At 46.4% G+C, this 123,208-nt stretch overlaps 13 protein-coding genes across 17 annotated transcripts; 7 read left to right on the top strand and 6 right to left on the bottom strand.

Moving 5' to 3' along the window:
- Positions 1-2,781: 2,781 nt before the first annotated feature.
- On the bottom strand, positions 2,782-4,588 carry nono (non-POU domain containing, octamer-binding). Its single transcript, XM_030370227.1, has one exon. It carries the CDS (start codon positions 4,396-4,398, stop codon positions 3,037-3,039), a length of 1,362 nt encoding a protein of 453 aa, XP_030226087.1. The 5' UTR covers positions 4,399-4,588; the 3' UTR covers positions 2,782-3,036.
- An 85-nt stretch (positions 4,589-4,673) lies between these two features.
- pold2 (polymerase (DNA directed), delta 2, regulatory subunit) lies at positions 4,674-12,056 on the top strand. Its single transcript, XM_030370226.1, has 11 exons — positions 4,674-4,847; positions 5,035-5,262; positions 5,365-5,486; positions 5,609-5,732; positions 5,855-5,969; positions 6,075-6,273; positions 6,728-6,808; positions 9,857-10,014; positions 10,302-10,429; positions 10,988-11,089; positions 11,494-12,056. The coding sequence occupies exons 2-11, from the start codon at positions 5,037-5,039 to the stop codon at positions 11,655-11,657; spliced, it is 1,419 nt and encodes a 472-aa protein (XP_030226086.1). The 5' UTR covers positions 4,674-4,847; positions 5,035-5,036; the 3' UTR covers positions 11,658-12,056.
- A 64-nt stretch (positions 12,057-12,120) lies between these two features.
- Positions 12,121-27,629, bottom strand: aebp1b (AE binding protein 1b). Its single transcript, XM_030370225.1, has 22 exons — positions 27,102-27,629; positions 25,213-25,374; positions 24,981-25,067; positions 24,491-24,880; positions 24,159-24,224; positions 23,524-23,589; positions 22,982-23,056; positions 21,755-21,826; positions 20,826-20,935; positions 18,569-18,717; positions 18,404-18,488; positions 17,499-17,643; positions 17,302-17,390; positions 16,800-16,923; positions 16,183-16,379; positions 15,876-16,052; positions 15,625-15,788; positions 14,866-15,500; positions 14,317-14,456; positions 14,133-14,232; positions 13,749-13,915; positions 12,121-12,803 (listed from the first exon to the last, which is right to left on the bottom strand). The coding sequence occupies exons 1-22, from the start codon at positions 27,331-27,333 to the stop codon at positions 12,462-12,464; spliced, it is 3,774 nt and encodes a 1,257-aa protein (XP_030226085.1). The 5' UTR covers positions 27,334-27,629; the 3' UTR covers positions 12,121-12,461.
- A 3,573-nt stretch (positions 27,630-31,202) lies between these two features.
- On the bottom strand, positions 31,203-45,459 carry elmod3 (ELMO/CED-12 domain containing 3). The gene is made up of 13 exons (XM_030370228.1): positions 45,306-45,459; positions 43,364-44,195; positions 42,560-42,631; positions 42,128-42,202; positions 41,827-41,893; positions 40,500-40,562; positions 40,232-40,320; positions 39,666-39,789; positions 39,341-39,463; positions 36,723-36,853; positions 36,188-36,264; positions 35,472-35,599; positions 31,203-35,119 (listed from the first exon to the last, which is right to left on the bottom strand). The coding sequence occupies exons 2-13, from the start codon at positions 43,397-43,399 to the stop codon at positions 34,863-34,865; spliced, it is 1,242 nt and encodes a 413-aa protein (XP_030226088.1). The 5' UTR covers positions 43,400-44,195; positions 45,306-45,459; the 3' UTR covers positions 31,203-34,862.
- Positions 45,460-47,828: 2,369 nt separating this feature from the next.
- On the bottom strand, positions 47,829-51,451 carry star (steroidogenic acute regulatory protein). The gene is made up of 7 exons (XM_030370229.1): positions 51,229-51,451; positions 50,850-50,957; positions 50,408-50,538; positions 49,762-49,920; positions 49,445-49,629; positions 48,686-48,779; positions 47,829-48,532 (listed from the first exon to the last, which is right to left on the bottom strand). The coding sequence occupies exons 1-7, from the start codon at positions 51,290-51,292 to the stop codon at positions 48,413-48,415; spliced, it is 861 nt and encodes a 286-aa protein (XP_030226089.1). The 5' UTR covers positions 51,293-51,451; the 3' UTR covers positions 47,829-48,412.
- A 4,395-nt stretch (positions 51,452-55,846) lies between these two features.
- grk5l (G protein-coupled receptor kinase 5 like) lies at positions 55,847-80,439 on the bottom strand. Of its 3 annotated transcripts, none has more exons than XM_030370217.1 (16): positions 79,912-80,439; positions 65,472-65,567; positions 65,212-65,324; positions 61,865-61,942; positions 61,547-61,644; positions 61,064-61,156; positions 60,634-60,697; positions 60,377-60,517; positions 59,671-59,861; positions 59,328-59,365; positions 59,086-59,175; positions 58,247-58,455; positions 57,753-57,890; positions 57,102-57,239; positions 56,747-56,874; positions 55,847-56,361 (listed from the first exon to the last, which is right to left on the bottom strand). In XM_030370217.1, the coding sequence occupies exons 1-16, from the start codon at positions 79,961-79,963 to the stop codon at positions 56,313-56,315; spliced, it is 1,716 nt and encodes a 571-aa protein (XP_030226077.1). In that variant the 5' UTR covers positions 79,964-80,439; the 3' UTR covers positions 55,847-56,312. The 3 variants fall into 3 exon arrangements, with proteins under 3 accessions (XP_030226077.1, XP_030226078.1, XP_030226076.1); XM_030370218.1 differs by having other exon boundaries at positions 56,743-56,874; positions 61,586-61,644; XM_030370216.1 differs by having other exon boundaries at positions 56,743-56,874; positions 79,912-80,438.
- Positions 80,440-81,277: 838 nt separating this feature from the next.
- lsm1 (LSM1, U6 small nuclear RNA associated) lies at positions 81,278-85,091 on the bottom strand. Its single transcript, XM_030370224.1, has 4 exons — positions 84,905-85,091; positions 84,661-84,729; positions 84,326-84,441; positions 81,278-81,801 (listed from the first exon to the last, which is right to left on the bottom strand). Exons 1-4 carry the CDS (start codon positions 84,948-84,950, stop codon positions 81,631-81,633), a joined length of 402 nt encoding a protein of 133 aa, XP_030226084.1. The 5' UTR covers positions 84,951-85,091; the 3' UTR covers positions 81,278-81,630.
- A 258-nt stretch (positions 85,092-85,349) lies between these two features.
- On the top strand, positions 85,350-90,858 carry bag4 (BCL2 associated athanogene 4). 2 transcript variants are annotated; one of them, XM_030370222.1, is made up of 5 exons: positions 85,350-85,637; positions 86,154-86,273; positions 86,476-86,598; positions 87,747-88,118; positions 88,859-90,858. In XM_030370222.1, the coding sequence occupies exons 1-5, from the start codon at positions 85,635-85,637 to the stop codon at positions 89,363-89,365; spliced, it is 1,125 nt and encodes a 374-aa protein (XP_030226082.1). In that variant the 5' UTR covers positions 85,350-85,634; the 3' UTR covers positions 89,366-90,858. The 2 variants fall into 2 exon arrangements, with proteins under 2 accessions (XP_030226082.1, XP_030226081.1); XM_030370221.1 differs by having other exon boundaries at positions 86,365-86,598.
- Positions 90,859-91,065: 207 nt separating this feature from the next.
- LOC115553732 (dual specificity protein phosphatase 26) lies at positions 91,066-92,582 on the top strand. Its single transcript, XM_030370223.1, has 3 exons — positions 91,066-91,390; positions 91,646-91,857; positions 91,964-92,582. The coding sequence occupies exons 1-3, from the start codon at positions 91,212-91,214 to the stop codon at positions 92,170-92,172; spliced, it is 600 nt and encodes a 199-aa protein (XP_030226083.1). The 5' UTR covers positions 91,066-91,211; the 3' UTR covers positions 92,173-92,582.
- Positions 92,583-92,883: 301 nt separating this feature from the next.
- On the top strand, positions 92,884-96,558 carry LOC115553729 (serine protease inhibitor 2.1). Its single transcript, XM_030370220.1, has 6 exons — positions 92,884-93,036; positions 93,351-94,005; positions 94,102-94,172; positions 94,307-94,503; positions 95,886-96,030; positions 96,146-96,558. The coding sequence occupies exons 2-6, from the start codon at positions 93,357-93,359 to the stop codon at positions 96,338-96,340; spliced, it is 1,257 nt and encodes a 418-aa protein (XP_030226080.1). The 5' UTR covers positions 92,884-93,036; positions 93,351-93,356; the 3' UTR covers positions 96,341-96,558.
- A 72-nt stretch (positions 96,559-96,630) lies between these two features.
- Positions 96,631-102,257, top strand: carnmt1 (carnosine N-methyltransferase 1). The gene is made up of 8 exons (XM_030370219.1): positions 96,631-97,593; positions 98,367-98,562; positions 99,170-99,336; positions 99,663-99,803; positions 100,828-101,006; positions 101,152-101,265; positions 101,424-101,527; positions 101,750-102,257. The coding sequence occupies exons 1-8, from the start codon at positions 97,445-97,447 to the stop codon at positions 102,110-102,112; spliced, it is 1,413 nt and encodes a 470-aa protein (XP_030226079.1). The 5' UTR covers positions 96,631-97,444; the 3' UTR covers positions 102,113-102,257.
- A 1,085-nt stretch (positions 102,258-103,342) lies between these two features.
- wu:fa19b12 (WRNPLPNID domain-containing protein) lies at positions 103,343-104,837 on the top strand. The gene is made up of 2 exons (XM_030371027.1): positions 103,343-103,775; positions 103,980-104,837. The coding sequence occupies exons 1-2, from the start codon at positions 103,398-103,400 to the stop codon at positions 104,139-104,141; spliced, it is 540 nt and encodes a 179-aa protein (XP_030226887.1). The 5' UTR covers positions 103,343-103,397; the 3' UTR covers positions 104,142-104,837.
- Positions 104,838-106,490: 1,653 nt separating this feature from the next.
- trpm6 (transient receptor potential cation channel, subfamily M, member 6) lies at positions 106,491-116,829 on the top strand. Of its 2 annotated transcripts, XM_030371147.1 has the most exons (17): positions 106,492-106,808; positions 106,910-106,989; positions 107,074-107,112; positions 107,347-107,536; positions 108,970-109,183; positions 109,422-109,549; positions 109,784-109,955; positions 110,217-110,391; positions 111,597-111,720; positions 111,820-111,892; positions 112,102-112,202; positions 112,582-112,716; positions 114,048-114,101; positions 114,592-114,732; positions 115,328-115,447; positions 115,748-116,018; positions 116,694-116,829. In XM_030371147.1, exons 1-16 carry the CDS (start codon positions 106,776-106,778, stop codon positions 116,015-116,017), a joined length of 2,049 nt encoding a protein of 682 aa, XP_030227007.1. In that variant the 5' UTR covers positions 106,492-106,775; the 3' UTR covers position 116,018; positions 116,694-116,829. The 2 variants fall into 2 exon arrangements, with proteins under 2 accessions (XP_030227008.1, XP_030227007.1); XM_030371148.1 differs by lacking the exons at positions 114,592-114,732; positions 115,328-115,447; positions 115,748-116,018; positions 116,694-116,829 and having other exon boundaries at positions 106,491-106,808; positions 114,054-114,293.
- Positions 116,830-123,208: the final 6,379 nt, after the last annotated feature.

Raw genomic sequence — 123,208 nt, 5'->3', positions numbered from 1 at the left:
AATGTCTCCATTAACTTTCAAATAAATAAAATGCATTGAAACTGTTAAAACTAGAAGTTAACATGAGTGTTGGCTATATGTTGATCTGGATAGTTTTGTGATATTTAACTGTCAAAATGATACTTTTATGAATGTTTTTTCTCAATTTACATCATTTGCTGTAAGAACTTTACCCCATTTTATTGTCTCCTCAATTTGACCCCAAATAAGGTATTAATCCAAACATCTATTAAATAGAAATATGTAAAGTCCATTTAACATTTACTTTTTCGATCAAATTAAAATATATGTCAGTCATGCAAAATGTATGCAAACAATTTCAACATTTATGCAAACTATTTCACCAATTTAAACATATTTTATATATTGAATGAAATGTCCCCAAGAGCCCTCTAACAGATTTTGGTTGGCTACGGTAATGGAGAAAAGGATACCATTATACTTTTTCAAAAACTTCATCTGGTTAAACAACTTTTGAACAACTGGTTAAACAATCTTAACCCTGAGAACATGAATCGTTTGACAAGTGTGCATAATTGTGGAGCCTGCTCTGGATTTCTGAGGCTAAATCCTCAGCCCTGTCCAATGAGTAACAAAGGAGGGGAGATGGTGACATTTAGACCTCACAGGGATAGTTTTACCTACAGGTGAAATCATACTGCCATGGCCATTACCATATTATGGTAATATCCTTACAGAAAGGATTAAAATGACATGTCATCCCAGATAGGTAGATGGCAGAGCAAGGATTAATCTATATGGTGTGTCCTTGACCGCATGCTGTTATCATTCTTCAAGGACCCAGTGAAGATAACTTGCCAAGAAGCACCACAAAGATCATGTCCAAGGGATATTGGAACGATCGGGTCTAAAGTACTTTCACACATTTTAAGTGTTGGATAAGCAGAGATGGTCCAATAGACAAGAGAAAACAGCAAAAGAGTGGTATCCATCGAGTTCATCACCATTGAGAAATGGTGGTAACATGTCAGCAAATTCACAAATGGGTTTTGCTATGAGGATGCTTTGTTGCATAGGCCTAGTCTCACAAATAGTATAAGCCTAAATCTTAACTGAACAACTGAAGGTAATATGTATGCATACACCCGTAATATATAACTACTTACAATTTGAAGGTTGATTTTTATATGATTTTTCTTTAGCAGTAGTTAAGACCTACTGTGCTTAAGAGACTCTGGGGCAAAGCATAAATATTGAATTATCTGCACCATAAGGACGTATATGTTGTATTAAGTATAACATTATATAACCATGGAAAAATCTAAAAGCAATCTGAATGTTCGCCTGATTCAAATAAACATGCATAAAATAGTTTGGATTCAGATCTCAGATTGGCATAATGTCTGTATATATGGATATATACATGTATAACATATGTAGGCCTACTTGTTTGAGGAATAAAGGCATTTATTCCTCAAACTAAATATTAAAGTTGACATTAAGCTATTAATGTCAACTTTAAAGAAAAAGGGTTGCTACAAAATATTGAATTCATTGCTTTGGGAATTAAAATAGCCCTTTCGTTTTACAGGTAAAGACATGCTCATAAAATAAATATCTAAATAAAACACATGGTCAAAATGTTATGCCCCAGACAAAATAGGCCTATATATTATGGCTAATGAAGACTTCTGGATTAGGAAAATGTTGTTTACTTTGTAAAGTATAATTTCCCCCTTATCTTTATGTCATAGCTATTTACCTTTTCAAAAGTCGAGATTTTAACTGCTCCCTGCTAAATCAGCATGTCTGTTAAATCTCATCTCTCCCATCTCTTATCAACCCTTAGAGAGAAGGGACCTTACCACCATTATCACCAACACATCTGGACCCACTTACAGTACGCGGGAAGAAAGGTTAATGTAACCACTTACCTATCGGAGCGAGAATGTTGTTCCTGGGGAAGTAAAACTCTCGGGCTGGGAGATTATCCTGACATTGACAGGGTCATAAATCATTGAATATTAACCTTGTTGGCCTTTTCGTATCGTTTGTTGTTCAACCTTGAGACAAATATCGAGGGTTAGGTGAAACACATTGAAAAGTGGGGTGTATCGTGTCTTATGAAGCATAATTAATGAGCATCCCATTGACATAACAAGTCAGCCTACATATATTTCTGCACCTGTTTCGAGTGCTTGTGTAATTATAGTTAGAACAGATGGCCTTGTTGACATACATAAATAGCCAGTTTAAATTAAATTCCCAAATATATTTTTTCAGCTCTCCTTTAATGCTTTATAAGCCTTTAATGCATTCAGGTCAGAGGCCACCAGCTTTGAGGTGTCAAGTGTTCTTAAACGGATCTTAAATCGAACATTGTGAAAGTCAGCTCATGGATCCCCATTACAGTCTGAGCGAAGGAAACTCTTGCATAATTGTACATTGCATAAGCCCATCCATTGATGATAGCTAATGCTGGGCCGACATCACAAACACAAGGTGTGTGTTGTCTGACAAATCGGCCTAGTCTGCGATGACTTCCTTCTCGATCTTTATGACAGAAGTCCCCTCTTACTCATGGCTCAGTAAATACCTTGTCTCCATGCATGCAGCCATGTTTTTCACAACAATTGGGTTTGGTGGATTCCGTATCAAAGTCGATATTAGTCATTTATTGAAGCACCATCTTGATTAGAATGGATTTGGCTTATGAATAACAGCCAGGACTGCACCTAAATAGCTCGCCACACACAGCAATAATTCTGAATTATATAAAAAATAAATGTGTATGAGTATACTCTGAATAACAGGAAGCACTTTGAGACATCATGAATTTATTCAAGGAAAGCTGAAAAGTGACAAAATCATTTACTGTTCCAATGAAAAGTACACCAACTTCAGAAAGAAAGTAAAACACTTTGAAAAAATTGTAACTATACTAATCAATGTCTTGTAGTACAAAAAGAAAAAAATATAGGAAAAAAGAAGCCCATGCATCATTTATCAAAGTTCAATAGCACTGTTATATGAACGTAAAATAAACAACCGGGAGAGGAAAAAAAAAAAAGGACTTTAAAATCTGCGTTGCTTATTGGGTCCATATTCACCTGGACCGGGGAGGCCCCTCGGGAAGCCTCCCTGCTGGCCTCCGCCACCGGGCATGTTGTTGTTGTTGTTGCTGCCGGGGCCGGGGCCCATCAAGGAGGTGTTCTCAGCAGACATGGGTGGGTTACCGGCAGGACCTGCGTTGCCACCCATCAAGTTCCTATTCATTGGCATCCCGTGGCCGCCAGCCATATGCATCCTCATCTCTTGCTCCCTGCCTTCAGGGAAGTTCCCCCTGAATCCCTCCTGCTGCCTCTTCATCATCTCCTCCCCGCGCATCCTCACCTCCTCCTCTCGCCGACGCCTGTCCTCCTCCTGTCGGATCTCGGCCTGCTTTCGCTTCTGCATCTCCTGACTGTGGAGTTCCTCCATCCTCCTGAGCTCCTCCTGGCGGCGGAGCAGGTCCTGCCTCATGAGGATCACCTGGTGCTCGTGTCGGGCAGCCTCCATCTCCTGCTCCAGCTTCTCGTGGGCCTCCTTGATGTTACGGTCCACCATGTCGTACTGCTGCTTCTCCATCTCCATCAGGGCCTTCCAGCGCATGGCGTACTCGTACTCGAAGGTCCCTGGCTGGGCGAACCGCGGCGGCTGCTCTCGCTCTTTGTGGTACTGCTGGTTCTTGTTCACCAGCTTCTCTGACAAGCCCTCGTCGTCGTCGAACTGATCCATGGGCTCCACCGTCACGGGTCTGGGGAAGGCGGTCAGCAGGAAGGCACCCTCGCCGCACTTATCCAACGCCTTCCTGGCGGCTGGCTTGGAGGTGTACTCCACGATGCCTTTCCCCGTGGGCCGTCCCCTGTCATCCACGATCACTATGGCTCTCTCGATCTGGCCGAACACGGCGAAGGCCTCCTCCAGCAGCTCGTTTGACACGAAATCGGGCAGATTCTTCACGGTCAACGCGGCGCCGTGGGTCGCGAAGCGAACCCGGATCTGCCTGCCTCTGAACGGGGTATCGTCGAGCTCGGCTCGGGCGATCTCGGCGATGATCCGCGACTCAAGCCGGATGAACCCGAAGCCCCGGTCTTTGTTGATGAAGATCTCGGAGGGCTTGCCGTACTTGGAGAACAGCTTCTCCACCTCTGGCTCGGACACTCCCGTCGGTAGGTTCCCCACGAACAGCCTGCTACGTTGGGTGTAGGCCTTTTCTCCGGGTTTTCGGAAGTTTTGCAGATCCAGGGTCAGGGCCTCGTTCGGCTCTGGCTTCACGTTGTGCTCTGGATGCTGACCGTTTGTGTTCATTCCTCCTCCGGGCTTCTTTTGCTGCTCCGCGGGCCCCGGCTGTCGGGGCCCGTGGTTCTGCGGAGGAGGACCCCTGTTTCCTTGCATTTTCTTTCTTTTAAAAACCCAATTATTCTCAAACCAAATCTTATTTGTTTTTTTAAATGCGCTCCCAAGCAGTAAGACGGTCGCGCACAAAGAGCTGAAAATGGCCGCAGCTATCGTGGCTACAACCAGCGGGCTAGGCTAACAGCGCTGTTGTGATCAGTGTTGCCAGATTGGGTCAGGTTTCCCTCCATATTTGTCCACCTTGGATGAAGCAAGTCAACAGTGGTGGCCAGATGGGGCGGGAATCTGGCCAGATCTGGCAACACCGGTTGTGATTTGAAAGAGACGGCGTCACTTTATTCGTGACGTTGTCAACATGCGACGCCGACGGTAATTTCGCGGGAGTCTCGATGTTGTTCCTTCATTCCCCCACTGGTGCATAAACTGATGATCACGTTTATAATAGTCCGAAAACGAGCAACAACCAACGCGGAATAACCTATAGAAAGGTAAGGTTGTGTTTACCATGAACATTGCACCTTGTCATTATTGTCGGGTTCATAATGTATTTGACAACTGTGTCTGAAGGCAAAATTGCGACCATATAGTGTGTGAGAGTGACACCGACAGGGAGTAGTTGAAATAACATCAGCACGCTTCATGTTAACACCAGTATCGTGTTTAACCGTCTTCCAGTCATGTTCTCCGACCTGAGTGCCTTGCGAGAGAGTTCGACTCTACTCTGTTGCCCGGGATCCGAGGACCAGGGGCCGGTGTTTGACAGGGTGCTTCCCGCCTACACCCCCTGCTCTGAACGGTTCAGACTGGGCGACCGGAGCTATAATCGTCAATATGCACATATTTATGCAGCACGTCTCATGCAAATGACGCCTGGGCTCATAGAGAGAGCCAAGCAGAGATGGGGTGAGTTTTGGGTTTATACTAAGGTTTACGCTGAACCATTTGTAGTGTATGAGGCATGTCTTAAGTCGCTTGTTTGTGTAACAAATGCGTATGCTCTCACAGGAGAAGATGTATGCATTCGGAAACTATGCGATCTGCAGACAGGGGAGCAGTGTTGCATTGTGGGAACCCTGTTTAAGCATATGGACCTGCAGCCATCGATTCTGAAGGAAATCAGTGAGGAGGTAAGGTTTCACCACTTACCTAGATGCATCTCAAATTACACACAATCAAACCCAACATGGCTGTATTGTCAAGGAGCGATGTTCTAGTCCAACTCTAACCTGTGGTTAATTCTTCCATGAAGCACAATCTCCTGCCTCAGCCGCCCCGCACAAACTACATCAGTGATTCTGACGAACTCATTCTCGAGGACGAGCTGCAGAGGATCATGTTGGAGGGCAAAATCGACAAAGACGTCTGTGTCACAGGTCAGTTTCCATCGTTAAGGGATGACCGCTTTGTATGCGTGTGCCTCAGTGATGATCTAGCAGTGACAAACAAAATAGCTTCTTTTAGCTGTGGGGCTAAATCTTCATATGTCTTCTCTCAGGTAGCGTCATTGTCATTTATGGCGCCGAGAAAAACATTGGGAAGTTCTCGGTGGAGGACTTCTGCACTGCTGATCTCCCTCCGCAGACTGCCCGGCCTTCGCTGAGCTCTGACCGGTATAGCTGCTCGCACATGAGTCCACAATGGACACCCATAAAGACTTTGCACGCAGAAAACGATCGATTGTCAGACTAAATGCTGGTTTCCGGTTGCTGGTCCAGGTTCGTCCTCCTGGCTTCTGGACTGGGTCTCGGCAGTTCTCGCGCCGACAGCATGCTCAGTCTGCAGCTGTTGGTCGACATGGTGACCGGTCAGCTGGGGGACCAGGGGGAGCAGAGTGGGGCGGCCACCATATCCAGAGTCCTACTGGCTGGGAACCTCCTGAGCCAAAGCACCCAGGAAAAGGAAGCCTCCAACAAGGTATGCTGTGGTCCGGTCTGTGGGGAGCTGATACAAGGAGTTTCCTTAACCATTATGTTGCTGATGAGGAGTCGAGACCTCGCTGACGGATGAAAGGCATCGCTACGTAGCCCATTTTAGAGATAGTTTGCTCTGACAAAATGTTATGTGGATATGCTACAAATCATCGTATTAAAGATATGCTTTTGAGGAATGTTTTGATTATTAGACAGTTTGCCCCCTTGCACCTGAATATGAACAAACGTCTTCAATACAAATTAGTTTAAATCAACTAATTTGTGCTGTTCGAACTGATGTGTTTTGAGAAGAAGGTAGTGAGAGAATGGCATTTTTGTTATAAGATTAATACACAGGAATCGTTTCCTGCTACAAATATCCTTCAAGACGTGTGTCCTTTGAAATGCTATGAAGTAGTTGAGAGTGATAACGAGTGGCCTCCACTGTGTGTCCCCAGCCCAAGTATCTCACCAAGAAGACCCAGGCGGGCAGCGTGGAGGGGATGCGCCTGCTGGACGAGCTGCTGCGTCAGCTGGTGGTGAGTCTCAAAGAGCCATGGAGGTCAGGCATGCAAACTAGTCACCTTTCAATTGACCACTTGTGTGATTCGTGGAGATCCGTTGAGAAAACTTTTTTTTTTGGGGGGGGGGGGGGGGGGGGGGTCCTTGTAGCGCCTGCTTATACATTCTCAATGGAGAGGCGAGCGGACAGAGAGAAGGCGCAGCATTCTGTCAGGCGGCACGACAAGTGGGCGCACTCGCGTGGAACTGTCGCTTCCGTGCCTGTCGAACGCATGCGCGCGCTCGTGAAGCCGCGTGGCCAACCGACAGCGCGAGCGGAAAGTCGCCTACCATCTGAAACGGCCAAGCGTGAGCCCAGCGGAGCCTTTAAATGCCTCGTTTCCACCGAGCGTTTCCACTGCCGACAGTACCCTCATGGTAGGCCGGATGTCGATCGCCGCGGCAGCTACGTAAACATCCCGAAGGTGAACGACGAGAACTGATTCCCAAAACAAACATAACAAAAATATGGTCACGTAAATAAAATATACAAACGAACAGAGCTTCGTCTCCCCGCGACCTTATATTATCTAAAACGTTCTCATCGATTCAGCCAATGGGAGTGAAGGGTAAACAAATGATAAGGCACCACCACACAAGTTAAGTAACGATCGCTGTAGGCTTCAATATCATGCAAGCACTTTGTTTTCTTTTTATTTTGTTCTACATCACAATTGCATGCTTTAATAAACTATTGTCTTCTTTAATAGGTCCATGCTCCACCTCCTTGTTCGCCCAAGCTAACGTTTTACGCGACACGTCCATTGTCCAGAATAATACCTCGCGGTTTGTTTTTATCCCCATGTCACGCCCACTTTTGGCAGTGGAAACGCGAACCGTGCCGCAACTTTGCGAACCGAACCGAACGCACCCTCAGGTGGAAACGCGCCGAAAGAGAATTTTTCAGCGGGGTCACCAGTTGTGTTGATACATACTAGTCGATATAGGTGAGAGAAGTCGCTGTTTTGCATGCTGCAAAACAGCGAAAGCGGGCCCTTGAGACACTGGTCCAGGCCAAGAAGAAAAATAAATAATGGCATACTCCTATTGCCCTGTCCTCCCACCTCTTTTTATTCTTCTCAATATTCTTTCTTAATTTTGTAATAAGTTATGTACCTATTGGGGCTGCCCTTGCACATTATAAATTAATGCTTTGTTCGTAATTGTGCGCAGTCCTGTAATTTTTTTTTAGCTTGTGACTAACCCTAATACATTAAAAAATGTAAAAGAAAACTCCCCGGAGTATAAACCTGGAACCCTATAGTGGGTCTGTGTTTTCTCAGCTCACGCATCATTCTCACCTTTTTCACCCCGAGCCAGTTTGCATGCCTGGGAGGTGCATCATGCACGTCTTCATGCAGAGTAACGCACCTTACAATCTGCACCAAGGGTCTTGGGTGGGCAGCTAGCTGGTGAGACAAGTTCGGAAGTCAGGATCGTAATACCCTGTTTATACAGGTGATCCCAACGCTATAATGCAAATACAGTGATAGATTTGCCTACAACGATATACAGAGAAACAATTACTTAAAGGTTGTGTCAGCGATGTTGGGTAACGTCACTTCTTTTGATATTTGAAGCGAGGTCCCAAACAAACAGAGCCAGCTCGCCCCTCCCTTCCCTGTTTTGTGCATCCAGGCAAAACTATCATGAACGCTGCACAAAACCCCACAACACCCACTCCTTGTCGGTGATTGGTTGGAATACTATTTAATTTGGTTTTGAGCGGTTGGTAGTACCATTCGTCTTTGTGTACGATCTCAGAGCATAGGCTGCCTACAGAGACGTGTTTTTGTGACGGCCTGCTTATGGGGCGGGAAGCTAGAGCAGTGTTTCCCCTACCATTGTTCAGGCCTGGCGGGCCGCCAGGCCAACGAGCGCCCCCGCCAGGCCAACAACCGGCCAAAAAAATGAAAAGAAATGAAAAAGAGAAAAAAAAAAAAAAAATGAAATTTTTATTTTTTTTATTTTTTTTATTATTATTATTATTAGCCATAATATCATAACCATCCAAGCTCACCACCAGCTATCTCAATATGTATTGGTGCTTTATGCTCCTGTACATGAAATTAGTTTATATTAAATCAACTTTGTTTTTAGAAAAACACTGTTTATTCTCCGGCAGAAGAACTATACCATGAACCGATCGCGTAAATGCGACGTCTGATTGGTTCAGCCCGCCGTTACCATGGACATTTTTACCGCCCCCGCGAAACACTAGCCTCGTTCTTTATATGTCCATAACTTAACCAACTTGTGATGGCTAAGCAAGTGTTTTATTTGGAAATAACCAACAAATACTCTAGCATCCCGTGAAAAATGTATAACAAATCACACCATCAGCTCTTACCACCGGGCCTAAAAAAAATTCTAGGGGAAACACTGTAGAGGATTGTGACGAAAGATCAGATGAATGTGATAATTTATGTTTCGGCCTCGAATCGCATTAATTCTGAGATCTTACACAAAAACGAATGCTGCTACCAACCGCTCAAAACCTAATTAAATAGTGTTCCAACCAATCACCGACAAGGGGTCGGTGTTGAGGGGTCTTGTGCTGCGTTCATGATGGTTTTGCCTGGGGGTCGGCTTAGCTCAGGAGGTAGAGCAGTTGTCTTGTAACCGAAAGGTTGTTAGTTCAATCCCCAGCTCCTCCTGGCTGAGTGTTGATGTGTCCTCCTTGAGCAAGACACTTAACCCTAACTGCTCCTGACGAGCTGGCTGTCGCCTTGCATGGTTGACTCTGGTATGTCAACGTGTGTATCAAACGATGTAAGTCGCTTTGGATAAAAGCGTCTGCTAAATGTCCTAATTGTAATTGTAATTCTGGTCAACTGAATGATTTTTTTTCCCCTCTTTCTCCTTTCATGTTTGTACGTGCGTGCGTGCGTGCGTACGTATGTATGTTTGTACGTGCGTATGTATGTTTGTACGTGCGTACATATGTATGTATGTATGTACGTACGTACGTACGGTATGTCTGTCTGTTATTGTGGTCATCTGAAGGGTGTTCCCTCTCTCTGCAGGCGTCCGTGCCGGTGGATGTGATGCCGGGCCAGCATGACCCCACCAACTACACCCTCCCCCAGCAGCCCCTGCACCGCTGCATGTTCCCCCTGTCCTCGGCGTACCCCACCCTGCACCTCGTCTCCAACCCCTACCAGGCCGACGTCGACGGCATCAGGTGAGCGCTCGTTTACCACCGAGGCAGAAGGGACCTTTGTTTCGTCTTTGGGGGTATAGATTGAGATTGGGGGGCCCTACACTATCAGCAGTCGTGATGAGGTAGGGAAAAGATTTTTGGTAGCTACTGCTTTCTGCCCCTTATAATGCTTATTTTTCTTTGCAGTTGTTATGCAGGCTCATCTGGGTTTCATATAATCTTTTTATCACAAGTTTCAAAAAGCCAGAGATTTAGAGTCTTTAACGTTGATATCATCTTTGGCGCTTGCCTCCCTTCCCCCAATGCAGGTTCCTGGGCACCTCGGGACAGAACGTGATAGACATCCACAAGTACACCAGTATGACCGACCACCTGGACATCCTGGAGAACACCCTGAGGCTGGGCCACCTGGCGCCCACAGCCCCCGACACGCTAGGTACCGCACCGGCGACACCGTCCAATGTTATTATTCCCTCCCTCACTATGCAGCGCATGCAGGCCTTCAGCGATAAGAAGGCTCTGTTTACACGCCGACACTCGCGGGTGAAAACGACCAAATATTTGATCAGATGTGCCTTTCGTTTAGACGGTGGCGGTGTTTTCCGGGGTTTAAAAAGACCAGAAAGTGAAACCACCCTGCAGAGTGGAAATCGTAAAAACGCTCCACCGTTGCGTTTACGTCCAAAGGGTTAACAATGAAATAATGTGCTCTGATCTGCTCAGGCTGGCTCTGGTCGCGTACGCGTTGACGTCACACCCATGTGCGGTACAGGCAAAACAACAACAACTGTGTCGGATTTCACCCACTTTTTTTGCGGCACCGTATGCACTCAGATATCCAAATACGCTCGTCTAAACGCGGAATAAAAAGTGAGAACGCAACGCCGCCTTTGTGTTTTCTGCCAGATCGTTTGTCTAAGTCAGCCTTAATTTGCCTTAGTCAGAAACTGTTCTTTTGGCTAACAGTGTTTTCCTGTATTTGTTTGTTTTCTAGGATGTTATCCGTTCTACAAGAAGGATCCTTTCATCCTGGAGGAGTGTCCTCACGTGTACTTCTCTGGCAACGCACCGTCTTTTGACTCCAGGACTATAACGGGTCAGTACCAGTATCAGTACTTTTAGTGCTAGTATTGGAATTGGGACGGTCATTTATGGCACTGCCATTAGGATAATAATCCAGTATTATGGCACACGATCTTTGAGGGGTATGTTATGTTTGTTTTGGATGAAATGTTTTTTAAATGTCTGTTTTTGTTGGGTTCTGCAACAGTGGCTTGGTATACACTCAATGAAGATCTAGATTCTGTTTTTGAACCTCGACTGTAACACTCGTCTGTTTACCCACCACGCTTGCCGTGGTCTGTGCCGACCCGAGTCTGGACGTGCGCCGAGGTCCAGCCGAGCTCCTTATTATTCCCCCGCTGCCGCTCTGCATGTTGTTCTCCTTTTACCTTCCTGTGTTCTACAGTCGTCTTTCTTCCTTCCTCTGTTATTCACCAGGTCCTGACAGCCAGCAGGTCCTCCTAGTGACCATTCCAGAGTTTGCCACGACCCAAACGGCCTGCCTGGTGAACCTGCGGACCCTCGAGTGCGAGCCAATGAGCTTCTCCTCGTTCTCCCCCGCAGACGAGGAGGAGGACAGTGAGATGAACGTCAGCCATTGACGTCTCTTCGCACGCATACACGCAAGCACTGCCGCACACACGCATGTAATGTCCAGGGCTCACTTGGAGACTACTCTCATGTGGGATTCAGTGTTGTCTCGAACGAGTGTTACGGCATCAACAGAATTGTGAAACAGTCTCTGAACGATGACACTGTTCACTTCAAAGTGCCACTCATCCATGTGCTGTAGGCTAAAAACAATTAGCATCTTTAAAATACTTTGAATGCCAGTGAATAGCCATTCTAAGTCTTCACGTGTCACTGATCTGTTTACTTCCAGAAGAAGAAAGCATGTGTTTTAGTTTAAGACCTTTTGTGGCAACAGTCTTGAACCACCAGTCATCACGACGAGCATCACACAAAATAATATGTAATAAACTTTCAGCTTTTTTTCTAAATTGGTAGTTGTGTTGTTTGTACTGTTTAGCTTTGATGGGAAAAAAAGACCAGTTACATAATTAGTCAAGTAAAAAATAGATGCCATCTTTATTTTCAGAATGCAATCCGCATAAATATGTCCCGCTCAAAGCCAAGTACATTCACAAGTAAATCTTCTATATCGAAAAACAGTAAAAACAGAGTGTGGAAAGTTAAGGCTACATGTAACCAGTAAACAATTAGTTACAAAACATGTGAAATGGGCAGATCCAAACAGGTATTCGGCTGTTCCCATAGTGGACACATTATACACATAACAGGCTTCCGTTGTTTATCATTTAACAAATACACTTATGATCGCCTTTGTACTTAAGCCACCTGTGTGTGTGTGTGTGTGTGTGTGTGTGTGTGGGGGGGGGGGGGGTTTAATAGTCATCGATTTTGTACTCATAATCCCCAGCTGAAGACTGTCCCTCCTCAACCATCCAGGGGCTGTACCAGGATGTGGTGCTCTCTATCGGCGCGGCTGTCGTCGTCGTCGTCGTCGTCGTCGTCGTCGTCGTCGGGGGCAACGTGGTCGTTGACATCAGCCTCATCCTCTCCTGCCTCAGGCGGCGAAGGCGAGCTAACCGTAACTTTCTGAGGCCCTGGCGGTCCACTGTGCCGCTCGCTCTGGTCGAACTGCGGGTCCCCCCTACCCGGGTCGTTTGTGTCCGTCCGCCGTGGCTGAGCAGGCGGATCGGCTTGTTGCCGTGCATGGCCATGATCTGTGGAGAGACACAGATCGGGTAGCGCAATTGTTTATGAGGACATCCGGAGTGGCTGACAGGCTGTGGCCGTCCGTGGCCCTACTGGGCTGCCCTGCTTTGGATTAAACACTGAAGACATCCGGGGGTTATTTGGTGAATAGGATTTAGCCTATGGTAACACGTTGACGCAACGCAGACGCGTTTCGACGCAGTCGTGAACCTGTTTTGGTAATGCGTCGGGTTTTAGTGAGGGGACCCATCACCAGCCCTTGCTGCTGCGTCGTCTCGACGCAAGGTTAACATATTTGGGAGGGGCACGTCAGGCCCTTGCGTTGGACGCAAGGAGGGTCCGTGAACCCCCTTGCGTTGCGTCGACGCGGAACCATAATCAGCACATCACTCTCCACAGCAAACACCCGGCCGTTCCTAACAACCTAGTGACTACACAGACAAAAATGGACTCTAAAGTAACCTGATGTGTGAAAGCCCCACACTCCCTTTGTTCTCTGTCATAGGAGTCTCACTCTATCAATGTACCAGTCATCTGAAGAAGGCTGGCTCGGCCATTTTTATTCCCTTTCACATTAACTATTATGAAAAATATACGTCATTGATTTGAATTAATATTAGGGCCCTCCAAATGTTAAATATCAGAAGCATATGATGCCTACTAAGCATATTATGAATATGGAACACGCCAGGGGGAGCCAATGGGGGGAGGGGAGCGATTGTATCAGGGTGGCCGTGCCACCCCTGGGGGGCGCCACTCTCCAGTAGTAAAATAATCAAAGTTACCTCTCGAGCGGTTAAAGCCACTTAATCACGCTACAACTCTTTACGTAGTTAATAAGGCTACGACTGTGAGCGCATATGCTAACCAAACACCACTTCTCATCAAGCCATCCTCTGAAGGAAAGGCTGGGTGAAGCGGTGCTGGCGGAGGGGATCGTGAGACCCGGTCACCTGTTTGATGCGGTCCCAGTTGGACTTGGCCAGGTTGAAGCTGCAGGCGGTGGCGCCCGCCTCGTAGCCCACCACACACAGCTTGGTCATGGAGGTGAAGCCCTCGGCCCGCACCGTCACCTGGTACTCCCCCGGGTTCAGCAGGCGCCAGTAGTCCCCGCCGGGTGCTTCAGGGAACCGAATAAAAAGGTACAAATATACTCAGCCATAGTACTGCTTTCACTACGTAAGAGGAGTAGGGCCACATGGGATTTTTTTTCTTTTTCTTTTTTGGAGGGTTCTGAGTTAAAAGTCAAAATTCTGAATTTAATCTGTCAAAATACTGACTTTAAACTCCGAACTATTGGATAGATAGAGCTGAGAGCGCTAGTTGAACGGACGGACCTGTGGTGACGTCGTGTTCGACCCCTTCCACTGACACGGTAGCGTTTCCGATCGCGGTTCCCTCCTGGTCCTTCACCACGCCCCGGATGCCTCGATGCACCTGATTGGAGCAAAGACAGTGTTGGCGTTCATTTATTCAACACCCGACACGGCGTGGTCCTGTGCACGCTTCTCGGCGACTGACCTGTTCCATAAAGGTCAGCATGGCCTCTTTGTTCTTCTCCCACTCGTACGCCAGCTCGCTCTCATGCGGGAACTTATCACACCCGAGGAAGATGGACAGCTCCATACAGTTGGTGTGCAGGTAACTGAAGTCGTTCATACCTGAGGGGGAAGATGATGCGCGGAGAGCACCTCATTAGTCCACCAGAGGGCGCCATACGTCTTCACTATTCCCAATGGAACCCGAACTAGGTGTGTGCGAAACTCCATTGCCCTTCCATTTTATCACGACTATTTAAATGGACGGCATTTATACTGCGCTTTTCTAACCAGTGGCCACTCAAAGCACTTTACAATATTTCCCACTTCATGCACACATTCACACAGCTACAGCGGTGTCAGCCAATCAGGGCGACAACCAGATCGTCGGGACTAGTTAGGGTGAGGAGTCTTACTCAGGGACACCTCGGCACTCCGGGGAGCCGGGGATCGAACTGGCAACTTTCTTGTAACCAGCCAACCCGCTCTACCTCCTGAGCCCCGCTATGCCGTGGGGGGTTGCACTACTCACTGCCTGTGATGGGCTTCCACTTGGCCCGGTTGACGATCCCCACCCCGACCGCAGCGTCCTGCCCGTGGCAGGAGCCGTGGTAGTTGTTGGTCATGCTCAGGTGTGTGGAGGCGTAGGAAATTGCCAGCCACCTGAAAAGGGACTCATCGGCAGTCTTTCGAGCCTCGTCGGCCTCGGGCTCAGCATAACTGTCAGCCCCTCTTCCTCGATCGTCCTCTTCCTCCTGCCTGTGGCCGTAGCCGTGGTCCTGACCGTAGCCCGGGTCCTGACCGTAGCCCGGGTCCTGACCGTAGCCCGGATCCTGACCGTAGCCCGGATCCTGACCGTAGCCCGGATCCTGACCGTAGCCTTGGTCATGGCCCGCATCGCGGCCCTGGTCGTAGCCGTGGTCGTAGCGCTGGTCATAGCCACTATCGCGGCCCTGGTCATAGCCACGATCGCGGCCCTGGTTGTAGCCACGGTCGTGGCCTTGGTCGTAGCCACCGTCGTAACGCGGGTCCGGGCCCTGGTCGTAACCGTGTTCGCGGCCGTGGTTGTAAGCGGCCCCACGCCACTCCTCTTCTGGGTCATAGCCCCTGTTTGCATACTCGTCTGGTTCTTGGTCGCCGTACCCTCGGTCATAACCGTCGTCGTACCTGCGAGGAAAACAAGGGTTGAAAGGAGTCGGATGGTTTGCTTGGGTTTGATTACGTCTCTAAAGCGAGAGGGAAGGAGTTGTCAAATGGTAGACTGGTAGAATATCAGAACAGGGAGGCCTACTGTCTCTTCTTGCGGCTGTGGGGCCTTTGGCTCTCCGGGGCCTTGTTGAGCCTGAAGCCGTCGAAGGGGTAAGCCACCACCCTCTCTCCACCCTGGAAGTTTGCCCCCAACACAAACGCATGGCTCTCCATCCACGAGATGATGGCCCTCGTCTCGGCGGCCATCTGGTGCAGCAGAGCACGCGGACACATGTCAATCACACTCAAGGAGATCATTTTGGAACCAATCGATCGAGACAAACCGTCTGTTACCGAGGTGTTCGCTGCCATATTTTCGGGCGTGGCCACATGGTGGTTGGGGGTGAGTTTGGGCACCATGCCCTTGTCCTGGGCGTCCCACAGAGCGCTGTTCAGGTCGGGGAAGTTCTCAAAGATGTCGTAGCCGTCCTCCGTGTAGTGGCCCGTCTTCCAGCTGCTGAGCTCGGAACCCTGCGGAGGAACGGTGGTCGTTGAACAGGTGGTCATCTAGTGGAAACCAATGGGAGGCGAGTTGCCACAACAGCACTGTGAGTGCTTTTTGATATGAGGTGATGCGTGTGTTTGAGTTGTTGTCACCCACCACTTCGAAGGCTGCCTCCTGTCCGTCGGGGTTGAGTGAAGGCACCAGGTGGATGCGCGTTCCCTCAACCAGCCTCTGGACTTTGCCGTTCCTGTCCTTGTACTCCTTGCACAGGTACTGCATGAGCAGCAGGATCATCTCCCGGCCCACCGCCTCGTTTCCATGGAGACCCGCAGTGAAGCGGAACTCTGGCTCACCTGGGGGAGAAAAGCGTTTTTTAATAACCGTTTGAGGTTCACGAGAGCAGCGGTCGACCAGGTCTCTATAAAGGCTTCTGCTAGATTACTGAACGGTAATGTCCTTTAAACCCGGGAACCACAGCCAGGAGCTGTGGCCAGATCACAGGCCTGGGCTTGTGTACTGTTTGTGTGCGTTTTGTAAACTTTCCATGGATGGGGGGGAACTTAAAGAGCAAGAGGACGCTATGGACTACATAAGGCCCCCACCCCCATTCAATTGGGGAAAGTATAACGCAGACATGCAGCTAGACGATTTTAAGAGTAAGAGACACTCAAACTGCGGCCAGGGGAATGGATGGGCCGGGAAGACTTCAGTACTTCAGACTTGTATTCAAATACCCGAATTTTGTACATCAGGTCCAACGGACACGTCCTCACCTATCTCATGCTCCGTGGGGTTGCCAGAGATGACCATGGCCACTATATCCAGACCCTTGGAGCTGAGGCCCAGGCTGTAAACGTTGGTGATGTTCGGGCATTCGTCGTTCACCGCCTTCATCAGCTGAACGAGTCAAATGAACAATGGCAAGGAGAAGAGGTTCAGCTGCATAAGACGACAGTCAGTGTTCTTAGTGTTGCAGGTCACACGATTGGCAGATTGACATGACTTACAGGTATCTAAACCTGGAGCACACAGCGTTGGAGTGAGAATCGCACTCTCTTCACCAAACTGTATAGATCCAGTCGTACTGAAAGTGAGATCTAATGCAGACTGTGTGCACGTCCCTCTCTGCACGTAAATAGTTTGGCCACTAGGGTACAAAGTGTTGCCTGTTACCCGAATGGACAAAGGTTGAATGTTAGATCATTTACTCAACACAAATGTCCGGTGCACTAAGCGGCCCGGGGCGCTACTACTATGCCGGACTAGGCTACCCACCGACACCATGTCAGAATAGCTGTGGTGTTTGAATTTCAGGTAGTCCACTGGCGTGACTTCATTCTGACTGTACCGGATCTTCTCCAGGTCTGTGATGGCGAAAGAGAAGACGAAGAAAGGTATCAGTTTTATTTTTACAACGGACCTAGTGGGGGATATTGTGTATTTTGGCGTTTGGGTGTAATTTAACAGTTTACCAGGTAGGGGGCAGCCGAGGACCTCTGCCCGCATACACAGACTGCCGTTCCAGCTCTGCGGGATGATCCTGATGTAGCGGGCGAGCACTGGCTCAGCCAGCTGGTTCATCACTGGAGTGTCCTTATCACTGTTGCCAAAGAACAGCTTTTGAAACGGAGAGAATGAAACCCAAACAAAGGGAGACATAATGATGATTTATTAGGTTATTAGGGTATTATAGTATTTTGAGGAGGGGTGCAGTTGAAGTCATAAACTTGTAGGGAAAAGATTACCCCGTGCTTTGGGAAGGAATCACCCACATAGACATTTTTTAGAAACCACCAAAAATAGAAATAGAATAAACAATATTTGTCAGTGTAATTCCGGCGAAAATTTAACCCAGGGACTTTATCGGCATGAAGACCCATAAAATAAGCCCTCCAGACACCTTATTTTGTTGATTATCGAGTATAGAGCTTGCCTGGAGCAGCCAAATATCAAGAGGGGAATTGTTAAGTTGAATTTGTTGGTGCCTCTATTATATTATTTACGGTAGCTGAGAATCTACTTTTTGAACAATATTTGTGGTTAAAAAAATGCAAATTTGGAAGCGTTCGCTGTGCCCCCTAGCCAATAATATGGAATCCATTTGAGCTGTTAGCATTGCTCCGGGCAATCTCTATACTCAATTATCAACGAAAAATCCTTATTTTATGTGTCTTCGTGCCGAAAAAGACTCTGGGTTAAATTTTCGCCTGAATTACACTTTAATGAGGGGATAGAAGTGAAACGCCCCGCTCAAGGATACCAGCAGGAGACCGTTTCAGGATTCCATCCCAGAACCTTGCGGGTGGGAGTCGAACATTCAAACCACTAAACCACCGATTCGGCCCTATATAAAGGAGCAAGCAGTACTGGAACTCACCCAGTCAGAGTACCCATCGTGGAAGTTGGTCCACTCTCTGCTGTCGTTGCTGAAGCTCAGGAAGTACGACATCACGTAGTCGGTCCTGATGAAGAGGTGTCACAATCAGGTCACGAGCGCACCAGGGTTACCGGCCTACGTGTGTGTGTTGGTTCTCCTGCTCACTCGTTCTGGGATTCCTGGGAGTCTCGGCCCTGGGTGATGATGCCGGTGAACTCTGTGTCCTGGCGAGCGTCGATTTCCAGCCAGTGCTCCTTGTCCTCCGAGTTGGCGCACCACGCACCCCCCCTCATGTTGTCCTCGTCGTCCGAGCTCTGTGGAACCAAGGGGAGGGGCAGCCAGTCAAAACGGTTCATAACGTCCACAATACATTGACTCCCCCCCCCCCACCCCACCGAGGTAACTCCACATGCAGCGGCAAGTTTGCGTCAAATTATATAAAATATATTATTAATATATTAAAAAAAAATAGGCATGTTTCTGTTTGACTTTGAGGTTAGTTTGGAGTTCTTTAGTGACTCAGTACATCTCATAATTAAGTGGTTTCAAAACATAATGGTTCCCACATCGCCTCTGATGTATAGCTAGATTCATGTATCTATTTATTTATCTATGATGGCTGTACACTCCAGGGGGCGGTTGAGGTGGTACTTAAGAGGAAACATGGTAAGACCACCCTACAAGCAGCAGGTTGTTTGTTTGAACGTTTGTGACACTACATCCTTAAACCGTCCGAGGACTGAGCTCCTGGAAGCCCGTCCTGACAGACATGGTAATCAGGGCTGTGGAGTAACAACACACTAGAAGATAAGATCTGTCAATCCACCGTTGACTAAAAGGTTTACAAACTGTGTGCCTGAGATTAAAACATGAGAAAAAAGCAAAGCCGAGAGTTTAAGGTGAGTTCCTTTTTGTTTTTGTTTTCAAGCAAACATTGTGATTTGAAAAAACACCATCATTCCATTCAGTCAATGAGAGAGATAACGTAATGTTATGGTGATAGATGAATTGAAGATGCTTGATTTATTTTGTGAAAACTAGTTATTGGTAGAAAGTGGGTACATTTTCTGAAAGGTAAATTGTTCAATTGTTTCAATCTTCACATAGAGAATCTTGAACTTTGACTAATAAGAAGCATAAACATCTTTAAAAACAATGATGCATTTTCATCGAAAGAGCCAGGATAAGGCCGCGTTAACATCTAGCGTTTTTTGTAATAGGGATAAGTTGAGCTGACCGTTTTTTCAACAAAAAGAAAAGCTGACAGCGTTTTTGGCCCTAAAAGCGCCGAGAGCGTTTTTTCTATTGCCTATCAACAAACCCATTCTAGACCCGACGTTACCCGCCTACTATGTATCCAGGATAAAGCCCATTAGACATGTTGTAGATCTCGACATGTTCTGTAATTAAAACTATTAATAGCTCCACCGGCACTTTCCCCGAGTGATTTGTCTGCCATTGTTTCTTGTTTTGACAGTTGAGAGTTTCCTTCGTGACGAAGTGTCAATGTTCCGCTTGTGATTGGTCAGTTGCCCAAAAGACGCCTGACGTCGGCCGCTTTCTTCCTGAAAGTTGAACTTTTTTCAACACTCCGTATGGCAGAAAAAAACGCTGGGAGAGGCGTTTAAAAAAGCGGCCGTGACTTTTTCCAGAAACGCTCTGCTCCATAGGAATATAATGTAAAACAAGCGCTGGCAGATTAAAAAAAACGCTAGATGTGAACGCGGCCTAAATGTGTTTTAAGCATTGGCTTCTCATGAGATCCTTGGCCTCCACCTGATGAAGGAGAGTCTTTTTGAAGGGAAATATCTCTTTAAGAAACTGCAGGGTAGTATGGTGGAACATTTGCTGGCTTTGTAGTGCAGCAGAAAAGTCAAACTCAAGTATGAATGAGTTTAGGTATAAACTGTCCGGACTGTGACTGCCAGAGCGGAAGAGGTTACAGACATTACGCATCACTGTTATTATTTTCCAGACTGTAGTTAGTATAAATTGTAAGCTGTGGTAGTAAAGTGACGGCTATAGTGTACATCATATATTCACACCCAGCAGAGTTGTGTGTGTGTGTGTGTGTGTGTGTGTGTTCACATGTGTTTATTTATTGTTTGTGTGTATATGAATTTCCTTGCGTGTGCATGTGAGTTTGTGCATGTCTACTTGTTTGTGTGTCTGCGTGTGTGTGTGTGTGTCTTGCATGTCTACGTCTACTTGTATTTCTTTGTCTGTGTTCGTGTCTGCGTGTGTGTGTCTGTGTATCTGCGTGTGTGTGTGTGTCTACTTGCGCACGCATGTGTGTGTCTTTTTGCATGTGTGTATGTCTGCGTGCGTCTGTGTGTGCGTGCGTGTCTGTGTGTGTCTGTGTGTGTGTGTGTGTCTGTCTGTGTGTGTGTGTCTGTGTGTGTGTGTGTGTGTGCGTGTCTACCTGCATGTTGAGCCGGGCCCTCTGTGCTGCGTAGCGGTACTGGGAGATGGAGGAGGCCATGATCTGGTCCGACTCGACCTTATGGGACTCCAGCCCCAGGGGAGGGCATTCTGCCGGGGAGGTGAGGGGCAACAGAGGGGAGCCGGGTCAGAACAGAGGGTAACAACAGGGAGGAGCCGGGTCAGAACAGAGGGTAACAACAGGGAGGAGCCAGGTCAACAGGGGGTAACAGACAAGAGCCGGATCAGAACAGGGGGTAACAGGGAGGAGCCGGGTCAGAACAGGGGGTAACAGGGAGGAGCCGGGTCAGAACAGGGGGTAACAGGGAGGAGCCGGGTCAGAACAGGGGGTAACAGGGAGGAGCCGGGTCAGAACAGGGGGTAACAGGGAGGAGCCGGGTCAGAACAGGGGGTAACAGGGAGGAGCCGGGTCAGGACAGGGGGTAACAGGGAGGAGCCGGGCCAGGACAGGGAGGAGCCGGGTCAGAACTGGGAGGAGCCGGGTCAACAGGGGGTAACTGGGAGGAGCCATGTCAGAACAGGGCCGGCTCAGGGGGTAAGAGAGAGGAACCGGGTCAGAACAGGGGGTAAGAGAGAGGTACCGGGTCAGAACAGGGCCGGCTCGGGGTAATAAAATACAATTCAAATCACTTTATCTGTCCCAAAGGGGCAATTGAAAGGGGGCGCATGACAGTAGCTAAAAAAGAGACCCAATCAACAAATACAGGCAGCACAAACACACTGCATAATCAACTAACACACGCATCACACACACACGCTACACAATCAAGGAACACACACATCGCAACAACAACATCAACATTCAACACAACAGTAAAAAGTGCTTCATAAAGTGCTTCTATTCTAAAGTGCATTGCAGTATGTTCGTAACACCACGGAGAGGGCATAGTGGGGAGAGGGGGGCCTTACTTTTGGGCTCTTTGTAGACGCGAGGTCGTTTCTTGGCCCGCTCCTCTGCCTCCCTGAACTTCTCGGATCTCTCTGCGCGGACATCGGAGAAGAAAAAACAAACACACAAAAGCTATCGTTTGTCCTTTCAGCTGCCCACGTCTTGGAAATGAATTAGTGAAGCGATTCATGATTATGTTGAAGACTTTGAGACAGAGCATGTGACTTGAGAGGCCCCTGAGAGCCGGCTTCCCAGGGGCCCAGATGTGTTTTGTTCTTCTCACGTCAAGTATGAACTCAATTGGAATCATGTTGTTTTCAGAATCTAAAACAGACTTTGTTGAGCTGCATTTGGAGATCTTACTCCCGAGTTGAAATACCAACTCTGCATGTTGCTTTGCTTCAAACCTCCATTTATACTAGATTACGGTTTACGTCTCTGGAGGTGCCAGAAGCAGTAAGTGTTGATATGCAGCAAGACATCTGGCTTCCCATGGTGCTCGGCTCATGGTGGCAACGATAATCTCATCATGTGCATTTTGGGGCCAAACGTAACCTCAGTCTGCCTCCCAGAACTTTGTCAACTTGAACCCAATGACAAGGTGAACGGCAGAGAGCGGGTTCCGCCCTATTGAAACCTAGCTCAACAACGTCATATATCACTGGTGTCTAGCGGCGTAACCTTACACCCCGACCGCCAAACCAAACATCCGCGGACACCTCCGGCCCTGGAGCAGAACCCAGCACGTGGCAGGCGTCTCGGGAGGCAGCATCGCTTTCCGCTGGGGTCTCCCTGCATCCTTTCCTCCCTTTTCCTTTGAGTCTCTCCATCAGCGTACCGTGGGTCTGTGCGAGTACGTGTTCTCAAAAGTTGTGCAACAGCCACAGATGCTCATTCCCGCCCTCTCTACGTCTCAATCCGTCTGATAGCCGATGGATTCGCTCGGGGATTTCAGAACCGTGAGTTGTTTTGAAGACACACTAAAACCGTTGTTGCGGTTTGTTGGCTGTGTAGTTGACCTTTTGGTGCCTGAGGTGAATCAATAGCGTATCTATAGACAAAGTCCCGGTGACAGATGTTTGCATGGTGTGTGTAATCACATCTGAATGGTCTTTTATAGCCCCCGCCAGAGTCTAGGCATGCCAAAGTCAAAGGCCATGTTCTTTGATTTAGAACTTTTGGCATGATGGGTAATGTGTCACAGGGATATGGTTGGCTAAACAGAAAACACATCTGGCTTGCCTTACCTCTTTCCTTTCTTTCCAATTCTTTTACTCTTTCCTCCTCCAGACGCGCTCTCTCTAGCTCGTCCTCTTTTCTCCCTGCGCAAAATGAGACATTTTTCGTTTCTTGCTAATGATTTTTCAAACTCATTTGAGTGATTGTTGTTAAGTGTTTATTGTCCCCAAGGGGCATTTTGGTTTGCAAACAGTAGTCAACACAGCCAATACACACCATCAAATAAATAAAAAACACCTGATTGTTGCCTTACAGAAGAAAGAGTCCACTGATGAAGGAAATCATCATGCTTATTGTAAGGCTGCCTTAATTACTCGTAATAAGTCTTATTTCGGGCCATTGCTTTGTTGGTTGGAGAATAATTTAGCTAGCTAGCTCACAAAATCTAAAACCTAACACAACATTGTAGATGACTCCAATGTACAGAGAAAGACATGAAATACTACTATACAGCACTGTATAATTATAATGATGGCCATGTTTATGCATACGTCGGTTTATTATTGAGTGTTTATTATTCTGTGTGTTGTGCACGGGGGAGTGTACGTACATGGTCGATAGTCGTCATAATCCTCGTACCAGGTTTCTCCATAAGGAGAGGTGACAGCGGGCACCTCTGATTTAAAGAAAATACAAAGGTTTAAAGATACTCAGAAGAACACAGCACACGTGAGATTAAAGTCAGACATTTTAAGAGATTATACGCTCTGAACCTGTAAATTATAGTCACACTATAATACTCGAGCTAGGACCCCTTAAGGGAGCCCAAATGGCCAGATTCCTCTCACCACAACAATCGCTCTCTATTTGGATAAGGAATGAAATGAAGCTCTTGCAACAGCCAGTATAGTCATTGAAACTCGGGCAGTTAAAATGTTTATTTCACGTCCCGAAGTGTGTTATTTTTACAGCCTTTTAATTTTTTCTAACAAACCTTATAAAAAACAAACTTGTACGCAATAAACAAAGTGGCACCCACTCACATTATAGAACAGAAAATGAGGGCGAGCTCTCAGGAAAACTGTTTCCAATTGGGTCAGAAATGTGCGAGGGAGTTTTATGCTGTTCCGGCGCAGATGGCGTTTTATTTTGAACGCAGTTCTACGATTCACTCCTGTCGTTCTTTTGGGCGATCGTGTGACAGTATTGAAATATCAAACCGTTTGACCGTGAAACTGATCTTACCTGTTACCGCCTCTATCACTATCTCAGGGTTGCTGTCTGGGAGTGGAAGGTGGTGCGGAACTTCGGCTATATGAGAAGGGTAACAGAGTTAAAACTGAAGCCAGATGTGAATGTTGCAGGAGACAGCAAGACAAAAATGTAATAAGAGTGGAGGTTCCTGGAAAATAAATGGCTCTAATTGAGCTATAATGGATTGATGAATGAATGGATGGACAAGTAAGTAGCACGTTTCTCCCTCAGTCTTAAGATTTAAATTCCTCGGACAAAGCTGTGAGTGAACGTATCAAACTGAAGGAGGAGGAGGAGGAGGTGGTGGTGGTGGTGTTACTCACATGTCTCATCCCAGTAGTCCCCGTCAATGGTCCCATCCACCCGAGGTGGAGCGGTTACCTTCCAGTCGTAGTAAGAGTCTTCGGTCCCGGTCTCCACTTGGTCCGGCTTCCAGTCGTAGTCACCGGTGTTGGTAAAATCCGGCTCCGGATCATACTCCAGTCCGGGTTCGGGTTCAGGCTGCGGCTCTGGGTCGTACTCAGGCTCTGGTACGGGCTTTGGTTCCGGTTTGTACTCCGGCTCCGGTTCGGGCTCCGGTTCAGGCTCCGGTTCGGGCTCCGGTTCAGGCTCCGGCTCCGGTTCCGGTTCCGTGAATTCGTCCCAGTTGGACCAGTAGTCCCCGTCAGTGGTGGACAGGGTCGGACCCTCCCCATCCGGGTTCCAGTACTCATCTGCCAGAGACGACCACGAGACCATGAGTTAAGCATGTGTGTACAGTATGATGTGTGTGTGTGTGTGTGTGCGAGTGTGTGTGTGTGTGTTGTTACCTACCACCACCTTCAGTATAAGCGTAGTCTGGGTAGGCAGGTACTGTGGTCATCTCCGTAGGCGGTTCCGTGGGTGGTTCGGTTGGGAGCGCTACACACACACACACACACACACACACACACACACACACACACACACACACACACACACACACACACACAAAAAGGCAAAATCAGGTTGCAGCAATGGTAGCACCGTGTGCAGATCCAGGAGGAGAGCCAGCTCGCACCCTCACCTGTGGTGGTGGGGGGCAGCGTGGTGGTCTTGCCCTTCCCCTTCTTGCCCTTCTTGTCGGCCTTGGGCTTCCTGGTGGCGTTGGGGTCCTTGGGTTCCTTCTTCTTCTTGTCCTTCTTCTTCTTCTTCTTGCCTTCTTCATCTGGCGCTCTCCTCACCCGGCCTGCAGCACACGAGACAGAGCTGCAGTCGGGCTCTTTATTAGGTCTTCCTGTCTCTTCCTCTCTACCTCGCTCTTCCCTTCATCCCTCCTCCTCTCTCTTCCTCTCAATTCTTCTCTCTCTTCCTCATCCTCGCTCTTCCTTTCTACCCCTCTCTTCTCCTTTCTCTCTTTCTCGATTCTTATCTCTTCCTCTCTCTCTTCCTCTCTCTTTCCTCTCCTGCCTCTTTCTTTCACTCTCTTTCCCTCTCTTTTCCTATCTCTACCTCTTCCCCTCTCCCCCTCTCTTCCTCTCTCTCACTTCCTCTCTCTCTCGCTTCCTCTCACTTCCTCTCTCTTCACCTCACTTCCTTTCTCTCTCGCTCTTCCTCTCTCTTCCCCTCTCTCCCTCTCTCTTCTTCTTACTTGCTCTCAATTCCTCTCTCTCTTCCTCTCTCTTCCCCTCACTTCCTCTTCCTCTCTCTTTCTATTCCCTTCTCCTCTTCCTCTCTCTCTCTCTTCCTCCCTCTCTCTCTCTTCCTCGCTTCCACCATCAGGAAAGCACTCTGCCTTTCTCGATTGGTGGACAGTAGGAATGATATCAGCCTGTGACGGTAGCACCAGCCATTATGTGATGTTAATAAAACCAATTAGAAAGCTTGTATCAATGGTGATTAAGGTGCTGTGATGCTCAATTCTGCTTTGTTGTTTTGCTTAACAAAGTGGGTCTTGATGAGCTAAAGCCATGATGATCTAAAGCCCAGAGCTTACTGTCCAAGAAGAGAACAGCAGACATTTGTGTTTACTGTCGCAATTCAACACAGCTGAGGAATGATGTTTTTCTGGTGGTTAGCTTTGGGGGCCATCCCCTCTGAAGTTGCCTGTGAGGATGTCTGTGCACAATTCTTAGTCCTATCAGCGGCTCTGTGTGGAAAACACTCCTCTCAGTTTCCAGCAGTAGTGCTCTATAAGCCAACGTTTAATAGCAGACCCTCTGTCCAGACACCACACTGAAAATATCACATGACCAACCTCGCCACACTAAATAGTAAGACATTTACAAAACAGGGTACAATTAAGGGTTGATTGTTAAGGTAATTGGATTCATTAGAGAGAGGGTCTGGCATGTCTCTTAGATTTTTTTTTTTTTTCAGAAGAAGAAAAAAAGAAAATCATGAGCATCTTGAGAAACCATCGTGGATGTAGACTCAGAGTCAGCATGAATCACTCAAGGCTGAAGCAACACGGAGCGAATGGAAAAGCCAGTGTCATAGAAATACGTGAGTAAGATCCTCCGGCCTTGAGGTCTTTGTAGAATGGAGAGAATCCTGGCTGGTGCCTGGCTGTTAGTCTGAACCGAGTACACCCATTTCTCTCATTAACTTCCAGTTGTGGAAGAGGGATGTTGGCTAGGTGAGCAGCCGGAGATCTTCTTTGGTTCTGGAAATTACTAAGAGTTTGGTGTGTGTGTCTGAGTCTGTGTGTGTGTGTGTGTGTGCGCTCGTGCATGTGTGCATGGTATGTGAACCCACACATAAACATTTCAAGACAACTAATATATCCTCCAAAAAAAACGAATAGCTTGAAGATCCCACATTCCATGCTCTTTTTTTTGTCTTTTCTTTAAGTGTGCTGCATTGGACATTTTGAAGTCTTTTGCAACTGCGCAACAGACCCCAAATAACGACATGGAAGGGGTGTTTTATTGCACCCTGTTGTCATTTATAGTGTTAGTACGAGTGTCGTCATACCTGGCAGCGCAGCCTCCCCTGTGAGGCGCTTGGACCTCCGGGCTATGACCGGACCTCCATCCGTCTCCGGGTCATCCAAAGACTCCTCTCCCGCAAGCGTCCCAGGCTCCTGCACCTCCTTGGGCTGCCGGAGAGGGACGATCCCCCCGGCGCTCTCTCCTCCTCTGGGGAGCAGCACCACGCACACCACGGCCAGCAGAGCCACTGCCCCCACCAACGCCTGACCCCTCATGCCGAGGCTTTCCTTAAGCACAGAACGGTCCTCTTTGTGTGTTTTTCCGCCCCTGTCCCACAATCTGACCGGGAGACTTTTCCACCACGTCGAGTCGGGATCCGGTACGAGGTAATGCGGCGTGCCGAACTTGCCGACCTCGGTGCGCTTTAGCTAGTCCCCGGGGCTCCTTGCCATGCAAACTCACCTTTAACAACAGTGTTGGGGAGCGAGGGGGAGAGAAGCACGCGCAGTATGAGCCTCCAGCTTGCAGCCACACTTCCACTAGAGGCGAGACACTGGGTTCCTCCGAGACCCAGGGAGGGGAGAGGAGGGGATAAGGAGGGGGCAGGAACACAGTTTGGGAGGGAGAGAGAGAGAGAGAGAGAGAGAGACAGAGCGAGAGCCAACCAGCAATGAACCAGCAAATGAAAAGGGTTCCTAATACCCCTTAAGGCTATGGTCAGCTGAAAAAAAAAAAAAGAAGAAAAACACCGGCCATGATCCCCCTCACCTGGCCGACGACAAGTCCCAACAGGTGCAGGGATCAGACAACCACACGAGACGGGCGTGGAGAGGGGTGCTGGGGCAGTCGGTCTGGCAGCTGGGCTGGTGGTGGGGGGGTAGGTGACAGCAGGTGAGGCCACCCTAAGAGGCGGTTTGCAGCTGTGGTTAGAGCGGAAAGCTCCAGTCCTCCTTCAGCGGCTCGGTCAAAACTCCTTGCCGGCTCGCGGTCTCTCACCCTCCAGTCTGGAGGTCTCTCACCATGTAGACTAGAGGTCTCTAACTCTGCAGACTAGAGGTCTCTCAGACTAGAGGTCTCTCACCCTGCAGACTACAGACTAGAGGTCTCTCACCTTGCAGTCTCGAGGTCTCTCACAGTAGAGGTCTCTCAGTCTAGAGGTCTCTTACCCTGCAGGTCTCTCACCCTCCAGTCTGGAGGTCTCTCACCATGTAGACTAGAGGTCTCTAACTCTGCAGACTACTTTAGTTTAGTTTATTTTTGTTTATAGTTTTGTGGACAGTCCCCTTTGAGAAGGAGCAGCTTTAGCCTATTTGGCTAATTTCCAGCTGTAGTCCCCAGCCAGTTGTCACTTGGCAACCTACAATACGTAACAGTAAAACAAATTAAAGAAATACATCACATTTATAATTACAGCAGGCCTGAGCAAAAAGGAGAAAAAGACTAACATATTGCACACAGTTGGAGCAAGAACACACAGGCAAGCACAGATGATGGCAAAGATATCAAGGCAGTTCATGCGACAACAACACAAACACACAGGAGACAAGGGAAAATAGGCCACAAAGATCGCATTGAAAGCACATAGATGTCTCTCAGTCTGGAGGTCTCTCACCCTTCACCCTCCAGTCTGGAGGTCTCTCACCATGTAGACTAGAGGTCTCTAACTCTCAGTCTGGAGGTCTCTCACCCTGGATACTAGAGGTGTCTCAGTCTAGAGGTCTCTCACCCTTCAGACTAGAGGTCTCTCAGTCTAGAGGTGTCTCAGTCTGCAGACTAGAGGTCTCTCACCCTGCAGGTTAGAGACTTGAAGCAAATCAGCAGGGAATAGAGTAAGTGAATTCCAAAGAAGAGAGCAAGGGGAGTAGCAGGAGAAAGAGGAAGAGTAGGGGAAAGGGGGGGCGCCGGGATGATGGGTAGGCTAAGCTAGTGGGGTGGGGGGGGGAGGAGACAGAGTGTGTTTGCTTTTGTGTGCTAACAATGCCAAAGTCTACTTATCAATACAGAGTGGAATTCAGGGAGAATGAAAACAGTCGCGCAGGCAGCGGAACATAAATTCCTTTTTCCTAGCAGAGTGTTTGGCTGCAGAACGGCTCCTGGTTTTCCATTTGACTTGCAGAAGTGTCATTTTTTCCTTTCTGCCTGGCCTCCCCCTACACCGTGGCCGGTGAGGCTATGGTACATAATCTTCATTCAAGATTGAATTTAAAACCAAAAGAATGCCTTCATTCTGTGGAGGGAACTGTCATCCACGGAGTCAACATCCTAAAACACAGGCAATTTAAAATAACGATATATTTTAATTGTATACTACACTAGTGGAGCACAGCTTTGGTGTTTCTATTGGTTTGTCCTCACACTGGTCTCTTTGAAGCAGTTTGGAGATGAAATGTGGCGTCTACTGCATATTAGTCTCTTCATTATGTGTTCTATACACACAGACATGTACATTTCTGTTCATTGAGAACAGACTCACAAATGCACCTGCTAAAGTAAGTCGTTCCATAAACTTTTGGATTCCAAAATATGAATATGAATCCTCAAACTCCTTCAGGCACACGCGAGGCTGAACAGGTAGGTCTGGCAGGACTCAAACAGTAGTTCTTTGTGTCATCCTCATGTTGCGTATTAATCACCAGGCGATGGAAAGACCATGCTCAGAAGACAATACTGTTCCAACTCAAAAGTTGGACTTATGTGCGCTCTATATTCATCATCTAACTTTAATAACACAGAGAACTACTTGTTCGGCGTCAGCTTTACAGAGTAAGAGGGGATTAAGAATAATGAGGAGACATCTTTTTTTATTGTTTAATGGAAAACTCTTCTTAGATGAAACATCTTATTTCAGCCTTTCCAGTGACACAAATCATAGAAAACCACAGGAACAGCCAGTTGCTGATCTGATCCGAGGTATTTGCTGGCAGAAAAGCAAACGATAGCTATGATGTTCGTAGTGCTTTATTTAATTCTGCTCTCCCACACATGAATCAAAACAACTATTTTCTTTACACTCAGTTTTTCACCATTGTGTTTGGACTAGGAAACTGATGAATGTGGGAATCTGTAGATGTGCTGATAAAATCGTCAAGTCATCGAGCACACAGCCCTGGTAAGCATCTCCTGTGGCAGGAAACACTGACATCAGAGGGAGAGAGAGAGAAAGAGAGAGAGATTTTAGGGAGGGAGATTTGAGGGAGGGCGAATGCATGAGTGGGAGAAAGCCCTTTTTTCCAGAAGGCTCACTAGGTACAAATGGTAGAAGAATGTGTACCCCCCTCCTACTCCCCTTACTGGCCATCCTGAGAGAGAAACACTCCGAAGTATTTGGCATTCAGAAACTGTGTAGCATCTCTGGACAAACTCAACCTAATATTATGTTAAAAAAAAAGAAGTAATTTCTCCTTCACTTAATCTCTTGGAGACACCAACACCAAACAATGCCAAGAAAAGTGATTACTACTCATCTTAACCAATAGGCCTACAACAATACAATAAATACCTGGCATTGGTTGAACCCTTCCGGGTATATAGTTTTTTCCATTATCTTGTGCGCACTGGTTGTGCGGGTCATCTGTCACCTAACACTGTGGGGCCGCGGCCCAGAGCTTGATTAAACACAGATGCAGCAGCGGAACCGAGGCGCCTTTGGACTCAAAGCCCCCCACTCGACCTCATTCAACTTATATAACGATAAACACGGGGAGAAAGCTATTCGCATCCGCGCCGCTGGTAGTAATTCCATAATCTGACGTTTCCTTTCAGACGTGAATTAGCGCATATTTTGCATGGTCTGCAATATATATATTTTGGTGAAGGATTCCACAAGGTAGGGAACGCAAGAGCTACTGGAGCTGCGATTTCACCAGTCTCCTCGTCGATAAGCCATTTGGGTGGAGGAGTTTGTAGGTTGTAGGCCCTATTTATAACATCAGGATAAGTAGTTATTAGTGATCGTATTAAAGATCCATTTGCTTTACGCGATTGGCATAGTGCTGTTTCATTTCAGAAAGTATCTCCGGATGATTATCCTAGACTGCCCACTAGTGGTGTTAAGCTGCAATTACCACCTGCGATTTTATTCACAATAAGAGCACATCAAGGGCCCATCAATCAGCCCGATTGGATGAATGCAATACAAAACAGACAATTTTAAAACGGCATTTATTTAACGTTCTTCATACAATACATTGAATGTACAACAGCACATCATCTGAAATACCTCTCATTACAAAATAGGGGCTTCTACAATCAAGGTACAGTCATAAAATGCTCTGAGACAAGACAACGGCAACAGTAAAACACCTTCATACAAAGCGCAGGATATTGAGAGAAGTGATTGTATCAGCCGAGCTATTGTAGGAAGCAGATCTTCAGAACGCTCCCCTGACGAGAGCGTCCAACATTCTGCATGGACCCGTTTCCACTTTGATCTGGATTACTTTTCCAAACGATAACCAACGCATAGATAATTTGATCCGTTGGAACCGGTCAAAAAATAAGAGCTGGAGTCATTCATGATTTTTATTTGGAGAGAAAAAAAAAGAAGATGTCTTCGGATATTGAATATATATGCTAAGGTTTGAAGCGTATACAGTATTGTGACTGCTAATAATACAGTAGCCTATATACTTACAATCATATATTGCACCGGCTTGTTTTTAGTGAGTGCAGCTGTTAGGACAGGGTTGAAGTGAGTGTTTTTCTCTTGACATCAAACACTTAGATCACAGCAAGAGTATACTGTACTACCACTGAAGCCACAAGAAACCAGCTTATATCCACATGGTAAACGGCAGCCAATCCAACGTGATCTTCTGTCTCCGTATTCTAAGTGTAAGGGCCTATAGTGTGTCTCTAAATGTCTTTCTAGTATACACATACACATTGACTAACTCGTTTGTTTAAATATGCCATCATGTAGGGGTTTTTCTTTCGACACAGCATGTTTGAATGCATATTAAATTTCATGTAATATATATTCAAATTGTATGACAAAGAAAACCCATAGGGACTAAAAGGAAACCAACAGAACAGAGACGAAACCAAACCAACAGAGAACGTAGCGTCGGATCCGAACATAACGGAGTGGGCGGCGGCCTCCCGTACAAACATCAAGAGAGAGAAGGGAGAGATTCCTCTCAGGTCTTGAGGTAAGAAATGTGTCTCAGTTTTAATGCCCTACTGACAATCATACAAATACAATCACTTATTCTCTATGTACAAACTTCCTGATGCACACGCAAGCACACACACACACACACACACGCACACTGAAACACACACACACACACACACACACACACCTTTTGATAGAGATCAAATAAAACTAAACGTGAGATCATATCCACATCCGATTGAGCGGCAAGGAAAGGGGGCTATGACATGTAGCCTGATTTACACAGGTGAGCAATAATAAGCATTATGGCTATTGTAGATGGCCTGGACTCCCCTCCCTCCCCCTCCTCCTCCGCCTCAAACACATAATCAATATTCTACAAAGAGTGCAAATTCTGCTGTCCAACTAAAACACTTGCAAGCACTTGGCAAAAAATTATAATATTCAGCTCACTTGTAAAAAGTCGGTAAAGGGTGTATAAAAAATGTCAATAAATAATAAAAAATAGAACTGCGTATCGTTGTATTTATTGATATATCTTTTTCCACACGCGCGGCAGGCCTGCGTGTGCGTTCTCTGAGTGGATTACGGGGCCGTAGCGGGGGGTTCTGCTTCAGCAGTACCGTTTCACACGCATGGATGACCTGCCGTTGCGGCACAATGAGGCCCGAAGACTTCTAGGCAACTTTATTTATTCTAAATGAAACGTCACACAAAGCCGGACGCACAGAGGCTAAAGTAGGACGTCTGAACCGAGCACTCCGACCCCTCGACCAGGGCATCCATAAATAATAGGATCACCCCGCGGCCAGTGGGCAGGGAGGGAGACACAGGGAGGAGGGTGTCACTGACGAGGAGGGTGTCACTGAGGCAGACAGCCGAGCGTGAAGCGCTCTTTCCCCGTATTCACTGACGCGATCGGCTGATTACTGAAGCTTTACCAGGAGGAGGAGGAGGAGGAGGCTATGCGATGCTACAGTACTAGTTGCTACCTGAAGAACGCTACAGGCCAGGAACGTGCGGGAAGGGACGTTGGCGGTTTTCGCGTCGAGACCACCAAGGTGCCAGCGGTGGAGGGGGGGCCTGAAGTACCACCGGGAACGGAGGCCTGTTGGAGGCCCGACCCGCCCAGGGTCTGTAGCGAACGCGCGGGGTAAATGTGTTGTGTGTAGTCGGAGCGGGTCCCTTCTCTGGCTCTCTCAGGAGGACTGTAGTGTTCCACTCGTGGGTACGACGTAGCTTAATGCAGCAGGTGCTTTGATAAAAGCTGGCTTTATCGTGTGCCAAGTAAACAAAAAAAAAAAAAACACAAACAACCCATCTGTTGTCAGTTCCTGTCGTGTGACGCACACACACATAAAACACACACACGCACGCACTCGTTCACTGGCTCATGCACACAAACCCTGAAGTTAGGAACGAAGTCGATCGTCACACAGCACTGTCGTTTTTTTCTTGTGTTGATTATCATTGAGGGAGAGCTGGGATTGCATACCGTACCACACGTCTCTTATGAGAGGCCCCCTGCGTCCGATATCAGCTTGTTCGTTTCATCCATCTCTCACTCACACACACACATGCACACACTCCATTTTTGCAACTGCACACACTGTCACATGCTCGGAATGTAAAGACAGCTCAAATAGCAGAAGGTTGGCCCGGCCCTCTGGGGCCGAGGCAAGCACATACGCTATCGCTAGGCTATCGCTACGCTAGACCTACCTACGCCGCTGACGCCATGGGCAGCGTTTGTAAGGACCTTCTGACGTTAAGGGAGGACCTTCTGACATTAAGGGAGGACCTTCCGACGTTCAGGGACGACCAGAGTGTCTGTTAGAGAAGACCCCCCCCCCCCCCATTGAAGCTCTGGGCTGCCTTTTAAACTATTCTAGGTAACTTTAGGGATGCGCTGTCCCTTTGCAAAGGATCCTCAATATTACTCATCCTTAGATCATTTAAAATATACATATATTTATATATATATTTTTTATATATTTATGCGTAATATTTATATATACATTTATAGATTATAGTTTTCTTCGACCACGTTAATCTCTAATCAACACCTATTCTTATCCAACTCCCGGGAGACTGGCCTCGACCGGACCTCATATTTTTCTAAATTCTTCTAAAAACACCCTCACTAAGAATGCATTACAGCAGGGAATGCAACCCCCCCCCCCCCCCCCCCCCTCCTCCACCAAACAAAGTGCACCCAGCACAGTGCCGTCCGTCTGTCTGGCCGCCCACGGCGGGATGCCACCGGCCTGACGGAGACAGAGCAGACAAGGACGGCCTTTAGGCAGCGGCTAAACCCGACCAGCAAAACATCTGTTTTACTCTTAGTTTTATTTTATGTTGTTGCCGTGGTAGCTGTAGTTGTGGATCATCTTGTGTGGATTGGTCGGCATCAGCCCTGCGACTGCGAACCCCACCGCCTCGTTCATAGAGCCAGATTATATGGATGGACATGGGGCTGTCCACCCCCCCCCCCCCCCCCCCCCCCCCATCCCACACATACAGCTTGGGTCAGGGGGGGGAAGTCTGCTAGAAGCGCCTGGGTAATTAGGGCTGAGTGGGGTACGCATCCTCCTCAGGCCACACACACACACACACACACACACACACACACACACACACACACACACACACACACACACACACACACACACACACACACAGCCTAGCTTAGATGAGTCTGGCCTCTCCTTCCATGTCCGGTAGCTCACATACTCCAGTGAAGTGCATCTGCTTCTCCTTGCTGCCCTGCCCTGATCCCGACCCTGGTCCCGTTCTGGCTCCTCCCAGGCTGGGGGAGCCCCCCTGCTGGCCCTGGGGGTCCGGCGACGGCCCCCGAGGCCCCGCCCCCGCCCGCTGCTCCTTCAGGAAGACCTCCAGCCGCCGCATCATCTGCTTGGGGTTCTTCTTGGCAAACAGCTCCACCTCTGGGGCAGGGGAACAGACACACACACACACACACAGAGACACAGACACAGACACAGACACACACACACACACACACACACACACACGAACAGCATCGTTACCATCGTAGATCTGACAGTAGGCAGGATGTGGCAGACCGGGTTGGCTGGTAACCGGAAGGTTGCTGGTTCGATCCCCGGATCCTCCTAGCTGAACGTCGAGGTGTCCCTGAGCAAGACACCTCACCCTGACTGCTCCCAACGAGCTGGCTGTCGCCTTGCGTGGTCGACACCGCCGTCGACAGATAAGGACCGGGAATAAAACTGAGGACGTACTGTGTTCTACATCTGCAGTTGTTGTAGTGGCCTGTACCTTTAAGCACGTAGCCGGAGTCAGAGATGGTCTTCTGCTGGGTCTTCCACAGCTGGAACAGGTGCAGATACGTGGCCACGTAGAACTCGTTCAGCACCCCCACCACCTGCTGCCGCCGGTTACACTCCCTGAGAGAGATCACAGGAGGTCAAGGGGGGTGGTGGTGGTGGTCTCCTCCCTGGCCCCCCACCTCCCCCTCGCCTCCCTTCCTCTCCTAAAAGCGTCCTGGCACTTATTGTAAACACTGATTGTATGTTTTTCAAAGTAGTACTTTGTGTAGCATCTTATCCTGGCTATCTTTGTTGTATATACGGGGAATGTGTTAAACTGTGTGTGTGGTTGTTGTGGTTGTTAGTGCTTGGCACCTGTTTCTATGAACATCATTACTGTACCGACAGCGCTAAGAACACTTCGGCTCTTCTGCCACCACTGCATAGACCCTCTGTATATATTATTTATTTTTATTTTTATACGTGTTGTTGTGCTGTCTTGTTCTGCATGTGCTCATGACACTGTAAAGCGGCCTTCAGTGGGAGAAAGACGATATATCAAATCAACGCATTATTATTATTATTATTATATTGTTTGTCTTTCCTCAGACAAATGTACTGGCTGTAAGTGGCTTTGGATAAAGGCGTCTGCTAAAGGCCCTGAGTAGTGTCATGTACGTGCTGGTGGTGGTGTCGGCGAGGTGCTGTCAGAGTAGGGGGGCTCACTTGGAGAGGGCTTCTTCCCGCAGCACCTGCAGGGCGATGCGGGTCATGTTGATTGACATCACGCTGAAGGGGAAATTCTGCAACGGCGAGAGAAAAAAAAAAAAAGGCAGTTTGCTCCAAGAAGAACATGGATCAACTCAGGTATTAACCAAACAGGCACACATTGTTCTGGATGCTCGATTATGAGATTACATGTTTTGACGTTTTTATGAGGCGTTACTCTATGGCATAGGATTAGGCCCAATTATTTTTTATTCTCAGAACTCTGAAATTAAAATCAGAACTCTTTTTCATTCTGACTTTAAAGTCAGAATTCTGGGAATAAAATCCAACCTACAAATGAATAATCACATGCTTTTTTGTGGAGTCCTGAGATTAAATTCTGAACTCTGGATTCAATCTCAGAATTTTCAGATTAGAGTCCGAACTCTTAATCCTCATCCGTATGCCTTAGGCTGCCTTATCCTATTTTAACCAGGCAGCGTGGAGTGTGTGCGTGGGCTGGGGCTGGGGGGAGGGGGGGCTGGAGGGGTACCTGTGTGGGGTGCTGGGAGAGCTTGTAGATGTCCCGGGCCAACGGCAGAGTCTCCGGGTCCATGACGAAGTACAGCGTGTGCATCAGGCCTAGGAAGCCCGTCCCACGCAGGTCAGTTGCCGGGTCCGTACCTGGGGGGGGGGGGGGGGGGGGGGGGGGGGGGGGGGGGAGGCCCGGAGGTCACAGTCAGGCGTGTGAGCAGTGTTGCCAGATTGGGCCAGTTTGGGCGGATCGTGTCTGGTGTTGCCAGATTGGGCCAGATTTCCCGCCCAATCTGGCAACCCTGACTGCAGTGCACTAGGTATAAGGTAACGTTACCTTCGATTTACCGCCCAATCTGGCAACCCTGGCTGCATCGCACTAGGGATAAGGTAATAATGTTACCTTCGAATTCCCGCCCAATCTGGCAACCCTGGCTGCAGTGCACTGCAGCCAGGGTTGCCAGATTGGGCGGGAGATCTGGCCCAATCTAGCAACACTGCGTGTGAGATGAAGTACGTACGCAGCAAAACAGTATCTCAGAGGTTTAGAGAGGAGGGAGTCGACCAGAGTCACTCCACCAAACTCCGGTGTACTGGAGTTTAACATTTAGGACAACATTTGGCCTTTCCATTCTTCCCAGTGTTGTTTTTCTTTGTCGTGCCGTTAACGAGCAGGTTTGGGTTATGCATCATCCTCTAGGTGCATGCCTTCAGGTAGAACGTGGACATTGAGGATTGAACCCAGAACCATTTAGCATGGAATCAAACAACCTGACCACTATATCCTGCACCCTCCCTCCTCATTTAATTATGTAGCAATTGAGGATTTTATGAAATGTGTGATTAAAGATAAATCGTTGTTTTGTTTTTTTAATTAGAGATGAGAATGAGGAGGACGTGGGTTCGAATTTGGTCCGTTAAAAGAACGCAAGATCGATTGAAATAATCGTTGTTAATAAGGTTGTTGTTTCAACTGTCATGCTTTCTCAAAAACAAACATAAATTATCTTTAAAACCGCAGAACCCTTCAGCTGTTAACATCTTTCACCTGGCTGGCTACTGAAAGCATTGGGGAAACACACTGCCTTATCTGGTGTGTGTGTGTGTGTGTGTGTGACACCGTGTGTGTGTTTGTGACTGTGTGAGTGTGTGTGAGTGCACGTGTGTGTCCGTGTGTGTGCGAGCGTGTGTGTGTGTGTGTCCGTGTGCGTGTGTGTGTGTGCGCGCGCGTGTGACTGTGTGCGCCAGGGACTGAATATTTATGCATTGAAATCAACGTCCCCACGTTGAATTTTTTAACATTGAATATTTGATTTTGAATTTTTAACATTGAAAAATAAAGCTGAATAGGAGTTCAATTCAAATCCAGATACGTTATTACAATGCATAAATATTCAGTGCTTAGAGTTCAATGGCTTTTTATTTTCAAAATCCGATGGCACAGATTTACTTCCATAGAAGTGACTCAAACATTTTGTGGTTGAGAGGGCGTATCGGTTTCCACCATATAGGTTTCTACAGGACAAAATCTGTGTGGTGGTGGGGGAATCTAGTGGGGGATATGTTCAACAAAAGAACAAGGAATTGAAAGCTACTTACAATAGGCCTAGGCTACATTATAATTTCCCATGACGGCAGCAATGTTCCACTTTCAGCTGGAATTCACCGGTACATCACGTCTTCTTTAGATTTCAGTTCCCTTTATTTATTCACACAGTTCAGCAGCGGCATTCATTCAGAATCAGAGCCCACATTAAAGCTGCATTTAGGGCGACTATCACTGAGCTGAAAAATAGATGCGCTATAAATGGTTTTGTATATAGCAGTCAGGAACATGGGCATAGTTGTGGAAGTGCTGGTGTTAGAAAAAAAAAGTTGACGGGAATTAAAGTGCTGCACATCGACTGTACAAATGTAGATTATTCATCACAAGAATTTTAATTCAGAAATCGAATAGGCTAATAAAGTCTGAATTGTGAGATAAAATTCAGCATTCTGATAATAAAGTCAGAATACTTGGATAAAATCAGAATTCTGATAATCAAATCCAGCATTAAAGGTTCATTTAAGGAGGTTTTCACCAGTCATTTGTAGCCTGGTCGCAATGTCGAGTTTTTTTTAAAGTAGTTCACTAGCGTGCAATAATTTGCAGTGTCAGAATTCTGAGAATTTAGTCAGCATTTTGATTTCTCAGAATCCTCTGACACTGCAAATTAAAGCGCTACTACTAGCGAACTACTTTCAGCGTGACTGGAGATAACTTCCTTAAATTAACCTTTAATGGTAGATTTGCATGAACGCTTTTGTGTGAATTAGTTCTGTTCTCTTTCATTGAAGCCGGAAGTGGGAGATTCCTGGGGCTTGCCCCATGAATTCAACCCATGCACACGCTCACACGCCACACGCTATATAACAGTGGGGTAACCAGACGTCCTCTTTCGCCCGGACATGCCCTCTTTTTGAGACACTTTTAAAAAATGTTTTGCGGAATTTCAAAATCGTCCAGGATTATATCAAAGCCTCATACATGTTCACATTGAATTTGCGTGGCGTTTCTCTGCGTGCGTGCGTGCGTGCGTGCGTGCGTGCGTGCGTGTGTGTGTGTGCGTCAGTAAAATAAGAAAAAGCGGCTGGTACCCTGGAAGCCGATGTTCTCCCAGTGGTCTCCGTAGCGAGCGCAGTCCAGCCGGCCGCCCACCAGCCTCTTGTAGATGGTCTGGAGGACACGCATGTGCACCGCCTGGCTGTTGTCTAGAGAACCTGAGGCCCGCCCGCCCACACACACACACACACACACACACACACACACACACACACACACACACACACACACACACACACACACACACACACACACACACACACACACACACACACACACACAGTGAGGAGGTCTGTTCCCTTGGAGGACCAAACGTACGATAACACCCAGAAACGGAGTGTGTTTTGGGGGGGGGCTCACATTGTGCAATGGCAAACACAAGGTCCCTCTCCTCCAGGAGCTCCCTGTGCAGCCGCGGGGGTCCGAAGAAGAAGTGTGTGATGGCGGCCAGGCCGGTCCTACGAACGGTGGGCTGTATGTTCCTCTGCAAGACAGCGGTACAGGAATGAGTCCCTCAAAGAAAGATTGTGTGTGTGTGTGTGTGTGTGAGAGAGAGAGAGAGAGAGAGTGTGAGTGAGTGAGTGAGTGAGTGAGTGAGTGAGTGAGAGAGAGTGTGTGAGTGAGTGAGAGAGAGTGAGTGTGAGCGAGAGAGAGAGAGAGTGTGAGTGAGTGAGTGAGTGAGTGAGCGAGAGAGAGTGTGAGTGAGTGAGTGAGTGAGTGAGTGAGTGAGTGAGTGAGTGAGTGAGTGAGTGAGTGAGTGAGTGAGTGAGTGAGTGAGTGAGTGAGTGAGTGAGAGAGAGAGAGAGAGAGTGTGAGTGAGTGAGTGAGTGAGTGAGTGAGTGAGTGAGTGAGTGAGTGAGTGAGTGAGTGAGTGAGTGAGTGAGTGAGTGAGTGAGTGAGTGAGTGAGCGAGCGAGCGAGTGTTACCAGGAGCTCCCCGAGGTCCGTGGTCTGAAAGTACTGCAGGGCCTCGTTGAAGGAGATGAGAGGCGTCGGCACCGACTCTTCACTGGCCGCTAAAGGACACAAAACCGCGATCAATGCAAGCCAGACAGGGTGCAGGGACTGGTGGTCCAGTGGAAGCCATTTCCAGCTACACCCCATCGCTAATAACACAAATACCAGACAACCTCATGAAGAAACAGAAGTACAAGACCCCCAAGATCCGACAGACCTGTGGCCTGTCTGGTCTTACCTGGCTGGGCGCTCTCCACAGCCTCCCATTCCTCCCTGGCCTTCTCCAGCTCAGAGCTCTCCTCTGTGGGGAGAACATAGCACACGTTAGGGTGGTCTCTCCATCTGGCCGAGTGCGGCCGCGTCCCTGAGCAGGACGAGCCCACCCTAACGAGCTGTCGGGTGACGCGTCGCCGACGGGGACTAAACGAGCGTGTACGACTGTGAACGAGTCTCTGTGAGGGAATTGACAGCAGTGTTGGAAAAAGCACTGCTATGAGTGTCCTTTGATCAGAAGGTATTACACACATAGGGGGGAAACACAGAGGCGCTTCGCTAGGGACGTAAGGCCCCGTTGGGAAGCGCGTCGGGCAGTGTGGGGCGCCCGTGGAGTGAGGCTGCGTGCGAAACCGGGGGATCAGATGTGGGGGAAAAAAATTGTATTGAAGGCAGACGTCAAGCTCTTGGCTTTGCAGTGCTACCGGGAGGACGGGGGATAAGCTCAGTAACATTTATAGTACTTAGTTGTGTAGCCTCTTATCCTAGCTATCTTTGTTGTATACGGGGAATTGGTTAACCTAGCGATAGTCTCTATAGTTTCTATGACCATCCTTACTATACCGACAGCGATATATTGTTGTTTCTCTTTCTTCTGACAAATGTACTTTGCTTTGGATAAAAGCATCTGCTTAACGCGATGAATGTTAATGTAAAAGTGGAGGTTTTGGGTTCACGACATAGGAAACAGCATGGTTTCAAAACCGGAAGGACGTGGTGGAGCACTAAAGCCCGCCTCTTGCTGGATTTGATTGGCTGCCTGGGTCAATCGGGACATTGACGAGCGATGAGACTCCACGCCTTGCACTGAATAGATTATCCTATTTTTACTTTTATGCACGTCAAAAAACGAACAAAAGAAGAATGGTCACACGCGGCGCGAAAGAGGAAAACAATGTTTTTAGTTTGCCTCTGTGATCGCCCCCATAGGAGGTAATCATCTGTATATCAAGCATGGGGATTATGATGACCCAGGTGCCTTGTGTGCCCCACAGCCTCGTCTATCCGGGTAAAAACAGACCCACACCGTACATTAGCAGGACTCTGTGCATCTCCGCAAGCAGGCAGCTCCATCTCCAGGGAAGCATTTGTTTTTACCGGCTAGGGCTACCTAGCATAGGAATACGCATAATTATTCCTCTGGGTCGGAGAAGAGAAAAAAAAGGGAGAGAGTTGTGTGTGTGTGTGTGTGTGTGTGTGTGTGTGTGTGTGTGTGTGTGTGTGTGTGTGTGTGTGTGTGTGTGTGTGTGTGTGTGTGTGTGTGTGTGTGTGTGTGTGTGTGTGTGTGTTACCTGCCACCATAGGCTCCCCTCCCGCAGCCAAGGTCTGCAGAAGGCCATTCTGCTTCAGTGCTGAGATCTAAAGGATTGACCACACACACACACACACACACACACACACACACACACACACACACACACACACACACACACACACACACACACACACACACACACACACACACACACACACACACACACACACACAATACAGAGGTCATCATGAAAACGTTGAGAAGAAAAGAACAATGTAAGGTAAAACTAAAATAGAATCCCCCCCCCCCACAAAGAAAACTAAAAACCGTTGACGCACCGGCAGTGAACGCAGCGAAGCGTTTCCATTGCTCTGCTCTTTAACACGATGGCCGATGGGGAGTCCATTCGTCACCTGGGTAGAACACAGGATACGTTCAACCAGTGCATGCGGCTCAGGAGGTAGACTGGGTAACCGGAAAGGTTGGTAGTTTGATCCCCAGGTCCCTCCCTTGAGCAAGAGCCCTGACCCTAACTGTTCTCCGATGTGCTGGCTGCATGGTTGACACAACTGTCGGTGTGTGAATGTGTGCATGAATGGGTGAATGTAAGGCAATATTGTACAACGCTTTGAGTGGCCACTGGTTAGAAAGGCGCTGCAGTGTAGTCCATTCACAATTAAACCCAAACGGGGAATGACGTGGAGCAACGCGGTCTACACGGATGCAGGTGCTCGTTCATTAGTCAGTAAGAGGGATGGCGGTTTACTCACCGGCTTGTGGATGGAATGGCCGTTCGTGACCTCCTCGAATGGTTTACATTCATGGGACAAACATGTCAGACCCTGGGAAGAGTATCGACAACGCGGAACAAATGCGTCAGACGTGGGCAACACAAGAGATTTTGCAGCGCTCATTATCCAAACAGGCCGCGGCCCGCGCGTTTACACGCACCGTTAAGAGATTGTGATTTCACATCATCTGATAGCAGACTGCGCATATTAAACCAAATGTTTAACAACACTGAAGATGCATTTCTCGTCACTGACCCAATGCATACCGAATGACGTCAAGGGTGGAAATCGGATCATCGGACAATCTAACTCAAAACACTGTTATGTTTAAAGTTACATTCTGTGAAGCACATGATAATTAGACAGTCCTGACAATGGCTCTGACAACGCATAAGGCCACTGGAGCAGGGATCCAATGCCCATTTGGAATAGAGGTGATAAACTGGTCGGATGGTACTGCAGCATCAAGTTCAGGCTAGAGCAAGACAGCAGCTTACTCCTGAATGAACTGACCTTAAGCCGTCGGTCAGAGGAACAACATTACAGTCTAAAGCCCAGCACCTTTAATTGTCTTACATGAAACTTTAGCACACGAGGGGCCAGGTACTAAGTGTGTGGTAATCGATACGTCAACAGTCTACTGTACTTATTTTTTTTTTCTTTGGTGCGGGGTGAAACAAAAGAGGTGTCAGCTACTTTACTGCTGCTGCGGATCCGAAACGCCCCATCCCGAGCACTCAATCACAGATCACAGACCATCCGTCGAGTCGTAAATGGAATTACCTCAGTGTGTGATTCAACACTAATGTCTCCTTCCATTGCATATGTGGGAGTTTGTCAGAGAACGCTCTTCCGGATCGTTCCCCCTATAGGCCGCTGAGGTCATGGACTCGACAAGGAGCTGACGTGGAGTCCACCATGGTTTATGTTCAAGAGCCGTTCAGAGTGTCACTCTTCTCTCCTTGTATGCATGTAAAGCTAAATGTCCAAGGTCAAATGTATTTCCAACGCTTAGTTACTGTTACTGTCCATGGATGATGTTAGTCCCATTCATCTTCTTTGTGTACAGTCTGTAAACGTTGATGGGGACCCGGCTGTGAATGTTTCAAGCAACGAACCGGCGATTCTTTAAGTCACTGCGTTACAACAATGCGTCTGTGTTGTGTGTGCCGAGTGAGCTACACAGGGGGTCTTCCCTCAGGAGTCGACTGGAAGAGACAGCCGTCTAGCGATAGGCAGGTGTGCTGAAAGACTCCCTCCCTCCACCTTCCACAGAGAAGCCTGGGCGCTGTGTTGTCTCATCTGACCCAGTAGACGAATGTGGAGGCTTGATAATGACATCGGTTGGTAAGGCTGGGCCCTTCCTGTCCAAGACGCTTCATTACTTTGGCACTTAGGAGGAATCTCAGGGGCATTGGGGCAACCGCGTGGTGCTCCTGTTCACGTTACTTGCATCAGTGCTGCTGTGCGCAGGTCTTCAGCCTTACATGAAAGGGCATACAGTTGAATGTTACAATGGTCCGGTAATTGTGAGCGGTAAGACGTGTGGCATGGAAGGTATTACTTTGTGTCCATGGTCCTTGAAAGGAGGTGTCTTGCTTCCATATTAGGACATCTGAAAATGAAGATAAGGGGAAAAGAGTGGGCAAAAAGAAAGAACAAACAGAAAGAGATAACAACAATACTGAATCTTTCTTGCAGCATAGCTTGGCCACAGTCATGCGTACATTTGATGGAATTGAACTGGCCTAAACCCTCGACGTCATCCTTTTCGTAAAACGTAGGCCCGTACAAACAGGAACACTGAATCCATAACCAAGAACGCCTACATGAAAGCCACATTTAATCGAATTTGTCATTTCCAAGTGTTTCAACTGAATCACCTAAGCTGCAGTTTAACTCATAAGGCGCCGAAGCACCTCGTTGTCCACCGTTAAGACTCACATCTTATCTTTAGAAACAGTTTATCCAGACGACCCTGCAGAACGATGCTGTTAACTAGTGACCGCGGGGGGGCGGGGGGGAAGAAAGCCGCTGCTGTCAGTCAGCTGTCAACTTCAGCCGCTCTGACAGCTCGCTACCTGGCGTTAGCCACTATCAGGCTGGTTAACAACCACTGACGACTGGTTAGTAGTTCCATCGTCAGCCACTAGCAGGCTGGTTACCAACCACGGACGCCTGGTCACTAGTCCCAACGTTAGCCACTAGCAGGCTGGTTAACAGGCTGGGTAACCACTACTGACGCCTGGTCACTAGCCCCACCAGCAGGCTGGATAACAACCACTAATGCCTGATCACTAGCCCCACTTGCACGCGGGTTGCAAACCACTGACGATTGGTCACTAGCCTCACTAGCAGGCTGGGTAACCACTACTGACGCCTGGTCACTAGCCCCACTAGCAGGTTGGTTAACAACCACTGTCGCCTGGTCACCAGTCCCAATGTTAGCAAATCCGCCGAGCACAAAGACTTGACAGCCTGCTTCAAATCAACTGCAATGGCAAAAATGGAGTATGTGTACGTCTTCAAAGCCCAGCACCGGTTCTATACGGAGGTGCGTGGAAGGACGTGCGGTCAGACAGCGAAATATGAAGGGTAACTAACGGGTAACTAACGGGTAACTAGCGGTAGCTCCATGTATCTGGAAGACATCTCTCAACAAAACCCCCCAGCAGTACAATGAAGACATGAGCTCACGCCGCGTAATTTTGTTGTTGTCACATACCTGAATTTGAAAGCGTTGCGTTCGATGTCTTATTTCGCAAATTGGCATGTGAACGTATATTTATGAAACAACCTCAGTTTGTGATTATTTTCTCCCTCCAATCTCAGTTTTCCCTTCCCCCGTCCAGTGCCACAGTAAATCCGAGTGCATCCTGGGAGTTGTGGTTTCCTGCCTGGCTGCCTGAGTTCATTACGTCATTGCTCTTGCTCGCTCTCTCTGCACGCCTCTCTCCCCTTTTCCCTTCTCTGCTCACTTTAGCGATAAGTCGAGTTCCCAGGCTTCTGCTCACTAGTGGGCTATCTGAGATCTTCCTTAAAGGGAAATAAGAGGAAGACGTTCCCAGCTATTAGACTGAGATTTTATGGGAAAGATAAAAATATGTTGTTGTCCTGTAAATGTGTTTTTTGTTTATCAGCTCAAATTCTTCTCACAGTACTTTGACTCAGAGAAAATAGAAGAGATCTGTACGACAGAGATGCATAAATCGTTGTGATTTGAAGGATTAACTGTTGGTAAGAGTACGTTTGTATATGAGGAAGTATACAGAATATATATAGAAAGACACAGCATTGTAGCATTGTAGCGAGAATGCAGACACAGATATGCACTACCCTTTGGGATCCTTAGAAATGTCCTTATTTTTTTTAAGAAAACACTATTTTTTTCAAAGAAGTTAACATTCAATTTATCAGAAATACAGTCTAAACATTGTTCATGTGGTCAGTGGCTATTCTAGCTGGAAACTGGTGATTTTTTTAATGTCTACATAGGTGCACAGAGGCCCATTTCCAGCAACCAACACTCCTGTGTTCTAATGGTACATTGTTTAGCTGATCATGTTAAAAGGCTAATTGATGACTAGAAAAAACCCTCGTGCAATTATGTTAGCATAGCTGAAAACTGTTGAATAAAAGTGAGTTTTCTGAGAAAACATGAAATTGTCTGAGTGACCCCCAAACTTTTGAACGGTAGTGTATATAAATAGATGTTGTGAGGACATGCTGGTGGACCATTCACTTGGTTGTGTCCTCCCAGGGTCAGGGAAACTTCTGGAAGGTTTCCAAGAGGCTATAAACAGTCACAGATTCCTGTGTCACTGTTAAAATAATAGAGAATAATCCAGATCTGACTCATGATGCTGTGCAAGAGGTTATGCTCCATTGACCATTATTTTTTATCATGTTCATTTGATTTAAATATAGGATTGCACAGAAGAAGTGAAAAAAAAACAGCAGGTGGTCTATGTCTTGCAATCTTCTGTTCTGGTCAGTGGGTCTTTCCATGTAAAAAACGAATGACTTCCCAGAATTTGCCCAGATTCACCTGCTACAGAGAATCGCGCAGTGGACAGTGACACATGTGCATTGTAAAATGTCCATTGTTGGTTCCGACATTGACTTTGGCCTGAGTTTGGGCTCTGCACATGAGTCTGGGATTTGTAAAATGGAGGACAGACTGATTGAATCCTGCGTGACATCCACACTGTTGTGAGGCAATCTGTTGGACCTCCGGATCCAGAATATTCCACTTTTCCTTGTAGAAGACTGATCGTTTGAGAACATAAAATGTGGCATTATTGGAAATGAGTTGGTTTCACGCCTACATTGTTCTCTTACTTGACACTTTAAATAGTGACACTAATATATTCCTATTCCCTCTTTTCGAGGGCTCCAGAGATAGTGTTAGGTCTGGTTTTCACAGGGGGATTGGTGTCTAGGCTCCGGGATGGTCAGTCGCTGAGATATCGCTGGAAGCTGCTGTATCCTGGAGGCTCCAATCACCAAATAAATAAGAGTCAAATGTCATGGTCAAACCTCCATAATTTACATGATTCATTTGGGGCTATGACGTTTTGATAGAAATGTAAAAATGAAGGTTGTTTTCTGACTGCCTGTATCATAAGAAAAACAACTTTAAGATTTGAGTGTTGTACAGAGTGTTGTAGAGACCAAAATGCTGTAAACAACCCAAAAATGTCCCCTCTCTCTGCTCCAAAGGGAGTGTACTCAAAGATGGTCACAGCTCATTTCACTCACTAATAGACAGATTACTAGAACCGTACAATCAAATCACTCTTGAATCTTACCGAACGGGATCTTTATCTGAATTTAGATAAAAGCATCTTATAACTGACCAAATAGCAAATGAATAAATTGGTTTGGTCCACTTGATAAACTGTGTTTAGGCTAACCCTAACCAGAGTGAAACAGATAATTAGATGGTATTATTAAGTTAAGGCAGCATATAGTCCAAGTAAAAAACTGTTGCAAAACATTTTGGATCGATTTAAACTATCAGGACTAGGAAAATACTACGCATCTGGCAGTAGTTAAACTATTAGTTCATCTTGGGAAAATGTGTTCTTGGCTAACACCATACATGCTGTGCTACTAGGAAAGGGAGAAACCGAAATATTTTTATTGTCAACACTTTTTTATGCATTTTCTGGTGGAAAATGTCATTGTGAAAGGTTCTCAAAATGTTTGACAGATTATAATAAATGGGCCAATAAAAAAACAGGAATTCCAATGACAACTCTTTATTTGCTTGGCAGTCTACAAACGTTATGCAATACCATTACTGCAATAAATACAATATTCTAACAAAAGTGCTATTTTACAATGTAGGGGGAGACAATTATTTCAGATGTTATCACAAGAGAAAAGATCGGAACATTTTCGGTAAGCATAAAAACATTGGCAACAATAGAGGAAAGGATTAAAGACAAGGCACATTTACATAATATTGTTGATTCATGTGCCTTCCTCTTTTTTCTTTGTATTCAGCTAGAGCTGTTTGGTGCAATAAGTAAATTAATGATTCTCTTTTAAATTAAAGGTAACATTACAATTTCCCTATTCAATTCAAATCTTTCTGGATATTAATAAAGAAGAAATCATGAATAAATTACGTGTGCCTATATGTGGGCAGTCGATCGTCAAAGGGTTAAGATTGTCCAAAGATCTTAAACAAGCGCGATTCATATGAATTCTTGCCAGTCTCTGTGTGGATTCCTTCCAGGTCAGTAGTTGTGACAGGGTGTTGCAGTTTAGTATGATGTTCCCGACTTGTAGTCATGCAGCCGTTACTTAGGGTAAGCAGTTAAGTTAGCATGCGGGCGCCATCTCCAAAGACACATTGCTAGCCATCCTCTGTCTGAGGTGGTTGGCAAAGTCCACCTGCGTCTGAGAGAGCACTCTATTTATGATGGTCTTCGGGATCCAGCCCTATTAAAGAAAGAAGTTAACACAGTTATTTAATGATTAGTATGTTAAGGAATGTTTGTTTTATAAGTTACTAACTGTCAATTCAAGTTGAAAATTTTCCACTCGATTAAAGCGATGCGGTTATTGTAAGAGTGCGGTGGGTTACTTGTGTACCTTGAGATCTATGCTCAATAACCAGGTGAACTTTGTCCGATTGGGGTCTGCAGCATCGGGCTTCAACACTATACAGGTGGGGCCGTTCTCCGCTCTGCAAAATTAAAGCCGATCATCTTAGAACCTCATGACCACGTTAATGACCATGTATCCATGCAACCATCATCCAACCATTCATCCGTCCATTATCATCGTCATACCACCGGTAATCAAATGTCAACGTGTGTTATAACATGTGTTAAAACTAGAGCTGTCAGTTAAACGCGTTATTAACGACGTTAACGCAAACCAAATTTAACGGCGTTAAATTTTTTATCGCGCGATTAACGCAATTATTTTATAAAAAAATATATATTTTTTTTTTGTTTTGTTTTTCTTTGGCTCAAAACAAAGAAGCAGTAGCCTGACTGCTATGTTCAAATGACATTTGTTCAAAGCAGTCGTTTAATTGCACTATAGGCTCTTTTTTTGTATCGTCCTGTTTTGATCAGTATATGCCAATGTTGTTATCAATAAAAAATCATTTGCACAAGGCAAGCCGATGCACTTCACCATGTTGATAAGAGAATTAAAATGAGAAGAATTATGGGACAAAAAAATCAAGGGATATTTAGCATAGAAAAAGAATTTGTGATTAATCGTGATTAATTAGAGTTAACTATGACATTAATGCGATTAATCACGATTAAATATTTTAATCGCTTGACAGCTCTAGTTAAAACATGTGTTATAACATGTATTATAACATGTGTGACTCGCCTCACCACCCCCTTTTGCTCGGGCATCCCGGGGTGCTGGGTGGACTTCCCGGCGAGGAAGCAGGTGGAGCCGCGCCGCTTGGCACAGCGGACGCTGACAAAGTCCCGGGGCCCCACGACGTTCCCGGGCGTGTCCCCGGACACCTCGTGGGTGACCATGGTGTCGGCGCCGATCTTCTGCAGGATCTTGGGTCAGGAGGAGAAGACGGTCAGACGGCAGTCGATGCACATCGTCGGACGTTATTGTTTCAACTAAAGTCAACCTTCGCTAATGAGTCGGCACGTGTGTCCGTCTGAACAAACGTGGGCCCGTCTCACCTTGACCTGCTTGACGTTGGGGTTCCAGTCTCCCATCTGTTCCATGTTGCCCACCAGCTCCCCGTAAAGGGTCTCCAAAGGCTGGTCCACCACCACCTCCAGCTTGAACACCTTCCCCACGCCCGCCACCACCTTGCTCAGAACCCTGTCCCCGTTCGACTGATTGGGGGTAGGTGATGATGATGCAGAAAGTGATTATGTTAGTACAGGGGTCACCAACGCAGTGCCCATGGCACCCGCAAGGACCACATGAGGCGCCCGCAGGCCTGTTCTAAACATAGCACTACTCATTCTTGAAAAGCTCTTTCCCACCTTTTTTAAGTCATTGTTGATAATTGATCTGAGAAATCATTAACATGACTTAATTAATTAACGTGTCTTCACATAGATGAGTATCATTAATCATTAATAGTAATATATAACCAAAGGCAAACTGAGCAAATTTGTTATCTCAGAAGAGTGTATAGAACTGGGTGTCCTTCGTATGACTCAGGTTCAAAAAGGTTGGTGACCCCTGGTTAGTACAACTCTTATCCTTAAATACAAAGAAAAACCCATTAGTGATAAACAACTCTTTTTGGTTTTACCCGGTCGCTACTCATCCGTCTCAGAGCCATTCAGGACAGTGGAGCCTGCTGGTACTCACTGCGACGGTCTCCACGGTCCAGCCTTCCTGCTCCCCCAGGATGCTGATGGCCTCCTGCAGGGCGCTCTCCCCCTGCCTCACGTAGGTCACCTCCTCCGGGCTGTACTCCTCCGCCTCCTCGATCCTGGAGCCTTTTGAGGAACGACAAAAGACACGATGCAACTGTCGCCCTCGCATTGATTCTGCTTTCTTAGTTTGTTTGCTCATGGAATAACAGTTTTCCCTTTCGGGGGGATTAAGAAGATAGAACCTTAAATCTTGTAATTATCTCCGCTTTTTATCTCTTGTTTTGCGTTGTTACAAACTCACATGCCCCGTCGATTTGTTAAACACGGCATGTTTTGTGTTCAGCCCAGCAAAGGGGTTGACCTAAATGAAAAGCCTGTGTAACTCGCACTATATCTACCCTGATTAAGAACGGGGCGTAATTGCAGTGACTCACTGAGGAATGAGCTCCGCCGGCGGACCTGATTGATCCAGTTGCCAGAGCCGGGGCCGGCCCTTCTGTTGAGTTCATGGTGGATGGCAGCGAGAGCGTTCTTCCTCAGACCTAGCAGGTCAAACAGCACGGTTAAAACCACAAGAAATGACACAAGCACCACAAATATAAGGCCACATTGTACATATTCTGCATAGCATACTCTTCGTTGTAAAGACTGAGTTTAGAACGCTCATTAGTTGGGGAGAATGTACTACCTACTACCCATAGTGAGTGAACGCATTTAATTGTAGTCATTATATTATATATATAGATATACATACTGTTTTAATGTATTGTAATACAGTATATGAATGTCCATCTTCAGCTAAGGTAGACTCACCTGTCATGTTCCTTGTGTGGCGGTAAGAGATGCCAGCACACAGCTTGAAGGTTGCAGGCAACATCTTCTAATGTATAACTTTGTCTGGGACCGACCAAAATAAACCCGATAGCGGAATGCGAGTGGGTTCTTAAGTCCTTCTCAGCGTGCTGAAGAGTTGATGAAGGATGCGCCGTATGGATGCCGTAGCCCTCTGTCTTCAAAGGTCTGACCGTGTCCGTGTGGATATATAAGCACTCCGCTACAAGGCCGCAGCGCTATCATCACGTAGATAAACCCCCTTGCATACACACCCACACACACGTGCCCGCACACATGCAAGCGTCGAGCACACACACTTGCATCACCTTGCCATTCCACGGCTATTTTGCCAAGGCTGCTGCCTCGAACACAGAGGGTTTGTATCAGCCCTCGTTAACACAGTTTCTGATAACGACCAGTGCCCCTCAATGCACACACATCCACACACACACATCCACACACACACACACACACACACACACACACACACACACACACACACACACACACACACATGTATACATGCGAATGAACACACGCACAGACACATCAACACACATATACACACGCACACACACACACACACACACACACACACACACACACACACACACGCGAGCACACACAGAGTCCCATACAAGCATAGGGCTTTTCTCACAACAATGTGTGACATCTGGGAACGCTGGCCGTCTTAAGGCCGAAGGAAGGAAGTAGGTCAGAATGAACGGTAAGAAGAGGGGAGGTCAGCATGACTCATCCGTGAACGCGTTACGACCAACAAACCCCAGGCTGGAGATCTGGCAAACCCTCTGACACACTGACACTCAAGGACAAAATATTCTGTTCTGCTCGGCGATTCGGCGTCGTCAAAATAAAACACCTGGAGATTTATCGCTAGTTGTTGACATAGGGTCCGGGCCCCGTATAAATCTCCCCTAGTGTAAATGGACAACCATGAACTGTGAGGAGCAGATACAGGGATGATTACTATAATCATAGGAACAACATACCACCAGTGAACCGGAGAATTACGGTAACAAGCAGATAAGTGTTTTGCTTAGCAAGTAGGGGGAAGGACGCAGGGTTTAAGGGGGCATTGGATGAATAGGACTATTCGATTCTACACTATTTACATGTGTGTATTTCTTTTGATAAAGACGTTCTTCAGTTTCATTGTTCATACTGATATCGTTTTATTGTCTACTGTAAATTCATTGTATTTCGGTCATATTCATATCCATACATGCAGTTGTGTCATCAGTTAATTTATAAAATAAGTGAAAAGGTATAAATTCCTTTGATAAAAATACATTAAAGAAAAGTGACAAATGTTGTATACAATGTTTAAGTGTGTGGAATTTGATCCCAGTTTCAAATTGCCACACCTAGGCAGGGAATTTCATCCAACTGATTTGTAGACATATTTTCTTAGGCAGCTCAAATGTTTTGGGAACCGACGGTTTCCAACCGAAGCCCCAACTATCTTACAACAATATGCTTTCAATCGGTCGTGCGTCAAACACCAGATCTGGAGGTGCCGTTGGGTGCTGGTTGTAACCACGGGAACGGGTTAGAGGAGAAAATGGGCCAATCGGAGCGACAAAGGCATGGAGCACAAGTTGGGAAATCCTGATGAGAAATCGTAGTCACCCTGACCTGCCACCCCTTTGGCAGGATTAATGCATCTCTACGGCCTTCGTCAGGCTGAACCCTCTCAAATAAAAACGGGATGTCATGGTTGCCTTCAATAGCACTATCTTAATGTTCAGGCATTTTAGGAGCAGGCAGGGTTAGGAATCTTGCTCAAGGTAGCCTATAGTTTGGTAGTGGTGCAGACGTTTGGGATTTAACCCTCAAGTTTAAGGCTGGGAGTTGAACCACTGGAACATCCTGCTCGCATTAATACACAAAACTGTGTTCTATTCTGCCCTTTAAAAAAAACACTTGTTTTACATAAATGGTGGGGTGTCAAATGGTATAGTATGTATTTTCTATAGAAATGGTTATTACAATAGTAACTGTTTGTGAAATGTATTCTGTCTTCTAGTGAATTAATTGAAACATGTAATGTTCAATGTAATCTGTTCTACCTCCTAAGAAGTTCATTTTTAGACGTAGAAGCAACCGCATTTGTTATCGCCTCAGATGATTGAACTAAATATTGGACTTATTTAGAAAACGATTGTCTCTACTCATAGATTTTGCTTGTTAAAAAACTAGGCACCACAGGTACAAGAGACACACACACACACACACACACACACACACACACACACACACACACACACACACACACACACACACACACACACACACACACACACACACACAGACGGAGAGACCAGCATCATGTGGAGTGCTCAGACCAGCACAGGGTTTATTGGGAGCTCAAAAGACACAGTGGGTTTGGCTGTCACATGCACTCAGCACCTTCCTGTACATCCAAGCACGGAAAGAAGAACGAAAAAAGATAGCGAACACCCTCCTCCTCCTCAGTATCTCTTCCCTCCTCAGTGAACTTTCCCACGTTCATTCCAACGTAACGTTTGTGTGTGTGTGTGTGTGTGTGTGTGTGTGTGTGTCTTTACTCCTTCCCCCGATGAAACAAAAGCACAACATGGAGTCTAAAAGGAAAAGCAGAGGGCTGGAGTCCGTCCGGAAGGTCATGCTGACGGGAGGCACTTTATTCAAATTCCAATTCTTCCTTTCTAGTTTTTTTTTCTATATCAAGTACATCAAAAAAGTTCAAAATAAAATACACGTTCAGTCAATTGAAAATTGGTTAAGATCTATTAAATAACTGCATGAACCAGTTACAACCTCACACTTATACCCTCGCAAAAAAAACAATAAGTATGCATCACATTCTAAAACAAGCAGAAGAGGAGGCGTTGGTCGGCCCTTTTCATTGGCTGTGCTACGGTAAGAAGGACACTTCTTTTTGTGGGATTTCGCATGACTATAACGCCGTCTTCCTCGCCTTCCTCGTCCTCCGCTCACGAGTCACCGGGACCGGTTGGCGCCCGGTCGATGTTGGCCGTGAGATCGCGCTCACTCGTAGCGAACGCCCTGCTATCTGAAGGTGAGGTGGAGGTGGAGGAAGACCTTTTCAGATTGTGGTGGCAGATTCCAGGATAAAACTCACAGCGTGTTGAAGTGTAAAGCAGAGGCAACATGTAGAAAAGAAATGACAAATAATATTTAATAAAAGAGGATGTGGGCGTCGCAGCAACAGGTTGACTCTTCTTTTTTTTTTAAAGGCTTGGGTTTCAGAGGCGGTCCCTATTCTCCCTCCAAAATGTCAAAAATAAAAACCAAGACAAAACCCCCCCAAAAAACAAATACAATAATGTGCCATCATGGTCAGAGGTAAAAACATCTTTACTGTAAAAACATTTTTTTTCATTTGGTGATGATACAGCATGACATAATCTTATATTGTGCAATGTTTAAGTTAGCTGAGTGCATGTGTTCCTCTCTCCACTTCATGGGGACTTGGGCAGAAAAAGAAAATATCCATACAGCATCGCGATCTCAGAGTCAGTCAACACGATCTCACATATACAGAGACGTCGGGGGGGGGGGGGATGGGGAGGGTCAGCATACAATGGTAACATCAGTGGAATGAGGTATGCAGACGGCAGAAGGTGGTATACCTCTCTCGTTAACTTGTCCATGCAAAGATAGCACAACACAGTTCTTAGTAATCGTGTGTGTATGTGTGTGTATGTGCTTTAAGCGGGTACAATGATATGTCTGCAGGCTCATATTTAGAGAATGCATATGTGTATATAGAATTATAGATCATTGATCCAAACAGTCCCGTGTTCTGATCCGGGGGGGGGGGGTGGTTCGAACGGCGGGACGGAACCGTCCCTAGGTCTGTGGCGTGACACAGCGACAGAACCTCTAATAACGTGGACTAACGAGGCCAAATCCCATTTCTACCCCTTACCCCTTCCCCCTCCCCCTTGTTTTGAAGGGGTAAGGGGAAGGGGTAAGGGGTAGAAATGGGATTGGGCCTTAGGCCCAATCCCATTTCTACCCCTTACCCCTTCCGCTTCCCCCTTCCCCTTCAAAACAAGGGGGAGGGGTAAGGGGAAGGGGTAAGGGGTAGAAATGGGATTGGGCCTCTATCTGGGGCCTGAGAGGGTGCAGGAAGGCATTGTACATTGTGTGTTCGGGGGGCGATGGTGGTGGACATGTTCTAAGAAGGAGGAACTTCATGTGAATGTTTACGAGTAGTCTGAGGTATGGATGTTTTGGGGGGAAGGCAGTGGGGTGGGGGGTAGGGGTGGGGGGGGGGGGGGGGGGGGGGGGGGGGGGGGGGGGGGTGGAACAGGCATGAAACAAGGAATTAAAAACGGGTGAAAAGTCATAGCAGAGGGCGAGGGGTGAGCCGGGAACGGCGTATACATATAGCCGACGCCAGCGATCGGGGTCAGAGAGAGGAAGAGACTGTGAACTGTGAAGGATGACGGGACTTTTCCAGAAATAAAAACCGAGCCAGACTACCCAATCCGCTCCGATTCCCCTCCCGTGGTGGTCTTTCTCACACAACACATCCCCTGAATGTAAGCATGTCTTTATATGTTTCCGTTCCTGTTTTCATGACCATAAGTGGCTTGGTGGTGCAGCCAAACAATCCCCCTCCCCCCCAGCTCTGAGGGTCTTAAGGCTCCCCATTCCCCCCCCCCCCCCCCCCCCCCCCCCCCCCCCGATGAGTGTCAACGATGAGTGTCAACTTTTCTTCCGTTGGACCGTTTGGCTGAAGGAACGTGGTCTGGGAGCTTCTGGTCCGACCCCCCCAATGTAAACCGGGGGCTCCCTCCCTCCTTATGTGTGTATATGTATATGTGTGTGTGTGTGTGTGTGTTCGGTGTGTGTGTGTGTGTGTGTGTGTGTGTGTGTGTGTGTGTGTGTGTGTGTGTGTGTGTGTGTGTGTGTGTTTGTGTGTGTGTGTGTCTGTATGGATGTGTATGGTTGTGTTTGTGTGTGTGTATGGGGCTCCGAGCGGTTGCCATACCACTAGGGGGCAGAGTGGGACATGGAGTCCACAGAGTTTACGCTGGAAGACTGCACGCGCCTGTTGGCAATGGACACCTCGGGGATCTACGGGGGAGGAGAGAGAGAGGGGTGAGGGGGGCGTCGTGTGTGTGTGTGTGTGTGTGTGTGTGTGTGTGTGTGTGTGTGTGCGTGTGTGTGTGTGTGTGTGCGTGTGTGTGAACCGTCCATGCGTTGGTTCCCTGGATGTGTAAGTGTGTGCTCTGATTGTACGTGTGTTTGTGTGTGTAAATGTCGGTGTGTTAATGACCTTTTTGTGCATCTGTGTGTGTGTGTTGTGTGTTGTGTTATGTGCATGTGTTTATGTTGTGTGTACGTGTACTTGTGTGTGCGTGTGTGTGTTATGTATGTGTACGGTTGTGGGGTTGTGTATGTGCGCGTGCGACGTGCGTGTATGCGTGCGTGCACCCCGTGTGCATGTCATCTTACATGCCTCCTCAACAGCCTGTCCAGCACGCTGCGTCTCGGGGGCTCCGGGGGGTGGTCCCAGTCCAGGTCTGGGGGTCTGGTCCCGTGGGGGCCGAAGACGTTCAGATCGCTGAAACACTCTGTCTCGATCATCTGGAGGACGGGAACACAACACAGGAGATAAGTCCGGAGAGGAGATAAGCGATGCAGAGAGTCTGTCTGTGTGTGTGTGTGTGTGTGTGTGTGTGTGTGTGTGTGTGTGTGTGTGTGTGTGTGTGTGTGTGTGTGTGTGTGTGTGTGTCTGTGTGTGTGTGTGTGTGTGTGTGTGTGTGTGTGTGTGTGTGTGTGTGTGTGAGAAGCCTGCCGCACTCCTTTACTACCTCGTGCTGCCAGGGGATGGACACGCTTCCGGTGGCGAACTTGGAGTAGAAGTCGTTGTCGGTGCGGTCCAGGTTGACGCCCTTCACGGTGGAGAACTGCTCTATGTCCAGAACGTCCTTACAGTAGACCGCACGGGGCTGGGGGGGGGCGCACCAGGGGTCCGCAAGACAGAGGGCAGAGAGAGAGAGAGAGAGAGAGAGAGAGAGAGAGAGAGAGAGAGAGAGAGAGCGAGAGAGAGAGAGAGAGAGAGAGAGAGAGAGAGAGAGAGAGATAGGCAGAGAGAGATAGGCAGAGAGACAGAGAGAAACAGACAGACAGACAGACAGACAGACAGAGACAGACAGACAGACAGACAGACAGACAGACAGACAGAGAGAGACAGACAGACAGACAGACAGACAGACAGACAGACAGACAGAGAGAGAGAGAGACAGACAGACAGACAGACAGACAGACAGACAGACAGACAGACAGACAGACAGACAGACAGACAGACAGAGAGAGAGAGAGACAGAGAGAGACAGACATTAACTATAAAGTCTCTCATCATCACCAGGCCCTTCATTAGCACTACACAGATCTTAATCTGTATAATATATATATTGTATATATATATATATATATTATATGAGGGCCGCTCTCTCTCTCACGTCGGGCACAAAGGATGGGTCCAGGATCCCGGCCTCCAGGCGTTTGAAGTTGGTGTTCTTGAAGAAGGGGTTGGCCTTGGTGCCCGCCGACCCGTCCGCCTGGCACCCTAGCCTCTGCTTCGGGTCTTTGGTCAAAAGCTGGAGGAAGACCAAGACTTAGGCCCAATCCCATTTCTACCCCTTACCCCTTCCCCTTACCCATCCCCCTTGTTTTGATGGGGTAAGGGGAAGGGGTAAGGGGAAGGGGTAAGGGGTAAGGGGTAGAAATGGGATTGGGCCTTAGTTACTTCATCAACCGGCTTATCGTCTAAACTATTTACCATGGAGTACCTCGACAGTCTTTCATCTGAATCAACTTAACGTGATTCTCTTTCCCAATACATCGAAACATGACATTAAGGAGCAGGTTTGGGGCGGGACGTCCTCTCTAGGGATGCCTACAGGTGAACCGGACATTGGGGGTGCATTGGACCCATCTCTTCTCAGGAGCCTACCATCCTACAGATGGCCTTGGTGTCCTCTGTGAACTTGTCGCTGTACTCCTCCTCCTCCTCCTGCACCCTCCTCTCCACCTCCTCGCGCTTCACCCGCTCCTTGCGTGCCCGGAACGGAGACCTCCCGGCGGTCATCTCGTACACCAGGCAGCCCAGCCCCCACCAGTCCGGGCTCATACCGTACTTCTCGTTGTTGATCACCTCCGGCGCTGGGGGGGGGGATAATAATAATGATCAGGGCTGGGCCAGTTAACGCGTTAGTTACGCGTTAACGCAATCTTATTTTAACGCGATTATGATACAAATTTATGCATCACACACGTTCTCTTTTTTCTTCTTCTTTTTTTGGGGGATTTTGAAGGTTTTGCCCACAGAATATCAACATCAATAAAAAGAAAAGTCAATAAAACTCCCTCAAGATCACTTGGTCTACTTTTTGCTTATTAAGTACATTTGGTATGAATGATAATGTGTCATTCCATTTGATAATGTCATTAACTTCAATTGGAGGGGACTTAAAATATGATTTTAAAAGTGAAATTAATCGCGAGTTAACTCACCAATTATATGCGATTAATCGCGATTAAAACTTTGAATCTTTGCCCAGCCCTAATAATAATGATAACAATTGATATATAGTGCATTTTTGTAGGTCACTCAAAGACACTTTACAAAGAAAAACAAGAAAACAAAATAAATGAGGTGTGGTGGGGGTGGGGTCAGGTGCCGTATGCTTTCTTGAAGAGGTGAGTTTTGAGCGGATTTTTGAAGAGAAACGAGGGGTCTGTGAGCAGCCATTGACGGGCCAGGGGGGGGGGGGGGGGGGTGGTTCCTCTCACCCATGTAGCCCACCGTGCCCACGCGGCCCCGGATCATCTCTCCTTCAGGCACTTTGATGGCCAGCCCCAGGTCTGAGATGCGGATGTGACCTGCAATGCACCGGCACACACACACAGAGTCCCGGGGTCAGCGGGGAGGACGACGAGCGCTACCGCCGTGCACGTTAGCGCGTTCGACTGATCGGTTTTGGTGAGCGTGCTCGCGACACGACGATACGAGTCCATATAGGGTTATATCTCACCGTTGTCATCCAAGAGGATGTTCTCTGGTTTCAGATCCCTGAAAAGATTAGAACAGTAGTTTAACCATTCGGAAGAAAAAGCAATAAGGAACAATGGGTTTACAGATCGATAAGTATTCACGGATGTACCAGGAAGTACACCGCAGACTAATGTGGCTTTTACTGAGCCTCTTAGCAGACGATCAAGATATGAGGCAATTCTCAGAGGGAGCGCCACTTCCACAACACGCACAACATGTTTGTATCACTGTGGGCAAGCGCGTCATGCAAGTGTGTGTTTATTAATGTCTCCGGCGGGTTTGTGCCGCACGCACATCTACGGGCGATAGGCTGCCTAGACTACCTGTACACGATGGATTCCCTGTGCAGGTGGTCGAGGCCACAGCAGATCTGAGCCGCGTAGAACTGCACCCGGTCCTTCTCGAAGCCCGGCGTGCCCATGTTGTAGATGTGGAACTTCAGGTCGCCCCCGTTCATGATGGTCAGCACCAGACACAGAGCGTCTTTGGTCTCGTACGAGTATGCTAAGCTCACCTATAGAGGCCCGGGGGGGAGAGGAGGGAAAGGTAGCCGCTGTGAACTCGTTTTCTATCACGGCATCAGCACCAATAAGCTAAATAAACCAAAAACATTCGTTTTCATGAATGTTTTTTGTTTATTTTGTTGATTTATTTATTCATTTTTTTGACAAATGTGTAAGAAATTATAGTATATATCTGATATGAACATATAAGTGATATGTTTGGATACGTTAAAAAATAATATATATATCTAATATATATATATTTATTTATTAATAATAAATGAAAATGTTAATAATTATTATTATTATGACTAAGGAATCTTAATTTCAATGAGTTACGGACTTTTCGAACATGCTACAATTATCAAGTATTTATCATTTATGTATCTAATTATGCTTTCTATTTTGTTTAACATCATTCATTTCTGTATGATATATTTTTTTGTTTTCTTTTACATGTTCGAAATAAATTTAAATCAAATCAAATCAGAGAGGAAAAGGAAATCGTTTCTTTATGCTCGCTCACCACAAAGCGGCTGTTGACCTTCTCCAGGATCTGCTTCTCGTTCAGCGCCATGGACTCCCCTTTCCTCTTCTTGATCCTCTTCTTCTCCAGCTTCTTGCAGGCGTACATCTTCCCCGTGGCCCTCACCTGGCAGGCGCACACCTGGTGGGTGGGAGGAGGGCGTAGGGCCTTAACGTCGAGAAGACCCCCCCGCCGGCACGGCCCCCCCACGCCGATCCACATCGCTGCTGCGCCTCAACAAAACCAACGGCACTCACCTCTCCGAACCCCCCCTTCCCCAGGACCCGGTACTGCCTGAACGTATCCTTGGTGATCGGTTGCCTGACAGAACACAGAACATGGCGGCAGACATTAATAGACGCTCGTGTAATATTGATTGTTTTGGGGGGGGAGTGATTATCTGTTGAGCTCCATTAGGAGTCAGTTTCCTGTACAGACAGTTCTGGCCCCTCGCATGCAATTACCGTCTCCAGACACGGACGTCCTGGGGCAGTGAAGACGGCTGTGGAAGCCCACCGGACGGTCCCATAACGTTTTAAGATATATCAAAGCTAATGCATCGACAGCTGTGTTTCCACCATGACGCACGTCTCTGTTTCCTTAGATCCCCAGTACGATAAGTGTAATGCCAGATGCAGTTTCAATCTTTTATCGTTATTATTCTTTTACGGGCAGAGGCTGACTTACCTCTCCAGCATCTTCCACTGCAGGAAGCGGTCGAAGTACATGCTGTTCTGGTAGTCGGAGAACGGCTCACCGCTTAGGTAGTCATGAAGGGTTCTGGGCACACAGACACAAACACACGCTCAGCCAATACAGTCACAGCGGGTCAACTAACCCCCGGGTCACACCAGAACCGTCACGTAAGTGTAGGGTGAAGTGCTGCGTAATGCCATGCGTGCGTCCGATTCACTCCGCCTCTACCTCGGTAAACAACACGCACGCTACGGATAAAGACGTCGTGTGCTCTAGTTTTTTCGGTGTCAACTAGAGGTAAGCTTCGCGTCTTGCACCGCCATGGATGGACGACCTGACATGGGTCCCGACAACAGCAACAATGGTGTGTAAAGTAATCCCGAGCCCTGTTGTCCCGAGCCGGAATGTGTGCGCGAGTCGTAAGTGAAACGTGGAGGAGTGTGTGCGACGGGGGATACGGGATCATGTACAAACTTGTGACAGTCGCTGAAGATCTCTTTACAGGGACTCAACTCGAGATTCTCGCTGCACTGGTCGGCGTAGATCTTCGCCACGTCCACGCACTCTGTCGACTTCACCCGCGGGGGCGGACACGGACACACACACATGGACACACACACACACACACACACACACACACACAGAAACACGCACGCGCACACACACCCACACACACACAATTACATACATACTTTTGATAATCGGTTGGCCAACTGCAAAATGCCACATGCATCTCATCAGACATATGAATTAATATATAAATGCACGAAGAAAATGAAGGGGGTTATTCACATCTATGGAGAGGAACTTCTTGATGATCTGGTCCCCTCGGCTTTTGCGCTTCTCATCGGGCGCGACCTCGTAGTCCTCCTGGATTAACGGACAAAAAAACAAATTGAATAACATTTAGGAAAGCACGCAGAGACCTCGCTATATTAAAGGACGCACGTCATCCATGGCATCCGTGGCAATATCATGTCCCTTGCATATTAATTCTCCACGTTTTACCGGGACTGTGTAGTCAAACAGGGTACGATATCACCCCTGGACGGGATTCTAGTTCTAGTTTTCCATGGCAAGACAACTTGGATATATTCTATATGTTCGAAGACCATTTGTGTTCCAAATAGGAGGGTAAGACACATGTGAGCCATGTTCTGAGCCAGCCCCTCTATCAATGGCCCTTTTCTAACATGACCCTACGTTGCCTGGCAACAGCACAGTACACACGCCAAGATTCCATGAGGTCCTGGAGTGTCACAGTTTGTCACACTAGCGTCACCAGCTTTCCATACACACACACACACACACACACACACACACACACACACACACACACACACACACACACACACACACACACACACACACACACACACACACACACACACACACGCACACACACACACACACACACTCTGAGGATAGGGTCACAGACAAGCATCAGTGTCAGCCGCACAGTAAAACAAAGCATAGCAAAAAACGATTTGTGGAATTTCTTAGGGCCAAATAATTCCACCACCTCCGCCGAGGCTTCAGAAACACACCGTCTGAGAGAACAAGAGCAGACAAAGAGTGGCACAACGTAGGAAAGCGCACAAAGAGTGACACAATATATGAGAGCACACAAAGAGTGACACAACGTATGAGAGAACAAAGAGTGACGCAACGTATGAGAGCACACAAAGAGTGACACAACGTATGAGAGCACAAAGAGTGACACAACGTAATGAACGTATGAGAGCACACAAAGAGTGGCACAACGTATGAGAGCACAAAGAGTGACACAACGTATGAGAGCACACAAAGAGTGACACAACGAATGAGAGCACAAAGAGTGACACAACGTAATGAACGTATGAGAGTACACAAAGAGTGACACAACGTATGAGAGCACAAAGAGTGACACAACGTATGAGAGCACACAAAGAGTGACACAACAAATGAGAGCACGAAGAGTGACACAACGTTTGAGAGCACACAAAGAGTGACACAACAAATGAGAGCACGAAGAGTGACAACGTTTGAGAGCAAACAAAGAGTGACACAACGTATGAAAGAACAAAGAATGACTCAACAAATGAGCGGATACAAAGAGTGACACAACGTATAAGAGAACAAGAGCACAAAAAGAGTGACACAAATAGTGACATGCAAAGAGTGACATGTGGGAAATATAGTGACACAGCTTATGAGAGAACAAGAGCACACAAAGAGTGACATGAGGGCAGTATGAGAGTAAACAAAGAGTGACAAAGGGTGCGCACGAGGCAGAGAATGGGGATGAGATGGCTGCTGAATGTTGATTAACTTTGAGTATGTTTTCTCAAGAAAAAAGAAAGCATGAGAGAAAAAAAAAGCATGAGAAAGAGAGAGAGAGAGAGAACGAGAGAGGAAGCGAGTAAGAGAGAGAGGAAGCGAGTAAGAGAGAGAGAGAGAGGAAGCAAGTAAGAGAGAGAGAGAGAGAGAGAGAGAGAGAGAGAGAGAGAGAGAGAGAGAGAGAGAGAGAGAGAGAGAGAGAGAGAGAGAGAGAGAGAGAGAGAGAGAGAGAGAGAGAGAGAGAGAGAGAGAGAGAGAGAGAGAGAGATGTCCGAATCCAACCTTGCCTTGGAGGTCAGCCAAAGGGAAAATAATACGCCCCTTTAGCCTTTGAGAAGAAGAGGCGAAGCAACACACACACACACACACACACACACACACACTTTCCCCTGACGTAAGAGGAACCACAGGCACCCCCGAGCACATTCCTGACTGCGTTACAGTAACGCACACTCGCAGCCCGCTATTGTGAGGGAGGGATTGTGTGTCCTTACTCACTGGGAACCTCAAACAAAAAAAAAAACAGGCAAAAATGAGATTACTTTGATATAGTACTTTAATATTTTATTCTTGTAATCTCTTTTCTGCATGATTTCGCTTTTTGTCTGAGCTTCCCATATATAAAATAATCATATGTAAATATACATATATTTATGTAAATATGATTATTTTACTTGCTGCTGTAATTTTGAAGTCCCCGAGTGATGTTTTTGCCAATTTCGTCTTACAGGAGTTTCAGTGAAAGGACCGTTGCAACAACAGGCTTTTGAAGACATCATAATGGGTTTATAGGTGTGATCAACCATCCATGCAGAGACCTCACAGTGGGCGTGGCTAGCTACATGCAATCCTTTGTCGGGTCGACATCAAACGGGAGGAATTCTCATTGTGCTGATATGTACAATATTCAATGAACAATGTGTTTGATGAGTGAGGAAGACCCATGAACAGACTTCCAAACTATGAAAATAATGCACTGGTTGCGAACAAAAACATTACCGTATCTTCTCATGCCCTTCTTAGTTTGTAGCATGTTGTGTTTGCCTGTGTGTCTGTTGATACTGTGAGAAGTGATGGGCAACTAGGATGTGAAGGGCGGGGGGGGGGGGATGTTGATGGAGATCAAATAAAGGGAGGGGGGGGTTAGTTACGAAGCCATGTTAGAAACAATGCTGTCTTTCTAGCGTGCGTCACATGCCTATTCTGAGCATTACGGTAAGTGTCATGTCATGTGTCATGGGATAGATATCCCGTCTGGAAGATGCTACAGAGGACGATTATAACTGGGTAAGACAGGGATGGGGGAAGCAACGGAGAGATGAAGGGGGAGGAAGAGGGGGGAGGGGGCGGTGGGGATTGAGGTTTCCATCATTACTACTCCGCTTGACTGTTTTCTGGAGAGCCACATTACTCGGGTGCGGTGTGTTTTCAAACCACGAGGCCATTAAAGCGAGGGGGCGAAGATGTTAGCGTGTTTGTGTGTGTGACAATGAGGCGGCGGGGGGGGGGGGGGGGGGGGGGGGGGGTGAGAGAGAGAGTCTGGTTAGAGAGACAAAGAGTTAAGGGTGTGATAGGGAGCTCGAACAAGATGGACGGAGGAGGAAGGGAGGCACAGCGAGAGAAAGAAGAGAAAAGGGAATCAGAGAGAGAGAGAGAGAGAGAGAGAGAGAGAGAGAGAGAGAGAGAGAGAGAGAGAGAGAGAGAGAGAGAGAGAGAGAGAGAGAGAGAGAGAGAGAGAGAGAGAGAGAGAGAGAGAGGGAGAGGGAGAGAGAGAGAGAGAGAGAGAGAGAAAGAGAGAGAGATTGTGGGAGAACCCCTACCATGGCGTCCAGTAGATGGATGCATCTCATCAGCGTTGGTCTGGTCTCACAGTACTGTCGGAAGAGCAGCCTCCCGATTGGCTGCTTCTCACACAGGCTCACGTAGTCCCGGTCTGCGGGGCGACAACATCGGCTGCGTTAGCAAAACCTAAACGTTTTCACCCACACGGTCACGTGACCCGGGCGGAGACCCTCGGTCACATGACCCGGGCGGAGTCACGTGACCGGGGGGGGGGGGGGGGGGGCGGCGGCACACCTACCCAGGGTGGACCCCATCTCTGCACACTGAGAGATGTACGGGAACCGCAGGATCTCCTTCCACTTTTTACTCCGCCCCTTCCGCTTCCCGCCTCCACCTGTGGAGGGGAGGAGAGGTCAAAGGTCAACAAGGATGCGACACACTCTCTGAAGCATGTCCTCCTTCTCGGAGAACGAGAAGGAGAGAGAGAGAGAGAGAGAGAGAGAGAGAGAGAGAGAGAGAGAGAGAGAGAGAGAGAGAGAGAGAGAGAGAGAGAGAGAGAGAGAGAGGCAGAGAAGGTGAGAGAGAGGCAGAGAAGGGGAGAGAGAGGCAGAGATAGAAGGAGAGAGAGAGAGAGAGAGAGAGAGAGAGTGAGACAGAGGCAGAGAAGGGGAGAGGCAGAGATAGGAGAGAGAGAGAGAGAGAGAGAGAGAGAGAGAGAGGGGGAGAGAGAGAGAGAGAGGGAGAGAGAGAGAGAGAGAGAGAGAGAGAGAGAGAGAGAGAGAGAGAGAGAGAGAGAGAGAGAGAGAGAGAGAGAGAGAGAGAGAGAGGCAGAGAGAGAGGCAGAGAGAGAGGCAGAGAAGGGGAGAGAGAGGCAGAGATAGAAGGAGAGAGAGAGAGAGGGAGAGACAGAGGCAGAGAAGGGGAGAGGCAGAGATAGGAAGAGAGAGAGAGAGAGAGAGAGAGAGAGAGAGAGAGAGAGAGAGAGAGAGAGAGAGAGAGAGAGAGAGAGAGAGAGAGAGAGAGAGAGAGACAGAGAGAGAGGCAGAGAGAGAGGCAGAGATAGAAGGAGAGAGAGAGAGAGGGAGAGAGAGAGAGAGAGAGAGAGAGAGAGAGAGAGAGAGAGAGAGAGAGAGAGAGAGAGAGAGAGAGAGAGAGAGAGAGAGAGAGAGAGAGAGAAGGTGAGAGAGAGGCAGAGAAGGGGAGAGAGAGGCAGAGATAGAAGGAGAGAGAGAGAGAGAGAGAGAGAGAGAGTGAGACAGAGGCAGAGAAGGGGAGAGGCAGAGATAGGAGAGAGAGAGAGAGAGAGAGAGAGAGAGGGGGAGAGAGAGAGAGAGGGAGAGAGAGAGAGAGAGAGAGAGAGAGAGAGAGAGAGAGAGAGAGAGAGAGAGAGAGAGAGAGAGAGAGAGGCAGAGAGAGAGGCAGAGAGAGAGGCAGAGAAGGGGAGAGAGAGGCAGAGATAGAAGGAGAGAGAGAGAGAGGGAGAGACAGAGGCAGAGAAGGGGAGAGGCAGAGATAGGAAAGAGAGAGAGAGAGAGAGAGAGAGAGAGAGAGAGAGAGAGAGAGAGAGAGAGAGAGAGAGAGAGAGAGAGAGAGAGAGAGAGAGAGAGAGAGAGAGAGAGAGAGAGAGACAGAGAGAGAGGCAGAGAGAGAGGCAGAGATAGAAGGAGAGACAGAGAGAGAGGGATGCAGAGAAGGAGAGAGAGAGAGAGAGAGAGAGAGAGAGAGAGAGAGAGAGAGAGAGAGAGAGAGAGAGAGAGAGAGAGAGAGAGAGAGACAGAGGCAGAGAGAGAGAGAGGAAAATGTGTGTCGGATTTCTGCATTGAATGATATCATCGTCTCAATGTGCACATATTTATAAATGACGTCCTCCTTCCCCCAGATCCCCCTTGTCCTCTGCCCAGTTTATTTTATTCCACGAAAGAGGGAAAAATGTAGCGGTTCATTTTGAATTCTTTGTCCGTTTGCCTGCGTATGCGGCCGCGTGTGAGCGTGCGAGTGGGTGTGAAAACGCAGGGGAAGGAACGTACTGTGTTTTAACAGGCTCAGCCCACTCCCAGTACCAGGAGCGAACAGATCAGAGAGGGTCTGGATGAATAACACGACTGTCAACACAGACGACCGCATCACACCTCGCTCCGAGACTAAAGCTACAAAACACTCAATCCTGTTGAATTCCAAAGAAATGTCATTTCCTCAAAGGGGATACCTCGGGGCAGGAAGGCCAACACCCATCATCCCGACAGGCCCTCCTCCACCACCCTCCACCCCACACCGGATGACCTTTGGCCTCCATCCCCGCCACACTTAAAGGTCCCATGAAATGCCACCAGGTGTGGTGTGATTAGCCGCTACAAGCCGTTTTTTGTAAATATGTCCCTCATGACATCACAGGTGGGCGTATCCACCTGGATGTGTGACGGATAGATGAGCAACGTTTGCTACGGTCCACTGGGTACGCTGGTAGACTGATCTATCCAGCACACATCTAGGTGGACACGCCCACCTGTGATGTCATAAGGGACAGATTCCCAAAACGGCTTGTAACGGCTAATCAACCCACACCTGGTGGCATGTCATGGGACCTTTAAACATTCCTTTAACAAACAACATCCAACCCCCTGGCCCACAACGGACGGCTGTGTCGTCAGCATTCGCGACGGCAGCAGCGCAAACATTCAACCGCACTAATCGCTTACATCATGTTCGTCTCCACGCTGTGCATATGGGAATGTTGGAACCACAGCAGCCTTCGCCCCGTGGTCTCTTTCCCTCAACCTCTCTCTCCCGCTTGCCAGTGGAAACAAGCTCCGAGCGTAGCATTGGGCCCTCGCATGAGAGGGCTGTTTGGGGGCGGGGGTGGGAAAGTGAGGCGGCGACAAGCGGACATCTTTAAGTAATAACCCAGGAATGTGAGAAACACCACATCGACTCTACGCTGTAACCCTCTCTCTCTCTCTCTCCCTCTCTCCCCCTCTCTCTCTCTCTCCCCCCCTCTCTCTCTCTCTCCCCCTCTCTCTCTCCCCCTCTCTCTCTCTCTCTCTCTCCCCCTCTCTCTCTCTCTCTCTCTCTCTCTCTCTCTCTCTCTCTCTGTGTCTCTCCCTCTCTCTCTCCCCCTCTCTCTCTCTCTCTCCCTCTCTCTCTCTCCCTCCCTCTCTCTCTCCCTCCCTCCCGATTGTTTGATCTTTGATCTTATTTAGAACACACACACACAGCGGATCCCCCTTCATTGCCATGGCGGCCGAGCCCCCCCCCCTCCCCCTAGTCAAACAGAAAGTCCATACTTTGGGGAATAATGAGGAAACTCCTATTAGTGGGAAGTTTATGGATAATAGTAAAACTAGTTATAATCATTATCTAGCGAGAGGTGGAATATGGACGCAGAGTCCTGCATTGAGGAAGTGACCGGCAGCACACAACCAGACAACAAAAGTGTACACAGATTACGTCAAGATTGATAAGGCTTGTGTTTTCCCAGGGTTTTATGTATTCTGGTTCCAGGGCCTGTTTCGCAGTCTTGGGAAGACAAGGGGAGGCAATGTTATCATGCCAACTCTGGGAGACTGGGGGCGCCTTACTATAACAAGCGTGGTCCAACTTGGATGTATTAATAACTCAAAGTCAGAATATCCCCTGAGAGAATCATAAACTCCAAGCACCTGCTACCCAGCGGGCGCTGGTGGAACCGAGGGTAAACAGACACTCCTCCTCGTGCCCGTCGAGCCCTCGGGAGAACCACACAGAGACGCTCCAAATCGGTTTAGAGAGCTGTTGTACATCGAGGTACAGAACGTCTGCGGGGAGGCGCGGAGGCAGGGCCACAACCGACCAATGAGCACACCGTAGAGGAAGGTTTGCTCCCGATGAGAACACCACAACCGACCAATGAGTAGGGCTGGGTATGGTGGCCAATTTCCTAAATCGATTCGATTTCGATTCATAAGGTTCTGAATCGATTAATCACGATTCGATTCAATCTGCTCTTAAATAATGAAAATGGCTCAACTGTGTTACAAAACACAAATGTACTTTATTTTTTCTCTTCACCTTAAACGACCGGTTTTAAGCGCACACTTGTAAATTGGACAGTTTAAACTTGAGCTGTAAACAAAACTGTCTCAAGTCTCAAAAGTACAATTTTGAAATTAGAAAGGAATTGCAATTGAAAGTATACTTGAACTACAACATTCCATCACTGCAAATTGCATTAAGACATTGTTTATTAAAGTGCAAAAATAATAATAATGGTAAGAAAAATCTTTATTTACCGAGCCCTACCAATAAGCACACCGTGGAAGAATGTTTGCTCCCGATGCGAACACCACAACCGACCAATGAGCACACCGATGAGGACTACGTGATGCCAGGCCTTCGAGACAAAAGGTGTCATTTATTTCCTGCTTGGGGGTCAACACCGTGTGAAGTGATTGTGGCGAAACACTCTGGTGCTCCGCCCTACCGTTGAACTGGCACACAATGTTGACCAGCAAACAGCTCTAGGTCCTCTCCTTTATTGGGACTCTTTTCTTCTCCCTTCTCACCGACACTTCCTTCAGGGCACGGCTTTCCACAATTTCATGTATTCCACGTTCAATTTCCGCGTGGTGCATTCATGTATCAGCACCTTATTCCAGAGTTTTCCCTCCTGTAATATCTCTTATTGTACTCCATGTCCACCAATGCGGCTCAGTTGCACATTTGAGCACAGTTCAGGAAATCATAGGATTAACGTTTCTGCTGAAAACTGATTTATCGGAGGGTGACACTGACAAGTAGTTTCCTGTCTGGGCGTTGCTCTCTGGCGGCTCTCCAGCGCTCTACAAAACGATGGAGCCAATCATTTGAGCGACAAAAAAAGATGTATTGCAATCTTAGTGGTCCATCTACTCTGTGAAAGACAAAGCAGGCCCACACTCTCCGTCCTTGGCTGATTCCAATCTGAGAAAGTGTGCCAATAGTTGGCACATTTCACATAAAAAATATTCAAAAGGATTTTATTTGACATTCAAGCAAGCCATTTTCCTTGTTAGGGGATCAAAGAGTTAGCTTGGATCAGTAGCTCTTAATCTCGGTGAAACCACAACAGTAAAACAAACGCGAACCGAGAAAATCCCCTCTTCATTACACATGTTTGCAATTGTCGACTCCGTAATTTCCCCCCAACAAACCACCAGCAAGGCACGTCGAGGTCTGAGTCGTTCTCTGCCGTCGTTTCCTGTTCATCAGCCTCTGCTTTTCACACAAGATGCAGAAGTACGCGCTCTGATGCATGTCGGCCAACACCCCTTTATGTACATACAGGTCATCAAGCAGCCTGCGGAGTGAGCCAACCATAAAGTCTTGGCAGGGGACAACCGCCTTTGTGTGTGTGCGTGTGCGACATTGCTAGAGATTTGTATCTCTAGCAATGTCGTCATCCCCTTTCTACTGTTGCAAGCCATGAGTTCTTTGTAACACACGGTGCATTCAGACAAAGGTAGGCAGTCGCTGGAGGAAGGCTTCAGGTAGGCTGCGGACGTGGGAGAACGAGCCCAAGACATTTACGCTGGGTGCATGCGACCTAAACTCATTTGTCAAATGATACTAACGGATGCAGCCTTGACAGTCATAGTGGTTGGTGGCAAGCATGTCTGCACCACATCCTCGTCAATGTCTGTGATTAACTGTTGATAATATATCACGCCTCCGGTAGTGATCTGAATATGAGTGTTTTCTGAACACTGTGAGGAAGTGCAAAACCACGGAACCCCTTGAGAAGTTGGGTAGTCATTTAGTAAATCCACATGTACTGGGATTGAACCCAAACCTTGCGGCGTCAGTTTGGGATGCAAATGCTTTAATTTCCTTGAGACACTCATTGCTTTCCACTGAAAACACATTTGCCTGAGCTTGCAGGTCGGGTCTGTTGTTATGGAGATGTTATTCAGGTCGGTGGACTGGAGGTGGGTTTGATCGTGTTTTTCCGTGAGATTCATCCCAATATGGAAATGTAATGCATGCAAAGTCCTTGTTCCGATTTTGTCTGCAAATTCACTAAGGTCTTCCAAGAGAATCCTGGTCACATGCACCAAATGCTATAAAGCAAGAGGCCAAGCAGGCCCACACGCCATCATTGGATGATTACAATCTGAAAAATTTGCCAAGTTAGTTATAGGATATGTGAAACTCCAAAATATTCAAAAGATTTTACTTGACATTCAAGAAAGCCATTTTCCTTGTCAGGGTGTCAAAGATTTAGCTTGGATGAATTACTCCTAAATTGGGGAAATCACAGCAATAAAATGAATGTATGAAATAGAAGGGGAATGGTGGTGGTTCGATGTGTTGTGGAGACTCATCCCAATATGGAAATGTAATGTGCATGCAAAGTCATGGTTCCAATTTTGCCTGCAAAGTCAATTAAGTCATACAGGCAAATCCTGTGGTCAAAAGTACAAAACTCTCAAGCAAACTACACAGGACTCATCGGGGTCGTGTGTGTCAATGTGCTCCACTTGATCGAATGATTGACCAATCGGGGTAAAAAACGGGGGAAGGGTGGGTGGGGTATTCCAGTTTTAAAAAACAATCAAGGGAAGGGGCTATGTTTGAATATGGTGCCTGACGGTAAACGGTCCGTCACTATCAGTGTGTGTGTTTGCGTGACACAGTTTGCCAGAGGAAACCGACGGCAACAGTGCCCAGACGACTATGGGAGGAAGAAGCTCTTTGTTCGACCCCTGTTTCCACCAATGAGGTCATCCCACGCCAGCTCGCCTCAGAACGGCTGCGGGGCCGCGGCGTTGTCCTGAAGGGAACAGCTGGAACATCTGCTTATGTGTTCAAACAGAGCAAACAGGGCTGACGCACAACCTGGTGGTCCGTTGTGTTTGGCTACCGCAGCTCGGATCACATGTTTGTACTTGTCGGGTCACTCGTCGACTAATAGTTATAAAGTGGAGATCACCCGTGTAGCATAAGAGAGGGATCTTATACGCACCAGCAGTCCTGGGGCGTTTCCTATCCCATAATGATAGCGATTGTTGTTAGTACTTGCACTTGGTTCTATGAACATCTTTACTGTACCGACAGCGGTATATTGTTTCTCTTCTTAATACAAATGTGCTTATTGTAAGTCGCTTTGGATAAAAGCGTCTGCTCAATGCCCTAAATGTAAATGTAAACCATGAGGAGGACGGGGGCAGAAGTGTTCGGCAATGAAATAAGGTTGAGGTGCAATGGCCCTTGAAACAGAGCTGATTCCAAGCTATTCTCTTCCCAGACGCGTAAAGATTTGTTATTACTGTTACCGTTTGTGCCCGAATTGTGTGTAACCCTAACCCTATCAACAACGCAACCCGACTGCCCTTCTCTGGTTGTATGGATCACAGTTCCTTGTAAACACGACCATTATAAATAGCAACTGTGCCAGAGGGCATGGGCTTTGTGCTAATACAAACCGAGGCGGTCAAACCGGTCCATAACCAAAGAGCCAATGAGCAGCGGCTCGCTTCGTTCGTGTGGCAGGTGCATGAGAACCCCCCCCCCCACACACTCTCGGATTTGCACTGGAAAGGAAAGAAATCACCATTTTCATTTTAGTGACGCAAGCTAACAAAGCTTTTGGAGCTAGAGCGCAGGGCAGTTACACCGTACGCATGTCTGTAACTCCATTCTCACCACCTGCTCTACAACTGTACGAGGGTTCGAACAAAAGAACCAAAAAACAAAAACGATGCTCATCCTCGCCTAATCACATATGCCTCAATAAAACGGATTACATAACCCCCCCCACACGATCCAATCAAAGAGCAATACAGGCCAGGGCACCGAGAGAGGACATGCTGTTTGCTCATCCATAAACCCCCAGAGGAACAGAGCATAGTCCACATTAGATTAGCCCCGGACCGGCGTTATGGGTCCTATAGCCGCTCAACACTAGTGGATTGTTCGGTGGCTCTCCCTATGTTCTTATGAACTGAACTGAATGGCTCATTGTCAAGAATAACGAGGATGAAAAACGCCCATCAAAGCATGCTGCAGGATAGGGTTTTATGGTTTTATTATTGCAAACATCCCGAATTAATGATCCAAAGTGACAATGTTTATCTCCTTGTGACTCCTCCTGGCAACTCTGTTCATTATCTTATTCATAAAACCGTTGGTCAGGGGAGCAGAAATGTGACCAAGCCGACTTACTGTAGTTCCAAACCGGCTTCAGATCCGGTCTTTACTGGAGACAAGTCAAGCCAAAAGAGTCAGGATTGTTCTTGTTTGGTGTCAGAATATATTCATATGCACAGTCCCATTCAGTTTATCATCCCTACTCATCATGATGATAAGATTTTTTCCACCATACTGTCGATAGGGTCAGTGGGTAGGTGATGTGATCTGGCTCTATAGCAGACATGGGAAGCCAAGCATGGGTTGAATCACGAGAACCCAAGTCTTTATACATCCCCTTAAAAGGGATAGATTGGATTCCAGTTTTAAAGAGAGAGAAAAAAAACCTTGCCTACACTTTTCCACCAATGAGATGATAACGCTGAGGTGTTACCAGGCAATATGGAATCCCCAAACCAATCAGAGAAGGGATGCCCCGATTGTTCAGAAGTGAGCCGGGATTGGCCAGAAGATCTAAATAGTCTCATACAGAGGCAGGTGTGCAGTCAACCAAAACTGATATACTCCGTCCAGAGCCTTCACTCATGAATAGCTGACGGATGACTATTACATTTCTTATAGATTACACTCAAATGATGAGCGCTTAAATCTTACCTACAGCGCCTTTAACAAAAGCACATAAGAGGTGAATAAATCATTTCTATCTGCGTTAAACAAAATTTTATTGGTTGGGTAGATACTGTTCAAATACAAAGGAATGACGTCCCCTTAAGAGTCCAGCTAAAGTAGCAGCCAACATCAACCCAACATGCATCCAACTGACAGGATGCTGGTTTGACATGCCAGAGATCACATGCGCACGCACACACACACACACACACACACACACACACACACACACACACACACACACACACACACACACACACACACACACACACACACACACACACACACACACACACACACACACACACACACACACCTCGTCCGAGATATGGGGTTAGGGTAATTACATTGACCCTCTATGGCTGCCGGTTTCATCTCCAGCTGTTCTTATATACTTATAATACTTATAATATATTCTTATATACACAGACAAGACGCGGAAATGCAAACACAGAGACAGACAGACACTTTGTGTAGAAGTGATTTTGTCTCCTCTGGACGTCCTAAATACTTCTCATTTGGAGATTACACATTTGTTTAAATGCCCTTCCGCTGACATTAGACATTTCTGACCTCTGTCTCACGTCATTATCTTTTATTGTTAGAAACGACAATCTGCCTTTTGTCTTTCCGTGTGGCCATCAAGGCCTCACAAAGTGAAGTCTGAATAGACCCTTACCCTAACCCACCAATGCCTCACAAAGTGAAGTCTGAGTAGACCCTATAACCCTAACCCACCAATGCCTCACAAAGTGAAGTCTGACGTAAAATAAAGTACAACTAAGAAGAGGATGCAGAGGATATCATTAAGGCTCATGATACAACGGATACCGTATTGATTATTTACCAATTTATGTACATCAAATATTCATACTTGTTCCATTTGGCGGCATGGCAGTATAGAAGACGTTCCAAAGATGTGGAGCCATGAAGGAAATAAACCACGGCATGAAGAGACACAAGCTTGATTATACGCTCTACAAACAATAACTTCTGCTTTTAAGTATATGTTTATTAACATTTGCTTTTAGATTTATGGACTTCACATCTCTTGTTCCATGTTCAAAATTCCTTTCCAGTAGGAGCAGGAAGCTCTGACATGCTTTATACAAGGGGGAAAAAAAATTCACGCACAAATGTTGCGGTATAGGCCCTAACCCTAACTCAATTGAAATCTCAATTGAAAAGCCCATGATGGGACGATACAGCATTGAAGATAAGCTTTCTTGCTTCTCATTATCTGCAAGCAACAAAAAAACAAAAAGCAAATACCTACTGCTGAAACAATGGAGCGTTTGGCTCCCATGGATTGTCCGGTCGTCTCCATTAATGCTGTCCCTGTTTGTCAGCCAATAAAAGCCCTGATAGCATTATGTCATGGCCCAGTCTGTTCAGAACAATGCTGCCGAGGGGTGAAAAAAACTCCCAAATTATGCTGATGTAGGAAGTAAAGCGAGTGAAAATGTCACTCGCTTGTGATGCTGTGTGGGCGTGAGTGCATGTGTGTGTGTGCGTGCGTGTGCGTATGTGTGTTTGTGTGTTGACAGGGTTGCTGCGAGACAGAAAGATAGCGAGAGAAAGGAAGAAATATGCAAAGTTTTGGATGACATCCTGATGGCTTCACCTTCCACTGCTGGCTGTGACCAGCTGAAGGGTCAGGATACTGCATGACGGCCATCAAATTAGTTAGTGTTGCGTCAATCATCGTCTCTGTTGTGAACTTCTCGTCGGCCTTTCTGCTGATGGCGTGCGGTTTAGTCACTTCACTTGCGTCTTTCTGGGCTTGCTCCAACTCGTTTCCCCACTGACCTTTTTCTTCATCGTGCAAAAAACACAAGAATCTGCTCGCACATTGAACACGTGTATATGAAAAAATATGTGTCGATATACAGTATATCCCTGTGGTACATCCCTGTAATGTATGGGTGTTGGTTCCTACTGTTCATGAATTTGCAGATTCAGATATACATTTAAATTTATTTTGCATTGAATTGTTATCTCAAAAGGAGGAAATAACATATGGTGTACAAATCGATACTAAATGTATCTAGATGTTGGATAGTTTTCATGAATGCACTAAAATAATTTCCTGAAATATAGGTTATCAAATGTACATCCCCATCATGTATAATGGTAGTAATTATAGCGTGCTTTGTTGTCTTCGCCTTTCCTTAGTTCCTAACTATCTTCTTTCTAACCATGTTCATCCGTCAATAAAGTCGGCAGATTTTTCATTCAAGAGATTGGGTAAATCGTCATACATTATTTCCTGTCGCCGACCAGGAAAATCTCTCTCCTCTCCTTTCAGTTAAAGTTGAAGGAGCATTACCCCATGTGTTAAGCTAGAGTGTGGGGGTGGAGCCCAGTCTAAATACCTTGGCTTTGACTAAGACTTGAAAGGCATGTGGATTCAGCTATGCACTTTCTCTCACTCGCACTCATTCATTTACTGAGCTGATCTGATGACCCTCACCTGGTTTGGATCCTTCGACTGCTGCCTGCACAAGCTGTGAATGGCAAGGCATGCAAGATACTAACCAACACACACACACACACACACACACACACACACACACACACACACACACACACACACACACACACACACACACACACACACACACACACACACACACACACACACCCCTTTGAGAGTGTACTGTAGTATGTGACCCTCTTTTACCAAGCTCATTTACCAAAAATACACACACACACACACACACACACACACACACACACACACACACACACACACACACACACACACACACACACACACACACACACACACACACACACACTTCATCCGTGGTATTGCCAGGATACAAAATCAATATTTCAAATCAGTTATAACCTGATTGTGACCAAGCTGTTTTCTTTTTTTGATTTACATGTCAGGGACCACACCAAGGGATCAGGGGAACTGTTTTGGAAAGTTGTGCAAAAAAAAAAAAGAGTACATAATCACTTTTTAAGTTTTAGTAGAAATAGCTACCTTCAGCAAAAGCCTTAAAAAAATGAGCACAGTCCATCTCTGTACTACCATAACACCGGCATCAAGGCCAAATTCCCAAAGACATCAACCTCTTCGACAATGGTGCACGGTGGTTCTCAGCGGGAACACAATTGCTCCTCGGTTTTTAGTGTTACCTGACCAAACCAGATTGAGCGGCCACAGATCATACGTAGATGATGGGCTCTGAGAATGTCATCGAGCACATCACAATTTTCTGCTGAGGTAACAGGTATTGATATCGGTCAGACGATACTAAGCTGACCAGAATGGCTCCTGTCCCCCTCACCACTCCCCCCCACTCCCAACAGACCCATGGGGGACAGTGGCTCCCACAAAGAAAGACGTCATTCTGGATGGATGTCGTCGGCGTGCCCAATGACTATGTCATGCAAATATAAAGGACTCTCAATCGCATATGAGCTGCCTCTCCATCACAGCGTTTGAATACTGTGTGACGCCGAGTGAGATAAAAGCCAAAGATATCCTTTATCTGTTCCCTATGCACACCATGCCAGAGGAGATTAGCGTAACGCTGTCCTAGTGTTGGACAGCCATTAGCTGCTGTATGAGGCTGTGGATGTATTGCTCGACCATAGCCTGGAGGAGGTCGGTCAGATGGTCCTAATCCACATGAATTACCATCAATTTTAGAGTTATTGTTGGTGGCCGATCACTTCACAGTGGACCAATACCACTCATGTTGTCTCGGTCACACAACGAAAGCATAAAAAAGGCTTCCTTTAGCGGCATGGAGGTTAAGCGGTCTGTGATGTGGTGCAGTTCTGCAGATGGCTTGCAGCCATTGTGAGATGTTTTTTTAATCTGGACTGCCAAGAAGCGAGGACGCTGGTGAAAACAGACCGGGATTAAGAGAATAAGCAGGGACTTCCTGTAGGAGATGCACGCCACTTTGTTTAGCCCCTGGCCCGAGACCCATTCCCATCAACAAGGAAAAGTAAACAGTTTTCATTCCATTTCATTCACATTCTCTCCAAGGCACGGGTGTACTGCCTCAAACGAGGATAGACACACAACCCCTTACACAACTCACAACGAGACCGACTCCACAGTGTAAAATACACTCTGCGTACTGCGACAGGAAGTTCATACAACACAACATAACCAGAAACAACCTATTTCTCTGTGGGGCTCATTTGAATTCCTATGGAGGTCACACAACTATTTAGTTATCTTCCAATGGCAACACATTCCTGATAGCGCCGTCTTTACTGATAATGCACCCCAAAACAAAATGTTGTTCATTATAAGGGTTGTCTTGCGTCTTGTTGGCTGTCAATGTTCTTTGGGCCTTTTGCATTGCTTGGTGCTGCCTTAATAATAGAATATCAAGACCTTTTCCCTCTGCCACACACAGAGCCGGCACTCGTGGGCCCCGATGGGAGCAGCTGGGGCCACTGAGGGCCGTCGCGGTTCATTAGCAGCTCCTTATAATTCATAAGGCTGTTAATTCATTCAGCCCCACCGTTCCTAGTCCCATCATCAGCCTAACACGTTCCAACCAGGCCCTTCTCTCAGTGTGGTTCCTCTCCCTCTTCACTAGCACTCATCGCTATAAGCTTAGTCTGGGTGATGTTACGCTACCTGATCAGAATAGGGCAGTACACTGTGTGTAGACGTGCGTGCAGTGCACGTAAAACTGATCCCACACTTCTGGCTCCCTGTCACCAAGTTAAATGGTCATTGTCTGATTTCTGTGGAGGATGCCAGAGGCAGAAATTCTTCTGCGTCACTGCAATTCCACGAGGCCCTAGGCCCACAACACTAGGCTATACAAAAGTTTTTGAGTGTATATGTGTGTATGTATGTGTGTGTGTGTGTGAGTGTATGTGTGTGTGTGTGTGTGTGTGTGTACCAGTGAGTGGGTGAGCGAGTTAAACCAGAAAACATGGCCTTGTAGGTCACTTTATCATGTCTTTAGATGGATGGAGGCTTATAGCAAGGTTCAGGAGAAGTATGGCACTGAAGCTTTCCTTATGGCAGTATGTTTTCATGTAAGAATGCATGGACAGTACTGCCTGACAAATACATATATTATGAGAAAGATCCACATTTGATCCAATTCGATTGTCTGTCCAAACCGAAACACTACAAACATAAACCGGGGTGTTTCATAGCAAGTATCCGGCCAGTACCTAGCATTATCTAATATAAATAGATCATGGCCAACTACTAATGTACAGTGTTATACAAATACTGTATTGGCACTGTCTTACAGTTGTACTGAAGCATTTGAGATGCTATGCTCAATGCAGGATGTCTGTCGGTATTTCTAAGTAAACGAGCACTCGAGACACGAATCTGTGAAGGCATCATTTGTCATGTTCAGACGGCATGAATTGCTTGAAGGAGGGAAGACCATGATTGATTTGATCACCTATCACGTCATCACGAATCCCCTGGTAGGCTACCACACTCCCTGGTATGATAACAAGATAACTGCCCATTAAATATCTGCCTGAGCGTGTACGATCTTGCGAAATAGCTGGCACACCGTTTCATCATCAGCACATCATTTATTTTATTCCCAGGCAGAAAAAGCGGATGTCGGACGCTGTTTTTTTTTTCTCCCCCTCTCTCAAATAGGAAACGCAAGCTCACACGTAGGATATGTCAAATCTTTAAACCTACAAATCAAAAGGCCTAAAAAGAAGATCGGCTGTGATACACGGGGCCATCCACAGCAGACCTGGCGTTTGGTAAAGGAAGATTACATTAATAGGAGCATTACATAAGACGACAGGCCTATAAAATTAATCTGTATGATTGAACTACTGTATGCTGTAACGTGCTGCCCAGTCGCCAGGCCACCTAAACATCCGTCATCGAGTAGCGTTTTTTTTTTTTGCATCACATATTGTGATCTTGAGTTTTAATCCAAACATGTGTTGCTTCCTCCATGGTATAAAAGGTTCAATGAAAAAAAAAAACGTACCCTCTCTCGCCTTCAGCAGTACAGTGTTGGCTACTATGTTCTCCAGCTCCATCACAAATCCAAAATGAGCTTTCCTCACGCAAACGTCTGCAGAGAAAACCACAATGTCCTTCACGTCGTAACGTGCGGTTGCGTTACTCCTCGTCCGTACACGACCAGATGTTACTCATATCATAGTCGTATGGAACACACAGGATATCATAGGATTGCTTGTCATGAAAGCCCAGTATGGTTCTCGTGGGGAGCTCTCGGAGCAGCGCTGCATCTCTACTCTCTTCCAAGGCCGTTCCATACGTGAATTAATCTCAAATACGCGTAAAGATTAATATTTCAATCTGCCCCATCAGCGGAAGCCTATAACGTTTTTGTCTGATAACGCGTTGGACAGGAGCGGAACACTGGGCTGCTACTGCTGGTCGGAGCTGTAGGGGCTGGCGGTAGTGGCTCAGTGCAACGGAGAGAATATCCATGCAATGGCGCTCCCCCTTTCGGTGTAACCTCGTTCCCAGGCGTTCTCTTCTCACGACGGAACGCCTGAGCCGGGGTGCGCCGAATTAGCGTTATCGGCAAGAGGGGGCGGGACTTTCCGTTAGACAGGGTTAGCGGCGGGAACGGGTGGTACTTCCAGTATCCGTTGTTTGTTTGGGAGAACATTTTGTGCCATTTGTCGTAAGAACTTCATATTGATATTCATTGGTCGTTATTCTTTTTCATCTCACTCCAGACAGGGTCCGTTAAAACTAGCGTACACAGCTCGTGGGAAGATAACGGAAATTGCGTTGCGGTTGACCAGGATAACGCTACAATGCAGGCTCCTCTCTCAGCCTACTTTCAGTGCGTTATCAGAATGGTCTGGGCGTTTTGCAGTTATTTTTTTTGCCCTTTGGTTTGATGGTAAACTACTGGCCATTGAAAGGAACAAAATATCACTTATCTGGCAAGGTACCATGGTCTTGGCCCGGGGCGACAGGTTCCAGTGGTATTATTTGATTTCCAGTGTATTGGGCCGGAACTACATCTCCCGGTCGAGGGGCAATTTGTGACGGTTCATTTCTGACAGCTGGTGTTCACCTGAATCACCCTGAATCACCTTATTAAGAATATCTAGACAGCCAGGGCACGTATTATTTTCTATCACCGTATATTTTCCTGCGTCCGTCGGAGCTGTCAGAAAAGCAACTGCTGTTCATTGTTGAAAGTATTTTTTGCCTTGCGTCTTACTTGAATATACATATTTAGCACCACCATCTGGTGGAGTGTAGAGTTCTCATTGCTCCCTTTTCTACCGCCAAAAACTAAAACTTTGTTTTAACGGTCAGTGGCATCCTTGAACGATAACCTTCCCGTGTCAAGAAATATGCTGCAATCAAAAACAAATCACTTTAATGGATTGGAACCATTACAGTCTTTGTCCCAGTACATCTTCTCCAAATAACATGATTGACCAACATGTAGCAACAATATTGTAAGTGCTTGAGTAACAAAATCATATTTTGATAACGGACAGATATTCCTTTCATCCTGCAAGTCCCATGGTTATTTTTCTCTCATCCCCACAAAATAAAATCATTACAGTATACAAAATAGGCTCCAAAAGCCTAAATAATACAAGGTACAGGCATCTTTCCTGAAACAAAAACACTACAATTGAACATAAACCAGTCAATTGCTGGGTCAAACACAAAATAACCGAGAGGATTACATAGGTGAAGTAAAGTCTTAGTATTCATCCAGGTTATCTGCTTTGGGGATGGAAAGACCCCGGTCTTTCAGGACCTGCATCTTTACTTTCTCCGTCTCCTGTTTGGCCTGCTGCTGCAGTCGTTGCTCCTCTAGAATCTCCTCTATAGAGACCTGTTGCAAGACCGCGTCACAGGGCTTGTCCATGTCCTGGGGGAGACACACACAATAGGCCACAAGACATGTCAATCCCAGACACTGAAAAAAAACAGGAAAATGGAAGTTGATCGTTGCTAGTGTTGATATGAAAACATGTACAACAGATGACGCATCCCATATCAAAACAGGGGCCGGTGGTGCCCGCTTTGATTTAGATCAAATGTAGTCAAGTCATAGTGCAAGCGTTCGCCAAGTGTTTTGTGAGATTTCTGCTTGGTTTCTAAATATTTACACCTACCCCTAAGCAAGTGGAAAAACGAAATATAGACATGCAGAATGATGGTTCGGACCACAGCACTGTACCCACTGCAGAGCACCCAGCAGCAACCCATTTCAACATAGGATACTGGTGAGGTTTAACATTTTAAGTTGCGTTATTCAGTCTATGTCCTCACCCGTCCCTTGTCTCAATCACTTCTGTTTACATCGTAGCTTGTTGATGAAGGACTTTACACACAGACTTTGTAACAAACTCATGCATAACTGGTGAAACCTAATACTGTTGTACAGGTGCCAAATAAAAGCAGATACAATCCCTCTTGTATGCAATAAGGTTAGTGTGAATGAGTGGGATTTAATGATTAGTAATTTGGGGTCCAAATATATATTATAGTGTCGAAAATAACTTGCAATACCTTTCAGATGAAGTTACCAGTTTTAATTTAAGGTCTTGAAGGCCTGTGGGGAACAACTAGTGGGTGTGTATGCTGACATTTTCAATCTGTCCCTATCCCAGGCAGTAGTCCCGAGTATTTAAATCAACCATAATCATACCGGTTCCAAAAAAGCCTAATTCATCCACGCTGAATGACTTAAGGCCGGTGGCGCCAACTTCAGCCCCCATGAAGTGCCTAGAAAAGCTGGTTCTTACCCACACAAACGACACAGTATCGGACACTGTCGACCCATCCCAGTTTGCCTATCGCCCCAACCGATCAGTGGATGACGCGGTGGCCATAGCCCTACATCACACTTTGCAACACCTGGACAACAGCAGAACATAAGTCAGAATGCTTTTCCTGGACTATAGCTCTGCTGAGCTCATAGTCAGTGCTGAGCTCATAGTCAGCACAGGTTCACCACAGGGCTGCTGCCCCAGTCCCAAACTCTTCACCCTGTACACGCATGATTGTGCTTCCACACGTGATAACACCATTGTCATCAAATACGCTGATGACACCACCATCCTGGGCCTCATCAAGGGGGGTGACGAGTCAGGCTACAGGAGTGTGATAGAGGATATTCTCATCTATGGAGAGGAGAATGACCTCATCCTCAACGTAGCCAAAACAAGAGGGGTGATAGCAGACTTCAGGAGGCGTCCTGCCCCCCTACAGCCCCTTACCATCCAAGGGACTGAGGTGGAGAGGGCAGACAACCACCGATTCCTGGGACTGCAGGTGATGTCTGACCTGAGCTGGTCTCTAAACACTGCTGCCACAGTGAAAAAAGCCCAGCAGCGGCTGTATTTCATCAGACTGCTCAGGAAATCGGGACTAAACCAGCGTCCTCTCACCCTGGCCTACAGTGGACTTGTAGAGAGCATTCTCACTTCAGGTATCACTGTCTGGTACGGGAATACCACAAAGACAAAGAGGAGGTCACTCCAAAGGGTCATAAAGACTGCTGAAAGGATTACTGGGACCACACTTCCCTCCATGGACTTTATTTACAGTCAGCGCTGTCGGAAAAGGGCAGTGAGAATCATTAGAGACTCCCTCCACCCAGCTCACCCTCTACTCAATAACAAACATTGCAAATACAGACACAGTAGAGCGGACAGTGTCATCACACACACACCACAAGATTCTTCAATAGCTTCTTCCCTGCAACAGTGCGACTGATGGCATTAACAGAGAACATCTGAAAAAATACAATGTGCAATATTGTTTTTTATTTATTTATTTATTTTATTTATTTAAATATATACACACCACCCTACCCCCACTTCCTACGTGCAATAACGCTGCTACGTGTGGTTATACAGTATGGTTGCACTGCTGAATTCAATTTTATATGTATATATTTTTACATTTTAAATTGTAATCACCATCTACTGTGGTGCTCTCTGAAATGCAGTGCACAACATGCAATTTGTCCTTATCTCAATTTTTAAAACTTTTTATCTCTCTCTCTCTCTCTCTCTCTCTCTCTCTCTCTCTCTCTCTCTCTCTCTCTCTCTCTCTCTCTCTCTCTCTCTCTCTCTCTCTCTCTCTCTATACTGAACTTGACTTGGGAAGCCCTGCACAAGAAATCCAATGTGTTTGAACTGTCTGGTTTATGCACAAATGGCGAATAAAAACCTTTGAACTATGAACTTTAAGTCTAAGCATCACTAATTCTAGATGAAGTCAATAACTTGACTAAAGTGATTCACCCATAGAAAAACGCAGGATTAAAAAGAGTAAGACTAATGCCGTTTGACATAGTAATTAGTGTCAGTAATAACGATTTCTGAATTGCATCAATCAATCATTTGAGATTTAAACGTGTAGGTGAACGTGGGCCTACTCACCATCTCTCCGAGTAAAACCACGTTTTCTCCCCTCACGATGAAGATGCCTCTGGGGATGTCCCCGAACTTCTTGCCTACATGGATGCGTTCAACTGTCTGATGAAAAACTAAATTGGCTGGCAGAGGATGTAAACAGAGAAGGGTAAAGTAAGAAACAAACCCGATGCGATACAATCCTCTGCCAAACACAACGTGCAAGAAACCCAAGAGTCTACGCTGATATTGTCTAGTTTCAAAAGATAAACCACACGTTTAGAGGACTTTATTGTCAAATTGATTGCATTAGAAGCAGAAGGTAATATATAACCATTAATTAGGAAGTTTAATGGCCATACCAAACTGATCAATGCTTCTGAGGAACCCAATTAGTGTTCTGCCATCTCGGAGCAGGACCAGATGTTTCTCTGTCGCCGTGAAAAGAAAGAAAACACATCATACACACGTACACGGTACAGTATCATGCACACGTACAAGGTATCAAGCAATTCCATACAACAAGATTGTATAGCCCAAACATAGTCACGCCAAGAACGCCAGTGAGACAAAAGGCACCGACCGCCACGCCAAACATTGACTTACTATCGATGTCATCAATGAGACTTGCCGTTCCCGGTACGTAATTCATCTTGATCTGTGTAGTTTGCGCGGTATATTGTTTTTCAATAATTTCAAGCCATGAATGTTTCAAAATGTGTTTCTTCCCAATTAGTACAGGAAGCAATTTTATACACGCTTGGGGTAAACTTCCTGTAGACCTTTAACCCTTTTGGAGCCGAATATTAGTACATTAATATCACAGACAAATTCCGAAACCAAGGTAGTCTCTAAATCATTTATTTTATACAAAATAAAAATAAAAAGTTATCTATCCATATATTTGTGGATTATTTTTAATGTATATTTTACAACGCAAGGAGTTGCAACAATGTAGTACGTCATGCTACTTATTCCCTGTTCGCCCATTGGCTCACACAGAGTGACGCAGCGGAACTGACCCAGGGGGGGCGGGCTGAGGTCTTAAAGGTACAGTACACCCTTTACAAGTAGAAGCCATTCAATCATTTCCTCATTCTTGCCAAACAAGCGAGATCTTGAAAAAAATTATCAAATTCACGTTTGAAATAACTAACGACAGTCCGTTTTGAACTTGCTTTGTGTTTTTTTAATCATATAAAGGATAGTCCGCGTGCTGTAAAAAAAAAAGTCTTCCCAGTATGTATCGTCATTAAATGCGGTCCAATCCTAAATCTAGTTGGCCTTTGAATTACAACTCAGGAGAAAAACAACAGCGCGCATTGCAATAACCAACATGGTACGTGACTCCTCACTGCTATTCACCTTTTTACCTGCTACGGTCTGCAATGATATGTGACTGTGTTAAAGAAACGGGTCGTCCAAGTGTGGACTAGTAAAACCATTGCTACGGCTAAGTGATCAGTGGCTGGAATTAGCGTTATGTAATAGTTAACGCTGCCCTGCTATCTCGGTAGAGGTCTGTGTGTCCCTCGCTACGGTCTCACGTCTAATCTCTTCTGGAGGGCACTGTGTGTTTGAACCAATAGTTTCTGATTCCTGCTGCAAGAACACATTATAAAATAGGGTCTGAGGCCTATCGTAGTAGTCTTGGTAGCATTGTGCCACAACAGCGCACAGACAGTGATACAGACCCTACGTCATCACTTGGAAAGTGAATTATTGTTAGGACGTCTGTGTAAACCTACTATTCTATTGGTATGTCATAAAGCAACGCTAGAGTAGTTCATTTGGTTGCCTTCCTGTAGTGTATGTGACTTCATAACTTTTCAAGCTGTGTGTTCTGTGTTCACAGGACGCTTCTCAGTACCCGGGGTACCCCGCAAACTACTGGTATCCCCAGACCCATTCCACGCCGCATTATGCAAATAACTTCCCCTCAGGAACGGAGATACAGCCCGCGTACAACCCCCAGGTACAGATTCCTTTCTGTTTCACCCGTTGCCAAAATGCTACACCTGAGGCGTTTTGTGTCATCGTCTCATATCTTGCGTTTACCAAACCAGGCAGTGCAAGGCACGTATCCGAACGGCCACGGTGGTGTCTACAATACAGGCCAGGGACACTATCCCACGAGTAACTTCCACCCGTCCAACCCGTTTTACTGCGCTGACCAGATGGCCCAGAGACCCGCTCCGGGGCCATACCCCAACCAGGGCTGTCCTCCAGAGCAGGCTGCTGCAGGCTCCGGCCAGCCTCATGTCCAACACCATCACTACCCTGCTCAGCACTGTCAAGGGGTAGGTCATGGACTTCACCAACGTCAGACTACAGTACAGTGTATCAGAATCACTTTTATTACATCTTATTGTACAGTACACAAGAGTAAAAATCGTAGGCTTGGTTCCTCAACATTCACATAGCAGCAACAGTGCAAGATAAAATAAATAAAGATAAGAAACCATATGAAAAGAAACAAAGTAAAATAAGTAAAAATAAATAAGTAAGTAATATCATCAATAATAATAAAAAGTAATGAGGTGTAATAAAGTGTGAAGTGTAGGGTGTTCAAGTGGTAGTGATAGCAGCCACAGGTAGGGTTATTGTGCAATAGACAAATGCTGTGCAAACACAATAGATGGTTAAATACCAGTCTGTTGTTATGGTGTGCGTGTGGATGGTTGGGGGGGGTAGTGTATTGTTCAGTGAAGTCATGTTTCGCTGTCTGAAATGAATGTACATTTGGACTCAAGATTTATTAAATTTACATTTTCATTCAGGGCATTTAGTAGCAATTTTATCCGAAGCGACTTACAATAAGTACATTTGTCAGAAGAAAGGGAAACAACTATATATCGCTGTCGGTATAGTAAGGATGTTCATAGAACCAAGTGCCAAACACTAACAATCGCGGTAATAGGTTCCCCGTTTATAGCAAACCCATTTCCCGTGTACAACAAAGATAGCTGGGATAAGATGCTACAGGATGCTAAGTATTATTTTGAAGTGCAAGGATGTACAACAGACAATAAGTCCGTACATTAAGTGCAAGGATGTACAACAGACAGTAATTGTGTACATGAAGTGCCAGGGCATACAACATACAATACGTGTGTACATTAAGTCCCAGGATGTACAACAGACAATAAGAGCGTGCATTAAGTGCCAGGACGTGCAATGTACAATAAGTGCATACATTAAGTCCCAGGATGTTTAACATACATAAGTGCGTACAATAAGTGTGTACATTAAGTGCCGGGACGTACAACATACAATAAGTGCGTGCATTAAGTGCCGGGACGTCCACCATACAATAAGTGCGTACATTAAGTGCCGGGACGTCCACCATACAATAAGTGTGTACATTAAGTGCCGGGACGTCCACCATACAATAAGTGCGTACATTAAGTGCCGGGATTACTGTTTGTACTTGCTTTCTCTTCCCCAGGCGCCTGGATATCCCCCGGGGTCGTACGCTCACTACAACGACGGCGGCCACGCGATGCCCCCCAACCCCCCTTACCCTGCCGGCCAGGCGCTGCACCCCCGGCCGCAGGCTGAGAGCTGGGGACACCCCAGTGGGTACGGGCCCACACCCCAGCAGTGGCCCCCGGCACAGCAGCCAGGCCAGCAGCCGGGGCCACAGCAGCAGCAACAACAGCATCCTCAGCATCCTCAGCATCCTCAGCATCCTCAGCATCCTCAGCATCCTCAGCATCCTCAGCATCCGCAAAACCCCTACGGCAATCCGGTCCGTCCCCAACACCCCCCAGCGTGGCCAGGGACCGGAACGGGGGCCCCACCTCCCTACCAACCAAAGGTGTGAGGGGGGCCGTAGCAACGGACCACCCTTGATTTTGCAAATCTCCGAAAATTTATTAGTTGAAGTGTAAAGCTCAGTTCAGACCAAAGATTCACCTTGCAACGGCTTGCAACGAGACGGTTTCAGAACGTCGCAGGGGCGGTGTGAACGGGTCGTTGCAAGGAGTTGCCAGAGATTGAATACGTCAAATCGCAAGGTCCAGTTTTAGAACGCAGCGATTTTACTATTTCTCTAGTCTTCAGCCAATCACAGCACAGAACAACGTGTACGTCACGGCCTTACTCCGTCCCGGTACTGTACTGTCCACTTCAGCATAAAAATATCCGATTGAAATATCCGATATCCGGAGAATGACAAAACACCGTAACTGTAGCCTACTCTCAAGCAAAATAAAAATAAAACTAATTGCAAACCTAACTAATCGCAAACTTAACTAATCTAACCTAACCTACGCAAATGATGCTGTTGCGGCTCTCAGCTGTGCCAGAGCGTTCACAGTTGCTAGGGATACCACCTAGCGTCGCAGCCCGTTGCAGCGCGTTGCTGCCAGTGTGAACGGCCCAGTTTTAGAACGTCGCAGCCCGTCTCGTCGCAAGGAGTTGCGAGTTGCAAGCCGTTGCAAGGTGAATCTTTGGTCTTAAGGTTGAACGTACAATGGTATCGTACGTTCAGGATGTAGTTGATTCAAAGGTGATCAGCAGGTTTCATTCTCAGGTTAAACGTTGTTTCTCTTTCAGGACCAAACAGCCCAAAACCCCCCACAAGCGGGACCAAAACCTCAGCCGGCTCCAAACCCCGCCGGCGGGAAGCCCAGCGAGTTCTGCTCTCCTCCCCAGTTGTACAACCGAACGGGGAGAGGAGGAGGAGGAGGGCCGAGCGAGCCCAATCCTTCACACGGTCAGCCGCCACCTTCTGTGCCGTCTCCGGCGCCGCAGCCGCAGCCGGCCGCCGCGCCCCCCCAGGGCCACGGCCTGATCGGACCCCAGATGCCCAAGGAAGGCCCCAACATGGCCCGGGTGCAGCAGGTCATGGTCCGGGTCATGCTCCTGCAAGAGGACGTCGACGAGTTTGTGGGCAAAAAATCTGACAAGACCTACCGCTACCTGGAGGAGCTGCTCACCAAGGAGCTGCTGGCACTGGACTCGGTGGAGACCCAGGGGCAGGAGGCCATCAGGCAGGCACGCCGGGAGGCCGTGCAGAGGATCCAGGCCATCCTGGATCAACTAGAGAAGAAGGCGTTCTGAGACCGGAGCGGATGGGATTCAAGAGGGTTTTGGTATTTTACTTCTTGCTTTTCGTTTTTTTGCTATTTTCTGCTAATCTTCGGCAGAAGACGGTGAGGGGCTCTGGATTAAATCAGGCTTTCCTGAAGTCCCACAATCATTCCCATTGTGCTGGATATGTTTTCATATGCTAAATGTGTTCAGGACTTCATCAGAACCTCAAGTTGGGAGTGGGACAGAATTAGCTGGTGTTAAGCTGTAGACATTGTTTTAGGGTCAGTAAATGAAACGACTGTACATATCATATCTGCTTGGGCCTCATCGGGAGAATGCTGGTGTGTTACTCTAAAACCATCATCATCCTTTGAACTCGGCATTCCTCTCTGCAATGCAACGCTAATGCTGGCAGAACAACATACTGTAGTCATTTTTCATGATTTGTGTTGTGCCACATAGTATTATTCCGCCATTGTCCAAGTCATAATCAAGGTTTATTTTCATACATCACAAACCTTCCATGCTGCTTTGGATCTCACACTGGTTCTTCCCTAACCCATATTCACTTTCACTTCTGGTGTACCTTCTCACCAAAGAAATGTATCCAATACTTTTCTTGCTATTTTTACTTGTACTCGGTCCTGCATGCACTGTAGTAATATAAAAACACTGTTGAAAGGACGGTTGCAAGGTCTCGGATCTGACATTTGGCCCAAGGTAATGGACGGTTAATGAAAGCCCTCTGAAGATTACTGTCCCCATTACTGCATTTTAGGACAAAGGTGGCCAAGTGCACTCTGTGATGTTATTGCTGTTTTTCTTTAGCTGTAGCAGGTAGTGTTGATAATCCAGTAAGAAAAAAGCTTGAAAGGTTTATAATTATCTTATTTTCTGGGGCTTTTGGAAAACACAAGTATTGAGGTCTACGGGACGAAGGAGGAGAACAGAGTTAATCTGAGGCGAAGAGGGAAGCATTGACTATGTTTTTGTATTTTTATGTATCTGCGTCTGTATAACATAAGAACATCAAAAGGATGAAATGAACATTTCTAAAACAAACAATATGTAAGGTTAACTTGGGGCACGTTATCTAGATTATATGTATCCTGTTTGCTCTGTTCATTGTTGTATCAACGCTGGTAATGCGGCGAGAGCCCTCCTCGGCCCGACTTCTGTTGTGCTTTTTGTTTTTTAAATCATGCTTGTTGTATTGATTTGCAAAAAGAGTGCCATATCTGGGGGATGAACTTCTTTTTCTATGATAAGATCGCAAACCTTGCATGTACAAAAAGATTTTGTTTTTTTCTGTGTTAAAATGGAACCACCCTGTTCATAACTTGACAAATATTTGTAATATAAGATATGTAAAAAATTATCTTGATTACGAGAGCAGGACCTTGCATCAATGTTGCAGATTAAATGCATGTTTCCATTATAAAAGATACGATTTTTTTGCCTGACAGATAAGTTAATTGTCACTACTAAGACTTAATAATTAAATGTCAGGATATTTTTAACCCGTTGTTTACTTTCACATCCATATATTCTTTCTTCACAGTTTCTAGTATGTCGTTTACTTCAAATCGTGTTGTGTGCAAACTCTGGGTGTTTCTGTGGGTGGCGGTGTGTGTTGCCAAATTTATGAACACCTCTGCCAGCTAACGTCAGATCTTTAAATAGCTGGCTATTTGGATGTGTAAAGCATAGCATGCTCTTCATACTCTTTGTGAGGGCGCCTCACCCTAGCCTAAGCAGATCCCACTCATCGCGGCCTGGAACCCCTCAGTACAACCAGTTAAACCCTTAAATTTGGCACTTCCGTTTTATTACTTTCTAATCTAATCGTGTTGACCACCGTTGATTAAACACAATGTCATACGCATCAAGACTTCCTGCGTCCTGGAATGACACATTTCCTGCTCGGAAAGTGGAAATTGACCTGAGTTCTCCTGGATTGGCAGTGGGTGAACTGGAAAGACTTTTATTTACTGGCAAAGCCATCTGCAGCCATGCAGATGAAGTATGGCCGAAGCTTTACATTGGAGACCAGTAAGTACCTTTATTCAAATTGTGGAATTTTAAAGGGCACATAAATAGTCTTATGATATGACCCTGATGAGTTCAAATGTGAAAAAGGAAAGGCTCATAAATCCTAATCATATCTGGTGTCAGACTAAGTAACACTAGATCCACCGGGCGCATTCCTAGAAAACTATTTGGTATTCGCTAAACAAACTCTTGTCATCCACAAGGACTCCACACATATCTGACCTTCCTTTGCATTGTTTTGTTTGTTTGGACCAGGCATAGTGCAGAAAACCTGGCTGATCTATCTCTGCAGCGCATTACCCACGTCCTGAACGCGGCCCAATGTCGTCGACACGCTGGGGCTGATTTATACAAGGGTACGAGTATTACATATATGGGCATTGAGGCCCGCGACTCTTGCAACTTTGACCTGAGTCCTAACTTCCAGAGAGCAGCCTGCTTCATAGACGGAGCTCTCGGTAGAGGAGGTGAGTACGCAAAGGTTGCCACTTATGTATTGACGTGTTCTGGGTAATGTTTGTGTAAATATAGAGTAAATATAGAGTAATCGACCTCCCCTCTTGTTTGTCGTAGGGAGGGTCCTCGTCCATTGCCAGGTCGGAGTCAGCCGCTCCGCCACCCTGGTCCTGGCCTACCTCATGTTGAAGCAGAGGCTGACCCTGGTTGAGGCCATATGTGCTGTTAAAAACCACAGGGGGGTGGTCCCAAACCGAGGCTTCCTGAGGCAGCTTATACAACTAGACGGTCAACTCTTTGGACCTCATCAATACAAACATGTTTAGTCCAGCTTTGTTTTGTTCAAATACTGGTGGGACACCATGCAGAGGCGAGGTTCCCCTGAGCGACCGGTTGATAATCTGTCTAAAAAACAGACATTGTTCATGTCAAACATTAGTAGTGACTCATGCAGGGTCATGGGCAACACAAAAGTATAGCAATGGTTATTTTTTGTATTAGTTTGTAATTGCAAACATCAACTGTGGTCGATCTTCGGGGTTCTTCCTGGAGCATCTGCACGTTGTTAATCCATAATTTTAATCCATGCAATATTGACACACATTATCATTTTCCATCTAATATAGGGACATGAAGCAGAAGGGTGGACGTTTTTCGCTTTTTCAAACCAATAAACTGCAGAATGTGATGATTAAAATCACAATATAAACATAATTAAAGTTTGCGGCTACACAGACTGGTGACTGAGTGTCTATATGTTGTGTGATCTAACAGTGGTGTGGTGCAGGTTGGGGGTATTCCTCCCCATAATAACCCCTTACTGCTCATTACAATGTTTGAGCTGTGAAGAAATATATTTTTCGACAGAGATTAGAGAGAATGTGGTTCTCACGAATCATTTAATAATTGTAAGTACTTTTAAATGCTGCATAATGGTAGAGTGAGAGCGAGAGAGAGCACTGCGGGTTGGAGAATACACAGGATTCAAACGGACCACATAGATTCAAACAGACTTTTTTCCTGGACCAATACAAGAAGGCAACAATCATTAAACAGAGCAAATATGGCATCATCTGTAAATAGAACAGAGTGAACAAACATTTCAAAGTTCAATTTCTCTGATCAATCCTCCAAAAGGAACATCTCTCTCTGTCTGGGGTAGTAGTCATACAGGCTTCTAAACCGGGAAGGTGAGTGATCTTCCATCCTCCAATCACCATTTAAAGACACAAAAATGTATTCAATTTAAAAATGAAAATGTTGGTTACTACTTTTATTATCTAGGTCCTGTGTGCACCTCCTTCTGATCCTTGTCTGCCTAACCCTAAGGAAATGCTAAATACTATTTGGCATCATAAATGTGATCTCAAAATGTGACTTAAGATTCTGAACACATTTAATTATGACCTTTTAGCTTTTGAAACTAACAAACGATTTAGTAAATGCACGAGGGGTCTATGTTTATTCACAATGGTTTCAATCTTCCCGTCATCTTTCCACCTAGTTCACCATGATACGTGCTGCTTTGAGCATCTGGATCCTGTCTGCTGTGGTCTGCTTGGGCAGAGGTGATCATCATGGCGATCATTCCCATGACGATGGTCATGCCCACCACCACCACGACGAGTCTGATCACAGCACTAGTAACCTCAAACTGGTGTCTTCAGCCAACACAGACTTTGCCACCCAGTTGTACAAAAAATTAGCTGCTCAGAAAGACTTGCAGGGCAAAAACATTTTCTTCTCCCCAATAAGTGTGACCCTTGCCCTGGCTGCGTTGTCTTCCGGGGCCCGTGGGGACACATACCAGCAGCTTTTTACTGGTCTGGGCTTCAACAGCTCTTTATTGACCCAGGCTGATGTAGACAAGGCATTCAAATCACTCCTCACTGGGTTTAATAGGACCTCTCAAGAGGACCTTAGTGCAGGAACGGCCCTGTTTGTGCAGGAAACCTTCAGCCCACGGGCCCAGTTCATGGAGGTGGTGAAGCAGGAGTACCTCGCAGACGTCTTCGCTCTCGACTTCCACAACACCACAGAGAGTGTGAGCAACATTAATAAATATGTGGCAGAGAAGACCAATGGGAAGATTGAAAAGCTGGTTGAAGACCTGGACCCTGCTACACTCATGTACCTAGTCAGCTACATGTACTTCAAAGGTAAGCACGTTTTAATTGAGTGGTTGGGTCTATGTGTCTGTCTCATTGTTGTGGTCAACTGATTGTGTCTGTTCCTCACCCATGTACGTGATGTAGATAAATGGGAGTTACCGTTTGACCCCACGGACACCAAGGAGGACGTTTTCCATGTTGACGAACAGACTCAGGTTCCAGCACACATGTTCTAGTCACAATCGTCCCATAGCTGTGATGATTGGATATCCCATTTTTATATTGTTTGAATTATGATTTATGTTTACACAACACTCTCCAATGACAATTATAAAACGATTTCCGACAGGTTCCAGTACAGATGATGAATATGGAGGAGGAGGTCAACACTTACTATGACAAGGAGAGTTCCACATCAGTCCTGCAGCTGCAGTACAACGGGTCCAGCTCCATGCTGCTGGTGCTGCCTGATAAAGGCTTGGCTGAGCTGGAGGAGGTCATCTGCCAGAACCACGTCAACAAATGGCTCAAGTGGATGCGACGGAAGTACGTGAAAGTCGAGAACGCATCTATTTGATATCTGAAGGGCAGTGGTGGGCAGAGTAGCTAAAAAATGTACTCAAGTAAAAGTACTGTTACTTTAAGATTAGTATTACTCAAGTAGAAGTAAAAGTACTCGTAAAAATAATTACTCAAGTAAGAGTAAAAAAGTATGCAGTGAAAAGACTACTCAAGTACTCAAGAGTACAAGTACTGAGTTTCTCCGATTTATTTTTTAAATAAACAGAGCAACACAAACGGTACAAAATAGACACCAACAAAATATAAAACAGCAATGTTCAAATAAAGATAATGTAAATAACATCCTTTTAAATTAAATACATCAACGTGTGTGTGTGTGTGTGTGTGTGTGTGTGTGTGTGTGTGTGTGTGTGTGTGTGTGTGTGTGTGTGTGTGTGTGTGTGTGTGTGTGTGTGTGTGTGTGTGTGTGTGTGTGTGTGTCACTCTGTTCGAGCCTGCATGAGAGTTCAATGTTGTCATTAGCTGTAACGTCTTTCTGACCAATCGCAGTTCAATGCCGACCTGGGCTGTGCCACTTCGGGAGGGGGCGCTCAGTTACTCCTCTAGACAAAACCGAATTGGTTGCGAGTCGACGTTGACCCGGCGCCCCCCGTTAACGGGCCACAGGGAATTTTCCCAACTCTCCCGATTACCACTCTGCGTTGTGCGTGCGTGCGTGCCTGTGTGTGTGTGCAGGCGTTATTCAATTGCCTCTCGGCCGCTTGTACCCGCGATCTCGTCCTTTCGGCCATCTCCCAACCCTCATGACCATAGGTGAGGTTAGGAACGAAGATCGACCGGTAGATCGAGAGCTTTGCCTTGCGACTCAGCTCTCTTTTCGTAACAACGGTGCGGTAAAGCGAACGCAATACCGCCCCCGCTGCTCCGATTCTCCGGCCAATCTCACGCTCCATAGTACCCTCACTCGCGAACGAGACCCCGAGGTACTTGAACTCCTTCACTTGGGCTAAGGAATATTCACGTGATAGAAATAGATCTCGCATGTAATAAAAGAAAATATCTAAAAAAACAAAGTAACGACCGTCACGTAGCCAAATGGAACGGCGTAAAAGTACCGTTCTTTCTTCAAATATTTACTCAAGTAAAAGTAAAAGTATGTTGCAATCAAACTACTCCTAAAATTACAATTTATCCAAAAAGTTACTCAAGTATTTGTAACGGAGTAAATGTAGCGCGTTCCTACCCACCTCTGCTGAAGGGGTTAGAATGGAGAGCACAGGCCATCGTGAATTGACCTCAATTAACCCAACTGCAATTTGTTGTAGTAGTTCACAATCATGATTTCCACTGATGCATTTTTTTGAGATCAGACTTTGAAAGTCACTATATATCCCTGTTTTCTCCAGACGAACCGATATATTCGTTCCCAAGTTCTCCATCAAGATGTCTCACTCCCTGAAGAACGTTTTGAGTGAAATGGGAATGCAAGACATGTTTGGCGCTGCCGCCGATTTCAGTGGCATCTCAGACCTGAAGCTGAGCGTCTCCGAGGTGAGGATAGAAAAGCCTTGACTTTTACCGTGACGTGAACCAGCGTCCATGTTTTTCTCGGTCCAGCCTCCCTCTGATGCTCTGTCCCTCACTCTGCTGCTCTGTTCCTCTGAAGGTGGTGCACCAAGCCACGCTAGACGTGGACGAGGCGGGGGCCACCGCTGCAGCCGCCACCGGAGTAGGGATCACCCTCCTCTCCTTCCGCAAAATCCCTGTCCTGAAGTTCAACCGTCCTTTCATTGTCCTCATCACGGACTCCAACAATGGAAACATCTTCTTCATGGGAAAGATTGTTAACCCAAACATCTGAAGATAAATAATTCCTCTAAAATTAATGAGATATATTTGTTTGACTGTGTGTTTGTGTGGTAAAATAATATGAGGGATGGAATATATATATTAGCATGTTCCCTTTGTGGTTGATATCATGAGTCTTGCGACGTACAGTTGAGCACCAATTTAAAAATAATGGGGGGAAGAATGGAAAACAAAGGGGAAATTATAACAATAAACCAAGAACTAAACAGCCTTGGTTCTGAGCATGAATGAGACAAGTTTTCAGGCTATATTCGAGTAAACACAGTCATTCTTGAACAATACAGTGTATCAATAAGGCAACATTCATTACACAAGAGTATATAGAGTGCTGTTTAAATATTAGAACGAGAGTCAAACGCTTCAAAGTTCATTTTCTCTGCTCAACTCTCAAAAGGGAACATCCCTCGCACTCTAGAGTTAGTCCAGTCTTGTTCTTTACAATAGTTGATAGGACATTCAAATTAAACAAATTGACTATCTTTAGTGAATAAAAACACATTGGCTTACATAATTGACGTATTGAAATACATCTCATATGTAACATTATACTCTACTGACCATTATTATTCTAACTTTCCACCGCTCCCCTTCAACCAATCTTTGTGTGTGTGTGTGTGTGTGTGTGTGTGTGTGTGTGTGTGTGTGTGTGTGTGTGTGTGTGTGTGTGTGTGTGTGTGTGTGTGTGAAAATAAATACTGGGATAGAGTTGAATAGCATGCATGGTTTCCTTGTTGTTAATAGAAATGTCCCCCTAAATGAAAAAAGTTTTTACAATTGAAATATATTGATCTGGAAGCTATTAGGTTTTTGTCAACATGTTTATTTATTCAGCACCATGGTTTGAACGAAGTGCTGTTCATTTTAATTGTAACATTGAGTCAATCACAAATACACACGGAAGCGCACATTTTAAATTGTAGAAAGGTCACTTGAAAGCTGTACGATCACCATGAATGTAAGATGGAAGTGTGCAATGAATGAGAACCGATGATAACAAAGCATTAAAAAGGTGCATCGCTCGATTGCTTTTTCCTGGAAACATTTCAAAGCATGATGTTCGTCTATCGATTGGATAGAATCTGTGCGGCCTTGAAACATGGCCGAAATAACAAGGGACGAAGTAGCGGAGGGAGACCAGGATGAACCTAATTATAACAAAGAAAGAATCAAATATTCCCCGGAGGAAGAACGAAAACTAGAGAGGCAGCATTTCTGGAGAGTAATCGATGCGTTCAGATACTACAGGTAGGAATAGTCCTGGACAGTAAAGCGCATGAAGCACAACGCACGCTAGCCGCCTCAGACCTCTGGAAATAGAGGCTAGCCTCCTCAGACCTCTGGAAATAGAGGCTAGCCACCTCAGACCTCTGGTAATAAATGTTAGGTATCCCCCTCAATTCTCTGGTAATTGATGTTTGCCCCAGGCCACCATTCGGACTTTCGGCATCACGAGGCTCCTCCTTTCGGTCCGATATCTTCAGAAGACTAAAACCTTTAACGCTTCACAGACTTCTTGACAGAAAGTGTCTCAAACCAAACGTATGCAAGTACAAAGTGGGTTACCCAAGGTGCCCGTAGAGGTAAAATATTGTGAGTCTATCGCCATTACATACAATCAGAACATTTAGTTTTTTCATGTATGGGGCCCTCAATGCGAATTGCCACTAAATTCGTTACGACGTCTTATTCGCTTGTGGATAGCTAACCACAGTATAATCTAAGAAACAGCTTTTCTATAGAAATGACTAGTGATCACAAAGCAAAATTTGCATTAAACGATTTGCCATATTTCCATGCAAAACGTGTCTGCATATACTTGGCCAAATGACGTTCCTTGAAGTATTTTTTTTATCCTAGTGATGTAGTTGTTCTCCAGCTAGCGTAGATCAACCTTATAAGAGAGAAGACAAGGGAATACCTATAGTAAACATTGCTAGCCTGCATGAGAAGAAAATTCATGTGTCAATCATATACCTTGCTGCGCTGTTACCAATGCTGTTTTTGTTCATTTGTGTCAGCACCCATGTCCACGAGCAGGTGAAACGTGCTCAGCGTCAGTATCGGAGCTTAACCCAGCACCATCAGTCCCTACTGCCGAGTGTCCTTCCTAACCTGACGCACATCAGCCAGTGTGTGGAGCACAACCAGGAGGTCCTCCATGCAATAGTCCACAACTGTATCGACATGTTTGAGAACATGGAGTACGGTGAGGAGGTAGGGTGGAATATATAATAATAACCTTACCGTAAGACCCAAAGCACAACTCCAGAACCTTGTTAAGGGGGCAGGGAAAATAATGGGGACCAAGCCCCCATCCTCCTTAAAGGAGATTTTTGAGCACACAGTTAGGAAGCAAGGTGCTAAGATAGCCACAGACCCAACCCATGTCCTAAACATGGAGTATGAGCTGTTGCCTCTGGGCAAAAGATACTGGCTCCCATTTTGTAGGCTAAATAGATTAAAGTTCTCCCTGGTACCGCTATCAATTAAGCTACTTAATGGAGGGAGCTTTCCGTGATGGAACAAGTGCAATAACTGGGGGGGCAATAATGCAATAAGACAATAAAATACTTACTTACTTACTTAATATCAGACAGGAAAAGCAAACTATTGTACAGTATTTGTAGTCTAGGTGGGGCTATCCTTCTGGATCTATTGTAAGAATATGAATGCACCCGTAATCTGTAATCCTTATTAAAAGTAGATCCTTTAAACATTATTCAGCTAACGGTACGTTGATCGAAGGTCTCCTGAAGAGCTCTGAGATCTCGACAGATGTAAACGTTTTGGGACATTATATCTCCCTCTCTTTATTCTCCAGGAGGAGTTGAAAAAACTGCGTCCCGCCTCTATCTTTGATATGGATAAACTTAAGTCCACCATCAAGCAGTTTGTTCGAGACTGGAGTGAAGTGGGCCAGGCAGAGAGGGACACCTGCTACCTGCCCATCATCAAGGAGATCCAGAGGCTTTTCCCCTGCGACCAATAGTGAGAGGCTCGCACGCACCCTGAACAATTATTCTTCATATTTTCACTGTGCAAAGTCAAACCAATGTTTCACATAAAATGACAGCGTTATGACTGCTTCAATATCTAAAACGATAAGCTATTTGACATTCAGTTTACTGTCAGGGTTAATTGTCAAATACAATCGGGGTTAATTGTTGTCAGACCAATGTAAACCTGTGAGTGCCTATTATTTTGATTAGAAACTGTAATTTCTCTCAATGAATGATGAAATACTGTCCCAATGCTTGCTATGTGGGATGACAGTATTAACCCATTCCTTTTCATCTGTGTTCTCTGTGTGTCAGTGATGTTTCCAAGTTGAGCGTGCTGGTTCCCGGCGCCGGGCTCGGGCGCCTGGCCTGGGAGATCGCCCGTCTGGGCTACATGTGCCAGGGAAATGAGTGGAGCTTCTTTATGTTGTTCTCCTCAAACTATGTGCTGAATAGGTACGAGTTTACACTCAGGTTATAATGCAACATACTCTATCAAATATACAGTACAGTATATGACATATATCCTAGAGTATATTTATGTATATACTAGTTACAAAAGACCCCTTTTTGTGGCGTTTTTCCATCAGAACTTTTGGCCGTACCCATTACTACCATGCGGCGCTGATACGCGTTTCTACTACCAGTTTAAACGTGATGGTCCACCCGCGAGATGTACTATCTCCGAGGGGCAGCTCTGGTTGCTGGTGGGAGCTCTAGGACCTATAATAACAATTAACTGTGTTCGTAAAAAAGTGTCACTTTTGACCATCAAACTGAATTCCGTCGCGGACATCGCCGGTCTGAAACAACACAAATATATGAATTGTCTAATAAAATAATCAATCAGATATTACGTTAGGCTAAAATATATCTGTAATATGATGTAATCGACTCAAGACAAGCACGTCCTCCGTTAAACAAACACTGTAGAGCGGGAAGCCCGGTTGTAATGGGAATGCAAATCCAAGCAGTGCTGGTCTGCCTCCCGGAGGTAGACAGTCGAGCCGCGTAGAGCTGGGCCGCTATAGTCTGGTGGAAAAAAGCCATTGGTTGTTATCAGCTAGCATTCACACTTATTTTTCATGCTAAATGTATGTTTGTTACTTGCAACACAGAACCTGTTTCATTAGAAAAAAGAATTAGTACCTTGGCTTGTATAACTATCTATAGAGCACATTTTCTTCTCTCTTAAAGATTTGGATTCATTCTCAATAATGGCCATGATCTGGTTATGTTGCCAGTGGCCCTACTGCTAACAAGTCTTACTTCTACAATTTCTTAAAGCACAATGGCATTTATTGCCACGCCGATTGTTTTGTTTTGTACATTTTAGCTCCATGGAGAACCATGTCTTTTTTCTACGTCCTAACTGAACATCTGTCCGACATATCATTTGCTTAGAACGACTTTGCTTGTGATCTTCTTACTGCCACTGCCATCCACCCCTGCCCTCTTACCTGTTGGACGCTCACTTCAGGTGCGAGAAGGTGAACTCTCTTACCCTTTACCCCTGGATCCACCAGTTTAGCAACAACAAGAGGTCATCTGACCAGACTCGATCCGTCAGCGTCCCTGACATTGACCCCCAGAGCCTACCCATTACCTCAGACTTCTCCATGGTAGCGGGGGATTTCTGCGAGGTGTACACAGAACCTGGTGAGAAATGAAGGGCAATATGGTCGAATCCCGCACACACCTTATGCAATGTGCCTCTCAAAAAAACATTGAGTGTATTAGAACCGTGTGTTTACCTTTGCATCAAGAGTTTAGGCTTCTGACACTCTTTCTATTTTCCCCTCAGATTCTTGGGATTGTGTTGCAACCTGCTTTTTTATAGACACGGCTCACAATGTGTTGGACTATTTGGAGACCATCTGGAAGGTTCTCAAGCCTGGAGGGGTCTGGATCAACTTAGGTGAGTCCCTCCATGAGAAGCTACAGGCGTGTAACCTCAGCACGTTCTAGGAGTACTATTCCTGGTCAACCACACCAGAGTTCTAAAGGGAGCCATGTTCTACAGTCTGTCCGATTGATTGTGTAAATCATTCCTGCGTGTTTTCTGTGTTTCAACAGGGCCATTGCTGTACCACTTTGAGAACATGGCCAACGAGCTGTCCATCGAACTGAGCTACGAGGACATCAGGGCGGCTATCGTTAAGTATGGCTTCCAGCTAGAGGTGAATACAGCTTCGTTAACTTGGGATTGTTTGATCTCTCTTTGAATTCTAATGACCCTTTTATAAAGAAACATAAACAATTTAACATCAGTATTGTTTTCTTGTCCTTTATATTATCCACAATTATTTTAAAAATCGATATAATAATTTGTAATTTTATCATTTGCAATCAAGTTCGCCATCAGAGAGTTGTGTTCTATAAATGGTTTTCCCTCCCGTCAGGTGGAGAGGGAGTCTGTGAAGACGACATACACGGAGAACGACCGCTCCATGCTGAGATACGTCTACGACTGCGTCTTCTTTGTGGCGCGCAAGCCGGCCCGGGTGTACGCCAACGGCGACCGCGAGGAAGACGCCAACGGCGACCGCGAGGAAGACGCCAACGGCGACCGCGAGGAAGACGCCAACGGCGACCGCGAGGAAGACGCCAACGGCGACCGCGAGGAAGACGCCAACGGCGACCGCGAGGAAGACGCCAACGGCGGCCGCGAGGAAGACGCCAACGGCGACCGCGAGGAAGACGATGAAGCATGCATCGCGCCGCCGTGTGCAAAGTCCCCGCGGCGAGAGAGCGGGCTGACGTGACACGACCACACACACAAACACACACGCAACGACCGCACACGCAACAACCACACGCACACAAAGGCACACACACACAACAACCACAAACACATACAAGACCGTGCAGACAAACACACACAATGACGGCACACACACGCACAACGGCCACACACACACAAAACGACAGCACACACAAACAACGACCGTACACACACACAACAACCGCACACACCCACAACGACCACACACACACGACTGCGCACACACACACACACACACAATGACTGCAGAAACACACAACAACCGCACACACGCCAGACGACAGCACACACAAACAACGACCGCACACAAACAACGACCGCACACACACAACGACCGCACACACAAACGATGACCGCACACACAAACAATGACCGCACACGCACACAACGACCGAACACACACGCACGCAACGGCCTCACACACACACAACGATCCTACACGCTCACAAACATGACCGCCATCGCCAGAGCTGCCGACTTAAAGCAGCATTGGGGTCAAATAAATGTATTTGAGGAACGCTAAAACGAAACGATCAAGGGAGTATGGACACCATCATGTGATTTTCATTCAGTTTGATTTTTTATCCACACAGTACCTCAAAAGAGAGACAAATTGACCCATCACCTGCCAAACTCCTTCTTTGTTCCGGAGGGACTTTTGTCTTGAAGTCAATTTTTAATCCGATGTTGAAATACTTTTTGTGCGCATTTTTGTTTTTTTTGGGGGAGAAAATGTATTTGGACTGATTGTGACTTGTGCATCTCATTTACGTATTAAGGTATTTATTTTTCATTGAATCCAGAGAAATATCACCACAGCCCTGTCATAGGGATACGAAGTTGTTTTAAACTTATTTTGTATGATTGGACACCATTATCAGTACTAATTGTATTTTCTACTATGACTTTGCAATAAACATTAAAGAAAATGATGTGAACCGCATATAGTCTCTTTCGTTTCTCGACTTTGCGTTTAGGTAGCCCGTTCAGATTGTTCACGTGGTAAGTTTTATGTGGGTTAACAGGTGATCATTGTTTCATTTGACAATTAGATGCATCGCGAGTTACCGACGTTAGGAAAATAAAGGCCCGCATGGAGCTGCCATGTGGGCGGGGCTAGCAGATCTCAGCCCTCCCATTGGTCATTGAGACGTTACTCGTTTCCTTATTGGTAACATACATGCGACATCGGTGGCGGCAAGAAAACAGTAGCACAATACTTTATTGAGATAGCCTCGATTTCTGATTCACCGAACACAGCCTTCATGACTAAAAGGCGTGCAGAAGACGCATTGTTTGGCGGAGTTCCTACTAAGACGTGTTATGGTTCACTTTGTAGTCTAGACATGCAACTGAAAGGCAGCGCTACATCTGGGCCAGTTGATCCGCCATCTCTGCAAGCTCTCCTGGGAAGCCGCTGCAGAAAGAGACCCTATTCCCCTGAAGAGGCAGACGTGCAGGAATCAGTTCTTAATCGCAAACCTGCAACGGATGATCCAGGCAATCACGCATTAAACAGTGCAATGGCCGACAGTTCTAGTAGCAGCCGAGATCGGTCGACGTCTCCCACGCGGAACATCGCCAAGAAACGTGCTCGGGATGATGAGGATGTGCCTCAGAAGACCGTTCCAAAAGTTGCTAAAGTAAGTTCATACATGTAACTTGCGGTTCGTCGTTTAGAACAACGGCGTAAAACCATTGTGCACCGAGGCCGGTGCAATAGCATAAATAATCCACTAGGTGCCACTAAAGAGTCGGAGTGGTGGTAATAGTATTTGAGTGTATTATCTGTGATACTCATGTATCTTATCAAAATCTTTTTTTCTTTCTTTTTTGCCATCAATTAGCCAAATAACGACAAGAACGACGACAGCGAAGACATCAGTTTTAACTATTTCCAGTTCTGGAGAACCCCTTTGCCTGCCTTAGATCTATCGCTCCTGGAGGATGAAGACTCCAAATCAGAGTCCAGGAAAAATGTGACTGCGAAAGATGGCATGGAAACATGAATATCGTCAACACAAAACCGTCGATACACTAGTCTATAACAATGTGATAAACTGACTTCCCTTCTGTTTCTGCTAAAAAAAAAGTCATTGACAACATTCCATGTGTTGAGGTCGCTTCTGAGGAGGCTGCATATTGTTGTTTTGATTTTGGAAATATTCCAGAATTCTTCTTTGGTTCTTCATGTAGACCTACATCTCTTTCAGTCTAGACACAAGTCGAACATCCTATTTATTTTTTTTGACAGTATTAACATAATTCCAGATATAAGTCACAAACAACCGACACAGTCAGACATAGAGAGCGATGCGGAAACATAATGCACCCACTAGACTTGAAATACATAAAAATGCTTGCACTCCAAGCCAATCAATTCTGGTTAACTGTTCTCGTCCATCTTTTGTTGTTTTGATGTGATCTCCAATTCCATATTGCTCTTGCATCATGAATGTAGTTTGGCTGTATTTTGTACATGTATTTCAGATCTGAAAACGTCTTCTTGTCCACCCTTCCCTTTTAAGATGTAAGCGAATAATGCAAACACTTTTTTGAATTGCAGAGATATGATAGACTTCCATTGTTTCTTAACCGGCCGTGTTGAATTCCTTATGTTGTGTTACTGGTCATGGTACTGCTCTTCGTAGAACACTGTCAGGACATTTGTATAAAGTTTTTACAATAAACGTTTTTATCCTCAACTGTGTGTTTTTAGTTTTCTTAGCAAGTTGGTTGGAAAACAGTAGCACACAAAAGACGTGTTTTAACCACATACAAACCTGATAAGAAAACATAATTTTACTAATTGAATCAAGCGGAGAAGATGGGGAAGTTATATCGACATGCATCTGCTTTAATAAGTGACAATGTGGAGTATGTATAATTATTCAGCAGGGGAACCATGATTAATCAGGGCATGCAATATTATGCATTATGGAACCCAATCAAAAGATATAAAAATAAATCGAGATTTGGTGACCGGAAGTCCTGACAGGAAGTTTTGGGTTTGGGCTAATAGTCGAAAGGGGTGTAATGTCAACACAAATGGGAATTTTTTTATTTATTAAAGTAAATAAATTCTAGTACAGTTTATTATATATAGACTTAATGTTACTATATTGTACCGTGGGGCATGTGTATGACTATGAATCTCACATTCCACCACATTTTACTTTCCACAATATCACTTACAAGTAGTACTTGTAACTACTTTAGGCCTTAACCCTCTGTTTATTAAAATCACAGACACTTTGGTTCTGTCTATTAGGGCACGGGAAGGCAATCCAATGTTTATACTTGTAGCAATTAGGCTATAAGTTAATATTTACCCACTAAATGGCAGGTCAAACACATGCTGTTCTCATTCCACAATGGAAAATGTCATTTGTGTTTTAAGGTGGGTTATTAACTTGTCAAGGCTGTTTGAAAGAATTTTCTTGACCTTTAGAATAGGGTCTTGTAGCCCGGCTCATTGATAAGATATTAGGCCACCATGTTGGTTAGTTATTAAACTCGAGGTTGTTAATAGCAATTTAGATCGTAAATCATGTAATTCTAAACTGTTAAATGGTTAAATCCCTTTGTAAATTCAGCTTAGTGTCGGTTTGGTTCCCCAGGACCACAGCCCCAGTGCAGTCCTATGTGACCCCATCACGGAGCGTCTGGGTGACAGGGTCCTGGATAACGACCACAGGAGGCCCGTGGATGGGGACGAACGACCCATGACTGGGCCGCACTGGGGTGCTCACGTCCAGGCTCCTCAAAAAGTAACCTGGACTTGGTAACACCGGTCGCAGACGACGTCCCCGGGGCCAGGGACCCGAAGAAACCCATGGTGGCTTTTAAAATAAAAGTAGCGTATAACGCAGAATATTTTTTTTATTGATTATTATTAGCCTGTTATTATTCTGTATCTACTGGGGTCACGGAATATATAAGACCTTATATTGAACTGGGGGTCCACAACTATTGAAAACACCTGATATACAAAAGTATTCACTTAACACCATTATTCCACCACATCTATTAATGAACATATTTGCTTAGTTTACAGGAGTTTAAGTGGCCTTGGATCAAAGCGTCTATAAACGCCCTACATGTTAATGTAAACGTATAGCCCTGTAACGCATGCCTTTCAGCCATGCCTATTGCAATGCTCATGCCTGCGTGTTGTTGTTTTGGGTTGACACACAGACGTGCCCATGTGAACACTGGGCTCACACACACACACACACACACACACACACACACACACACACACACACACACACACACACACACACACACACACACACACACACACACACACACACACACACACACACACACACACACACACACACACACACAGGCTTAAAAATCCATGCATTTCTCAGGAAGTGCTAAGGAAGTGACACTCGGTTTTTCCTTTTATCAATGTTGCAACCAGTCAGGCCTTTGTTTCGGGGTATTCTTATCTGGGGAAATTCCCAGAGCTGATGCATTGAGTGGGCAGAACGAAAGAAGTATTGATGGCAGGTTTACTAGCTTCTCATCGCTGTACCATTTCGATGTTGCAAGAATCAGAGAGCGCAAATCAGAGACGGATGCTTGGATATTGTGCTGTTGCTGGTGGCTGAACGGGGAAAAGTGACATAATTATGTTCAACGACGCAATGGGCTTCACTGGAAAGGTCACCTCAACTATACTACAAGTTTGGCTTTAGATTCAGACGGCGAGGTAATTTAATGCCCTCCAAACTTTTAAACAAGTTCACTTTTTCTTTATTTTTAGACACGGAGATCGTGGATCGAAGAAAGCTTCTCCAAAAGAGACTGTGTGCATTTTATTCCTTCCACGCGGGAGCCACACCGGTAAACTAACTCTTAGTTTAACACAACCAATCTCAGAGAATGTCTCAAAGAGATGTTTAAAATATTGATTCCTGTGTATTACAGATGTGTTCCAGTATGCCACGTTTGTCAAAACCTGATCAGGTAGGCTATGATATTTTATGTTCATAGTTTTTATATCTGTTGTTATATTTTCCCTCTATACAACTTATTAATTAGTATGTAGCCTACAGTATATTAGTAAACATTCGATATTGTCTGATTGTAAAATGTTGGTCTTGTATGGTCAACATTTCAGCGCCACACTTTTTGGCAAGTCCTGTTTCAACAGATCCTTGGACTATAGTCCTAACTAGACTCTTCCTCTGCACTGCTCAGATGCTGCTGTGGACGCCTAATAGGGGAGCATTCCTGGCAGTATTCCTGCCCCCGAATATCTCTGGTTCCCGGACCTGGGCCGGAGGTGGAGGAGCACTGGTCCACAGAGTGCCACACCATAGCCAGCCCCACCGATTCCTACGGCACCATAGACTTCCAGGATAGTGCCGCGCGGGTCTGTCGCGCAAAGGTGGGTTTGAAATAAGTCCAGACCCCTCAAAGGAGTGAAAATATTGAACTATCATTCAGTATACGCCGTGCAAACAGGGGACGTGTTACTATAATAACTAAGGGTGCACTCACACTAGGCCATCTCTACCGTGCCCAAGTCCGTCTCACACCTGTACCGTGCTCAAGTCTCGTTTTCGCCCCTTTTCGCCCGTTTTCGCCCGTATAATCAAGGCGCTGGTTCTCCACAGAAAAAAGTGGGGCGCATCAAGCCTGCGCGCAGTCATGAGGAGATTCAACCTTTTAAATTGAGCAGAAATACTTTTTAATGTACAGTTAGTAATTACATTGATCAATGGGCTTTATTTAAAGCTACAAAAAGAATACAAATAAAATAATATATAAAAATGTCAACGCAACTCTGTCCCCCAGCTGGTGGGGGGGTAATGACGTCATCGTTTGCGTTTCAGGCGTCCACACGAATCCTCCTAACGAAACCGCATTCGCCGCATAGATTTGAAACCACCTCCGAGGGTGGTTTCAGAAATGTGCGGTTTCGGGCACCGGATTCGCCGGCTTCGTCTGGAAGGTCGGCCGAAACGCAAAATAAATTATGCGGTTTCACAAAAAAGTCGGCTCCGTGTGGACGGGGTCTAGTCTTGCGAACAACATTTCTTATGGACGTTTCCAGTAAATCTATCACCTATTACGGCTCCAACTCATGATTATTTAGTTTACTAGATATCTTTGTTGAATTGTCATTGAATAAGGCAATAGCACACGTGAGGGAGTGCGTTATATCTTATACATAGCAGTTCAACAATTATGTAACAGTAATGAGCAGAAACAGATTTAGATTTGTTCGTTAAATTAATAATTTATTTGGCACAGCCAACGCAAACAGTTCATGGACTTGGAATGGACTGTTGCCAAACAGAGCATAAACATTTTCCTGCCAACTAGTTGGCTACATTTATAGGTCTTCATGTTACTGCAGGAGAGCTGTTGTTACATGAATTATCTGTACATTTCCATTTATTGGGCAGCCAGGCAGTGAAATTAGAGTCTGTTGACATTCGCTTCGGAGGCTTGGTTGATTCCGATTACCTTACAGCTATCGTCGTTAATGTAGTTAAAAGTTATTCAAAAACACCTGTTAAGTCGAGTTATACCTTTTTGTAAGTCCCAGTGCTGTTGTAATCTGTAATCTGTATCAGCACCCTTGGAGCCTCTGGTTCAAATTGGTCATAACTGTTATAACTACTACTAACTAGGATGTAAAATATATAATTGTATATAAAGTATTATATAATGTGTAATAACTCTCAACCCATGTTACCAATCAGTCATCCGAAGTCCTAGTTTTCTAGGAGAGTGAGAACAAGGAACCAACAGGCTCGTCACATGTGCTGTACAAAAACCATTATAAACGTATACTGGTCCTTTCCTCTCCAGTACGTCCGTGTGTCGGTGGACTCCAGAGCCGACGACGTTCTCCAACTGATGCTGAGCGAGTGGCAGATGGACCGACCCAAGCTGCTGATCTCCGTCCAAGGGGGCTCCGAGAACCTCATCCTACCCCCCAAGGTCAGCCGGGCCTTCAGCAAGGGCCTGCTCACGGCCGCCCTCAGCACCGGTGCCTGGATCCTCACCGACGGGATCAACACCGGTACGAGTCGGGAACCAACAAAGTTAATCAATAATTGTGGATCGATTTTTAATTTTTTCTTTTTTTTTTTTGCTCAGACGGTTTTCATGATTTTTAAAGCATTCATTGTCTTGACTCTCATTTGGAACCAAGGCCATCCTTAGGAACTGGTGCTCAAGTGGAGTTAATGTCACACAAGATCCTAACGCATGCTATGATTGTATTAATAATAAAGTCCTCATTCAACGGCACGGTCCAGGCGTCTCCAAGTACGTGGGCGAGGCCCAGAAGAAGTTTGGGAGCCACAACCTCAGGAAGAGGAACACGGTGGGGGTGACCCCCTGGGGGATGATCAACAACAACAACAATGACCTCATCGGCAGGGATGTGAGTTTGAAACCCATCGCTCAATCTGGTTCGACTATAGCGTGCATCACGCTTCATTCGGGGAAGAAGTTCGGCATACCTCGCCATTCTTGTACTTGTTGCACCTCAAAGAATTTTTTACTTGCAACAATCGATGATCGCAATGCAATGTTGACCGCTTCAGTGTAGCTCTCTAGCACCTTCTACTGTCATTCGTTCTTGCCCTTCATGCGGTCTCTCTTGTCCGGTTGTTAGGTGTACCGGCCCTACCAGTCTCTGGGAAACCCTCTGAGCAAGAGAGACTGTCTGAACAACTTTCACTCCCACTTCCTATTGGTGGATGATGGCACCATAGGGAAGTATGGGTGCCAGCACGGCTTTAGAAGGCGCCTGGAGAAGCACATTCAACAGCAGAGGATACACCCTCGTGAGTTGCTTCCTATGTGTTTCTTGTCCATTTATGTTTTTTTTTTCACATTTCTATATTTCAATTGGCTGAGTGTACTTTAGTGTTTGTAATTAAGTGCTCGCAACTGAAACAATTTCCCTCAGGATCAAAAATGTAATTTTAATCCGTGGGTTGTGTGGGTTTTTGCTTGAAAAACGATTTTGTTGAAGAGCAGATTTACTAGTGTGACATCTCATCAGATTAACCATTTTATCTCTGTACCCCCCCACCATCTCATAGGCATGAACCAGGGAGTGCCTGTGGTGTGTGTGGTGGTTGAAGGAGGCCCAGCCGTGGTCACCACAGTGTTGGACTACGTCAGCAGCAATCCTCCCGTGCCTGTGTTTGTGTTCGAGGGATCGGGCAAAGCCGCAGACCTGCTTGCCTTCTTGCACAAGCAGACCGCTATGGATAGGTATTCGTATGGGATATTTGTTTTAAAGGGGACTTATTATACCACCAGGTGTGAGTGTGATTAGCCTTACAAGCCGTTTCGAAAATCTGCCTAATATGACATCACTAGTGGGTGTGTCCACCTAGATCTGTGCTGGATTAGTCTGGCTGAACGGAAGTGGACAGCGTCTATTGCTTAGCGGCCGATTTGGCCGCGACTCCTCCCCTTCCGGTTGCTGGCGTTACCAAGTTTTCGAAATTGTTTGTGGAACTAGACATCCAAACTTGTTTAATTTTAATATAATGTAATTACTGATTACTGACTATCTGATTTCATTACAATGGTAGGACCACAACATAGCCTATTTTGACATTACCTTGGAAAAGCCAGACTCTCCCCGGGGATTCTCCCCGGGGACGATGCGTTTGCGGTCACGACTATCGGCGGTTGGTGTGGATTTGGCGCATCGTTTCACTCTGACGGCGGCATGAGCGTTTGACATGGATTTAACCACTGAACCGATCCGTTCCACTTCACAATAGCTCCTAGCTCCTACGGTATTTCTTTAGTAGTGTTCTACAAGAACCACATATAAATGTTAAAACGTCGTTCGTTTTTATAGGTCCCGTGAGCTCCTCAAGGGCCAAAGTGTATGGTGGCTTGAAATCATCGTGACAAAGAATCAAACGATGTTTGTTCTTTTTATCTATAAAATTATCTCCACATAGGCGACATACATCGTTAATGGTTTTTTGTGGCGTTTGGGATTGAGCCATTTCTGACAGCCTCTGAACGTCAAGAAGTTCCGTCAAAATAATTTCCCCCCCCGGCACTATTTTGCATGGACACCGCTGCTGCTTCCCGGGCTTAGCCCCGCCCTAGACGATTGTGATTGGTTTAAAGAAATAAAGCAGGCCCGCCCAGTTTCCCAACGGATAGACGGCTCGAGGTAGCGTGGCTCCAGACCATTCTACTTGCTGTAGTTTGGTCTGGCTTTGCGAGACTAGTGCTGGATAGATCTATCTACCAGTGGATCTATCCAGCACAGATCTAGGTGGACACACCCACTAGTGATGTCATATTAGGCAGATTTTCGAAACGGCTTGTAAGGCTAATCACACTCACACCTGGTGGCATAATAAGTCCCCTTTAACTTATCGGGCTTGCATTGAAGATCTGGCCTGCGAAATACAGCTCTACATACTCTATGTCATGTGTGTTGATAGACAGCTGGATGCTGACCTTCAGGAAGACTTCCTGGATAAGATTGGAAAAGAGTTTGGAGTGGACAGTAAAGAAGCCTCTGACATCTTTTATCTGCTTCTGAATTGCATGGATTACAGGCTGTCGGTTAGTAGAGGAATGGGTGTGTTTTACAAATGGAATATTTGCAACTCCCTGAAATGATAACCTTTTGGTTCATCCATCTTTGATCGACTGAATGCACAGATCACCATCTTCGACTCAGAATCCAAAGACCAACAGACGACAGATTCGGCCATTTTGACTTCTATACTCAAGGGTATTTCTATTATACATCTTCGTTTTGATATTACTGCAAAAAGCTGATTCATTGTTTCCTGTCAGGATGCAAAGAGATTTCAACAAATATGACAAAAAATGCTTTTGAAATAAATCGCCTACCCCAGCTTTAAGTGACCCATCTATAGCGAATACAGCATGGTTAAAGTCCCCATTTCGGCTGTGCTCTCTCTTCCCTATGATCAACAGGCACCAACGCCAGTCCTGCAGAGCAGCTGGGCATGGCACTAGCATGGGACAGACCGGATATTGCTAAGGACAAGATTCTTGTGTATGGGCAGTACTGGCAGGTGAGCGTGACCGGCTCCTCCCATCCAGATTACAATAGCATTGTGCTTCTAAAGTATAATCCATAGATTTCATATCGTTGGCCTCTATGCATTATTGCCAAAGTCATATTTTGGCCCAACTCTACTCTCACCTCACTGCACCTCATTGGCTATATCTTAAGCCAATCAGAGTGCTTTTTACATTCCATAATCCCTATTTGCCTAAGTGATCTATTTGACTTAGGCGTTATTGACGCTAATTACAAGATGAATCTTAAAACTAACTGAGGCTATGATGCTATGAGGCTATTGCTATGATTGTGCTGCTCCAGTCCACTCTAACCTGACCCTCTGTGTTGCCCAGAGATTCCACTCTAACTCGACCCTCTTTGGTGCTCAGAGAGACTCCCTTGAGCAGTCCATGCTGGACGCCCTGGTCATGGACCGCGTGGCGTTTGTCCAGCTGCTCATCGACAACGGCATGACCATGAGCCGGTTCCTCACCGTGGAGCGCCTCGAAGAACTCTTCAACACGGTACTCAAGACCAAGAAACTGCTTGCTAGCTTTTTTTTTCTTTCCTTCGCTTGTTCTCTTCAACTGCTTCCCAGCTTATCTCTGTCATTCCTTGGGCCTGCCACAGCTCATTTTACTGTAAACAGCTTGACTCAGAGGATGTTGGGAAATCTTAGTCACAATGCCCTCCATGGAGGTTTGTAAAACAACAGCACGTCCACACACAGAGGATGACCAACGCTGTCCAGAGTAGGGCAATATTGTGAAGTCTTCTGCCATTCACATACTCAGATAAGACCTTATATTCATGAATAGGGCACTCCATGGAGGGAATCGCGACTAAAAGGTTGTAACATATCAACTCTAAGTCGCTTTTGGCTAGCTAGCGTCCACTGCGAGTAGGAATCAGATAACGGAAACCAAGTGGGAAAATGGTTGAAAAGTGATTGAGCTGGTGATTTGTTCGTCCTGATTGTTTCCCCAGCCCAGTGTTTCAGTGTGTCTCGCCGGACACTCTCTTTGTCTCAACTTGGCTCTCCCTCATCGCCGTGTAAACAGAGGAAATGCCAATTGTTCATTTCCAGGCCCCCAGGGGCATAGAGCTTGACTCACATTTAGAAACTATGGCTGGACTTCGCTCTTACCATAATAATAATGGTTCATATAATTCATATAATAATAATCAGTCAACTTTAATGGGAATTTCCATGATGCATGATTTTCACAAGACACTAAGACAATGTAAGCTCTGAGTTATTATCTAGTTACCAATTCACACTTTGAGCCTTGGGGTCGCGGGGGGGGGGGGGGAGTGAGACAGCCTCGGGTGATTTACAGCTACACCATGAGCTCCATCCTGGGATGCCTGAAGAGAGTAGGGGCGTCAGTGTCTGCAGTGTGCCCCCTGTTGATGGCTCACTTCAACGCTTCAGGCTTTGACTGCTGAGTGGCCTCTCTGTGCAGAGACAACTTTTCTTTATACAATTTTTTCCTTTTTGACCATAAACTTCTCACGTATTCAGATTCACATTGCCGATACAGTTCAAAGAACGTCCACCACAAAGCCTTTTCCAAAGAAAGGAGTTCTTGGGCAATTCATCTTTTGTTCTTCTCTATAGTTGTGTTCATTTTTCTTTTGGTCCACTGCTATGAGACTCTTTACGTGCAACCCTTAGCTTTCCCTATCTCCTCAGTAGTGACGCATTATTAATAATGGTTGATTAATAACCTATGGATAAGAAGTCCCTCAAAAAGAGAATCAGCCCCGTTATTCATATGAAACAAATTTTCTTACTAATTTTCTTATTTAGTGCAAAAGTCAAGTAAAATACAAATGTATTTGTTTCTTTCAGCCACAGGCCTCGTCCGATTGTTTTCTCCATCACCTCGTCGCAGATGTGAAACAAGTGAGTGGCCCTCATTAGTTTTGACTCAACTCCAGATCCCGCTAGTTTAACGTAACCTACCGCACATGGATCCCCCTCCATCTCCGTCACGTAAACCTTACGACGATACAATCTTAAAGGGGACATGTTATACCACAAGGTTTGATTGTGATTAGCCATTACAAGCCATTTTGAAAATGTGCAGCTTCTGACATCACAGGTGGGCGAGTCCACCTAGACGTGCGCTGGATAGATCAGTCTACCAGCCTACCCAGTGGACTGTAGCAAACGTTGGTCATCTATCCATCATTCATCTAGGTTGACACGCCCACCTGTGATGTCAGAAGCTGCACAAGCTGCACATTTTCAAAACAGCTTGTAATGACTAATCACACACATACCTGGTGGTCAAATATGTCCCCTATAACGACCGATGAATTCCCATGAAAGCAGCAGGAAGGTCCCCATTTGCATGTGTGTCGTGTGTGTGTGTGTGTGTGTTTGTGGTCAGAGCTCCATGCCAAGAGGGTACCGTCTCACTCTGGTCGACATGGGCCTGGTGATCGAGTACCTGATTGGAGGAGCGTACCGGAGCATCTACACGCGCAAGAGTTTCAGAGCGGCCTACAACCTCCTGAAGATCCAGAACAAAGTGAGAAGGAAAGCAACGCGCCGTTAAGAACGCCGTTAAGATGATTAGATGAGGATGAACATAAGGGGGGCAGTGTAGGACAGTGGTTCTCAAAGTGGGGTCCGCGTACCCCTTGGGGGTACTGGGGGTACTACAGCGGGTACTTTTTCACCCTGAACAAGTTTCAATTGTAAAAGCTAGACAATGTGGTTAAAATGTAAATCTGAAAACAAAGATAAAGGAGAATCTTTATTTTTTCTCCCAAAAAGGTTTTGTGCCTGTGAAGGGGGCACTTAGCTGAAAAAATATCTTAAAAGGGGTTAACTAATAGAACAAGTTTGAGAACCACTGGCCTAAGGGCAATGGGTTCGACCGTAAGCGGAAAGGTACAAGGTTGGAATCCCAGTGTTCACAACGGTCTAGAGCAAGATGCCATTACCTATTGAAGCTCATCACTAACAAAACAATCACTGTGAACCACTTTGGATAAAGTGATCTGCTAAATGACGAAGCAGCATGTACGTACTGTCTAGACACACATTGTTTTATAAACAATGTGTGTCTATCTTGGATGCCTATCTCACCTCACCTGACCGCTTTGCCTGTGTTGACGCAGGAGAAAGCCCGGAGTAGCGCTTGCTTCCTGTCCAAACCCAGGCGAGTGCTGACATCCAACCCCCCCAGAGTCCCACAACGGCCTCACTTCTTCAGAACCGCTCAGCCGTACAAGTGCAAGGTGGGCGGGGCGAGGCCGACACACAGACACACAACTGTTGAGTCATACTTTGCTGCTCGCTTGGTTGATTTCCGTTGCCCACTTTTTGGAATTCAGCTGTCTATATTTAGTCCTAATACTCCTTGCGTAACAAGGAGCTATTGTTACGCAATGGAAAAGTTTTATACTTGTGCTGACTTTTACTGATCAAGGCATTCTAGTGTCTAATGTCTAACATGCGTCTACACGTCTAAAGTGTTAACTCTGTGTGGCTTGGCTGTGTCTACCATCCCCCCCCCCCCCCCCCCCCCCCGCGCTCAGGGGACAGACCCGTATCCCGGCAACCAAGAGGCGATGGCGTCCGCGGCCGCCGACGTCACGCTCCTCGTGCACTTCAACTTCAACGACCTGTTTGTGTGGGCGGTGCTGCAGCGCCGCCAGCAGATGGCGCTGTTCCTGTGGCAGCATGGCGAGGAGGCGCTGGCCCGCGCCACGGTGGCCTGCAAGATGTACCGCTCCATGGCCTCTGAGGCGCGGCAGAGCAGCATGCACGAGACCCTGGCGGACCAGCTGAAGGCCTGCTCACTGTAAGGTGCCGCAATGGAAGTAAGCCTACGGGCTTCGTTGTGTCGTCCCTGACTATTTATGTGTTTTAATGTATGACACCGAAGGGAGATAGGAGGTCCTACTCTCTGTAAGGGGGGGGGGGGGGGGCTCTACAGATAGGAGGTTCTGCTCTCTGTAAGGGGGAGGGGGGGGGGGGCACTCTACAGATAGGAAGTCCTGCTCTCTGTAAGGGGGGGGTCTTTACAGATAGGAGGTCCTGATAGGAGGCCGTGAGTGGGATAATGCACAGTGTGTCACGGCAGTATGTTACTGAACATGAATAGAAACTGAGCAAATCCCGTCAGAATAATGATTTAGCTGTTGCTTGTTTGAACTTTGTCTGCCCCCTTGAGAAGGGTACATGTTTGACTCATTGAAACTGGCACTTATTGAAAATGTATGGCTGGAACCAATTTATATAGTGCCTCTGAATCCTAGTCTGATGTAAACATGGTGATTTGCTTGGAATACCGTGTGCGTATGCACAGCAACTTGTTTTTTCTTTCTGATTTACTGTTTCATGATTCAGCGAAAACAGTGACAGGTCATTATTGAGGGGAGTAACACTAGTAGGCCTGTTTGTCAAGTGATCCATGCTCACCACGTATCGGTTACGTTGATACCCATCGGATGTGGTTCGTGTCCCGTCCCCGTCGGTCAGCGAGTTCGGGCAGCTGTCGGTGGACATGCTGGACTGCGCCTTCCGGCAGAACGAGCAGATGGCCATGAAGCTGCTGACCTCGGAGATGGACGCCTGGAGCCACTTCACCTGCCTGCAGATGGCCGTGTCGTCCTGCCACCGGCCCTTCGTCGCGCACTCCTGCACCCAGACGCTGCTCACGGACCTCTGGACCGGCTCGCTCAACATGAGGAAGAACTCCTCCTTAAAGGTACAGGAGGCGCTTTTAAAGGGACTCCTGTTGAGCGGGTTAAGGCTTGAGCTCAGTTCAATTTGCATTTATTGTGCCACAAGGGGCCTTTATTCGGCAGCAGCCGGTTATGTTAGTTTACAGGGGTCGGCTTAGCCCACGGAGGTAGAGCGGGTGGACTTGCTAGTTCGATTCCCGGCTCCTCCTTGTAGCTGAGGGTCGAGGTGTCTTTGAGCAAGGCACCTCACCCTCACTGCTCCGGACGAGCTGGCTGTCGCCTCGCATGGTGCACTCCGCCGTCGAGGGAGTGAATGTGTGTGTGTGAACTGTTGTAAGGCGCTCTGGATAAAAGCGTCTGCCGAATGCCCTAAATGTAAATGCAGCAAGGCATGATACTACAACACAATCAACAGAGTAAGACACACAGAAAACATTTTAAATTCAAATTGTGACATTCAATCCTGTAAGGCTAAAAAACGCATAAACAGTTTGCAGCCATGTTCTGTTACTACACCACACCTAGGTGGCTGCCCCAATCCACATAGGTGACCTTCTTGGCCTGGTGTTGGTGCCATCTAGGAGAACTCCCCTAGTGTGGGTGGAGGTGTTTTTAAACTGTGCACATGGATTGCTCAAAGGTGTGCAGCCTCACCGAGCCCCAGAATCCCTTCAGACTCGGCCAGGTGGCGCTGCTACAGCCAACAATCATCCACACACTCTCCCACACAGATAAAAACAGATAAAAACCCCATGGCTTAGGGTTTGATGGAGATAACGTAGATCCGAGGCACATCTACTACTTTGCATCGCCCACGTAAGTCAAGTCAAGTCCCTTTTATTTAGGTAGCACATTTAAAAACAACAGGAGTTGACCCAAAGCGCTTTACATTTGCAGAAGTCAGGGTTGGGCAGGACAGTTGTTGAAAGGGGCCCAGGGATACACAGGTCTTGACTAAAAAAGAAATGCATAAAATAAGTAGAAAATAAGTAGGAAGAAAGCAATAAAAGTAGTAAGAACAAGGTTAAGGGTGTTAAGGGTTGTTAAAAGCAAGAGTGAAAAGGTATGTCTTTAAATTAGACTTAAAACTGGCAAGGGTGGTAGAGGACTTGATGTGGGGTGGAAGGGGATTCCATAGGTTTGGGCCGGCAACAGAGAACGCCCGGTAAGCCCCCCGGTTGTGCTAAACAACGTCTCCACGTTGCCGATGTTTTCGGGGGCCCCCCTCGCTGACCTCACCCACAGCTAGACTCGCTAGACTGACTCCCCGGAGGAGCAGGAGTAAGAGGGGAGTAGTGGGAGTAAGAGGGGAGTAGTGGGAGTAAGAGGGGGGTAGTGGGAGTAAGAGGGGAGTAGCGGGAGTAAGAGGGGAGTAGTGGGAGTAAGAGGGGGGTAGTGGGAGTAAGAGGGGGGTAGTGGGAGTAAGAGGGGAGTAGTGGGAGTAAGAGGGGGGTAGTAGGAGTAAGGAGGGAGTAGTGGGAGTAAGAGGGGGGTAGTGGGAGTAAGAGGGGGGTAGTGGGAGTAAGAGGGGAGTAGTGGGAGTAAGAGGGGGGTAGCAGGAGTAAGCCTCCCCATGCTTTGGCCCTCCTCCAGATCCTGCTCAGCCTGGTGCTGCCCCCGGCCATCCGTCTGCTGGAGTTCAAGAGCCAGGCGGAGATGTGCCACGTCCCCCAGGCCCAGGAGCCCCCACTGTTCGGCCGGGACCCCGGGAGGCCGGGGCCCCCGGACCCCCAGAGGGAGAGCCAGGTAACACAGCGGGCGGGCGGGGGGGGGGCCTCTCGGTAGACTCGCAGTCTGTTCATCAATCTTTTATCGTTTGTGTTTATTATCTTCAAATTGTATTGCGTTTGATCGTGTTTGGGTGTTTTATTGTGTTGCGTGCATTGTGCTACTGTTAGTATTGTATGTGGTTAACTGCTGTATTCTGTTCTATACTATGATCATCTAGGTTTGTTTTGCTATTCTATTCTAGTTTGTGTGTGCATGTGTGTGTGTGTGTGTGTGTGTGTGTGTGTGTGTGTGTGTGTGTGTGTGTGTGTGTGTGTGTGTGCGTGTGTGCGTGTGTGTGTTTGTGTGTGTGACTCCTGAGGTGCGTTCAGAATCGCAAACATAGGCGAACGTTCGCGAACGATTTTATACATTTTCCGTTAAACGAACATAAGCAAGCAAACGTTTACGAACATAGGCAAACTGTCTGAAGAGGTAGTTCTCCACAAACAGATGCTCTCTTCGGCTACGTGACATTCGTTGCCATGGCATTAAACTAAACTATATTGAAATCATTTACTCCTTTCCTACACAGAAAGCAATAGATAAAACGTTTCTTTTGCATCCTAAAATGCGATTTGAACGTTATATCGCAGTAAGTGGGTACAACTTCGGTGACGTAGCCCTCTATTCTTGAATTTTCCGTACTGGTTGTCTGCAGTAGGCTTTCAATGAGGTCGACCACTTGCAAACCCTCTTCTGTAAACTCTTCCATTAACATGGAGGCTGCCGCTAATACCATGGCCTTCGTATCCATTTTTTTCGTTTGCAGTTTGTTTAGAACGGTGTTCAAAAATCGTTCAAAATTAATTGTTTAATGTCAACGCGTTCGTTGCGAACATTCGCCTATGTTCGCTGAACTTGAACGCACCTCAGGTGTTTGATTCTATGATCTAATTTTTGTGTTTGTGGGATTTTAGGTGTTCGATTTTATGATGTAATTTGTGTGTGTGTGTGTGTGTGTGTGCGTGTGTGTGTGTGTGTGCGTGCGTGTATGTTCCTGCGTGTGTTTGTGTGTATGTGTGGGCGTGTGTGTGTGTGCGTGTGCATGTGGGCGTGTGCATGTGGCCTTGTGTGTGTGTATGCATGCGTGCATTTGTGCCTGTGCGTGCGTGCATGTGTGTGTGTGTGTGTGTGCTTGCGTGTGTGCGTGTGTGTATCTCTTCCAGGACGTGGAGAGTGCCCAGTCTTGCACTCAGTCGTGCCTGGGCTGCATGTCTCAGACGTGCTCCGCCCTCACCAACTTCTGTGTCTTCTGGATCCGGAGGTTCTACGAGTGCTACACTGCTCCTGTGGTCAAGTTCTGGTTGCACACCGTAGGTGGACAAGCCCCCACTCCTATTAAAGTCACTGTATATATATATATGTATATATATACATATATATATATACATATATATATATTGTTGTGCACATGCTCATCAACCGCCTTGTTAATGTTTTGTGACTGGTTATGGGTGAACTCCCAATGATTGATGATTTGATGATTGGTGATCTAATGAGACATGATTTGATGAATTTCATGATAATGGTAATCTAATGATTTAATAAATTTGATGGTGATTTGTAATCTCATGATTCATGATTTAATGAATTTGATGATTTTTAATCTCATTATTCATGATTTAATGAATTTGATTCTTTGTAATCTCATTATTCATGATTTAATTAGAGCTGTCAGTTAAACGCGTTATTAACGGCGTTAACGCAAACCGAATTTAACGGCGTTAATTTCTTTATCGCGCGATTAACGCAATTATTTTATATTAAAAAAAAAAAACAATTTTTTTTTTCTTTGGCTCAAAACAAAGAAGCAGTAGCCTGACTGCTATGTTCAAATGACATTTGTTGAAAGCAGTCATTTAATTGCACTATAGGCTCTTTTTTTGTATCGTCCTGTTTTGATCGGTGTATATGCCAATGTTGTTATCAATAAAAAATCATTTGCACAAGGCAAGCCGATGCACTTCACCATGTTGATAAGAGAATTAAAATGAGAAGAATTATGGGACAAAAAAATCAAGGGATATTTAGCATAGAAAAATAATTTGCGATTAATCGCGATTAATTAGAGTTAACTATGACATTAATGCGATTAATCACGATTAAATATTTTAATCGCTTGACAGCTCTAGATTTAATACATTTGATGATGATTTGTAATCTCATTATTCATGATTTAATACATTTGATGATGATTGGTGAGCTCATTATTCATGATTTAATACATTTGATGATGATGGGTGATCTACTTAGAAACGATTTAATACATTTGATGATGATCGGTGATCTCATGAGACTAGATGTAATCACTATGGCGTGGAGATATTCAACAATTCACCAGATTGGCGTGATCTTGCTCTTGCCCAGCCTGATGCTCTCTGCGTACGTGTCTCCCCCCTCACTCCGTCCCTCGTCCTCCCGCCTGCAGATCGCCTACCTGCTCTTCCTCTTCCTGTTCTCATGCACCGTCCTGGTGAGGATGGGCGACCGCCCCAGCGTTCAGGAGTGGCTGGTCATCGCCTACATCCTGTCCACCGCCGTGGAGAAGATCAGAGAGGTGAGAGAGAGAGAGAGAGAGAGAGAGAGAGAGAGAGAGAGAGAGAGAGAGAGAGAGAGAGAGAGAGAGAGAGAGAGAGAGAGAGAGAGAGAGAGAGAGAGAGACAGGGAGAGAGAGGGAGAAGAGAGAGAGAGAGAGAGAGGAGAGAGAGAGAGAGAGAGAGAGAGAGAGAGAGAGAGAGAGAGAGAGACAGGGAGAGAGAGAGAGAGAGAGAGAGAGACAGGGAGAGAGAGAGAGAGAAGAGAGAGAAGAGAGAGAGAGAGAGAGAGAGAGAGAGAGAGAGAGAGAAGAGAGAGAGAGAGACAAGGGAGAGAGAGGGAGAGAGACGAGAGAGAGAGAGAAGAGAGAGAGAGAGGAGAGGAGAGAGAGAGAGAGGGAAGAAAGTGAGAGAGAGAGAGAGAGAGAGAGAGAGAGAGAGAGAGAGAGAGAGAGAGAGAGAGAGACAGAGATGGAAAGAGAGAGGGAGGGAGAGAGAGTGAGAGAGAGAGAGAGTGTGTGAGAGAGAGAGAGAGAGAGAGAGAGAGAGAGAGAGAGAGAGAGAGAGAGAGGAGAGAGAGAGAGAGAGAGAGACAGAGATGGAAAGAGAGAGGGAGGGAGAGAGAGAGAGAGAGAAGGAGAGAGAGAGAGTGTGTGTGAGAGAGAGAGAGAGAGAGAGAGAGAGGAGAGAGAGAGAGAAGAGAGAGAGAGAGAGAGAGAGAGAGTGAGAGAGAGAGAGAGAGGAGAGAGAGAGAGAGAGAGAGAGAGAGAGAGAGAGAGGAGAGAGAGGAGAGAGAGAGAGGAGAGAGAAAAGAATAGAGAGAAAGGCAGAAAAAGAGAGACTGAGAGAAAACGAGAGAGAAAAACCGAGGAATGGCTTTAGCTGTCTGTAGGCTGACTCTGAGTAGGCACTCACACATGCAGCATAACACAGCAGCAGGAAGTAGCGCCGGGCGCCCCAATCACCTGGCCCCGCCCCCCCAATCAACCTGGCCCCGCCCCCCAGGTGCTGATGTCGGAGCCCAGGAAGCTGAGCCAGAAGCTGAAGATCTGGTTCTCCGAGTACTGGAACGTGTCCGACTTCATTGCCATCCTGCTCTTCGTGGCGGGGCTCATCCTGCGCTGGCAGACGGGCACCTTGCGGGTGGCGGGGCGCATCAGCTACTGCCTGGACATCATCTTCTGGTTCGTCAGGGTGCTGGACCTGCTGGCTGTCAACCAGCACGCCGGGCCCTACCTCACCATGATCACCAAGATGGTCCGTCGGGGCGCTTTGGAGTGGTTTTATTCATTTATATTTACATTTTTATGTATTTATGCTTTTATCCAAAGCGACTTGAAATGACTACATTTGTCTGAAGAAAGAGGAACAAAAATATATCGCTGTCGGTACAGTAAGGATGTTCATGGAACCAATGGTCAAGAACTAAGACAAAATTAAATACTTTTTTGTTACTATTACTATTATATACTACTATATACTATTGCTTTAGTTGATTCTAGTCATACCCCGCTGCTCCACTAGGGGGCGTCAGCGTCGTGTCTAGCGAGCGTTTCGTCACATGGGTCATTCGGGTGGAATACGCGGGCAACCATAAGGAAGGGAAGGCCCTCCAGACCGAAATCTAAAATGGCCTGTATTGTAAAAGCTCGTAAGGCCACAGGTTGACGTGACGCTGATGGCGATGCAGCACTTCCAGTGGAGCCTGATTATTAAGACATGAGGCAGGTTAGTGTAAACAGAAAGATACAGGCCTACGCTACCCCTAGGCGCCCATGAGCAAGACGCCCTAACCTCGTACTACCCCCACGTGCTCCTAAATGTCCCCTCAACTCACTGTTGATCTCCATCGTGAATGTGGATGTCTTTTGATATTTTTTCACTGTCCCCGAAGTTGCTGGGTTAAGTGGGGTTAATGGGTTGTTAATTGGTTGTGTGTAGTTGTGTCGTTGCATGTTAACATGATGTGGTTGTCGACCGCCACCGTCACCGTGAATGACGTGTT

This window comes from Gadus morhua, chromosome 11 (genome assembly GCF_902167405.1).
Source record: "Gadus morhua chromosome 11, gadMor3.0, whole genome shotgun sequence".
NCBI classification, from domain to species: domain Eukaryota; kingdom Metazoa; phylum Chordata; class Actinopteri; order Gadiformes; family Gadidae; genus Gadus; species Gadus morhua.
The sequence above is the reverse complement of the archived record's forward strand: the minus strand, read 5'-3'. Positions and strand labels throughout refer to the sequence as shown.

What these genes read in the sequence shown, in the direction of transcription:
- nono (XM_030370227.1), bottom strand. Translation starts at nt 4,398, where the DNA reads ATGCAAGGAAACAGGGGTCCTCCTCCGCAGAACCACGGGCCCCGACAG.
- pold2 (XM_030370226.1), top strand. Translation starts at nt 5,037, where the DNA reads ATGTTCTCCGACCTGAGTGCCTTGCGAGAGAGTTCGACTCTACTCTGT. An exon ending in TGAAGGAAATCAGTGAGGAG is followed by an intron (nt 5,487 to 5,608) that starts GTAAGGTTTCAC and finishes TCTTCCATGAAG; the next exon opens with CACAATCTCCTGCCTCAGCC. An exon ending in CAAAGACGTCTGTGTCACAG is followed by an intron (nt 5,733 to 5,854) that starts GTCAGTTTCCAT and finishes GTCTTCTCTCAG; the next exon opens with GTAGCGTCATTGTCATTTAT.
- aebp1b (XM_030370225.1), bottom strand. Translation starts at nt 27,333, where the DNA reads ATGAGGGGTCAGGCGTTGGTGGGGGCAGTGGCTCTGCTGGCCGTGGTG. An exon ending in ACGATGGGTACTCTGACTGG is followed by an intron (nt 17,644 to 18,403) that starts GTGAGTTCCAGT and finishes CCGTTTCAAAAG; the next exon opens with CTGTTCTTTGGCAACAGTGA. An exon ending in GTGGAAGCCCATCACAGGCA is followed by an intron (nt 14,457 to 14,865) that starts GTGAGTAGTGCA and finishes CTTCCCCCTCAG; the next exon opens with GTATGAACGACTTCAGTTAC.
- elmod3 (XM_030370228.1), bottom strand. Translation starts at nt 43,399, where the DNA reads ATGGAAGGAGACATTAGTGTTGAATCACACACTGAG. An exon ending in AGGGGAGCCTATGGTGGCAG is followed by an intron (nt 40,563 to 41,826) that starts GTAACACACACA and finishes TTCTCCCCACAG; the next exon opens with AGGAGAGCTCTGAGCTGGAG. An exon ending in TGTGTTTGCCATTGCACAAT is followed by an intron (nt 39,464 to 39,665) that starts GTGAGCCCCCCC and finishes GGCGGGCCTCAG; the next exon opens with GTTCTCTAGACAACAGCCAG.
- star (XM_030370229.1), bottom strand. Translation starts at nt 51,292, where the DNA reads ATGTTGCCTGCAACCTTCAAGCTGTGTGCTGGCATCTCTTACCGCCAC. An exon ending in CCACACAAGGAACATGACAG is followed by an intron (nt 50,958 to 51,228) that starts GTGAGTCTACCT and finishes TTGACCTGCTAG; the next exon opens with GTCTGAGGAAGAACGCTCTC. An exon ending in GGACCGTGGAGACCGTCGCA is followed by an intron (nt 49,921 to 50,407) that starts GTGAGTACCAGC and finishes ACCCCCAATCAG; the next exon opens with TCGAACGGGGACAGGGTTCT.
- grk5l (XM_030370216.1), bottom strand. Translation starts at nt 79,963, where the DNA reads ATGGAGCTGGAGAACATAGTAGCCAACACTGTACTGCTGAAGGCGAGA. An exon ending in CATCCTCTTGGATGACAACG is followed by an intron (nt 59,176 to 59,327) that starts GTGAGATATAAC and finishes GGTGCATTGCAG; the next exon opens with GTCACATCCGCATCTCAGAC. An exon ending in ACAGGCTGTTGAGGAGGCAT is followed by an intron (nt 56,362 to 56,742) that starts GTAAGATGACAT and finishes CCTCCCCCGTAG; the next exon opens with ATCCCCGAGGTGTCCATTGC.
- lsm1 (XM_030370224.1), bottom strand. Translation starts at nt 84,950, where the DNA reads ATGAATTACGTACCGGGAACGGCAAGTCTCATTGATGACATCGATA. An exon ending in TCTCATTGATGACATCGATA is followed by an intron (nt 84,730 to 84,904) that starts GTAAGTCAATGT and finishes TCACGGCGACAG; the next exon opens with AGAAACATCTGGTCCTGCTC. An exon ending in CAGAAGCATTGATCAGTTTG is followed by an intron (nt 84,442 to 84,660) that starts GTATGGCCATTA and finishes ATCCTCTGCCAG; the next exon opens with CCAATTTAGTTTTTCATCAG.
- bag4 (XM_030370221.1), top strand. An exon ending in AGCCCGCGTACAACCCCCAG is followed by an intron (nt 86,274 to 86,364) that starts GTACAGATTCCT and finishes TTACCAAACCAG; the next exon opens with GCAGTGCAAGGCACGTATCC. An exon ending in CACCTCCCTACCAACCAAAG is followed by an intron (nt 88,119 to 88,858) that starts GTGTGAGGGGGG and finishes TTTCTCTTTCAG; the next exon opens with GACCAAACAGCCCAAAACCC.
- LOC115553732 (XM_030370223.1), top strand. Translation starts at nt 91,212, where the DNA reads ATGTCATACGCATCAAGACTTCCTGCGTCCTGGAATGACACATTTCCT. An exon ending in AAGCTTTACATTGGAGACCA is followed by an intron (nt 91,391 to 91,645) that starts GTAAGTACCTTT and finishes TGTTTGGACCAG; the next exon opens with GCATAGTGCAGAAAACCTGG. An exon ending in CGGAGCTCTCGGTAGAGGAG is followed by an intron (nt 91,858 to 91,963) that starts GTGAGTACGCAA and finishes TGTTTGTCGTAG; the next exon opens with GGAGGGTCCTCGTCCATTGC.
- LOC115553729 (XM_030370220.1), top strand. Translation starts at nt 93,357, where the DNA reads ATGATACGTGCTGCTTTGAGCATCTGGATCCTGTCTGCTGTGGTCTGC. An exon ending in CAGCTACATGTACTTCAAAG is followed by an intron (nt 94,006 to 94,101) that starts GTAAGCACGTTT and finishes TACGTGATGTAG; the next exon opens with ATAAATGGGAGTTACCGTTT. An exon ending in CTCAAGTGGATGCGACGGAA is followed by an intron (nt 94,504 to 95,885) that starts GTACGTGAAAGT and finishes TGTTTTCTCCAG; the next exon opens with ACGAACCGATATATTCGTTC.
- carnmt1 (XM_030370219.1), top strand. Translation starts at nt 97,445, where the DNA reads ATGGCCGAAATAACAAGGGACGAAGTAGCGGAGGGAGACCAGGATGAA. An exon ending in TCAAACTATGTGCTGAATAG is followed by an intron (nt 99,804 to 100,827) that starts GTACGAGTTTAC and finishes CGCTCACTTCAG; the next exon opens with GTGCGAGAAGGTGAACTCTC. An exon ending in AGTATGGCTTCCAGCTAGAG is followed by an intron (nt 101,528 to 101,749) that starts GTGAATACAGCT and finishes CCCTCCCGTCAG; the next exon opens with GTGGAGAGGGAGTCTGTGAA.
- wu:fa19b12 (XM_030371027.1), top strand. Translation starts at nt 103,398, where the DNA reads ATGACTAAAAGGCGTGCAGAAGACGCATTGTTTGGCGGAGTTCCTACT. An exon ending in CCGTTCCAAAAGTTGCTAAA is followed by an intron (nt 103,776 to 103,979) that starts GTAAGTTCATAC and finishes GCCATCAATTAG; the next exon opens with CCAAATAACGACAAGAACGA.
- trpm6 (XM_030371147.1), top strand. Translation starts at nt 106,776, where the DNA reads ATGTTCAACGACGCAATGGGCTTCACTGGAAAG. An exon ending in TCCACGCGGGAGCCACACCG is followed by an intron (nt 106,990 to 107,073) that starts GTAAACTAACTC and finishes TGTGTATTACAG; the next exon opens with ATGTGTTCCAGTATGCCACG. An exon ending in TCGAAGAACTCTTCAACACG is followed by an intron (nt 112,717 to 114,047) that starts GTACTCAAGACC and finishes TGTTTCTTTCAG; the next exon opens with CCACAGGCCTCGTCCGATTG.